The following is a 144,179-nucleotide window of genomic DNA, read 5'->3' as shown; positions in this document are numbered from 1 at the left end:
ATCCTCGTGAGGCGAATGAGGAAGAAAATGCTTAATTTCTAGACCAATTTGCTCGGAGATATTTGTTAGTTTTATTTGAATTATTAGACAATGAGTATTATGGAAATGTATAAGCCTACATTAATTCAATTCATTTAAGATTTTGATATTCTTAAATTATGAAATGCCAAGTATGGATTTGATATTGCTTTGTAGCCTTGTGTGCTAGTTAAGGTTTCTTTGCAGGTATACCATTTTTTGCTCCCTCTATTGATAGATCAGGGGCCCTCCTGCCGGCCGGAACGAAAGGATCTTTTAGGAAGTAGTCCCATCACCCTCGGGCCCGGTGCCTGACAAACAAGAGGAGGCGGGGCTCTCTCCAACCATTCCAAAGAGCCGAGATCTCATAAAGGAAAAATGAGCCAGCCGGAGAATCACATCCATCGTAGGGAGAAAAGTGGCATACCTTTTTCGGTGAATTGGAAATTGTTGGATGGTAGAACTGTGTCCTAAGCTATGAGTACAGTTTTGGGGCGTGACACACGATTAGGTCATCTCGGTGACTTAATCAACAATGGACCTTCCCTTTGAGCTTTAATCCTGCTTATGGGTTCCAAGTAATTCTATAAGATTTGACCGATAAAGATGGGTTTATTGACTTTTTGTGTGTTAAGGTATACAGACAAATTATATACGTAAGAAATTAATTTTGAAGATTAAACAAGGTTTTCATTTGTCTAATCAAGCCCAATCATGTTTGGTCACATGGTTGTTCTTCCTTCTAGTTTTTGCTCTTTTTATCTCCTTACTAGATTGCCCTTGTTTCTTCTAGTTTTTGCTCTTTTCCTCTGATTCCTAGAAGTGCAATGATTTGACTAGTCGTTTAGAATTGATATCTTTATCAGGGAAAAAATATGGGCTATTTCCTCAGTCGTTTAGCAATTTTTTTATTAAGTTTTCCACCTGTTAGATAGCCGTATCATCCCCTTACAAGCATCGAAAAACACCCTCTGCTGAGGTAAAAATGAGAAACTGAACACAACAAATTTAGGGACGGTAATAGTGCCTTGACCTGATGTCGATGTTAAGTCTCTTCAATATTTGACATTATGAAACTTAAGCTGATGGTTGGAAGAATGAAAGCATGGAACTTTCAAGTTCAGACATGTGCAACACTTGTCGGTTCACATCACGAATATGTTGGCCTCTGCATTTAGCAATGGCCTCTGTTTTTCACCTTCATTGATTGTGGGTCAATCAATTCCACAGTACAATGCTTCAATTGTATACTGCTGTATATTTTGATATTGTTTTTGTTCATTGCATTTAGAATTCTAATTCATCTTCCAATTTCTTCTTCAAATTATAAAAGTAGATGCTCTTTTTTTGCGCTTAAAATGTAAGTTACTCCTGGAATTTGTCATTCTTTCTTCTATTTGCATCTAGGATTGAGTTCACCTCAGAGTTATTCATGCTTTTGCATTCAATCATGGTTTTAGAATCTGATTATGAGTTTGAATCGATCACGTTTTAGGGTTGTTCTATCAGTTATTCTCTACTAGGTTAGATGGAGTGATCCGATGGTAGACTGTTCATTTCATCTTGTAACTGCTCTCCATAAACTAACATTTTACAAACACTCATCCCCATCCTCTCTCTTGGATCTCTTCTATTAACTGAACCACGTCGTGACAGCAAGATGTCAATGAAAATCAGTGATGAGAATCAAGATAGAAGTTGACCTACAATTGAGAGGCAAATAGAAGAGATATATCTACTATTATAGAGAGAGAGAGAGAGAGAGAGAGAGAGAGAGAGAAAGATGAAATAAAAAACACTATAAGCGTTGTTGGTTCATATGACATTTGAAAAATAAAAGCAACTATGTACAACCCATCCCAAATATCAAATAAGCAAATCCAGAGATCCAGGAAGAGAGGAAGGGCTACCTGCTATTGCTTGAGTAACCGGTCACCCTTCGGCTCTGCAATGGAGTATGCCTCTATCCAAGTTCAAGCAATGTTCTTGTTGCCTCCAGCACCACCAGGGTAAGCCCAATAAGGTTTGGCTGGGGTGCGTCTCAGCATCTTCACCCCAAGTGGGTTGTTCTTGCTCTGTTGTTGCACAGAAAAATAAGCAAAAACATTAGAAAAAAAAAATTAACAACTTACATGAACTAACTAGTCTGATATCAAAATGGGAAGACATGGGAATGAAGAGTTATTATATCTTACTGTGAGGCAGGTCCCTGCATTGACATTGCAGACTGGATAGTCATGAGGACAGCAGCTATAGTGGTCGTCGCAGCAGGTGGCGGACTCCAGGGGGCAGCACCCCCAGGCAAAGCAGTAGCGTCCATACTCATAAACACAGCAGCAAGTGGTGCTCTCTGCGCAGGAGTAGTACTTGTCACAAACGGTAGGGGGCTTCACAGGAGAGGGAGGGGAAGGGCCAGGGTTGGGTGGGTTCTGGCCCTTCTTTGTGGGATATGATGCCTCCATGGCAATGCCGCACTTTCCGGTATTAGTGCCAGCCAGGTTCCGCTCCATTCGCAGGTATCCACCCTCACCCCAGCTCTTACCCCATGAATTCCTCACAATCCAGTAATCCACACCATGCTCTGTGCCGTAACCCACAGCAGCCACACCGTGATCCAGCTCTGTCCCGCATTTTCCTGTGAAAACACCCTGAAAGAAAGCAACAATGCCATCTCAGCCTGGCAAACCAAAAATGTATCTAGATACCAGGACATTCATCTGGTGACACCAAAGTGAGTGTATGTCCTAAAAAACCCATCCATCAGAAGATCCTATTCATCTGACAAGCGGAACTTTTGCAGTCGAGATTTTTTTTTTGTCAACCATCTATTTGTAGGGCACTCATCAGAAGGTTATCCCAAAGATTTTTGTGACATGGTCCACTTCAACAATGAACACCATGAGATGGATAATCCTAGCTGCCAAACAATATGGCCTATGAATATTGTTTGTTGTCCTGAGCACTCTCAGTTACAAATTGAAGCAGAGAAAACCAGCAATACAAAAATCACAAATTATAGGCAAATAGCCCTCTTCTATGAATTCTTTTTGCAATATCAAAGCTGAAGATATGAGATTAACAGTAAAAAATGATTATTAAAAATAAGGTAAGAAGAGCAGAAGATTCTAGGTTTGAAGAATTGCTCCAACCGGAGGTAATTTGCCCAAAACTGATTATTGGACTCAAAATTACCTTTAATTTTGAGTCCAATAATCAGTTTTGGACTCACAATTGATTCTAAAAATCCAAAACAAACAGGGCTTAAATGAAACCCAAAATGCAACAGCATCCTTCATCTGGGGGGTCAGTAATAAAAAGCCTCAAGCCTCTGTTGCAGAAGCAACTTCAGGGGCTTAACAAAGAGAGACGAGCGCCACAACTCTTTCTTTTGAAGGAAAAGGGGTAAATTATATTTTTGAAGATCCCTATTCAAATTAAAGTTTATGTTTTTCATCAAATTAAAAATAAAAATAACAAAAACAGCAAGACAAAAATTACTATGATGATACATATGATATGAGAAATTAAGAATTATTGATATTATCATACCGATTGGTATAACTGAAAAGCTCTGCCACCAGCTTCAATGGCAACGCTGATCGGTTGGCTTGCCACAGCCTTCTGCAAGGCCTTCTCGTCATTAGGTGGAACATCTTCGTACCCATCAATGGAAACGACCCGCGCATTTTTCTGGAAAAAAATAGTTGTTATAATTAACAAGAAGATGGAAGCAAACCAAGGGTGGTGTTAATCTATTGAATGTTTAGCTTAAGCTTTTGGAGAAATTGGTTGTTTCACATAAACAAATTGAATAGAATTACCCTGTAGACGTCGCATCTGGCATCGGAAGCCTTGTAAGGGTAATCGGCCTCGGTATCGATGCCGCCGTTGTCAATGATGAATTGGAAGGCATAATCCATGAGACCTCCATTGCAGCCCTGGTTGTAAGAGGTATCACAGTCTACCAGTTCTTGCTCCGACAGAGAGATCAGATTGTCCGTCACTATCTTGTTTATCCCTTCCACAGCAGCAACTGTGGAGAACGCCCAACAGCTCCCTTTTTCATTTAAAAAAAACAAAATCAATTGCTGAACAAATTAATTGAAATACCCATTAAATCAACACAAAATAAAATAATAGATTGCGTAACAACACACAAATATAGTAAATGAAGAGAGGGGGAAAAAAATCCAGCTGTCACACAGCGTTTTAAGGGGCAATGAATCTAGACATTTTTTTTTTTTGATGGGTAAGCTGGGGTTAGGCAATGAATCTAGACATGGGTGGATGGAAAACGCCAATCACCCATGATTCCTTCTTTGGGAAAGGAATCCAGTAAAAAAAACCACCCAATTCATCATCTCGAGCACAGCCCAGTTAACCAAGTGATGACATATTATTATCTTCTATTACTTGATGATGGCGAAGAAAAAGGAAAAAGGAAAAAGGAGGAAAGGAGACAGACCGCAACTTCCTTGGTCTTTGACGGAGGCAACAGCACCTTTCTTCCTCCAATCAACAGAAGCCGGCAACTTCTCTCCCTCCCTGTAAATATAACGATCGCTCTTGGGCCGAGAAAACCTCCGCTCGGCATCGGTTTTGGTGCCCAAGTACATGGATCGGTACTCCTCGTTGCTCAAATCCGCGAACCTGTTCAACCCCAACTTGTAGCTATGGTTTCCAGCGTTGTGCTCCTCGATGAACAAGAGATTATCCTTGAATATCTCAAACCTCTTCTCCTTCTCGCCCAACCCGTTATAAGCCCTCCCGTGCTTGGCCACCCACGTTTCGTACAGACCCATCACCTCCTCGTGGCTCCTTTTTACACCGTGCCTCTGGTCGTAGCTTATGATCGACATGTCAAGGGCACTCGACAAAGCCAGCACCCACAACAAGGCGGCCATGCCCGCCATACCCCTTGCCACACCCATATCTCAAACGCTCTAAAAAAAATAAAAAAAAATCCGAACCCAATCAAAAAGGCAAAATCACAAAAAATCGAGAAACAAAAGAAAAGAATCCTCCAGATTTTCTTCCACAAAAAAAAGGTGGGATGTGAATGGAGGGGAGGGCGATATATATATAAGTAGGAGAAAGCGGTGAGACTCTCTGCTAAATATAGCAAGAGACAGGTTGGGTATCGGAAATTTTGCAAAGGAGGACTCCGAACCTAGCCAGGAAAACGGGAACGGTGGGAGATGTTCGACTCGTTTTCTCCCTCGTCACAAATAAATCCAGACTAACTAACTCCTTTGACCCTGGTTACTTTCCAACCCATGGGTCCATCATTTAATTATTTTCCCTCTTTGAAACGTGCCACCTATTCATTGCTTTTCTTTAATCGCTCCTCCTCATGAGCCGCCCATCCTCCTGTATTGGGTCCACAAGATTTCTTTTCACATCCCTCTTTATCTCCTCAAATCCGCATGTGATTTCTTGCTTTTTATAGAGACCTACTTTTCGCAGCTTTATGTTTTGTTATTTGCACCCCTGTCCTTATTAAACAATGGGCAGTGATAAATCGACCCCCCAAAATGATAAATCGACTCCCCATGTGTCTTTCTCTCTCCTCTTTCTCTCTCTAACCATGAGGAGAGAGAAAGACACATGGGAGTCGATTTATCACTCCCCTAAAGAATTTGTAATTGACTAATACAAAAGAGAGATGATAAATTCGCACCTACAATAAGATGATTCGCACCCATTTAAGGTGAACTGAGTTGAAACAGCGTAAAAAACCGCCAGACTTTAACGCTTTTTGACGTGAAGTCATGTTACACGGGCGTGAATCATCCTAAAGTGGGTGCGCATTTTTTATTATTATTACCATAGCGATTTTTGCTAATAAGCCCTGTACCAAAATAAACGCTAAAACGTCCACTTATGTATTATTCAAAGAGTCCAGGAGTTTGAACATTATTGACAAAAAAGTCCCTAAAAGAGACGTTTGCTAGTTTTCTCCGTTAACTTTTTAAAATGACAAAATTACCCATTAACATATCCGTTTGCAAACTTTTCTAACTAGTTGTAGTCTTGTCTTTAGATTTTCTACATGATGAAAGGCCTTATGGTCCATTATTTTTCAATAAGCACCGTAAGGCCTTTCATCATATAAAAACTCTAAAAAACATACAACATGGAACCTAAGAATAGGATCTATTTCAATGGCAAGATCCTAAGAATAGGATCGTGATTTAGATTTAGAAATTGTTAGACCAGTCGATGTAAACTTTAGATGGAGTAGATTCTCCCGGGTAGGATAAAGCAGTCAATCTTGTTGATCCTACACTGACCAATTCTAGCGAGGATTGAGTAAGCAACACTTTATTATCATGCAAATATTGAGTGGGAATGTTGAAGATAGTGGGAAGAGCATATGTTACTACTAGTTCGGCACCCGTAGATAAACTCAACTCAACTAAGCCTTTGTCACAAACTAGTTTGAGTCGGCTATTGAATCCTCTAGAAAATTTTCATGAAGAAGGTGAATGGGTCCACCCGGTTCAAATTGACTGAGTTTAATTCTGACACTAGTTGGGTTCATCTGTATGGATCATTTTCTTCCATTCTATCTTATCCAGGATCATGTTCTCTGTTATGTTTTTAGCGCTCAAGTCTTTCCTAACTATTTTTACCCAAGTTGTTTTCGGTCTACCCCTGCCTCTTTTACTCCATCAACTTGGCACGAGTCACTTATTCTCACTGGATCATCCAAAGGCCTACGTTGGATATGCCCAAACCATCTTAAGCGGTGATCTTATCTTCTCCTCAATTTGTGCCACCCCCACCTTTTTACGGTTCTCTTCATTTTTAATTCGATCTAACCCTGTGTGACCGGACATCCATTTAAGCATTCGCATCTCTGCTATACTTTTCTTATGCACATGCAGCTTCTTGGTGGCCTAACATTATGAGCCGTAGAGCATGACTAGCTTCACAGTTGTTTTATAAAACTTTTCCTCCAACTTGGTAGGCATTTTACTATCGGCACTCATAGATAAGGGATTGATAATTCCACCCTCAAAATCAGGCATTTCCATTAGGCTACTGATGCGGGAGGTGAAAGAACTTTAAAAAGTGAAGGGCTGATTTCGGACCAAGCACTTTGCCACATGGAGGTGAAAGAACCTTAAAAATTTTAGTAAAAAACGCCCATTTTCTCATGAATATGTTCTCAGGCGTGTGCTGCCCTTTCGCTTGTTGAGTGTGAGAAGTAGAGAAATGGTAAAACAGCAGGAGATGGATTTCAAACGTGCTGACATTTTTTCAATCCCGAGAAAAGATCGGAATTTGTAAAACACCCACTTCGAGATGCATTCATAATTTTCAACCCCGATTCCGCAAGCAACGTAACAAATTGAGAAGTATGGGTATGGGCTTTGGTAGGAAACGAGATTTGTTGGTTGGAGGAGGAGCCCCCTTCCCTCTTTTAAGAAGGAATCTTCGATCTGCTTGGGTCACCAACCCTCTTCCGCTTCCAACGCTTTCGGTTTGGCTTGCCTTGGAATTGAAATTGAACCCTATATTAATTTAGGGGAATGATAAATCCCCGCAAATGGATAAAATCCCCCGTTAAACGGTTTTGTGAGAATGGATCATTGCTTGAGGAATATCATTTCCCTTAATTTATTAATTAATTACGATAGTTATGTATTTGCTGCCATTGGGAAATGAATGAAGGAAATCACATTGTGGGCCCCGCCCACCTGCTCGGTATATATTTTGGACTTTATGAGTTATTGGGCCCACCCTCGTTGCTTTGATTAATTTTGTGATTTTGTCGTCTCTACGCTGCACCAAATGTGATAGCAATTGGAATCTTTTGTATTGTGTTGGGTGGATTGCTATAAAATAGTGGAAACCAAAAGGGCCTACAACTCAAAATTATTACCAAGGGATTTGCTAGGCAATTTCGTGGAACCCCATTGTGCCACTCACTTTAATTTTGCATGAGAGAACGACCACCTAAGACGAGAAGATTTTGATTTGGAATTCTCACATTTGCAGCCCTTTTTGCGTTGACATTTGGATCCTGATCAAATCCTTGAATTCCCACTTCAGCGTCTGATAGTGAAAAAAAACAGATTTCCAAATAAGGTGTGGAAATAAGAAATTGGAAATCCATAAATCTGACAGTTTCCTTCACCCACTTGGCTCCTCAACCTCTCCCCTGAAGCAGGAATGACCCCCTTCCCTCTCTGTCTCCCTCAACATGAGCTAGCAGATCTATTCTTTTTGTACTGAAAACTCAATTCCAAATCCAAATACAAAATCTGAGGTATCCAAATGGGCCCTAAAGGAATCAGACAAAATCTGCTAAAGAGTGAGGCTGTGTGGCTGTTCTCTCCTCCGAAAATCAACGGCGAAATGGCTTTCCGCCAAATTGCCTACCAAATCCCTGATACGAAAAGCCCATTGTTGATTTGATTGGGATGGCAAATGGAGGGCATTGATGATGATGAAAGGCTTGGGTCTGAAACAAAGCACTCCTCCTTCAAAGAAGAGTTGGAACAAGAAGCTGGTAAAGAACACCCCCAAGAAAAGAAGACATAACTCCTCCATTAAAGAAAAACATAATCCCCAAAGGTTCAGTAGTTGAGGAAGAGCCAGAAAATAAAGAAGTTTAGTCATAATACGATAGACCTGCTGGAACATCATGGGCTTTGCGTATCTTCTTTTCTCTTGCTTGTTTGAGTTTGCCTTCAAGGATATCATGACCCTGGTTGTTTTTGCCCTCTTCCTTAGACGTTGTTCTAAGGATTGGGCAGTGGTTTTGCTATTGCTATTGTATTTTCTTTATTTAAAATACTGGTAGGGGTCTGCCTAACCCCAGCTTATACATCAAAAATAAGATCTCGATTGATCTGAAACGTTCATTTAGTAGGCCTTGCTTTGGATCTCATTTTCCCCAACAATCCACCTAATCATCCAATCCTTTTATCTAATAATGTGTATTTTTTTTATTGTTAAGCATAGATTCTCCAAAAACCTATAAGCAACTATTCACATTCAACAACAAAAAATTCACATTTAGGGATCATAATCTTTTATCAATGGACTAAGATCATCCAATGACATTACAACTAGGACAATTAGTCAAACTTGTGATGGACGATAAGGTTCAAAGACCCAATAAATCAATTTAAATAGTGTTTAGCTAAACTATATATAGGTAATAAACATTTCTGGTTGACACTCGAAAGTTAATATAGTTCAATGGAGTTGAGCATCTAGCTCAATTAGTTAAGGCTTTGTCGAGCAACCTTAAGGTCAAACCTTGAGGTCAGAGGTTCAATCCCAGCTTACCTACCAAAATAAAGTTAACAGCTCGGCCTTTAGCTTAAGTTAATATAGTTTTTATATGGTGGCCGACTGTTAAGTCCTGGGGGGGGGGGGGCGGCTTGATATTTGATCCAACAGCAGCCCACTTTTTAAGAGGCTGTTGGATTAAATATCAAGGGCGGTACTTATATAAGACAGTATGTTGAGTTATAGGTTGACCAAAAGTTGGTAGAAATAAGCAAATAATTGTGCAAAACAACACCACACAGAAGAGAACACACGAGACTTTACGAGTGAGATATGATCTTCCACTCGAGAATAATATAAAGATTATAATGGGATTAATCCATTTGCACAATCCTATAACTCTTTCCTCTCATCCATTTGCACAAACAGAGCAGTAAGGTTCCTTGGGAAGAGAAAGGGGTGAGATTTTATATCTAGTCTGTTTCTTTCTCAGCTTGGAATTCTTTTCCCAGGAGATGAGTTTTTTCAGTGTCTGGCAAATTTTCCATATCCATAAAATTCACTTTTCAATCCTAGGATAATTTTCCATGAAATTCTTTTCTTCCGTTTACAGTTTTAGTGTTTTACCCAAGGCCTATACTAGATAGAAAAAGAAAGGCCCCTCCTGATTTAATTTTCTCATGGGCCCACATGGTTGAGTTGCATCTTTGAAACTTTCCAGGTGTATTTCCGGGAGAAGCTACGGTTGAGTTTATAAAAGTGAGATCGATCGTCCGCTTCCAATCTTTCCCCTGAAAGAAGAAAAACAGAGAATTGGATGGAGATGGAGATTCTGGGCATGAATTTCAGCTGCGTGGTGAAATCACTTGGAGACGGCAAGTTCCCCAATAACGAATGCTTGCTTCCCCTCATCTCCAAGCTCCTTGGCTACTGCATCGTCGCTGCCTCCACCACCGTCAAAGTTCCACAGGTCCACCTCCCTTTTCATTCCAAGCAAAACCCTAGTTTCTTTTTCTTCTGTTTCGCTTATTGTCTGAAAGTTTATGCCTCATTACGTTTTAATATTACTGAAAAATTCACAACAACAAACAAGTAGATGAAATAAACCAGATCATACAGATTTGACAGGAATAGGAACGCATATCTATGGTTACTTCTCGTTGTTTTACTTTATTTTCTTATTAGTAACGGTTTTTTGTTTTGTTTTTGTTTTTGTTTTGTTTTTGTTTTTGTTTTTGTTTTTGTTTTTGAATGGTAGCAAATTTTGATCTTGATCAAAGAATAAATTCTCTTCTATTTTACCCTTCAATCCATGAAGAGTGTTGTATGTCGACTTTAGGGAAAGATCAGATAACACTTTTTAAAATATATTAAATTCTAGGCATTATTTCATATACTTAGAGATATTTTTATGTTTAAAGAAGTATTTAAGCTAGGATCATGCATATATTTAGAGACCAATCTCCAATCGGATGGAATTGGTGCCTAATACCATGGTTTTAAATTTCCACCGAAACTGACAGGAAACCGCTGAAGTGTTTCCATTTCCATCCCCACTGAAGCTGAAGTTGAAATGACCGAAATGCATACCAAAATCGAAACTAAAGTCGTAAGTGTAATAGTGGTATACTACTGTATCGTTTTGTGTTACATAATTATATTTCTATGAACTGCGTGCGAAATGTGGTGGACTTATTATGGATAGATATTTATATAAATTGCATGCGAAATTTGGTATATATTGAATTATCAAACATGTGCAAGAATGCATGTCACTCGGTGTTCGATGTTATTAAACCATCATGGACGTTTGTCTGTTTTCTTGCTTATGCTATGGTTTCTAAGCGTATATTTGTGCTTAGTCTAGAACTTCCTGAAGATTCGTATTTAAATTCTATCAATTGCATATGTTTCCTTAATTTTACAGGATTTTCACTGAAATTTCCTACCGAAACTGAAATGTTTCTATTTCAGCGATGACTGAAACCGAAATCAAAGCCGAAATTTAAAACCTCGTCTAATACCTTTCAATCCCAGCTGCAAATTAGTATCTCCCTTTGATGTGACCATCTTGTTTCCTCAAACTCTAGTAAGTCTGCCTTCGCTCTGGCATCCCTTCTGACATGGCTAAATAACTCCTAATGGTTTGATAGAAGGCAAGGCTTCCTCAAACACATTCATTAGGTGCAACATGGAACCTTCTCATGGTCCCATCCATCTTATCACATAGAGGAATTCTCCTCAATAATACTAGGCCCCACCTTAATAATGCTGGGCCCCACCAAAATAGGCATGAACCGCTTAATCCCCTGTGTAAGAGCCAAAGCTTCTACCTCATCTGATCCTTTTGCCACTACTAGGCCAAAGAATTGTAACTTCACTAAATCTTGATTCCCCTAAATATCTGTTTGCCCTGGATTGCCGAAATTATGTCAAACTTTATCTTTAAAGGTTCCTTGGGGAGAGAAAGGCGGGGGGGGGGGGGGGGGGGGGGGGGGGGGAGCGCGGCGATGAACTCCTATACTCAGATTTTCATTTCTCTTAAAAGGATAATGCATATCGTGCGAAGGTATGCGCCCATATCCCCTTAACCGGATTGGGTGGTAGTACCCCATCAACCACTACTCTTTGAGAGTTACCTTCTCCAATGCTGCAAGACTCCTACTTTTTCAGTTGTTCCATTGAATATTCTATTATTTTGTTCCTTCCATTTCGTCCACATAGTTGATGGTAAGCTAAGGTGCCACAACGTCTTACCTTTGATTGACCATGAGTCGGCAATCCAAGCTTCAATAAGAGATCCACCAACCAACCCTGCATCACCCAACTACACTTTTTTTAATAAAAAAAATCCCCCACTTAAACATGGAGAATATAAAACTCCACTATAGCATTCAAAAAGCAATACCATTTGAAAAAAAACATTCAAAAATCAAAAACAAAAAAATTCCACTATCCTAGAGTGACAGGGCAATGGATAAGAGATAGTCAATTGACTCCTCTATTGTAACACATATGATATATGTTTGGGAATGCACTGTTGATGATGAATTCTTAGGTTGTTATCGATTCTTGTCGTTTAGCAAAGCGATGACTGTGAGCTTCTGGGATGGACCACCCGCCTCACTGAACCCCGATGCAAAAATTTGACTGAAAACCAAGCATGTAGAAATATGTAGTGCCCATACACCGCTTGTTTGAAAGTGATCTTCTCCAATGCTGCGACACTTCTACTTGTTCTATTAAATATTCTACTATTTAGTTCTTTCCATATGGTCCACGTAGTCTCTGGTAAGCTAAGGTGCCATAATGTCTTCCCTTTGATTGACCACGAACAGGCAATCCAAGCTTTAATAAGAGATCCCACCAACCAACCTTTCATCACCCATGGTCAGTTAAACATGGGAAAAAAATCCACTATACCATTAAAAAAACACTGGATCTGATTGATAGGACAAGGGATCAAGAGATGGTTAATCGACTCCTCTATTGCAACACACATGATATATATGTTTGGTTATACTCTGTTGGTCATTTACCAATACTAGGATGTTATTGATTCCTGCCCTCTTATCACTCAAAAATAAAATAAAATATTGATCCAACCCCATCATGTATCGTATTCTTGAGATTATTATATCATCTTCAAATATCAAAATTATCACCATACCTGACTAGGTGTGTTTGAAAGACTCAGAGATCTCTCTTAAGGGCTTGACGGAATTTACGAAACAGGATCGAGGCATGCTCTTTCCATATATGACCTCCAATATGCTCACATAATTCCCTCTGTCTGCTATCTCACACCCTTCTTAAGGGCTTGATGAGGTCTACAAACCAGGCTCGAGGTGCATGCTCTCATAACCCTATAATTTTTCCATATACTCTTCCTCTTTCAAGCACTCATGTAAGAATGCAATTTTAACATCTATCTGTGATAGGGACCACCCAAAGGTGTTGGTCGATGCTATAATTAACAAGAAGGCTAAATTTCTCGTCATAATCTAATCCTTCTGGGAGAATTTTCCCCAATGTCATTAGCACTTTGTCATCTGTATTGCACATGCTTGTTAATCTTGTGTGAATCTTATGGAGTGGAGCTGCTAGCAAGTTAATGAAGTTTTGATTGTATTGATATATTAGGCAAATCTCTAATCCAATGACTTATATGTGACATAAAACAACTAATTACCAAACATACACCATAACATTATGTAAATCTATGTTTTATATTTAACACTCCTTCTTGAGCTGAACTGTTGCTCAGAACATGTATCGCTTATCGGTTAAATGAGCCTGATGACCACTCATAAGGTCTTTGGTGAAGATGTTTGCTATCTAACCACTTTCCACTTTTTCTCTGACAAAGTGAATCAATCTCTCTGTGTTTCTTTCTAGGATGAAACAATGGATTTTGTGACTGTTAAATTGCATTTTGATTGTCACAATAAAACTTCTCATACCCCCCTCCCCCGTCCTCCCTCCCTCCCCTTCTTTAAATTCATGCAAATCTCTTGTTGTAATTTTCTTATCCAATTGAACTCTATAGTAGAAGCTATAGCTCTCTATATCATGCTTCAACACTAGAACTCGCAATCATGAGTTGCTTTTTACTGCTTCATGTGACTAGGCAACTGTTCACTAGAACACAATACCCTGTACCTTATCTCCTAGTGCTAGGATTTTGTAACATGTAAGTGATCTTGCCTTGGATCATGCATAAACCGATGAGCCCTTATTCATTGTGAAAATTAAATCTGGCCTTTTGAAGGTCAATTACTGGAGTGCTCCCACCACACTCTTCTACATCTGAGGATCTGTCACCTTGTCCCCATCTTTGTACAGAAATGAGAGAAGATGAGAAAGTAGGAAGAAGTAGAGAAGAAGATATGTTTGGTAGAGTTCTGTAATCTGTTGATCTTTAGTCTAGGAAGCACGAGTACTCTCCCGGGGCTCCCGTACCCTTACCCGACACGTATGGGGTGCGGGTACGTTCGGGTACGCCCCGGGTACGTCCTGGGTACGTACCCCCATTTGTTTTTAAAAAAACCCCAATTTTGGTTGTTGGGTGCGTGTCGGGTCCGCACCCACGCGTACCCGACACCTCCTGCTTCTCTTTTTTTTTTGAGACGGTAAAATGAGAATATATTAAAAGACGAACTGAGATGGTTCTAGCAAATTACAGAGAGAAAACAAAACAAAAATACAAAATCAAGGTGGGAGATAATCAAACCACTCCAAACTAGACCTAAAAACACCACCCCTTGCTAGGGAGTCTGCATCTAAATTAGCAGATCTCCTCACATGCTTAAACATTATAGAAGAGTCAAGAACTATATCATCAATTTCCTCAAAGAAAGATAGAAAACGCCACGGAGGGGGAGCCGCACCCACAACTCAGCGGACAACATTAGAGGAATCCCCTTCCACTATCACCTTATCTAACAAAGAACTATCCAAAAGCTTTATCCGACAATTGACTGCTCTCACTTCCGCCTCATTAGAGTCTGCCACTCTAATGGGGGGCCCGAGTACGCCCAGAGAACATCCCCCTTGGAATCCCTGCATAAACCCCCAATCCCTACATCACCAGGATTGCCGAGAGACGATCCATCGAAATTCAGTTTTAACATCCCATCTGGAGGAGGGAGCCAGGATTGGTTAATTTTTACTTTGCTAACCCCCTCCTTGCAAATAATCTGCCAACCTTCCCATAGATCATACGTTGAGACGAAATGAAATAGAGGAAGGCTTCTAGCCCAAGAAATGACCGCTGCAATGATCTTGATAAATATTCAATAAGACGATTTTGCCACTCCTTCAAATACTCGGGAGTTTCTTTCCTTCCAAATGAACCACCATGAAGCCAACAGACACATCTTCCACAGCATCTTACCTTTTCTTTTCCAAGGGCACCATTCCCAACTTTTAATAAAATCTGATATGGTGTTAGGGAGAACCCATAACACCCCAAAGCGAGATAGAATAAAGCCCCAGATATCTCTAGCAAACTTACAGTGAATGAACAGATGATCAATGGATTCGCCATCAGATAAACACAAAGGGCAATGGTTCACCAAAATCATCCCTCTCTTCCCAAAAAATTCAATTGTCTGGATACGACCACAACACACTGCCCACACAAAAAAAAGAAACCCTCGGCGGACAAAAAAACTTCCAGATCGAAGAGGATAGTGGCACCACTTCGCTACACACCAAATGTTGATAAAAAGACTAACAGAGAAAAAGCCGGATGTACACCAAACCCACACACGGGAATCAACCCCCCTCCTCTTAATATAACACCCTTCAATCAAAGCCATCAACTCCAGAACTGAATTCAACTCTCTATCAAAAAAGTTTCTTCTGAACTTAGGCTTCCAAACCACTTTCGAGTTAATCCTCTCAAAGCAATCCGCCACCCAAGCCACCTTCTGAGAAGACACCAGAAACAGATCAGGGAACAATATCCTAAGAGGAGCTGCCGAACACCACGGGTCTGACAAAAAAGGGATTCTATCTCCCACATAAACCTTAAAGCTGATACCTTTGCTAAATAAAATCTCAACCTTCAAAATATCCCGCCAAACAGTTAGACCTTTGAACTTTAAATTTTCCGCAGTACACCAATTCCCCTCCCTCAACCCATATTTGCTCCCTATCACTTTAACCCATAAGGCAGAAGGTTCCGACCCAAACCTCCAAAGCCACTTTCCCAACAGAGCAGTGTTAAAACCTTTAATTCTCCTTATTCCCAAACCTCCATTTTTCAATGGAAGACACACATAACTCCATTTAACCAAGGGAATTCCTCCAGAGGAATGAGGACCTCCCCACAAAAACCTCCTTTGAATTTGTTCTATTCTAAACACTACACTCGCAGGGCATTTGAACAAAGAAAGAAAATAAATCGGAATGTTTGATAAAACTGCTTTAATGAGAACCAACTGACCTCCTTTAGAGACCAAATTGCATTTCCAGGAATCTAATCTCCTCTCAACTCTGTGAATGATTGGATTCCAAAAGTGTTTGTTCGGTCTTCCCACCCCCAAAGGAAGGCCAAGGTAAGAAGCAGGCAGAGAATCCAATGTACACCCCATAATCCTTGCAAAAACAGAACCAAAACCCATTTTTCCAAGACTATAGTCTAGAGAATCCCACTCCACCCGATCGTTTTCCAAGACTATAGTCTAGAGAATCCCACTCCACCCGATCGTAAGCCTTTTCCATATCAAGTTTACACAAAACCCCTCCTTCACCACTTCTCCTGTAGGCATCAATAGCTTCATTTGCGATGAGAGAGCAATCCAGAATATGTCTTTTATTAACAAAGGCGCTTTGACTATCCGAGATTATTGAAGGAAGAACTAATTTGAGACGATCAGCCAAAAATTTTGCTAACACTTTATAAAGGCACCCAACTAAACTTATCGGACTAAATTCTGACACATTTGAAGCCCCCTCTACTTTTGGGATCAGGAATTCTTGGAAGAATCTCAACAGATCAGATTTAACAACTTCCCAGCAGACTTGAAAAAAGCCAGACAAAAGCCATCCGGACCAGGAGCTTTATCTTTAACCAAAGAGAAGAGACCTTTCATGATTTCCTCCTCAGTAAAAGGGACTTCCAAGTTTGCAGCCTCCCCCAAACTTAAGCTATAAAGCAGAACCTCTTGCGGGATAGGGCGAAGAATATCATCAGAAGAATACAATGCCTTGAAAAAACTAAGAATTTCGTAACTCTTTCCCCTTCCATTACCAGAGATTCAATTATGTTCCTTCTCCTATGAGCACTAGCCATAGCATGAAAGTAGGCTGTGTTTTTATCACCCTCTACAAGCCACTTGACTCTAGATTTTTGACGCCAAGTTATTTCTTCATTAAGAAGCAACCTCTTATGTTCTTGGCTTACCCTTCCTAACTCCTCTCAATCCTCTTCCGAAGACAAACCACACTCCCCCAAAGCATTTACTTCTAACATGCGATTCTCCAGCCAACGCTTTCTACCTTGGTCAAGCACCTTTTTCTCCTTTACCCACGCTTTCAGCTTTGCCTTAACATATCTCAGTTTATTACCAATGACTATGTCAGCTGGGCCTTCCGATTGACAAAAAGACCACCAACCCCCTAATCTCTCCTCCATCTGGGGAACCTCCAACCAAGCAATCTCAAATCTAAAAGGAGAAGGACCCCACGATTCCATTCTAGGATCTAATAAAATGGGACGGTGATCAGGCATCGAATGAGGAAGCGTTTTCTGAGAAACCTCTGGAACGATATCCAACCACTCCCCAGAAATAAAAAATCTGTCCGGTCTACTTCTACTTTGTCTTCTGACCCAAGTAAAGGAGGCACCACCCAAAGGAAGATCCACCAGCTCATTGTCCGCTATGAAATCCGAAAAATCCCTCATATTATTATTGATTCTATTACACCCCAATCTATCCCCTACTTCCTTTATTTCATTGAAAACACCCCCAATACACCAAGGATGAGAACAACTCTCTCTTACCTTTACCAGTTCCTTCCAAAAGAGGCCTTTCTCTGTTGTTGGGATAGGACCGTAAACTCCAGCGAAGAGCCAATCAGTCTTATCCACCACCTTTTGAAGAGAAACTGATATAAATAAATCTCCAGTCCACACATCCTTATTAGACCATCGGACATTATCCCAAGCTAGCAAAATACCTCCGGAAGCCCCTTTTGAAGCTAAGAACACAAAATTCCACTCTTTTTTAAAACCCATACTTCTGATATCCAATCTACTAATGGAGTCCAATGAATACAGACAACCTCTGGCATCCAAACTTTTATAAATTCTTTTACCTGTAATCTTTTCTCCTGGGAACCCAACCCATTAACATTCCAAGATAGTATCTTCATAATATCACTTAATTAGTAGTGAGCTTTCCCAACCTAGCACCTGAAGCTCTCCCTTTCTTCTTCATGAAAGCGCCCTTTCCACAAGATCCTGAATCATAATTAATATTCGATTTTAATCTAAGCAATTCCCTATCCATCATTCTCGAACTAGATTCAGAGGACCCATTAGAGCAAGGATTCCTACCAACTTCTCTTTGTTCCGCTTCCTTGATTTAAGCTCTGTACACTTCCTCAGGACCCGTAAAAACCAACCCCAATTTCTTGCTTATACACAAAGTATGATCAACCATGTACTCAGACATTTCCTTTCGAGGGCCCGACAATGGGTCCATCCCAAAAATTCCATCAGGATGTAAGGACGCCATCAACAGAGGAGGTGATTCCAGCTTACTACAAATACTCAAATTGAATCTATGAGAGACTCCCCCAACAGAGATCCTGACTAAAAACCGGAAAGGGGACTCCCTATGAGAACTAGAAATACAATTCAGCAACCCACAAAAACTACTAAGGTCAATCAAAACCTTATTAGGGCCACAAAGCCATGAAAAACAAGACCCTCCCCCAGAAAACAAAGAAAAATTCCGTTCTACAACAGCCTTCCCAAACAAACCGTCACACGGAGCCCATCTCGCCAAATTAACACTGATAGAATCATCAGCATACTCTATTTCCCCCTCCTCTATCCAATCCCCCTCAAAAACCAAACGAGCAATTATCCCACTCGCTAGGATTTTATCATGATAACTTTCCTGATCTAGAGATTGAATTAACAAGGAAGAAGAATAATTAATTTTCAATGTTATCACTACCAAAGACAGAAACCTGGATATCTTTTCCAGAGGAGCAAAAGATTGGCTCCCTAACATTACAAATAAAGCTAAACCGGTTTGGGCTACCACCGGGGTCTAACTCATTAGGATTCTGAAAGCCAGGGCCCAAAGCAACTTCCAAAATGGCCCAAGCTAAAGGCCCAGTAGAAAAGTCAGATGGAGAAATAAAGATCTGGGTCTTTTCATGCTCACCCACTTTACCGCCAGAGCTTAACAGGGGCTCCACTACCAATGCATCAGATAAAGGGTCATGAGGAAAGTCCAATCGATTACTTCTTCTCGGGAAAAGTGCAGAGAGAATATCTTCAAAGCTATTAACAAAAGAAGCGGGCCCCACCCCAGAAGAGACAAGACAGTCAAAACCACACATGCTTCGCCACCTGTAATCTTCTGGAGACCTCGATTTTTGAAATTCAAAAAGGCCGCCAGCTGTTTATGTGCTAACTTGCACACTATGCGGCGCACGATAGTTCTGGTGGCTAATATGCGCCATCTCCACCGTCCCTGCCACCCAATCTGAGACTCCCTGCTCAGTCTACAAGGTTTGAAACCCATCAATGGCATAAATGTCATTCAAGGCATTAAAAGGTTCATTTACTGGTATTATGGAATCCTCAACTACTTCTTCTACAAAAGTCTCTTCATTTCCAAATAGCAAAGAATCCTCAACCTCTTCTATCCTCTCCAAGCTGTCTTCCCCAAAAATATCAGATCCCACTAAGGAATTGTCATCTTCTTCGTCGACTATTTCTTTTGAAGCAAAAACCCATCTTAGAGCCCCATCAAGAGATACTTGAATCGAAATCTCCTTGCCCTGGACTCCAGACGAGATTACAAGAATACGCCGTTCTTCATAACCATTTCCAGCGTAACAGGAAAGGTCCACTTTCACAACCTTACCAATTTTTTCCCCAATTCGCCTGAAATTATCCTCATACCAAGCTTCCGGCGGGACTCCTTCAATACTCCACCAAAAAGGGTTGCCTTCTTTTGGAAATTTGTCACCCCACACCCTAAGATCTACAAAGGGAGAGTTCGATGCATTCTTCAAGCACAATATTATCTGTGATCTATTTATCTCCCTTGGAATGAAAATCTGAACTTCCAGTTCTGCAATTTTGTAAACCACCACCCCTCCACCATATTACTCTTCCGAGATAGCCAAGACTCTAAAGCCACCAAATTCCTAGACCAACCCTCTCTAACTTTGCCCCATATGCCCAAATCAGCGTTGCTGATCGATTTAAGAGGAACCACCTCAATATTGAAAGCCATACCTTCCGAAGTAGAGGGGTAAATCTTCTCCACACTAGAAGCAACTGTTGGATTCTCCAAAAAATCAGACCCAGACATCTCTTTCGACTTGCCTTCTGATTGAGAGAAAAAATTAAAATCCAAACTTGACCAAAACTTGTTACAGTTCCAGCATTTCACCCGTTTTCTGAACTTTCTAAATCCACATTTACAGCACCTCCAATCCCCCATTAGCTCATTCTTTCTTCTCCTGAGGACACTTTCAAATCGTCTATCATTTCTACTTTTTACAGTACACCAACCAGATCCTTCACCAGAAACCATACCTCCCAGCCTAGAGACACCATCAGTGCCCAAAGGAACCAAATTAGCTCCTGTCGCAACTGATTTGCCATTTCCAGACCCAGCAATCGGTCCAGCTTCCACTCCTCATTTCAGACAGGCCAAACAAAAAACCTCCCAGCAAAATCAGAAAGATGTGCAGACCACTGCTTTGGGGAAATCCACCAGAATCCAACTCCGATACCCACGACGACACAGAAACGGAGAATGAAACCGATGAAGAAACAGAAATAGAAGAAACAGAAGAGGAATATGAAGAACCCTATGTATACGAGGAAGAATACTCAACAACAGAAACCTCAGAAGCCGATTCAGAGAGGGAAGAAATCATGGCTGAAATGGGAATGACCTCAAGGGACGGAGACCAGGCCACCACAACCACGATTGGAGCTCGCCAGAGAAGAACCCCCTCTCCTCTTCCACCCAACTCAAAAGCTCTCCAAGCAGCTTACCAACCACCAACAAATCGCCATCGAAGAAGTCCAAATTGCCCTCCAAGTCCCACGACATTCATAGATCTATCGACATATTCTTCGTCAGATTAGCCTATACTCGCAGGAAAATTAGAAATATCATTTGGAAGACAGATGCGTGTGCCACCCTTTAATGTTTTTTAAAGGAGGAATATCTCCGAGGTAGGAGCTTTTCTCTGATGTTATTTAGCTGCTGATTTTCTATTAATTGAATCCTATTCAATGAAGGAATGGTAAATAAGTAATGGAGCGAGCAGTTTCCCCCCCTGTCTCAATGCCAATGCCTACGCTTCCATAGAGCTTTTTTCTCTTACCAGTCACCTCCTGCTTCTCTTATCTGGTTTAAATCCTTCCTGTGCTTCCTCTCTCTCCTCTCCTGTACTTAGTATTTACATGTAAACCATTTAAGTAAATGTCTTTACTATTTTACTTAAGATTTACATGTAAATAACGGAATACCACCCATTTGGATTTATTAAAAATAGTTTCAAGACCCAAATCTAAAAGGAAAAAATGTCAACTCTCCTGTTCTAGTACAAAATTTAAAGAAAAAGGGTCGGGTCAAAATTTTAACTTTCTTAACTTCCAAATGGTGGGGTATTTTTCAAATTTTAAAAATTCATAAAATCTATCATGTCCAAACATTATTAAATCCCAAAAGTCCGGTATAAAAAATCTTTTAATTTAGTCTCTAAAAATTATTCAACTTGTCAGGCACTGGTCAACACACTGGCGATAGACTTTTTTTTTCTAATGAATGATGTATTGATGCCTCATGTTATGGAACTTAATCACTTATGAAATGAAGAGTAATATTAGAATTTTCCATTTTGGTGATGTTATTGTTATTTGATTGCTCTCCAATTATTATTTTTTTAAATTTTATATAAATATATAATAAAATATATTATTATATTCGGCGTACCCGAATGTACCCGCACCCGGGTTTTTTGGAAAATCACGTACCCACTTACCCGTGTCGTGTCGTACCCGCACCCCGCACCCGTACCCGTGCTTCATAGTCTTTAGTCTTTCTCATTATAAAATATAAGAACAATTTTTTTTTTCTTCTCTTTGTCTATTCTAAAAGTAAAAAGGAGCAATGTCTCCTATAAAAGAACAAAAGTAAGTTTTTTCCTCTTATCAATGAGAAAAAAAGTCAAAAGTCAAAAGCTGAGTTTTTTCTACGTTATTTGTCGGAATAGATAAGAATATACTTGATCTATCTAGAGCATTATTACTGTTTGGAGTTAAAATAATGAGCACGAGAAGAAAATTAAAAGGAGAAGAATTGGGACTTAGCTACATAAACTTGGCAGGCTTGAACTGGGTTGATTCAGTTGAGTTAAGAGATGTCGGTGGGGTTTCAACCATTGCAATGATACACACACACATGCACACAGGGATTTTAAATTAAAAATTAGGCATATTGCTTTGGTTTTCTTAAGCTCATTTCGAATGTCACCATATGACTGATGGCATCTTAAAGATTTTGGTTATTTTGTTAGTCTTCTGGCAGCTTCGCTGGCTATCAGCTCTCATCTTGCTTGTGATGAAGAAGAGGGTTTTCTGTACCAAATCCCCGTGAGAATTGAACACGAGACCTTAGACAAGGTTCATGGACGCATACCACAAACACAACAGTGTGGGATTGGCAACATCTTGCTTGTGATTGTGGACAGTTATAGTATTTTGTGCACTTTGTAAGGTTGAAGGTCCCTTTTAAAATCTTTATATCCGTCAATTAATAAGTATTTTTTTTACAATGTTTAAGCTTTCAATTCTTCAATTGAATGTTTACTGCTTTATAAGAAACTAAATGCAGATACCACGGGGTGATGGCCCTTAGGGTTTGGGCCCTCAACCGGAAAGAAAGGGGTCCCTTTTGTTTTTGTTTATGGAATTAACGGTCTTTTGCGCTATACCTTTTTAATTTTAGAGTCCCTTTTAACATTTGTATCCTTCCATAAAATTGAAAATGAGCTTTCCTTTGGTACTACTTATGTGTCATGGATAATTTTAGGATACTCTAGTTTTGGTTTCAACAATTTGTATCATAAATGTGTTTTTCAATCACTTTTCTATTGCCTATTATTTGATGTTTTCTTTTTTTTATTTTTGTTGCAGATATATAAAATCTTGAAGCATAATAGTGTCAGGGGCCTTAGTGTTGCATCCTTTGAGCTTGAAGTCATTGGTTTCACTATTGCGTTAGCATATTGTCTTCACAAAGGGATTCCTTTTTCAGCTTATGGGGAGTTAGTTTTTCTTTTAATCCAAGGCATGTAAATATATTTGATGAACTACTTAATCTATTTTCCCCTTATTATTATTAACAAAACATTTTGTTGTATGATGTCACTATTTCAAGGTACCTAACAATATTTCATTTGTTTGCCTATTACAGCTATAATTTTGGTTGGTATTATTTATAATTATTCACAGCCTTTGGGAGCTAAAATATGGATTAGGGCATCGCTGTATCCTATAAAATTTTAGTTTCTTGGAGTTCCCTATTGATCCATAACTATAAACTCACAATTATCTAATGCAATCTCTTGTGGAACTGATCTAACCTCCGTACGCGTTTTTGTCAACTTTTCTTAACTACAGCTTTGTCAGATATTGTGCTTTAGCACCAACGATTTTAACTGGTCAGATTGACCCTGTTCTATTTGAAGCCTTATACGTGAGTTGCAAATCTTATTCATCCATTAGCAGGCACATAATTTCTATCTTCCTAGTTATTTATTTATTTAGTTTTTGCATTGAAATGTCTGTGTAACTGGTTTGTTGGGTGGAAAGTTTGTTGGCCCTTTTTCACATACTTTCTTTGTGTGAAAGTAAATTTGCACCATGCCTCATTTTATATATAAATTATTTTCATCATTTTTTGTACCAATCTGATGCAATTATCATTTTTTTACAGGCTTGTCAACATGCAATTTTTTTCTTTGCCAGGGTCCCGCAAATATGGGAAAACTATAATGTAAGTTGAAAGTTTCATTTAATGTGTTTTTTTGGTAGGTAAGCTGGGATTGAACCGCCGACCGCTAGGTTGAAGAATAAAGCCTTGACCATTGAGCTGTAGGCCCAATCCCTGAATTCCTCAAAAACTGACCCCCTCGCACTAATCCCAAGGGAACGGTTAGCAAAGAGATGATCGCCGGAAGTTCCATTTAATTTTACTACAAAAGAAGCTTGAAATAAGTTGTGCTTGGCTATCCATCTTTTCATGATCTTTGTTTTTCTTATAATTGTAGAGTTCCTTGGATTTTATTTTTGTTTAACTTTAAATGGACCGGACAATTTGATCCTGGAGCACACTTGCCTATTCTATAAAGAGTGAGATGTGAAATGTCGTACATGCCATGTATATGGACAATCTAAATATCTAGCACATTTTATTATTCTAATACAATATCAGATCTAGGGTTAGGGTTTTGTGGAAGTCCTGCGAAAAGCTCTAGAGAAAACTGTGAAAGATGTTGCAGAAGGTGTTCATGTTGTGGCGAGTGGCGACATTAATGTCTTGTTGACACATTACCTAACCCGGCAGTTTTGACCTGAAAGCACTATTTGCAGTGTTTTTTCTAAGGCTTTGAAAAAATGGGAGTTCGGGAATATTTCGGGAAGCGCCCAAAAAGTTCACCAGACATTCTCTACCTTCGGAAAGAACATAGCTAATTGAACCTGTAGCTGTGGTTACAGGATTGAAAGCCTCAGATTTTTATCAAGACTTAATAGAAGCTGGATATACGGTCTTCGAAGTCCTGCAATAGCTGAAGATAGACAGAGACTGTTGCAGGAAAAATCTAGTGCTACTAGGAAACGGACGAAGTTTACCATCTCCCCAGTCTTTGCCGAGAAGCCCCCAGGAGTTCAACTCATTCTCTGGGAACAGAGATGAGAGGATATATGAAGTTAGAGGTAACCTTCTTAGCCGCAGAAGACAGTCAGCAAGATGGGCGGAAAATCTAGGGTAGCCAATGAGTTCGAAATACTCCGACAATTGGAGCTGCAGAACCTGTCAGTACTATAACAACGGTACAAGGAACAAATGCAGAAAGTGAGCAAAAACTAGGGATGATGAGCTAGAAGATGACGACGGAGTCAATCCAATGCAGAAAAAGAGAGAAGTTTCGACCCCCTCCAATTTGGGAGCTTTGGAGAAATACCCAGAAATCGCAACAGTAGGCAAAGAGGTGGAGGACCGTAACAAGGAATTGAAAAAATGTTTGGTAGGGTGTATGAATAACTCCTCTTGGACCCTTTTCAAAAAAAAAAAATAACTCCTCTTGGAACCTTGAGGAGGCATGGCAGTGGGCCATTACAGAATGGGATATACCGTTGCTATCGAAGCCTCGTGTAATTAATAACTTCGAGATTTTATTTAGGTTCAACTCGGAACAACAAGCTTTGCGGGTCCTGAGAAGGGGGGGATGCTCTGGGCCACATTTTGTCATCCCTGCATGCATGAAACCTCGCCATTCACTCTGGTGCCAAAACAGTGTGTCTAAGATTCTATGACATTCCGCTTCATGCTTGGTCATTAACTACAGTTGAAGCTTTGGGAAAACTGTTTGGCCAGGTGCTTCAAGTCCAATTATCAGGAAACCATGATTATTGCGTGGCCTTTGCCTCAGTTAAAGTCCTAATAAATGCTGGAATTCGATTACGCCATTTATTAAGTTAAAAGTAGATAATAAGATCTACTTAGTCCAAGTGAAATTTATGCCTGAGACGGAAAATGAGAATCTGTCGCCCCAATCAGCTAGCCAGATCTGAAAAAAAATCACCGGTTTACTCACTCCGGTACCCGAGGTGAGTATGGCAGAAAAGGTGGACAGAAACGGTAACTTGAGGCAAGTTTTGGAAGGTCAAAAGGAGCCGTTGAATTTCAAATTCAAATTTCCACCATTCCAACCAGCACCTGAGACTTCTCTAGTTGTATCTCTAAGGCCAAGGATTGAGATAGCAAACCATGCTGCATTAAATGCCTCAATACCTGGTGCTCTGATACAGGATACTCACATTGGGAGGAGTCTACATCGACGACAGGAAAAGCTAAAACGTCCCAAAAGTAATGCTGCAAAACCAGGTTATAGAGGGCCAAAGGACTTCAGACTGGGGATTTCCTCGAAAAACTTAAAGTTTGAATGCCAATTATTTATTAAGATGAGCTCATAAGATGACAGAAATATGAAAAATGGAGATTAAAGGACAAAACTAAGAAACTGGATCAATTTCGTTCTAATATTTTATTGAATGCCAATTATTTATTAGTGAATGGAGCGAAGCATGGAGACTGAGGTGGTCAAATACAAGCTCAACTCAACTCAGCTCAACAAAGCCTTTGTCCCAAACTAGTTGGGGTCGGCTAATGAATCCTTTAGAAAATTTTCATGAAGAAGGTGAAAGAATCTACCCCGCTCAAATTGACTAAGTCTAATCCTGACACTAGTTGGCTTCGTCTACATGGATCATTCTCTTCCGTTCTCTCCTATAATATGTCATGTTTTCTCTTATGTTCCTAGACATCGAGTTCTTCCTCACTGTTTGTACCCAAGTTGTTTTCGGTCTGCCCCTACCTCTTTTTACTCCATCAACTTGGCACGAGTCACTTCTTCTCACTGGAGCATCCAAAGGCCTACCCCACAGACTGGCGTGTAGTGTGGGGTCAAATACAAGCTAAACCAAGAAATAAAAGGAAAGGAAACATAGAACAATACAAATCAAGGAGGATAGAAATAAAAAAGCTTCAGGTCTGATCTACCAACTCTATAACGAGCAAGGCGATCAACCTCACTGTTAGCGGATTGCCAGATATGCTAAAACTTAACAAGATGACTCTCGATGCGGTCAAGGACTTCTTTGATCGCAATGGAAAACCTCAACGGATAGCTCTCTACTGCTTCATCCAACGGATCACATTATGAGATTCACCTTCCACTATCATAAGGTCCGAGTCCATATCCTTGACTAATTGGATTATGGCTATAAGGGATTGCACTTTCTCAAGTCGCATCAATTTGCTCCAACGAACAGAATAGGCCCACCTGATAACGCCATATGCCTCACGAAGAAGGCCTCTCAAACCAGCCAGCCCTAGGCCGGTCCTGGGTTCCCGAGGCTAGTCCATCAATTTTGTTCTAATATAATCAATCTAGAACAGATATGGAAGAACAATTCTTTATTATCTTTGAAGGATGATAAAACCCATCTACAAAATTTATGGAAGAACAATTCTTCATTATCTTTGAAGGATGATAAAACCATAACCTAAATGAAAAAGAAGGCTTCAAATACTCCTAGGTGGTCTTTCTCAAGTAGCCATTACCCTTTTTGTAGGGTCTTATACAATTGCTTTCAATAGTAGGTTTCCTTGGTAACTTTGTTTGGAACTATGATATTGAAGCAATATACTTCTCCTGTAAGATACAAATTGCTATCTAGTGGTCTAGGTGCCCATCGCTTTTGGGAACCTATTAGAGTAACAATCGCATAGCTATAGATTATTATAGGCACTACACCAGTCATCACAAACACAAGCAATCTTTTGTTGCTCAGGTAACTAGTATTAATGAACCCCTTCATTTAATGAATTCATATGATACTTAGGAGATTGTTATAGGACCTCCAGGTAAGAATATTGTTGGTTGCATGCGGGTCTATAAACTAAACCAAACGGTTGATAGCACCATAGATTGGTACATGTATTGTCTAGTAGCAAAAAGCTATAATCACGATCAAGGACTAGACATTTAGTTTTGTTCCCAAAAGCAATATTGTATTGGGTGGCCCTTATTAAAGATCGTTGTCAAGAATGCATTTTTTCATGGTCATCTAAAGGAAGAAAAATATAAATGGAAAATCCAAAGGGGTAGAGATCAGGATGGGGAGCTTTCTATATAAGCTTCAAAAGCCCATATGAGGACTAAAGCAAGCCCCTTGAACCTGATTTGATGGACTTCATCAAGCCCTCTTGAGACATCAATATCAAAGGTGTAAGTCTGATAACTCTATTTGGAAGACACTCGATTCCTTACGACACTTGATTTTTGTTAATGACATAATTATCACTTGGACTGAGGTTGAAGAAATACAAATTATGAAAGAGGTTCTGAAGGAAGATTTCGACATGAAAATCTTGCAGAGTTGTGCTACTTTATAAGTGTTGAAATTGAGGAAACCAAGAAAGGAATGCTAATGATCCCATGCAAATACATCACAGATCTTCTCAAAAGATTCAACATAATGAATTGTAAACCATTAAGTACATTGGAAGTCTAGCCATTCAAAAAAAAGAAAGAAAAAGAAATAGAAAGTACGCTGGCAGTCTATAATATAAAGATGTCTGGGCAACAAGGGAAGAGGATCAAAGATCCTCTCATGTATTAGAGTATGGTGGGTGCTCTTCTCTACCGCATCTTTTCGAGACCTTATATTACATATGCCATAGATTAAGTTTGTCAAAATATGCATGATCATAGAAATGATCATTTACCGGTTTCTAAAAAGATTATGAGATACATAAGAGGAGCCATGTATCATGGCTTATTTTGTGAGAGGTGTAAGGACACAAGTGTTCTTGTAGAATGATACTCTGATGCAAACTGGGAAAGAGATTGGCTAGATGTTACAGGTTTATGTGTTATGGTAAACAGGTGTATGGTGCCTTGGAGCAGCAAGAAATTAAGAACTGATCCAAATCCAGTGTGGAGCAGAATGTAGGGCCATGGCATCCATCATTGCAGAACTCAAATTGATTCACCATCTATATTATAGGTGCTTCATCTCGGGCAGATATGTACTCCCTTTTCCGTGTCAATCAAAGTGCCATTAAGATGTCGCTAAATCATGTATTCCATGCGAGGATTAAGATTGCTGAGCTGACTTTCACTTCATCCGTGTGAAGGTTGAGAGGGGAGAAAACAGTGCTTTACCCCTAGATGTCTAGTCAACTGCTGCGCCTCAATGCATTTCGGGGAGAACCAACTAGCTCTGGGTTCGAGTGCTACCACTTTTGGTGCAAATATATTCCATGCTTTTATCCCAACTCAAGCTGAAGAGAAGTATTCGATGGTCACTGCTAACCGCTTTTGGTCCCAAATCGATGCTCATTGGTGGAAATAACTCGAGTTGCTTTTCCAAACACGTGGAACAAAAAAATGGCAACTTTCAAGACACCCTCCCTTCCTGGAATAGCTTGAGTCATTTTCCATATGTATTGAACAGAAAAATGGGACCTTTCAAAAGAGACTTATTAGTGAAAGTAGGAAACAAAGTCAGAGACCAGATGAGCCACGGTATGCTTGATTTGGTAGTCCGGCATATCTGTGAGATCAAAGGGGTCCTCTGGTTCCATTGCCTTAAATCCAAGTCTCTTTTTACTGGCAAGCCTTTCTTCTACCTTTCGAATTCTCACTGCCTTATTAGCCTCCCATCTAAGCTTCCTCAATATCCTCTTATCGGCCCGAATTATATTGAAGAAAGGATGTTTATGCAGAGGCAAATGAGTGTTCTTTACATTAACTGACCCAGATAGACGATGTAATTCCTAGGCATTATCTTGGGCCTCCTTAAATAGTTTCCACTGTCTCCTGAGGAAATCTTTCGTAATTTCCTTGTGGGTCGGGTCGTTTATAGAAGCCCTCTCTTCATCATAGACCATCTTCTTCATCCTGTAAAGGATCTTTTCCAAAACCAAGAGGTCCATGAACCACTTCCTTTTCCGGCCCAAGGAAGATGAGGGAAGGGAAGGTGTACTGTGCAGGGAAGGTGTACCGTGCTGCATATCGCTTTGATGCATGCCCTTTTCCTTCATAATTTTAATTTTTCTTAGTTCATTTTTTATATTCCAAATTAGTAGCTTAGTTTGATTAAAAATCTTGAAATAATTGCTAATTTATCAATTTCTTTCTTTGATTTATCTTAGGTATAGTTTTTTTTTTGTTTTTTTCTTTCATTATTATATGTTGACTAGGCATTGATCCTGTCACGCCCACAAGCTGCACACATAAGGCCTAGGAACACGACAACGCCGTACACCTGCAAGGAAACCTTACAAGCATACAAGGCTAGCAAAGCGATAACAAAAACCATTCATTTCATAGCATCCATAAGGTCCACACTTGCATAAATGATTCAAATAATCAAATATTTAATCCTTTTCTCACTCTCCCCAGTAATCAATAATGAAATAAAATAACAGTCTCAATAATGCCTAAACAATACTCACTGTCTAATAACTATAAGAATCAACTAAAGCTGAAAACCGAAAAGTCACGCCTGCGCTCCCTTGTTCGTTCCACGAGGGTCAATGTCCGAAAATAATAAACCATAGTTGAAAAGCTCAGTACATAATGACACACCACAAAAGTGGGGTCAAAAGCATGCTATATAAAGAGGGTCAATAGGTAAACAAAGATGGCGAAAGCTACGCATGAGGTGACTGATACAAATACAATAACTGAGAAACGAAGTTAACAAAGTCACATTTCAAGGTATCACATCAAAGAAGGTCCTAATAAAGAGTTACAAAGTCTCAAGAGATTACTGGGAGTAATAAGAAGATACAAAACCACCCAAAGGTCATCGGCTTAGCCCAAAACGCATGTTATTTTACTAGACTGCCCGCGATTTGAAACTAGTTTCTAAGTTCATATACCCGTCGACAGGGTCAGCGAATTGCACCCACTAACGGGACGCAAAAGCCAACGTATAACCCCCATTGGTGCGGGCCCTTATAGTTCACATATAAACCTAAGCCTCCACAAAAGGTGTCCACATATACATAGTCCAAAGGTACGTACAAAGTTCCAAAGATTGTGGTTCAGGTTAGTTCCACAAGGTTTTCCGGAATAGTTGGGTATACAACGATAAAAAAGATTCTTATATCCAAGGGGTCACATATTTAATGCGAAAATCACAAGTTACCAATGAGTACAAAATTCAATAGTTTGTAATCAATGAGGAATAAGCATGCAAGAACCAAATCAAAGTGTAAGGTTACCAGAAGTTTCTTATATTCAAAGAGATTAGAGAGTTACAAATCAATAGGGCATATCATTGGACCACACATCATATCACTAAAGTAGTACGAAATTACGTACCTCCAATGACGGACACTTCGCTTTTCAAATTCACCTTAATGGACCGATACCCAATTCACATAGATCATATCCATCAATAAAGGGCCCCAAGAAGTGGCCCAAAACAAATAATCTGAAGTCCCAAACCTTTACATAACTCACCAAAATTTGGCGGGTTCGGGCACCTGACCAAGGTCTTCGGGCGTCCGAACATCTCATTCGGACGCCACTACGGGCTTCTCTGATAACTTCCGAAGGAAATTTACATTCTCAGGTTCTCAAGCTTCGGACGCTCGAGTCGGACGTCTGAACCCCCTTCGGGTGCCCAAATACCCTCGATCAGGCGTCCGATCCTCGGGGCTGGGTTTTTCCGCGAGAATTTCAGATTTTACCCGATTTCCTCAAAACTTCAAAATTACATATCTTCTTCGTTTGGACTCCAAATTACGCGTGGTCGGATCCGATGGATTCCTTACGACGAAGGGAATCCACCTAACCTGATTTCAAGCTCCGAATCGACACACATAATTATTGTAAAAATATCATCTAAACTTTTAGGTTAAACCCTTCAAGACAAAATTTCCTAAAACCAAAACGAACCGATCTTGGGTTCGTTAAGGATTTCATAATAAAGTGAATCCTAAGGAATCCGAGATCGGTCCTAAAGCACATCGTAAACGAAATCAAACCTTCGCTTTCATCTTTTTAAGATCACAAAATCCTTGTTTTAGGGTTTCTAAAGATATAAATCGATAAAGAAAGTAGTGTTTACCTTGTTCTTCGCTCTCTGATCCCAAAACTTGGTTCTCTTCTCCTTCCACACGAAAAGCTTCTTTTAGGGCTGTAGAAAATGTGTTTATGGTTTAATTAAACTCCCAAAAGATGTATTTATAGGATTTCCGCCAAGAGGCCCTAATTAAGTAAACTACCCATAAGACAAAAACGCCCCTTCCAAAAAGGAAGAAACAAATTTTGTTTTAGGGTATTTTGGGTATTTACAGATCCCCAAAACTATTTTTTTCACAATTGATCCATGCACTGACACGAATGAATGTGAAGAAACCTTCCAGTTTGTATTCATGTTTGTTTCACTTCGTTTTGTTTGTAATAGACAATAGATTGACTTGATCTCAAGGTACAACTGTTAGATTTGATTGATTTCACGGCTTATTGTTGAGATCAACTTAGATATGAGATTTAAGGGTAGATCAAAGGCTAGACCTGATTCTATTTTTGGAATTTCTAAATCTTAGATCAACTTAGATTGGAGTGAATTTACATGGAAAAAACAAGTCGATGATATCTTTATTCTTGTTTTGCATTATTTTGATATCATAGCATAGACTTAAATGGCTACTCGAAGTGACAAAATATGTAGAGGAAGATTGTTTTATAAAGATGGGGATGATCTCATATTCAAACTTATTGACATGGTTAACTTTTGAAAGGATCAGGTGAAATAAATCCTAATCAAGAGGGGTAACCCATGGCCAAAATTTGGAATTCTTTGAAAGCAACCACTCACCAGAAATCGAATAACCATGGTAAGGAAAAATAGTAGTCAAGTAATTCTAACACGTTGGCTTACCCAAAGAACTACCCATGTTTGGAGCAACACCGTAGATACCCATACAAATGATTGGACGCATGAAATTCTAGTGCGAAATAGAATTAAACCCACAAACTATTTATGGGATATCACAAAAAAAGGACAATGTGGAAGTACTCGAGTTCAGTGCGACTCTTGACTCACAAGTATTCCTTGATTGGCTTACTGCCAACTACTTTGAGTGGTATGACATTACCGATAACTGGAGAATATGATTCATGAGAATAAAATTGGTGGGTCATGCAATGATTTGATGGAGCATTGTTGAGCAAAACATCCAGGGAGCCGGAACAATCCTAATAATCCAATGGTATGAGTTGAAACAACGGCCAAGGACCAAGGACCTTCTGGGTTTTTTCCAATATAGGCTCTTTGATCAAATGGTTAACTCCAGGCAAGGAAACTTTATGGTAATGGAGTGTATATAAAAGTTTGAAGAAAAAGAAAGAAAAAGACAGGGAAAGATGAAAGGAAGAAAAAGAAAGAAGAAGGGAAAGAAAAGAATAGAAATTATAAATCATTAAAAAAAAGAAAGAATATAAATTAGAGGGGAGAAAAGTTTGTAATTCAATCTTATTCCAAAAGCTACCAAAGTCCATTACATGAGGCCTATATATAGGCAATTGAAATAAAATTCCATGGAAATAAATAAAACCCTCCTCTAAATAACATGGAAATAAAAATCCTAAAAATTAAATAACATGGAAATAAATCCATAGAAAGTCTTGATGGGCAAATATGCCACTTATTTGGCCCCTCGCTCCTACGATCTACATCATTCCGCCCTTCCTGAAAAGCACTCGTTGTTGAGTTCATATCGGCCTTGCCATCATGGGGCTCCGCCAGGATCGAAGATGTAGATGATCTATGCTCTAATCATCGCCGTGACTCTATAGTGATCATCAAGGTCAACTACTGTCCATGAGGCCCGTGAGTGCGGCAGGTAACATGGAACCCATTCCAGAAGAATCAAGATGGCGCAAGTGTCTGCTGGAAATACCTCATAATACTCCTCCCGGACAATTATGGTAATGATTGGCAATATGAATCCCTGATCATATCCAAGGGAATCATCCTCAACAACACTGTTCAAAGCGAAGTCAACCTGAACTCGAGAATCTGCTATGTCGGCACAAACTCTTGCAATGTGATCGATTGGCTCAAAGATAGTGCAATTCTCCACAATAAGTTCTCAACCAGCTGTCTAAGTAATGGCTCATCGGTCAAGTCACTTGCCTCCAACTAATGACGGTGCTTATTCGATTCTGTCGATGAATTAGCCTCACGTGGCTCTGCCACAATATTTGCCTCAACTGTGGAAGTATTAAGCTCGCTCTCTAGATGCTCGGCGGTCGGTCCTGGGGGAATCTCTGAATTATCATGGTCGTTGATGTTAGCCTCATCAACAATATCATATGTCGGATCACTAACAATATGCGTGTCTGGCTTTAAGATAATAGCCTCTGGCAATGCCTGTTTAGTCACTTGTACTATCCGGCTTTATATCTATACTCTCTGACGGAACTACTGGATCTCACTCAACATGTTCTGGAGTAGGCTTGAGCTCAACATCAACATCGGTCTTATCAACTATGGCATCTGGCTTATCATGTAACTCCTCAATAATTCTCGCTATTTCCTCTGTAGCTGATGGACAGTTATTGCCATCTTGTCCAAATGAACCTCCCATCATTTTTATCTTTATTTATATGCTGCTCGTTCACGACAAACTATCTCCTTGCGAGCTACCCTATGGTGATACTGATAATAAGCCCTTCGAGCATAGAACCTCATGAACTCATCATGGAAATCTTCCCATCAACTAAAACGAGGCTTGCCTAAGTCACTACGCTCTAGCAAGAAGTATCTCCATTTTGACTCGGCTTCTTTTTATACTGTATCCTTGACTCAACGAATGGTCATTTGATGATCATAACCATAGTACTTATGGTATGTATCAAGAGCCTTGATTCATTGTAGACACGTAGCCTTATAAGTTTCATAGGGATAGTAGTAGTCATCATAACCATAGAAATATAGAACAACTGGTGGATTCACTGTGGGGTGGATCAATGTCGCATCTTCTGGACTGGATCTGATCGATATTACCATTAGATAAGTTGCCGATGTTGAAAGGAAAGCAACGCTTCTCGCGGATCGTCAATCATACGATTGGAGGGTTCCGATCGGTGATCGGAGTGTGATCAACGAACGAGATCTTTCTCCGATTTGAGAATGTACTTGCTGTTTGCTGCTGGAAACGGTCTACTCGCCGTTTGGATCAGCTTCCGTGTTGACGACTCTGGCATAAAACGATTGGATATTGATGTTTGTGGATGAGAGAGAAAGTGTAGAGAGAGAAGATGAGATGGAGAGACAAATTGAGTGTTTTTCATTTTTTTTGTTTTTTTGCTTACATGTAACGTAGTTACAAAGTAAAAAAAGGTAAGTTGCTATCTTTAATGACTATCAAAGAAAGGAGAAAGGTTACCGATGACCATTGTTTTAAATTCTGATCGAAATTCAAAATTTTCGGTCAAGACTGAAACCGAAACTGCATTAAACCATAATTTCGGCTGAAAATTACGTTATTCCAAAATTTCGGACGAAATTACCGAAATTTCGGCACAAGCTTGAAATTTATTTTTTTAACCGAATTTCGGTGTTCGAAATTTCGGTTTCGGCTCTGTCTGAAACAGAAACCGAAATTTTAAACCTGGCTTATGACTGCTAGTAAGTAGGTAAAGTAAGGCAACTTGCCTTATTCAATACCCCAAAGAGAGAAACTCTAGTTTGGTTTCCTTCTACCTCGCGAGACAACAACAAATCCGGAAGAGAAGAAATGACTGGAAGATTTTCATGGATCGGCGAGTGATGCGCCGCACACCGAACGGGCAGTGATCGACAAACAACCATGGGAAGGGCGGCGATTTGCAGCGGCTAGTGACAGTTGGGTGAGATTCAAGGAGCTTGAATGCATGGGTTTGGGGTGTCTTGGGGCAAAGCAAAGATGTTGATGTTGGGATGGTTTGAAGGCTGGTGGAAGGGTGTTTGAAAGGGTTGTTGATGGCTGAATCTTACGGTGAGGGCGGTTGAGAAAAGACAGCAGGTTTTGGATGGGTTTTGGTGCTGCTATAGCTGGCATAAAGGGTTCAAGATGGTGTGAGCTAACAATAAGGGGGGTGTTTGGGAACACTAGATGAAGGGTTTGGGTTTCGATGGGGTTTTTTTTTTATTGGGTTTAGGGCATGGTTTTAAATTTTGACCGAAATCTGAAATTTTGGATTTCGGTGGAGACCGATACTGAAATCACACTTACCCAAAATGGTATTTTATTTCGGCCGAAATTTCAGAATTTCAGTCGAAATTTTGTTTTTCCCTGAAATTTCACGCAAAAAACCTGTTTTTTAAAAAATTATTTTAATATTCTACAGAAATTTCGACCGAAATTTTATATCAAATAAAATACTGTTTTTCTTGTTTAGCCGGATTTCGGCCGAAATTTCGTTTTTGGTGGGGTCCGAAACCGGTATCGAAACCGAAATTTAAAACCTTGGTTTTGGGACTGTTGTTTATGGGAAAAGTTACAGAGGGTGTGGATGGTGGTTGGGTTATGGCAGAAAGGTAAGAAGAGGGTGGTCGACTCTCTAGGGAAGTCGGGTTTGGATTGGCTATGGTGGCCGTTTGATGATGTTGGGGACTTAGCTTAGGTGGCTGTTAGAGAGGTTTTTTTTTTTGTTGGATGCAAGAAATAGAATTTTCGTGAGGGTGGATGGGGCTGAGAATGAAGGCTTGGGTAGTGGCTTGTAATCAGGGTATTGAGGCGTTCGGTTATGGACTTATGGGTTTAGGTGCTGTTATGCGAGCTGTAAACAAGAAACAATGGGGACTGTTTGGGTGAAAATTTCCAGGGCTTTGGCAGGGGTTAGCTTCAGAGGAGGCTCGTGTCAAAACACTGATTGAAGACTGGTTCAATTGCTGTTGAAGGCTCTGGCATCTTTGCTGTGATAACAATCTGATGCATACCAATATGATGCAGGGCGGGGAAGAGAAATAGAAGAAAGAGGAGAAGAAGAGAAGAGACAGGGAAGGAGAAGAGCAGAATATAGGAAGAAGAGGGGAAGAAAGGGAAAGAGGAAAGGAAGAAGAAGAAAGGAGAAGGGAAAGAGAAGAATAGGAGAGGAGAAAATTCTGTAATTCAATATTATTCCAAAAGCAACCAAAGTCCACTACATGAGGCGTATATATAGGCAATTGAAAAAAAATTCCATGGAAATAAAAAAAATTCCTACCTCTAAATAACACGGAAATAAAAATCCTAAAAACTAAATAATATGAAAATAAATCCCTAAAAAGTCTTAATGGGCAAATATGCCACTTATTATGCCCCACGCGCCTACGATCCACGTCACTAAGTGCTTCTACTTTTCCAAGATGAGACATCTCACCTTCAATTGCGGGCAACTAGGAAGCACCGGTACTCTCCCCGGGCTCCCGCACCTGCACCCGACACGTATGGGGTGCGGGTACGTCCGGGTACGCCCCCGGTACGTCCGGGTTACGTACCCCATTTTTTTTTTTTAAAAAAAAACTAGTTTTGGTGGTTGGGTGCATGTCGGGTGCGCACCACGTGTACCCGACACGTCCTGCTTCTTCCTGCTGCTTCTCTTTCCTCTCCTGTACTTCTACTTTCCTGTACTCAGTATTTACATGTAAACCATTTAAGTAAATGTAAATCTTAAGTAAATGGACAATAAAATAATAAATCGGTATTTACATTGTCCATTTACTTAAGATTTACATTTACTTAAATGGTTTACATGTAAATAACGGAATACCCCCTTTTGGATTTATTAAAAATAGTTTCAACACCCAAATCTAAAAGGAAAAAAAGTCAACTCTTCAGTTCTAGTACAAAATTCAAAGAAAAAGGGTCGGGTCAAAATTTTAACTTTCTTAACTTCCAAACGGTGGGGTATTTTTCAAAATTTAAAAATTCATAAAATTTATTTTGTCCAAACATTATTAAATCCCAAAAGTACGGTAAAAAAAATCTCATAATTTGGTCTCTAAATATTATTCCTCTTGTCAGGCACTGGTCAACACACTGGTGACAGACTTTTTTTTATAATGAATGATGTATTGATGCCTCATGTTATGAAATATGGAACTTAATCACTTATGAAATGAAGAGTAATATTAGAATTTTCCATTTTGGTGATGTTATTGTTATTTGATTGCTCTACAATTTTTTTTAAAATTTTTATAAATATATAATAAAATATTAAAATATATTATTATATTCGGCTTACCCGAACGTACCCGCACCCGGTTTTTTTGGCAAATCACGTACCCGTGTCGTGTCGTACCCGCACCCCGCACCCGTACCCGTGCTTCATAGGCGGGCAAATATGCCACTTATTATGCCCCACGCGCCTACAATCCACGTCACTAAGTGCTCCTACTTTTCCAAGATGAGACATCTCACCTTCAATTGCCCCACTAGGAAACCTCCTTATAGGAGTTGAGGATAATATGGAAAATCACCATGAGGATTATTTGCGTGACCATGAGTCAGACAAATAAACGGATGAAGAATATGATTTGGGGAAGACGTGTCATAGCTAAACGTAGTTAGGTGAATTTTTGCATCACAAGAAATGGAAGAGAAGGAAGATTGTCTTTGACAACTATCTTTCATATCAATGTTCGCTACTGGTTTAAGTTATGCCTGTTGATTATCGATGGAGGGAGTAGTAGGAATGTGGTCTGAGAGTACTTTATGCTGCCCCAAACTAACGCCAGAACCATTTCCCACCGCATAAGGCTGCATGGTGGACACGGATACTATTCCGCTCACCTAGAGTTGTTTGATTTTCTTCTTCATTGGTATTTGCAAAGGATTCTATCGTGTGCAGTGTGTTCCTATGAATGCTGCAAACATATTGCTTGGAAGGCCTTAATATATGATGGGCATGTGTTTCTTAATGGTCGAGCAAATACATACAATTTTCAATACAATGGTAAGCATATCCTCATAATTCCTTGAATGTCAAAGACGTCAAGAAGAATGTGAAAGAGATTCCGAAATTCTCCAAAGAACCTAAGCTTGTACATTTGTTGAATAAAAAATAGTTTGAGAATGAGACTGAGGAGAACGGATTGACATGTGCCGTAGTAGCCATAGAACTCAATGACATTTGAGGAGGAGAGGCCTTTGGAGATACCTCTTAGGGTTCAGAGAATCTTGTCCGACTTTTCCAATGTGATTCCTAAGGAGTTACTGGATGAATTTCCTCCTATGCGAGTATGTGCAATATGCCATGGATCTAGTTCCATGATCATTGTTGCCAAATCTACCAGTTTATGACATAAATGCCACTAAAATCAATGAAGAAGAAGAGTGTAGAGACAAAATTTCGTTGGGTGTGCTTTCAGATTAACCAAAACTTTGTGGTTACATTACATATGTACGAACGAGATGTACAATACATAAAGGCCACTAGCTGCAAAATGAATACTCTAACTAGTTAAACTGAAAAGAGTGGCATATGTTTGTAACATGATAGTTATTTTGAGTCTGAGGAATAGAAGTATCCATGAAGTTTTCTGTCTGATTATTGGTGTCGGACGTGATGCATTGGGCCTGTATCCAGGTATCGTAGTTGTGAACTTGTAAATTGCATCTGTTCAAACGGGTTTGGTCAAACGTAGAGTTGCCCTTGATGGAGTGGTACCCACTGTGATGAAGGCACCTCGCTTCAAGGGTGTGCTTCTTAATCCTTTTTGTACAATCAGCTGTACCTTGTGTGAGCGTGTCACATCATTGTTTTCTTTCTTATTTCTTAAGTATTGATTAAATATATGAGGCCATATTGAGTTTCCATATTTACTGTTAGTATTAAATAACCGACATACATACTGTATTTTTCGGCCATATCGAGTTTCCATATTTACTGGTTAGTATTTACTGTTATATGTTTTCTGCTGGTTCAATAAATATGTCTCTCACCAACTTCTAACACATGGCTGAATGTCTTTATATTATGCAGAACAAAAGCACTGGGGAGCTCAGCTTCTTGACATGTTTTATGAACTTTGGTGGTTCTATTGGTGAGTTTACTTTGCCTTTTTAGTTGTCTTTCTTTTCATCACTATGCGTAAGCTTTTGATATCCTTGTTGATATGGATCTCCTCACTTTCTCTAATTCTTTTCTTGGCAGTAAGAGTTTTTACTAGCATCCAGGAAAAAGCTCCAAAAAGCAGTATCCTTGGGTTTGTATTTGGAAATTATTGTTTTGTTTTCCATCCCATCATTTTTCTGAATGCTAGTTTGAAAGAGGTATCAGTATCACACACATTCTATATCATTCTGAGAGGAGAGTAATAATTTTCAAGCCTGGTTACTACATATTTTAAATCTCATGTCATTTCATATGTGCATTTTCTTGTTTTTGTGTTTACCATTTAATAATTTTTTACTTATTTGCTTTCTCTTTCTTGTGGCTTTTCACTTTTATAAATGAACTTCTATAATAGTTGTTGTACATGCGTATTTCCAGTTGGATTCGATTATTGTTGCTGCTTTTATTCTTGTGTGGACTACCACAAACTATATTCATTACATCTCCCTCTCAGATTCAATTTTCAACTCATTCTTCTGAAAGTAGTACGAGGGTGGGGGGTGGGATGGAGGAGTGGATAATAATGGCTCCATGTTCCAAAGCCTTTTCTATTTATTTATCTGCATATTGATGTGTATACACATACTATAAATAGGCTACTGATATTCGCACCACCATGTTTTCATAATGGGTCAAACTCACCTTGTCTTTTATTATTTAACCAGCTATCATAGGCTATCACAATTCCCAAAAAGCTCTAAGCAACCAATTTAAAAATAAAAGACGAGGTGAGTCCGCCCCATTATTTGATGACCCGACGCTATTGTACCATTAGACCTTGCCGGGTCATCGGATCTAGAGGGAGCAGAGCCAATAGATGAGGCTCAACTGGAAGATCCGGAACTCATCTTTCTTGTTCTTTAAATTTAGTTAAAATTGGAAGAAGCAGCCCAAAAAAATGCAAATAAAACCTAAAATATAGTATGTACATGTATAGTGTATACGGGATATCTCTTTCAAACATACTATTCTGAAGAAAGACAAGTACTCTTTCACTTCCAAGCCTCCCCTTTGTGTAGAATTAGAATTAGAATCCTTTGGAAATATAAAATCACGCTTTAGAAGTAGAAAAAACATAAAAAACTTGCAAATAAATCAAATATAATTACAATAGAGATGAGAAGAGGGATTTGAGAATACAGTAGTGTGGAAGAAGTGAAGGGGTTTTTATAGGTTTTTTTTTGTTTGAGGAGGTAAAAAGACAGACTATACTTTTCCAAGGGCTATGAAATGGTAACTAATAGACAACAATATGGGCAAAACGGTAAAAAATATGAGTTGTTAGATATTTTGTTTCGTTCGAATTGTGTGGTACGGAATGAAATCCAGACCGGGACATTTAGTTCCAGTAATTTTTACCTAATTTCTTACTAGTATGAAACATTTCGTCCATTTTGGATGAAACGTAACAAATTTGGTTTATAAGCTTTTAAACCATCCAAATGAATGGCAAGCTTAATAATACATCAAAACCCCTCATTTTCACAACTGCAGAACACATTACCTGCACCTGGACAGAAAGGCCCTATGAAGCTATTTAAAAAAAATAGTAGTCGTAGGGTCTTTTTCGGAACGAACACTAGAACGGACAAAACACTGGACTGTTCCATTCGAGTGAGGGGAACAAAACTCTCATCGGAATGAAATTAATAACTAATATTGGAGGCCTAACGGCAGTCCCATTAAGCATTCTTTGAAGTACTTTGCTTTCAACATAGACACGAAAATGGAACTCCCATATCGATAATTTGATGGATCAAATTTAACGGAGATGTCCGACTTATCTATCATAATAGTGATCTTAGCTGTTAGAAGTGTAGGTGCGCCTAAGGGCACCATTTATCACAACTTGTACTCTATTCCTATTTTATATAAATACATAAGTGAAGGGGAGCTCATCTCCAACTCACTCTCTTTCTCTCATCCTCATCTCTTCTCATAGTTCTCAACCTGGTATCAGAGCCCTAGGGTTGTGGTGCCCTAGGGACCACTATTGGATGAACCCCTCCTCCTCTCCTCTCTTCCTCTCCTTTTTTTTTCTTTTCCCTTTCCTTCTTCTTCTTCTTCTTTCCCAGCCCCTACTCCTCGCCTCACCTCCCCAACCCACTAGCGCCCTCGCCCACCAGCGGCCTCACCTTCCCAACCCACTAGCGCCTGTCGCCCCAGCCCTCGCCGTCTCCCGCCATCACCCCTCACACCCACAAAACCTCTCCCTCCTCTCTCTCTCTCTCTCACTCACTCTCTCTCTCTCTCTCTCACTCTCTCTCTCTCTCTCTCTCTCTCTCTCTCTCTCTCTCTCTCTCTCAGACCACCACCACAACCACCCTCTCCACCTCCCCAACCCTAATCTTCTTCCTTATCACACCCTCGATATCCCTTCTTACCCTTAAAACCCTAATCTACCCTTTCCTAAACCTAACTCCTATTCTCTTTTCCCCTCTTACAAATCCTTGAAACAATAATCCTCTCTAGACCCCTTTCTCATCACATTCATTGTCTAAATCCTCTACTCTATCTCTTGCCTTACATCTCCGCGGCTTCAACTTTGACTCCTAGCATGTCTCCTCTTTCTGGTTGGTCATCCTATGTCTCTTTGCTATGTCTCTCCATCGGGGCTGCAGTTTCGTGGTCGGGCCCGTCATGTGATTTCTTGATTCTCTTTCGTGGTCTTCACTTTTATTTCGTCACCCTTTTACTGGTTGCGAGCCCCTTTCTCTCTCTTCATAGATCCTCCGTCATCCACCGATCCTTCTTATCCTCGATGGTAGCAAGAGGATGCCCCAATTTGCACTCTTCTCTGGCATAACATGACCTCTCATATTTCTTGCACGATGATGTGCCTGCCGACATCCAAAGCCATCTGGGGTCTTACAACTATCCTTTATTCTGGGGTGGATAACCTCACTCGCATTTGTACGACATATTTCGATTGGATCCATCTCGAGCGTGGAGACACTGCTCTAGCTGCCTTCTACAGTCAAATCGTCTCCCTTTGTCAGCAACTGGATGTATTTAGTTGTTCTCGCCAGGCAACGAGAGCAGCTCCGCGTGCTTCACTTCCTCCATGCTTTGGGACCAAACTTCCTACATGTTCGACAGCAAATTCTTGGCTTTGGTTCCCTGCCCTCCCTCCCTTACAGAGGTGTATTCTCGGACACAATAGTGTCTCACGTGTGGTTCTTCTTTTGATGCTCCCATCGATGGGTCTGTGCTTGCAGCATATGCTAGTGGTGATCGTTATGGCCGCGGCGGTGGTGCTTTTGGCCGTGGCAGGGGTCGTAGCGGCGGTGGTGGCCATGATACTAGAGGCGGTCGTGGTACTGGTGGACGTGGACGTCTTTATTGCAGTCATTGTCAGGTGGCTTGACATCATGCGTATACGTGCTATGCTTTACACCCCAAGCTCCGTCCCCAGCGTTCTGCTCACATCATTGTCGCCTCTCTTCCTGATGCATCTACATCCTCTACTTCCAGTCCAGTAGCGACACATGATGATACCTTCTTCCTCTCCAGGGCTGAGTATGAGAAGTTTCAATGCCTACGTTTGAGCAGTTGACCGCCTACTGCGTGTTTTGCACAGCCAGGTAGTTCATCTGCCTCTCTTCTTACCACCTTCAGCTCCTGGGTCATTGATTCTGGGGCATCCAACCATATTACTGGTATTTCCTCTTCCCTTAGTTCATTTAAGCCTTTTCATTCTGCGTCCTATTCTATCACTCTTGCTGATGGGACCACATCTCCCATATTGGGTATTGGTGTTACTTCTCCACGGTCTGGCGTTACTCTGTCCTCTGTTCTGTGTGTCACTAAATCTCCTTTCAATTTAATTTATGTTAGCCAGATCACTATGAATCTTAACTGTTCGGTCTCATTTTTTCCCTCTTATTGTGTATTTCAGGATCTCTTGAATGGGCGGAAGGATTCAAACGATTGACTTTCTCTGGAAAAGGGGCATGACGCTTGTAGATCATTGTCCCTTATGCTTGGAAGATGGTGAGTCTATCAATCATCTTTTTATCCATTGCAAGGTTGTTAGAGAGGTGTGGAGTCACATTCTTGTGCGGTTTTGAATTTGTTGGATTTTTCCTAGGTCAATCCCTGATTTAATGTCTTACTGGGAGAGTGTGTGGTGGAAAAAGAAAGGGAAGGTGTTATGGAGAATTTGTGTTCTTGGCTTTTGGTGGGTAATATGGAATGAGAGATGCTAGAGTCTTTGATGGAGTGACCAAAGCTCCATATTGGCTATATATAAAAATAATTGCTCTCTCTATTGCTTGGGCAAAAGGTCTTTCATTGTTTAAATTTGTATCGGCCTTTGATTTATGGGAGGGGTGGCAAATAATATGCAATGAGAGTGACTTTAGTCCTCAAACCATTGAACAGTGGGAGCCGCCCCCTGTGGACCTACTTAAGTTCAATTTTGATGGGTCTAGTTTGGGCAATCCAGGACCGGCTGGTATTGAAGGGCTTTGTAGGGATGCTCTTGGATCGGTCTTATGGTCATTTTCTGGCCCTATTGGAGTTGGGGACTCAATTGAGGCGGAGGTTAAAGTGGCGTATCAAGGAATTAAAAAAATGGATAGGAATCTTTTTAGCAAGACAATAGTGGAGGGTGATTCTAAAAATGTGGTGAGATGGCTGAGGGGCTCTGTGGCTCCCCCTTTGAGATTTTGGTCTTTTTTTGAAGAAATCAAAGACTTAACTCACGACTCTTCTATTGTTTTTAAGCATGTAAGGAGATCTGCTAATTCTGATGCAGATTCTCTAGTGAGGGATGGTGTGACTAGGGTGGGTTTGGAATGGTTTGATTTCCTCCCTCCTTGAGTCTGTGTTTTTCTTTGGTTTTTTCTTCTCTGTATGTTCCTTTGAGGACTCTCTCGGTTCTCGTCATTTATTCATTATTTTACCATTTTAAAAAAAGTGTAGATAAGTTATCTACACACTAGCTAAAAATACAGTGGGGGCCCACATTGCTTGGGTGATCCAAGGCATGGGCCCTCACATAGATAGGGTGTGCCCAAATAATCAGCTTCATAGGATCATCCTAACCCTTTGAACCGTGGAGTAAAAAAATGGACAGATTTGTGAAGGTTTATACACAAATCATAGGGTTGGGATGATCCTATGGAGCTGATTTTTTGTGGACACCCTATCTAAGTGAGGGCCACATTATTTGGGTGATCCAAACCATTCATTTTTAAGGCCCTCACATAGATAGGGTGTCCACAAAAAATCAGATCCATAGGATCATCCTAACCATTCGAACTGTGGAGGCAAAAAATGGACTAATTTGTGAAGGTTTAAAGACATCCATTTTACCTCCACAAATTGTAGGGTTGGGATGATCCTATGGATCTGATTTTTTGTAGACACCCTATCTATGTGAGGGCCTTTAAAATGGATGGCTTGGATCACCCAAACAATGTGGGCCCCCACTGTATTTTAAGCTAGTGTGTAGAGAACTCTCTACACATATGTGTAGGAACCGTTTTCTCATATATATATATATATATATATATATATATATATAGGGACTGATATACGCACTACCATGTTTTGATCATGGGACTACTCACTTTGTGTTACACTTTTTAACTATGCTTTCACTGCTGTTTTTTTTTTGTTTTGAATGGTTACAAGGTTTATTCCGAATTTCTATATACGAGGTTTATTCCAAATTTTATTTTATTTTACAATTTCAACATGATAAATTTAGATAGATGATACTCTAGTTAACATGCACTTGGAAAGAGATGAAATATAAATGTAAACAACTATATGTGTCTAATATGCTATGATGTCATCCTTGATTAATTTGAAGTGATTTTTGGCTCTGTAATCGGCATTGTTATGAATGGTACCATCCTGGGTCAAATAGTCATATATCAGAAGCCGCGCACAAAGAAAGAGAAGAAAGTACAGTAACACATCAAGGTGGTTTACAACATGGCTTGACATTGGTACCCAGTTTAACCAGAGTTGCTAGGATGCTACAATGGCTATGGGTGGGCAAAGAAAATCCCAAGTACTTGTTTCTTTCTTTTCCTAATTTATGAATTTGTAGCCTGCACCATTTACTAAATATGGTCTGCACTGTGTTATGAAAAAGTCATATTTGCTTAAGAACAATCTGATAATAAGGCCTCTCATATTTTAAGTCATGTTTGTGGAATTTATATTTGCTACCAAACCAAGTATCCGAACACACGAGCCTAGTTTTTGTGAGCAGAAGTTTGTCCTGTTTTGGTTTTTCAGAAACATTAGGAATGCTTTTCAGAAACATTAGGAATGCTAGCTGAAATACAATGCACACTGGATGTCTCTTTCTTTTTTGTCCTCTCTGTAATTTGGTTCAATTAGAGATTGACCAAAACCAGTGCCATATAGGCACTCAGTGCATTTCTGTATTCATGACCTTGAGAACCACCTAGGACTTTTGATCTCATGCTGCATTTATCTGTTTATGTGATTTAAAACACTTAAAAACCCACGGACCAATTACATTTTCTTTGCCCTTTTTCTCAATATATGCACACACAGGTGACAAAGAAAAAGTAAAAGATTAATACAAAGATCGTTAAAAATATTTAAAAAGAAGAAGAAAAAGAGATGTCAATGCAAATTCACCGCTTCCAATGTTTGCTGTTGAAAAGAGGAAGAACATAGAGAGGAAGAACATGGACAGTAAGCAGCCTCTCTTCAATAGCAAAGTTTAGCGAAAGATTAGAAGGAAAAATAAAATAGGAGATATAATTGCCAATTCACTGGAACAAATTAGGATATATCATTGCAAATTCATTGCTTCATATTAGGTACCGTGATAAACATTCACCCATGTTTGTTGTTTAAAAGAGGAAGAAGATGGACACCATCAGATTTTCCAAAAAAAAAAACGCATCCGATATCAATTTGATTATGAAAATCCCTAAATATGGTTATGAATTATGGGTTCATGACATGATCCAACAATGAAAATATTAATCATTGCTTCATTTGCTTCATGTTATGGGTTCCAAAAAGAATCAAATTCCTAAGTGATGTGTTCTCAACAGTCTAAGGACACCAATAAAGAAAAAAAATCCAACTATCCTTAGTAGTTCCATGAAAATATGTAGGAGAGAATATAATGTGAAGGTTGTACCAACGCACAACCTTCAACACAATTTCATATAATGCACACATATGTACAAATATATATAGGAGAGAATCATGCTCTCATTGGATTGCAATGACCGTATTGGTAAAGGCACAGTTCAAATCATTGCTTACCAATCCAAAAAAAAAAATGTTAATATTTCATTTATAATCCTAAGCCTATAGAAGTTACACCATTTGAACTGCATGAAATTAAAAATTTTAGCATCCAAGCAAACATGACAGTAATATCAAGGGAATCACAATCTTAAAAATTTGAGCATCCATGCAAACATGACAGGAATAAGGGGAGGATCACAATTTATCTAATATCATTCCTGCAAATTAGGTTTGTCCTATAATCGATAGTACAAAGCCATCCATCAAATCAAAGAAAAAACACGAGATACCAACATTGAGAAAAGAGGACATCACTTAAAATGCACAATAATAAAGATACCAAAATCCAAGGAAATAAAGCATTGCACTGTGACTGAGAATTATAATTGAGAAGACTTAGAAATGCTGGACAGACTATGCACACCTACTTATAAACATTGAAGATAACACCAATGCAATAAATCTAGATCACTGCTGCCTAAAGAAAATAAAAGAGCAGAAGAGAGAGCGTAAGGCTCGGTTTGTTTTGGATATAGAGAATTGACTGAGTCAGGTGAGAAAAGCCCTATAAATACATTGAGTGTTTATTCCCTTTACTAACACACTTAACTGTCAATGGAATGCTAACATTCATAACTCCACAATTGTATCCATTCTAGAAGTTTGCACATAAATTTAAAGGACAGCCTAGTTTTCTAAGTCTATAAGGGGAATCCATGCCCGGCCTCTTTATTTTAGTAAAGGGGGAAAAAAAGAAAATCAAAGAGGCTGTAATTCAAAAAAGAAAGAAGGAAAAACTAACAGTACATAATGCATGAATATGCTAATCGTGGATCACATTGATGCAAAAATGGCTATCAATCTAGCAGGGTAATTTATAACTTCAATTCATCTTGACGTTAGATATAAAAGGCCCAATATCAGAATCAAAATAATCTATGGCTCTGTTCAATTGCATTCCCGGGAAAGCAAATCCCTGGAAAACAGCCTCTTTTTTCCTTGACAAGACCTTGACATGACAGAATTCTGGTGTTCACTTGCTTTCCTCAAAAAGTAACAAGCCTAGGTGGAAAATGTCAAATAATGACATGGAAATTGCCAAAAATGATGTGGAAATGTCTCTTTTCTCACAAATGTGGGAAACCAAATCCCACTATTTTGGTCGGATTTGCTTTCCCGGGAAAACTAGTGAAAAAGGTGGGTAAGCAGTTTCTCGGGAAACCTTTTCCTGCACAGTTCCTGCGCACGTGAACATGCACAGGAAACTTTTTCCTACACATTTTCCCTGGATTTCTTTTCCTAATGCCATGTCAGATTCTCGGGAAACCTTTTCTTTTCCTTTCCCGGAAAAACAAGTGAACAGAGCCTATGTGAAAAGTATGGGAAAACAAAGAAAATCAGCGCAATAAACCTCAATGAATATTCTGCTCAACTTTGTTCTGCGGCCAAAGAAACCAAATAATTAAGTGAAGTGGACAATAAAACAAATCTGATTTCTTGGTAAAATGAGTTGGCTAATTCCCAACCTGATCCGGAAAAAGTGGAACAACAAACCAAAAAATGGCCCTAATCCATTCCGATAAATCTCAAGTGCAAACCCCAAATGAAACCCGTAAAGATAACGAAGAACAAAAAACCAAAAAAAAAAAAAAAACAAAAAACAAAATTTACCTAATTAGAGTCATGCAAAATAACCAGAAATGGAGTAATAAGCTCAACAGTCTAGTAGAAGAGAGATAACAACCTATATGCTTGCTGAAATAGAGAGACCGTGGAACCTTGGAATGACAAAGAAGAACCAAATTTAGACTCTTCTAGACCCCACTGATCCCTGAAATCTTCTCACTCATTGTTCAAAGCACAGGCAGCTCCACAAACCAAATTTCTAATAACCATACCTGTAGTTTTTTTCAATTGTAATTAGTTTCTAATTAGCCGAAATTTTGCCCTCCCTAGGCCACTCATGTGCTTGCTAAATGCTCACAATATTAGTTACTTAAGAAAGAACTGGAAGTCACGCCCATTTCCCTTTGTTCCTATCAACCTCTAAAATGATACTATAACCAAGTTTTTTTTTTTTTTCACCAAATACATTTTTTTCCCCTTGTTTTCAAGGAAAACTGCAAACCTACTGGACCATGGGATTATATTTTTCATTGAATATTTTCCAGAAATTTTCTTTTCCCTAGATCCAAACACATCCCGTTAGTTTTTTTGGAAAACACTTCTAAGATGGGTTCCCTTCTGAAAATAGAGACATGGGTGAAAATGACAGATAGTTTGGTCATTTATTTTTTTGTGGGGATTCCTTGGTGCTTTTTTTATCTGTGTTTCGTTAGCAGCCCTCCTAAAACACTGCCTGTCTTGGAATAAAAGTATGACATAGCGACTTCTGCCTGCCGACTAAAACATAAATTTTTTGACTTTTTGTGGGTTGCGTGTATCTTATATGGATTAATTTCAACAAAGTCTGACGATTTGATAGAAATTTCTTGTATCTTGAAAGCCTCAACGTTCTCATAAAGTTGTTCTTATACTAACGGTTCTTATTGTATTTTGCATAGCTAATCTCCACAATCTTCTCTTTGAGGGGCCGGGCCAGCTTCTACAAGACGCAGCAAACTAGGTTCATCTATATTATTTTCTGTAGAAATGAAGCCCACACTACCTTTTTTAAGTAATGACACACCTCATATTATTAGTTACTTTTTAAATTCATGGTTTTTTCGCCAACTGTTATAGGAAAAGTGCAAAATAAAGAGATGATTTTCATTATCGAAAAAAGAAGAAGGAATATGGTTATCCCCATTTCCAGTGTTTTTTATATTTTTATCTTGACCAAGATAGCGACATTCGAGTGTAGCTGTATTCCCATTCTGGAAAAAGAAAGAAGCCCTGTCGAGCATAAACTTTCTTGAGTTCAAAAGACCCAACTAGAACATGTCGAGCACTTGGGCACGACATGATCAACCCGAACCAAACTTGCGGGCCATGGATAAGTGAGTTGGTTAATGATCACTAAATCCTGATGACACTGAACTTCTCTCACTAGAGATTGATTCTCGCCCACAGCATTTTCCTTTCTCTTCTTTGAAATCTAGTTCCTGTATTTTGATTTCACTTTCGTATTTGAATAAATTTATTTTTATCTCAATTTTATCTTTAGTTAGACTTATAATTTGCTACAATCTTCGCATTTCGAGATAGTCGTAGCTGGGATTTGTGCGTCTCATCCCCTTTTCTCAGTTGTCACAGCCTTTGATTGGAATCCATCCATGTTGGCTCTTTTAAGTTTTAATTGCGTCCATTGTGATTGGGGTCTGTTGACACCAACTCTAGCAGCTTAAGCTTCTGGAGTAATTGGTTGTTTCACATGGTATCATAGCTATTGCCTCACAGCAGGTCGGGGATCTAAACCCAACTCTTTGATATTAAAATTCCGCATGTAGGGCCAACCCAAAATAGGGACCACATGTGCCACATATATGGCCAACCCAAAAAGAAAAAGAAAAAGGGGGCCACACATGGGAGGGAGTGTTGAGTATAAATGATGGAATAACACCAACTCTAATAGCTTTAGCTTTTGGAGTAATTGATTGTTTCACTGGGTCCGTTTTAGATATTTTAGTAATGCGTTTACGCCTTTGATTTAAGGGCCAAGCTGTTGCGGGTCCAGATTGCCTTAATAACATATATGAACATGCTAATCTAAGTTTTTGTGTAGAAAGAGAAGCAAATGACAGTGGTAGTTCATCAAAATGACATCTCATGAGGTAGATAGTGCTGCTAGTTTGGTTAATTGGTCGTACAGATGGTTGTTAAGCAAATCACACTGAGGCCGTTTTCGAGTGCCTGGCTTTCTAGTCAAAGTTATGGGACTATGATTGAGAATTTTGAAAAGCTTCACATGCAAATTTGGTTGAATAGGATGTTCATGTTTTTTATCCTCATGTTGACTTCACAACACATAAAGTGGGAAAGAGGACGTTGGGAATCAATAGCTTGTACCTTCTGTTATCAAAAGCAAAAGTTCAATTTACTAAACCAATCTTAAGTTGGTTAATTACAAAAAATACTTATACATACTCAAAACATTTTCCAATTTGGGTGCGCCCCCCCCCCCCATCACACACACACACACGCACACACCACCCAAAATGACCTATGCAAGTTAGTGTAAATTCCAGGCTCCGCCCCTGCATGGCAGGTCATGGGTTCAAAAAGCAACAACTCCTTGATATTAAAAATCCTTATGTACCTCTAACCCAAACAAGAGGGGGCCGGCACATGTTCCACGTGTATGACCAAGTGAACAACCCAAGAAAGAGGGTCCACACGCCAGGAGAGTGTTGAAATATAAAGGATTGAATAAGGCCAACTCAAACCGCTTATACTTTTGGAGTAATTGGGAGTTTCACATACCATAGCCTATTGTCGCACTAATCTAATGAGCTTCACATTCCAACCAATGTACTTTTGCCCGTTAAATGGTCGGTTGATACCTTTTGGTTCTTAACAATCCATTAACTGAGTTATTGCTTAAAAGCACAAGGAGTGGCTATTTGTTCAATAATCTAACCATATTCTTAGGTTTTAATATGGATTGCCGCACCAAATTAAAGTCCACTCTCATTGGACGATTCAAACCTACAACTTATGATTTTTAAATGAAAGGAGAGAAAAAAAAAATTATACTCAATGGATGCGCATGTAAGTTGGTATTGGCGGTACCGCCCTTGATATTTGATCCAACAGCAGCACATGTTCTAAGATGCTGCGGCTGGATCAAATATCAAGGGCATACTTCTGTGGTATCGTGAATACCGATTTACATGCGCATTCATCATATAATTTCTCCTCAACATACATCGTCAAAGCTTTAGCACCTTGGGTGCTTAGAATCATCCCATGGGAATGGATTTTGGTGCATTTGTGGTCATCCATAGCAAAGCATAACAAAAAAATGATTTTTGAATTCTAAAGTGTGTTTGGTTGCACAAAAGACTATGGCTGAGGGGTTTTGCAAAAACATCTTGTTTGGTTGCCAATATAAGTATTGACTTCCTGGTAGACTATCTGCAGACGTGTCCCCTTGTCCCCTTCCAATTAATGAAATCCAAGCCAAAATTCGCAAAGGGTGGGTGAAATTTTATTTGGATTTAATTTGGGAATGATGCTCTCTCTCTCTCTATATATTAGTAATTAATCCCACACCATACCACTATTCTACAAGGTTGAGAACCAAACACTACTGTACCACTATTCTACGAGGTAAGTTCCAAGTAAATCCAATGCTTGTCTTCTCCCTGTAACCATTTTACCTAAAAATGAATAGAAAAATTGGTAAAATTGGTTTTCAAATGAAGCCTTTTCTAGGAAATGTTTTCATGATGGAGGAGCATGCCCATGGTGAGATATTCTGCCAGGTTTGTATGTTTACCCACACCTATGATACAGTTAATATGCCTATGATATAGAGAGATCGAGGGAGAGATGAGTGGATGTTGGTGGTTGATTGAAGAGAGTTTGACCAGTAATAGGTGTGCGGTTGATGAATTGATGGAAGGGAGTTTGACCAAAAAGATGAACAGGTGTGCTCTATTTTTGCTATTGTCGGTGTTGATGGGTGGGAAAAGCGAATGATTTTAACATGCAAAGGAGTGGTCTGAACAGGAACTGCTAGGCTGGACACCACGCCACCACCCATTTCATCATTCTTTACTTTCTTCACCCTCTATGGATGCACTTTGCATCGGATGTCGAGCCAACCCCAAAAGCAATAACAAAATTCAAAAAGAGTAGAAAGGAAATACTATCGATCAAATGACAAATATCATATATATACACTATTACAGCTTCACTTCTTCAACCCTTTTTCCTACAACAAAGACAAGAGAAGAAATATACAGACAGGACCTTGTTTTCGCGCTCTCTAACCCACTTTTCATTTTCGTACAAAAGAGAAGAGCGTCTTCAAAAACCAGAATAAGCTAGTGCATTGGAAAATGCAATGAAAGAATAATATTAATATATAAGAGTGCCTTCAACAACCGGAATAAGGATGTGCATTGGAAAGTGCAGCGCTACCACAGAATGAAAGAAAGAATAATGTTATGTCACTACTTTAGATTACTTCTTTAGTAGACCCATAGACGTGAATGCGCCTTTTCCATGCTTTCTGCTACAACAATTACCACCTGGTAATCTTATCAAAAAAACAAAACATTTGCACATAAAAAGAAAAAAATATATAAATATGACTGTGAGAACTTTAAGTAGAGAGAGAGAGAGAGAGAGATTGCATTTAAGATACGGCTTGACGTTTCGCTTTTGTTATGGTTCATACGTTGATTTAGCATAAGATGATTAGATCTTTTGGTGTAATAAGTGTAGTCAGTAGTACTAACTATGCTTTGGAGAAAAGGGGGAGGCTCTAAGTCAGTCGATGGTGCCGACAAAGTTGACAATGGGTTTTCCTCTAAATCCCATTTCTTGATAACCGCACTCCTCGGCTTTATCAAACCAGGGATTGCTTGTATAGAAACCACTATGTTTTGTTGAGCAGGGTAGCTCGGAGAGCAGTGGACTAAGAAGTCAAAAGTGAGAAGACAACCATTTGATTTGTCTGAAATTACCTCGGAAAATAGTGTAAGTAGTGTTTGGTTGTGTGGCATATACTGAGAGAGTAGGAGAATAAGTAGGGGGTGTCATTATCAACATAGAAATGTTTGTGGCTCTAATTCAGAAAGCATACTAGTCTACTTTGAGGTACGTGACAATGTACTAACTTAGTGTAATGATTTACCCTATACTTTCAATCCCTTGAGAATGTGTTTTGATCTCCCTCAAAGACCTTGTGAAATTTTGATTTGAGATTGTACAGAGTTTAGCATGTCATTGTAGTGTGACCTCATTTGTTGTGAACCATATGAATACTACTCTTTGGTTACTCTTGCCTTAGTACAATTTTGTTGATTATAATTGAAATTCGAATTATCACTTTGAACCATGCTTAGAACCATTGACTTTGAATATACATTGAATCTTGTGACCCATGAATTTAGAAAGGAAATCATTGCTATGCCTTTGATACACTCTAATGAACCTATGAATTATAAATACTTCTTGATGCTTAGATTTGGAACTTTGAATGACCCTCGCCAGTGGGGTTACAAGGCTTCGGCCCGTGTGAACATTAGAACTTAGATCCCACAAATGGGATATAAGAACCAGGAACTAGTTCTGACAATTGGGGACAGTCGGTGCACAATAACATGTCATTAGAGCTGCGATATATAATGCGGTGCATTATATGATTTTTATTATTATTATTATTATTGTGACTAAGCCAATGATCGGAAAACATATGAAACCTTTAGATTGTGACTAAGCCAATGATCGGAAAACATATGAAACCTTTAGCACTTTGATTCACTAACCTCGTTTGATTATCTTTCATTGAACTTCTTCCTGGCATGCTAACCTGCACTATATTAGTTCGTTATTGTGTATTGGGCTTCACTTGGCCAAGGTTTAACAATTTCAGATTTTGAGCCCTGCAGGGTCGGAGAGGAAGCGGAAGCCTAGGAGTTAACACGATTCATTTAGTAGTTTTATTTGATTAGATAATAACAGTGAGTATTGTTTTGTACATTTGATAATGATTTCATTTGATTATTGTTTTGGGTAGATGGAGAGTGAGAGTTGACTCATTGATTCATGTAGACTTTTATCATTATTCGGAGATTATTTAGTGGATGGCTTTGATATTTGTCTTTTAACCTTGTATACTTGTGGAGTTAAATTTGCAGGTGTACGGCATTGTCATGTCCTCAGCCGTGTATATGGTTTGGGGGCGTGACATTATTATTGGTAGTAGATTGGTTAGAAAAGGTGGAGGGAGACCTTGGAGGCTCAATAGAAGGGCTGAGAGGGCTTGTATCTAGTATTAAGGAAGGAGAATAGGTATACTAGTGGAATTTGGAGTAGGGGTAGGTCTGGTAAGGGATTTGGGACAACATCTAGAGTGGAAACAAGTGGAGTTGAAAATTTGCCAGGACGGGGAAGGGACTAAAATAAGCCATGCTGAGGATGGGCTATAGCATGACCTAATTCACAGCGAGAGATAAAAAAAGGTGATCGTGATTGGAATCAATAAGGAGAATAGGGCAAACAAATTGTATTCAATAGAAAAGTGGTAGTCTCATTTTGGGTTACAGCCATATATAAGAAAAGACTCATAGATGAACAAAATCCTAGAATTGTCTCACAATAGTAGTTTTTTTGAAAAAATAGTAAATTTTAAAATTAACTCAAGCACATTTTTTAACTCTAAATACTATGAATAAAAACTTCCAAAATATCAAAATAAAAAAGTAAACATGTCTCCTTCTTCTTGGGCTTATTTTAAAATGATAGGTTACTATACGTGATTTAATAGATCAATTCTTCTAGATCTCTTTGATATGATTTTATTGGTATAATGTAAGCCTTGATCTAATGCCCCGTTCAAAAGTTATGTTTGTTTGAAGGTTTGCTAACTCTTGTTTGTATTCTTTTGATATCGTATGTTTAGAAATACTTCATAGGTTTGTTCTACGCCAGTCTTTGATATATTCCGAATTCTTCATCTTTCAATAAGTTTTTTGGGAATGTGGCAAGCACAAAGAAAGAGGCTGAAGAAAGTGCAGCACAGTTCATTTCTGGCTGAAATGCTACTCTATCATCTTTGTAGATGCTAATCATCGTAACCACCTAACACAAAAAAGAGAACATGTGACAGATTTGAAGAATCACATCGAATAGCTTGAAGGAGAAATTGCTATGTTGAGGATGAAGATTTCATCAAGTGCGGATGAAGATCAAATTGATGAAGATTAGAAACTGTTCGAAATTTTAATTTAAGAAGGGGTGTTGGAAACTGTAAATCAAATTTAAAGTGCAAGGTTTTGTGAAAAGTCATTATCGTCTTCGAGGTAGTTATTATGTGTGGAAAATGTAAGAGTCTTTTATGTTTTGTAGAGTCTTTGATGTCTAGTTAGATTATCAAAGAGTCATTGTGGTTTTTCCTATGTTGATTAAGTTTGCTAGAGGACTTATGAGAACTACAACTATGTGGTTAATGTATTTTCTATTTTTAGGTGTTTCTTGAGTCTATAAGTATTGAGTATTTGTGTAGAGATTACATGCTAAAGAACTTCAAGGGAAAGCTAAGAGAGAAGCTTAAAGGGTAAAGTTTCAAAGGAGAACAACTGTAGTAATCTCTTGTAAGTTGTTTTGATATATATATATATAAATTCTTTATATTGGTGTTAAGCTTTTATTTTGGCGGAGCTCTACACTAGCCCTTTGGCCATGTATCTCCTAAGCTCCCTTACCTTTCTCTTATGATCACAACACATCATAATCGATCCATCAAATTGGGGCCAACAGTCTTACCCACTTAAAGAATACTCTTTTTCAAGTTAATTAGCAGTGATGTAGGACACTAGGATTAGCAACTTTCTTTCTTTATTCTTCGGTAGAGATTTTTCTTTTATGGCAAGATTATTATTCTAATTGTAGTTGCTTTCTTTATGTGGTAGATTTTAGGGCTTTCTTTTAAGAAAAGTTAACTAAGTTAGGAATTGCATTTCTTTTATATAAGACATATTAAGTGGTAGTTTTAATTAATCAATAATATTGAAACAAAGGTTCTCTCTTTATCTCTTTCTTCTTCCCTCTTCTCTCTCTTCTTTCCTAGTGGATTCTAGGGTTCTTCTTCTTCTTCCTAGTGGATTCTAGAACAATTTTCGGATCATATGCTTCACCTGCAATTCCCGCTTGATCTGTTGCGTTAGATGGTGTCAAAGCAAGGCTTTCCCTCGAATCGACCAACTTGCAAACCCCCATCAACCAAGGCATGGATTTATGATGTGGACTACCCGCACAAAATTTCCAACTTCTTTTTTAGGTTACTTTTTCTCCCCTTTAAACTCAGCCTCTCCATCTTCAACCCTCCAAAGCCCTTCAGCAGCAAAAAAAGCCTGAACTTTCTAGTTTTCACGTGAAACACAGCTCTATACCCAATCTTGCCGCAGCCCTTTGAGAGTTCAAAAGTGCCGCACTTATTTCCCTTTTTTAAACCTAAGAAATCCATCAATCCTTGCATCTTAAACCACCTCCTAAACCTACCTTGTTTTGTAGCCCCAAAATATCCTAATTCTCAGCATGAAATCTCACCCAACCGGCCATCAAAGCCTTCCAATCTTTTGTCCTAAACCCCCTCTAAAATAGCCCGGTAGCACCCTTTTCTCCTTCCCTAACCAGTCCCAATCTCCTTCCAAATCCAGCCACCCCAAAATAAGCAATTTCTAATTCATCCGCAGAACCCCCTCTCCTTCCTATTAGTTAGCCCTTAATCCCTTTCATTTAGGCCTTTAGAAAATCCCTCATTGGTTACTAATTATTAGCCAAAATCCTCCACAACAAACACCCTATAGATCAGCCATGCCTTTTCCCTTTACCTTAACCATCCATGGCGCTACAGTTATCCTGCCTTTCTTTAGGCATGGAGATTGTGAGATCGCATGTTTGACATGGAGTAATGCCATTGAAGATTGTATAGAAAAATACGGCCTAAGCCACGCTGAGACAATCAAGTATCCAAAAGCAACAGTTGGCCTTTGTGCCAATGGCCTAAGCCACGCTTGATAAATATGGAATGGGAGTGATATCGATCAGGATAATTATTGTTCAATTGTTGGTATGAAGTACTTGATTTGTTTATCATGGAATTTGCACCAGTAACTTATCAAGAGTCTTTGAAGATTCACGCTAGAATCAGGCGAGAGAAAGCCCAAAAGGCCAAGGACCATGCCAAGAAGAAAGCTGCGTGTCTCCTAATCCAAAGGACTTGGCGCATGTACCGGGGTCGAAGAGAATTCAAGAGGTACATCAATTCTGCAATCAAGAATCAGAATTGGTGGCGACAAATGATCGCTCAAGTTGATTACTTGTGCACAGAGTATGTCGCCAACATCATTCAAAAATCTCGGAGAGCCAAGATCACTCTGTGGAGAGTCGTCGTAAAATTCCTAATTGCAGCGCATGAGTCAGAGATGACATGTGAAGATTTATCCTATCTCTATGGCAACACTGTTCATACTGAGCATAGTGACTGATATATTCTACCTAAACTACCCATGATCAAAGAGTTTATTGAGGCCTTGATTTCTAGTCAAATCAAGTCCAACGCTCTGTCCACACATGCCGGACTACTAAGCAAATGGAAGTATCTAATTTGATGGAAAGGATTTCAGTTCGAGGTCAAAGCGAGAAGTTCATATGTACACATCTATCCTATATCGGGCCTAAATTTAAACTTGTTCTCTTCATTTTGTCTAAACTCGAGGGCAAGTTTCTTTCACGTTGGAGGGACTGACATAGGACATTAGGATTGACAACTTTCTTTCTTTATTCTTTAGTAGAGATTTTTCTTTTATGGCAAGATTTTTATTGTAATTGTAGTTGCTGCTCTTTATGTGGTAGGTTTTAGGGCTTTCTTTTAAGAAAAAGGTTACTAAGTTAGGATTTGCATTTCTTTTATATAAGACATTGTAAGTTGTAGTTTTAATCAATCTAGAATATTGAAACAAAGTTTATCTCTCTATCTCTTTCTTCTTCCCTCTTCTTTCTCTTCTTTCCTAGTGGATTCTAGGGTTATTCCTCTTCCTAGTGGATTCTAGGACAATTTTGGAATAGTACGCTTCGGCTGCATTCCCGCTTGATCCACTGCGTTAAGAGAACATATATCCAAATTGATGATACAACTTTCATCAAACTTTTATGCCTGCACTTCATTAATTTTTTCTTACTATGGCTTCATCACAGTGTTATTGGTGCATTAATGTTTTTTTATTACTCCTTGAAAGGCATTCCTATCCTCATGCTCTATGTTAAATATATCATCTTATATATATATATATATATATATATATATATATATATGCATTAATATTTTTTTATTACTCCTTGAAAGGCATTCCTATCCTCATGCTCTATGTTAAATATATCATCTTATATATATATATATATATATATATATATATATATATATATATATATATATATATATATATATATATAGAGAGAGAGAGAGAGAGAGAGAGAGAAAAGTGTAGCTACACATACGTGTAGCTAACTTAGCTACACCAACGGCTTAAAATACAGTGGGCCCCACATTGTTTGGGTGATGCAAACCATTCATTTGATGGGCCCTCACATAGATAGGGTGTGCCCAAAAAATCAGCTCCATAGGATCATCCCAACCCTACGATTTGTGGAGGCAAAATTGGACGTGTAAAAACCTTCACAAATCTATCAATTTTTGCCTTCACAGTTTGAAGGGTTGGGATGATCCTATGAAGCTGATTTTTTGGGCACACCCTATCAATGTGAGGGCCTATCAAATGAATGGTTTGGATCACCCAAATAATGTGGGCCCACTGTATTTTAAGCCGTCGGTGTAGCTAAGTTAGCTACACGTATGTGTAGCTTCACTTAACTCATATATATATATATATATATATATATATATATATATATATATATATATATATATAGAGAGAGAGAGAGAGAGAGAGAGTATATATATATATATATATATAGAGAGAGAGAGAGAGTATATATATATATATATATAGAGAGAGAGAGAGAGGAAAGTGTTTCTAGTCGGTCGGCTAGAGAATTTCTCTAGTTCGCCGACCAAAAAACACAGTGGGCCCACATTATTTGGATAATCCAAAGCATTCATTTGGGCGCAGGCATAGATAGGGTGTGCCCAAAAACTTAGCTGTGTAGGATTATCCTAACCCTTTGATTTGTCGAGGTTAAAAATGGACAAATTTGTGGAGTTTATAGGTGTCCATTTTAACCTCTATAAATCAAAGGGTTAGGATGATCTTATGGAGATGATTTTTTAGGCACATCCTATCTATGTCAGGGCCCATCAAATGAATGCTTTGGATCATCAAAACAACATGGGCTCACTGTGTTTTTAACCTCCACTATCCATTTTTAACCTCTACAAATCGAAGGGCTAGGATGATCCTATGGAGCTGATTTTTTGGGCACACCCTATCTATGCCAAGGCCCATCAAATGAATGCTTTGGATCACATCCAAACAACATGAGCCCACTGTGTTTTTTGTCGGCGGACTAGAGAAGGTTCTCTAGCCGACCGACTAGAAACACTTTCCACACACACACACACACACGCACACTAGTAAAAAAAACCCCGTGCGATGCACAGGCCGACAAAAGAACTGTACGGACCACATCATAGGTTGATCCAAACCGTCCATGTGATGGAACACAACATAAATAGGTTGTGCCCGTAAAATCATTTCCATAGGTTGATCCTAGCCCTCCAATCTATAGAGGTTTCTATAATTGTTGTTCCTCTTAAGGTTCCTGGAATTCATCAATATTTTTAAATGTGTCCGGAATTCGTAATATCATGTAATTACTACAAACTTTTCGTAATTTTGCATATAGAAAGGCTGCCAATGTTGACTTTCGTGACACATTCATATTAAAAAAAGTAGGGGGGGAATAATAAAATGACTTGTTTACCCTCACATAGTTAGTTTGGACATACATATAGCAAGGGCATTAAACAGTAAAAAAACACCATGTTGATGTGTTAAATTGACAGAATTTTGAAATAAATCAAAAAATTGTTCTCTTTTCTCTTCTGCTATATATATATATATATATATATGAGTAAACAGTTTTTGCGCTCGAGCTCAAATAGCTTATCTGTGCTCGAGTGCAAGAAACAAGGTTGGGCCCATATTTTTTGGGTGATCCTAATCATTCATTTGAAAGGCCCCATCATGTATGGGGTGTGTACCAAAACTCAGCTCCATTGAATCATCTTTGGGTGTCCATTTGTGGGTGAGAAAATGGACAGATACTGTTTGTCCACAAATCTGCCCATTTTTTCACCCCACAAATTGGAGGGTGAGGTTGATCCAATGGAGCCGATTTTTGGTACACACCACATACATGATGAGGCCTTTCAAATAAATGCTTAGGATCACCCAAAAAATGTGGGCCCACCATGTTTCCTGCACCCGAACTCAGATAAGCGTATCTGCGCTCGAGCGCTGGAACTGTTTCCTCTCTCTCTCTCTCTCTCTATATATATATATATATATATATATGAGGAAAATGATTGTGAGTTTGAAGCTCATATAGCTTATATGAGCTTGAGGGTCCAAACACATGGGTCCCACATTTTTTGTGGTGATCCAAACCATTCATTTGCAAGGCCCCATCATAGATAAGGTGTGTACCAAAAATCAAATCCATTGGATCATCCTAACCCTTCCAAAAGCGGAGGGCAAAAATGGGCAGATTTGTGGCAAACGGTGTCTGTCCATTTTGCCCTCTACATTTGGATGGGTTAGGATGATCCAATGAAGCTGATTTTTTGTACACATCCTATCTATGTAAGGGCCTTTCAAATGAATGCTTTGGATCATCCTAACAATGTGGGCTCACATGTGTTTGGGCCCTCAAGCTCATAGAAGCTATATGAGCTTCAAGCTCACAATCATTTTCCTCTATATATATATATATATATATATATATATATATATATATATATATATGAGAAAAGTGTTCCTGCGTAGCTGCTTAGATATCATGTGGCCCCACATTTTTTGAGTGATCCAAAGCATTCATTTGGAACACCCTTCCATGGATAGGGTGTGTACAAAAAATGAGCCATTTAGGATCATCCTAACCTTGGAGGGCATATTATATATGAGGAAAAGGATTGTACGCTCGAGCGTACCAAGCTTATGGTACGCTCGAGTGCCCCAATCACATGGGTCCCACATTTTTATGGTGATACAAAGCATTCATTTGGAAGGCCCTATCATAGATAAGGTGTGTACCAAAAATCAGCTCCATTAAATCATCCTAACCCCTCCAAAAGTGGAGGGCAAAAATGGGCAGATTTGTGGTATGTCCATTTTGCCCTCCACAAATGGATGGGACAGGATGATCCTATGGAGCTGATTTTTGGCACACCCCCCATCTATGTAAGGGCCTTTCAAATGAATGCTTTGGATCATCCTAACAAAGTGGGCCCACATGTGATTGGATATACCACAAAGTGGGCCCACTTGGTATGCTCAAACATACAATCCTTTTCCTCTCTCTCTCTATATATATATATATAATCATATTATCCTATCCTTGTTCATTACTCGCCTCATGAATCAATTTTCCGTGTATTAATTCAAGAGTTATAAGTTTGTCTTTTAGTTGTATACAACCGTGAACTTTCGTCTTTTGTCTTATGGGGAAACTTTAGTCTCAAATTGGAAAATGAAGAGATTGAGTTTATTGAAGAGATTTATTTTCTTAAGGTTGGATTCGTAGAAAGAAGACTAGAGAACTTGGGAAAAAAAAATCTTTAACACACGTGTTGAACTGGGTCAAGAAATGGACGTGCCATATGTGCTTATGTTTTTGTGTAATTATTTATTTAACGTAGATACTGAAGAGAAGCATATATTCAATCTTCAATTTTCTTCTTCCATCCCTAAAAGCATATGTTAACTGCAAAGGTAATCGAATGTACGAGTATTCTTGTTTATTCTCTTCTACATATTTCTTCTTTGATCGAGGCAATATAGTGTGTTCATACGAATATCAGGCTATGTTCTTTGAGTGGGTTCCTTGAGTTGTTGTATCACTGAGACATAGCTAGAGAACCCATTTGCACTATTGATTTGTCATTTGTGGGGTGATATTTGCCTTAAGAACATCGGATTTGGTGCATTGACTCAATCCATAAGCTAATTTACTTTTATCATTTGATCGTTTTCAATTAATCTTTTGTTCAAATTCCCATATGATCTACAGCATCATTTTCGTCATTTGGTTAGTATAATTCCATACCCTATACACTCTACGTAAGAATATTACCCTGTAATCCCAAGGACGTTGCTAGATCTAGCATGCATCTCTCTCTCTCTCTCTTCCATTACATTATCTTAGTCATGGATTTAGTAGCTCGCAAATAGATCTTAAATTGCCCATTGATTGGAGAGGGCCTTGTTTAGAATTTGTCATCCAAGGTGGAGTTTGCTTTAGAAACATTAAACGGTGGAATTTCTCATCCACCTCATTATCACTTTACAATGACAGTTTTGCCACAAGTTATATGGAATTATATGGTACTCAGCTAAAGAAAACAAATCGCATACAGGTGGAGACTGCTTAATTATCCAATCCTCCAGACCATCCATTCGTTAGAAAAGTCTTTACCCAAAAATTCTCTCTTGGTACTCGGGTTAAGAAAAAACATGGTAACGGGGATAAATTACATTGGTTGGAAGGGGATAAAAGCTGGAGGAAGTAGTTAGATGTCCCATCTGTAGGAGAGATGGTAGCTCGACCTTTAATGGTTGCTGCAGAGCGAGGCACAGAGCAACGTAACAAAGACAAAAGGAGAAGGACCCAACCCAATTCAGGATTTGGTTTTAGCAACACACCCTACGTATCTATCCCTCCATCTTTTTTCTTCTCTGTGTGTTTTTTATGCTTAGAAAGAGAAAAAACATAAAAAGGAAACGTACGGCGTAATGGTGAGAGGAAGAGAGGCAGACATGTGGCCACAATAATGAGAGATGCATGAGAGGCACCCTCTTTCTCTGTGCATTTCACTGAGCTGTCCGCTTGGGGTGCAGTTCTGTAACCGGAGTGTCCGACCCCAAAAAGTACGGCACCAAATCAACAGCTGCGGATCCTCGTGACTTTATTTATTTTTCATTTCCTCTCAATCTTTTCTTCCCTCCCTCCCACCCACCATCGTAAGTCACATGCTTCACATCATCCCTAAAATGCATACAGCCTTTTAATGACATTCATCTCTTCATTTAACACTCTTTAAATTAGTAATGACATCTCTTACCTCATTTCACACTTTTATTTTGGGGAGTGATAAATCGACTCCCCAAATTGATAAATTTACTCCTCATGTGTCTTTCTCTCTCCTCTTGGTTAGAGAGAGAAAGAGGAGAGAGATAGACACATGGGGAGTCGATTTATCACCGCCCTTTTATTAGGGAAATGATATTTACGCCCCTTTTATCACCAGGGACACCACCCATCGTCAGTGTATCAATGGCAAAAATGAGGCTAATGTGCTTTATGTCAGAAAAATCCAGTGGCTTTGATTGAAAAGTACACTGGCAAATCGGTGTCCCCGGTAATAAAAGGGGCGTAAATATCATTTCCCCTTTTATTATTGGCTTTCAAAGATTGCTTGCATCCAGCGTTAGAACTTAAAATTTTCTTGACCTGCTAAATGCAATTTCAGGCATTATTTTCGCGGACATCTTTTTAAAGAAACGAAAATGTGCTTAATAAAGTGAAGTGTCTTTATCAAAATAGGGGGCTTACAAATATGATGTCCCTTGGTATTTATGAGCTGTTATTGGCTGTTCCATTCAACCCATCTATCTTATTTACAGCCTTGGAAAATCCTAAAAAAGAAAATCACTTTTTTATCTCTTTCTAATAGAGACTGAGTGGGCCCTACCTCTGCCTGATTCTGGGTTCCACCCCGAAGACATACCTGTAACCTGTTGGTATGGGATCAAGATCGTGTGGGCGGCCTCATGACAATATGAATTGAGTGGGCCCAAATTGCCTTTTGCCCCCACTGCTGATTTTACGGCGGGTACAACGTCTATGTTTTCACCCGGTGGCCTCACCAATGGGTGAAAATAATTTGGATTAGATGATCTGTATTGCATCATTTCCACATTGGACCACCATAGACAGACAAGATCCGTCTTGGTCAAAATCATATCATTGAATGATTAGGATCACTCAGTGTGGCCCAGCGGAGATCCAAAGTGGGCCCTACCTAATGAACAGGAAAGATAAAGCAAGGGTGGAGCCTACTTATATGGTAGTAGGACTACAGCCACTAGGGCGTAAACATTGGCCCAACCAAAAAAATAATTAAACATTCATTTCCCCCATACATATTTTGGAGAGAAATTGATATTGGAACCGAGGTTTTAAGTTTCGGTTTCGGGGTTAATTAAGGAAACCAAAATTTCAGCCGAAATTCGGTAGAAATTTGGTAAGGGATTAAAAAATTAATATTTTTCATGAAATTTCAACTGAAATTTTGTACATTTCGCCAATTTCGGATTCAGTCTTGACCGAAATTTCGGATTTCGGTCGAAATTTAAAACCTTGATTGGAACAGGTTTAATATCACATAGGAAAATGCTAAAGTTAAAGAGGATGTTAAACCTCTTCATAAATGATACTTATTAGGGCCCACTTATGCCCGTTGATCAGATCCATTGATAAAAAACAGACAAATGCCCCAGTGATGACTGATGAGATAGCCATATGCATCTCATCCATCCAGCCTCTGGTTGAAAGCTAGCCTACTGAAAATTGGCACCACCATATTTTGATAATTACACTAACTCATTTTATCCTTTTTTTTTAATTTAAAAAGCTGTCAAAGAATATTTACAGCTCCAAAAATCTCTCGCAAGCCACTTAAAAGAGAAAAGACAAGTTGAATGTGTGCAATGTAGTGCCAATAACAGTAGCCAAAAGCTATACCTTTTTTTTAAAAATGAGGTAAAGGGTGTTAATCTCTCTCTCTCGTTTATATGTGGCTAAGGTGGTAAAGGGTGTCGTTTTCTAGTGTCCGGCGATATGAGTGCCGTTAACATTCAAGACCGAAAATGAGAAAAGAAGAAAAAAGAAAAGAAAATAAAGATAGAAAGAAGATATCGGCACAACTATGTTTGATATTTTTACTATTCCATTTTGTCTTTTATTATTTAAAGAGCTGTCAAAAGTGATTACAGTTAAGGGTGTCAATTTTGGCTCGGGCTCGGAAGCCAGGGTTGTCCAGGGAGTGAGAAGAGGGGGGGGGGGGGGGGGGGGCAAAATATGTCACTTCTTTTTTAAAACCACATTTGTTACTTGGACCACCCCCGTAGTGTAAAAAAGAGTAGTCAAATTACAATAGATAGGCCTGTCCAGGGAAGATGAGGGGATAGGCCTGTCCAGGGAAGATGAGGGGTGTGAATTTAATATAATCCGAGCTCGATAAAGCTCGCGAGCCTGGCCGAGCCTGACCGAGCCGAGCCCGAGCCGAGCCAGAGCTGAGCTTTTGAACTTAACGAGCCGAGCTCGTTTACACCCAATTTACAGTTCCCAAAAAGCAATCGTAAGGCACTAAGATAAAGAAAAAGACATGCTAGGTTTGTGCAATAATTAAAACATGGTTGTGCTGATATCATTTCTCTACAGATACATATAACGTTTTTCCCCCAAAAAAGAAAAAAAAAAGAATGACAGCGCGTTAGCACCCATCCCCCCCTCTCTCTCTCTCTCTCTCTCTCTCAAATAAAAGCCCTACACCGTAGCGTACTTATTTGGACAGTCGAGAGAGAGAGAGAGAGAGATGAGGGCGCCTCTGGATAGGAGGTATACCTTCTCTGTGTCTGGACTTGTATCATGAACAGAGCCCATCTTTTCTTCTTCTCAGAAGAAGATGGCCCAAAAGCAACCCAATAATAACCCTCTCTTCCTCCTAGATGCTCTCTACTGCGAAGAAGAGCATTGGGAAGAGGAGGAGGAAGAAGAAGAGAGCGAGAAGAGCATGACCGAAACCCCTGATCTACATCTATTGGAACAAGACCTGTTTTGGGAAGACAATGATCTGCTCTCACTCTCATCTAAAGAGCTCGAAACCCATCCTAATCTCCTCCCAGACTATCTCAACACCGACCCAAGCCTAGCAGCCGGGCGCCGTGAGGCCGTCCAGTGGATGCTGAGGGTGAATGCCCATTACTCCTTTTCCCCCCTCACCGCCGTCCTCTCCGTCAACTACCTGGACCGATTTCTTGCCAGTTTCCACTTCAAGAGAGATAACCCTTGGATGATGCAGCTCACCGCCGTTGCCTCTCTCTCTCTCGCCGCTAAGGTCGAAGAAACCCATGTCCCCCTTCTCTTAGACCTCCAAGTAAGTCCCCAAAAAACACTCTTCTCTTCTCCTCTTTCTTTCTTCCTTTCTTTCTGACTTTTTTTTCCCAAACCCATGTTAGTAGATCCATTCGACGGAAAAATGTTGCCTTTTATTGTTGTGCAGGTTGAGGAAAGCCGATATGTGTTCGAGGCCAAAACGATTCAGCGAATGGAACTGCTGGTTTTATCCACTCTTAAATGGAAGATGAATCCCGTCACTCCCCTCTCCTTCATCCATCACATTATTAGAAGGCTAGGCCTCAAAACCCTTCTCCATTGGGACTTCCTTAGGAGCTGCGAGCGCCTTCTTCTTTCTCTCATTCCGGGTATCTCATTTCCTCTCTCTTTCTCTCTCTCCATTAAAATGGCAATGCATTAGTCAATATTAGAAATCTCAAGGGTTTTATATATACTGTATGATGGTTTCATGTGGAAAGAGGAGGATACCCACAGGGAAGAAAGCTTTAAGCTTCTTTTTTTTTTCCTACCAATGTCGATTGAAGTATCTTACCTATTTAGCATTATAACTGAAATGTCTTTCATGAGTCGATTTGGGACTGGAATTACATTGAGATGAATAAATTAATCTGTAGCTTAATTTGGAAATTAACGATTTTACATGGAAGATGAGATTTTTTGTTTTCCTTTTTTGTTTTTGGTCCAGATTCGAGATTCGTATCCTATCTTCCTTCCGTATTTGCTGCCGCAACAATGCTGCACGTGATCAATCAGCTGGAGCCCTGCAATCCTGTCCACTACAAGGACCAGCTCATGGATGTGCTTAATATCAGCAAGGTAAATCTTTACTTGATTCCCCACTTGCTCTTCTTTCCTTTCTCTTTGCTTTCTTTCTCATTCTCTAATTGTTGCCTCTTCACAGGAGAAAGTAGAAGGATGCTTTCAACTCATCCTTGAACAGTCTTCAAGCGGGAACAAACGCAAATATCCCTTGGAACCTCCCAGCCCCAAAGGAGTCGTCGATTCGTCTTTCAGCTGTGAAGACAGTTCAAATGATTCGTGGGCTTCTTCTTCCGAGCCTTCCTCTGTGTTGAAGAAAAGCAGGTCAGAAAATCAGCCGCAAATTCACCCCTTTATCAAAATCCTCGGCAACCCTTGAGAGAATGATAAAATCAAATCCATTTTTCTTATTATCTATTTCTACCCATGATGCTGTTAAGCGTTTCTCTTTCCCGTAAATACATTTCTACGTGTTGTTATATTCCGTACAAGCAAATTGCTCTCCATCTCTTAATTTCTGGGTCCCCCCCTTCCCTTAGCTGTTGAAAACTTCACCGATCTGACTCTCGCAGAGAACCTTTTTGGAGAGGAAGATTACATGGAAGAGCAGAGAGATGGTTGGCATTTTCTTTTCATATTTATAATATCACAGACGACATTACTTATTTCTCTCTCAACTCAACTGCTTTCAATTTAAAGCCTAAAGATTAGATGATGAATGGCATCACTCATTTTTCCCTCTCATATTTATTATTTATTCATACGTTTGACGTTATATGCACCTGTTCACATAGATTGCATTTAAATTTTAAAGTCTAGCAGAAGAAGGCCTGAAAGGTAAAGAAATCCCATGGGTTTTGTTTGCATGTGAATGGTGGAATAAGCTGTCGGCCACTAGGGTTTGGTTTATTTAGACTTTTGTGGGTTTGACTTCGTACAAAGAGCCCCTTAAGTAAGAAGGAGACCCCTCTTAAATCTAATCAACCTCTTTCCCTTCTTTTTCTATAAACTCACTCTATTTCCACTTATGTTGTTATCACTACGCTCTACAAATTAGAGATTACACCTAATTGGATGGCTCTGATCTCCCTAACACTTGTGAGACAAATGGTGGGTATCGTATGGGGCCCAACAATTCCTTGTGTTCACCCTCTGTGTTGTGTCTTGTTGCATGCCCAATGGATGGCTTTTGGGATGTATTCATATCATTTGTCCTCGTGTCATTGGAAATCGAAAATTTCGTATTTTACACACTGCGTAGCGTATCCGCATTATATACCTTAGTTTTTTGGTGCTTTTGTGAAGCACGCGAGAGGATTCCCTTGCATTTAAAGCTAGCAGAGAAAGAAACCCTACTCGGAGAGGAGTAAAGGCGAACAGATTTGAAAGTGGTGGGTGTGTGCTTTCTTTGATTTTGTGGGGTGTGTGTGGTTTTGGTCTAACGGGGATTTGAAAGTGGGGTGTGGTTCTGGTCTAATTTTGTGTGTTTTTTCAACGGAATTAGATCTGGTAGACCCACTCAATTATTGTGGAATAATATGATGGCAAATCTACTTTTTACTTCTTCCTTTGACTCAGTCCTCTTACTAAAGAAACCCACAATATGAACACTTGTCCTTACTTCCCAAAAAGCCAAAGAAGAAAAACAGAGGAAATGAAGAAAAACAGAGGAAATTGAAAAAATTGGCACCTTTGGTGCACTCTGCTACTTTTATTTTCCTCCAACAAGGGATAGCTGTAAAGTGTGGAGAAGAAACAAAAGGGTGAACCCACTTTTTTATTTTTTTGCTTGCCCATTTCCCAATCGCCATTAAATGCCTATGTTGATATAAGTATGAGTAACATAAATGAGACTCTCTGTCTTATGCCTGCAGCCTCTGAACAAAACTGTTTTCGTCTCTGCACGCTGCGTATGTCGGCTCCATGCGCGAGTTACTACCCCTTTATTAACATTTCCTTAATCATCTCAAAATTATGGATTATTTATTCAAAGTCACGGGTAAATTTCGACCCAAGCCTGAAGAAAAATGATGTATGTTAGTGTTAGGTTGTTTTTTCACTGCTATTCTCTTGCCCCACATGTGCCACCTGGTAGTGATTGTAGCCATTGATCTGGCCACCGTGCAGAAGTTGGGTTCATTTATTTTAAATACAGTTTGGTCGAATGATCCCAGTTCGCTAATGGTCTACAAGATCAATGGTCTTGATTACAAACACATGTGGGCACTCGAAACTGATTTTGAGTCTAAAACTGATTACTTACTCATAATTGAGCTTAGTTTTAGTCAATAATCACTTTTGGACTCGAAATCAATTCTCAAAATCAAAACAGACGGGCTTAAATTATTTTATTTTTTTGTTTTTTGCACACTTTAGTTAAAAAAAACCAAAACAAGTATGCTCCGATTGGTTGGCTAGTTTTAAGGAGATTGAGGGGAGAACATCTTCTTGAGATCTTCTTGAGATTGTTTGGTTGCCTTTTAAGGTCTTTGACCACTAGCACTGTCGGGCGACGGTCGGGTGATGTGGTGCACTCGAGATCTTCTCTTCAAATTTTTTCAAATCAAAGATATTTGTGGAGAAGATCTTGGGGAGATCTTTTTGCCCTTGTCCCAAACCCCCCCAATATTTGCAAGACAAACCAAACAATGTTTCTTTCTTCCACCCTTAATCTCCCCGTTGACTAATCTGCTTTAGATCTCCCCTTTAATCTCCCCTTTGACCGTTGGGATATAGATCTCCCAACGAATTAATGGCATCCAAACAGAGCAGTAGGGATGGTCTTTAGGCAATTTATAAATTAAATGTATATAAATTTAGGAGTGTTAGAATCTAGTTTTTTTATATTAATTGCTACTGATTTTTATTTTGGAGAATCTTTGTTGATGAGGATTTCGTTCTTTCTCTTATCCCTTGGTGCAGTTCTAGTTTTAGATTTTGACAACCTATTGTGAGTCCATAACCAACTATTGGACCCAAAATCACATTTAATTTTGAGTTCAATAATCTATTTTGGACTCACAATCGGTTGTCAAAATCTAATATTGAATGGGCCTTCTTCATTAATCGACTTGGAGATTATTCCTCCAATTCAGGGGAATATTTGTTTTTTTTTTTTAAATTTCCGTCTCAAAGAAAGCTAACAGTAATAACGTGAGTTGGATGAATTGCTGATGCTGGCCCAGCATACAGCTGGCAGCAGTATATGAAAGCTTGAAGTGAAAAGACACTAAAGAGTGCCTTCTCTTCTTATGCATGTCGAAGAGATGATGATCCCCTGTTGGCCCAAGAATATCGACTGATGAATTGATGAGATATGTAATTTTGTAACACAAAAATGTACGACCGGATCTAAGTAGATACATGGTCATGATGCCGGCGTAGAGCTCTTATAACTCAACTCAACTCAACTCAATAAAGCCTTTGTCCCAAAGTAGTTGGGGTCGGCTAAATGAATCTTTTAGAAAAAAAATTATGAAGAAGGTAAAAACAATCTACCCGGCTCTAATCCTGGTTCTAGTTGGGTTCTTCTACGTGGATCATTTTCTTCCATTCTATCCTATCCAAGGTCAAGTTCTCTGTTATGTTCCTAGTTATAAGTCTTTCCTCAATGTTTCAACCCAAGTTGTTTTCGGTCTGCTGCGTAGAGCTCCTACAAAAACTAAAATCGACACCAGAGTAGATTTTGACTCCTTAATTGAACCTGCTTCATTTTCTCAAGTAGTTGAGATCCCATCATGGAAAGAATCCACAACAGCTGAAATTATTGTTCTTGAACAAATTGGTTCTCAGACTCTAACGCAATTACTCCTATCAAACAAGTAGTGGATTTTAAGTGAATTTATAAAATCAAGTACAAGTATGGAAGAATCCACAACAGCTGAAATTATTGTTCTTGAACAAATTGCTTCTCAGACTCTAACGCAATTACTCCTATCAAACAAGTAGTGGATTTTAAGTGAATTTATAAAATCAAGTACAAGTATGATGGTTCTATTGAGCGACAGTGGCCAAAGGATTCACGAAAACGGCTCGATTAACAGAAACCTTTGTTATTACTGTTGTTTAACGTTGGACCATCCACCAGTTGGTCATACATAATTCCGTTTTACATAGAGAGCCAGATGAAAAAAAGTGTATATGACAATCCCTAGGTCTTCCTAAACTGGGAGAGAACTCCATTTATCGATTTTAATGAGTCTTTCTATGGACTTAAGTAAGTCAACTGCTAATCGTTTGCCAAATTTTCGAATGCACTGTGCAAAACCAGTTACACCTAATCTAAGGCTGACTAGTCTCTTTCTTTTGATAAACATCTTGATGATATCGAAATCATCATCTTGATCCAAGGGTTGATGATGCTCCAGCTCACGAACTACGCCCTGTGATTCACAGAGAAAGCGTTAGCGGTCCCAGAGGTTTGGTTCCGGAAAACCACTTCGACAGTCAAGTCATATATCGATTCAACAATGTTAAAAATCAAATAACAGAGTTATAAGAAAGAGGCTTATCTACCCAGTTTTTTCTCAAGAAGATGGTTGTTTTTTCTTTCTTTTTTTCCAGTTACCCTTTCTTATATGATTGTTGAGGCCTTATATAGGCAAAAATAATTTGTCACACCAAGGCACGGTCTACACGCCACATGTCAAAGGCTTACTTGTAGACCTTGATTATAATCGTTCATCATGAAAGCATTAAATGCTTGGAATAGTGTAGGGATTCTATTGGAAGGTGAGATGCGTTGTTTAGTATACATGCATGCAGATTAGGGGTGGACATTGGTCGGTTCGGTTATGGGGTATACCCAGAACAGAACCATATGCAATCGGTTCCCAGAATTTGGAACCATAACCGGACCATTTAGCTTTGGAACCGAACCGAACCGGTGCGGTTTGGTTCTGGGTTTACCACGGTTAAAAAAAGGGATTTCAAACCATCAAATATATTAATCAATCATGGAGAAGTCAAGATAATTACCACTGTTAAAATAAGAGATTTATATGCAATTTTCATGGTCAATTTTCCTTGAAAATTGCATAGAAAAATGCAGCTTTTGGGCTGTTGTGTGGGAAAGGCCCTTGAATCCAAAAGGCAAAGAAAAATGTCAAAGGGGAAAACTAGGGTTTCTGGTTATGGCAGAGAGAGAGAGAGAGAGAGAGAGGACGAGAGCCGAGTGGAGAGAGACGGCGAATTTAGTGGGCACTGGGCAAAGAAAAACGTAATTGGAAAAACTAGGGTTTCTACTTTCTAAAAGGCAGTAAAGAGTTGGAATCACTTTGAGGTGAGAGGAAGAGGGATCAAGAGCCTCTATATATAAGCTATGAAGCTCCCATTAAGCTTCTAAAGATAGCAGATTCGTTTGGCTCTCTTGGCACAAGAATTAGCAAGCCTTAGTGCTAATCTTGAAGCCCAAGAACCTTTCCAAATAAGCTGATTAGCGTATTTAAGCCAAGGCTACCTTCAAGTTTTGGAAAACTTTTAAAAATAGAAACTTCAAACAAAAAAATGAAGGAATTTTTTTTATGTGAATTTTACGTCGAAAGAAACGTAGCCTTAACTTTTTTTGCAACTCTGATTGGGCATGTTCTCCCCACTCGACAGTTTACCGCTGTCTTTCGCACTTTGATCATCTCATGTCTCATTTAATAGTGAACTAAGAAGCAAAGCATTGTTTCTTGTTATTCTACGGAGGCTGAATATTGAGCTATGACTCATGGTGCATGTAAACTAGAATGGATTAGATTCCTTCTCAATAACTTGGTAATCGACAATCTTAATATGCAATGCTTTATTGTGACACTAAAACAGCATTAGATATTTCTGCCAACCATATTTTTCATGAGCATACCAAACATATCGAACTTGACTCCCACACCATAGGATGATCCAAACCGTCGATGGGACACAACCTAAATAGGTTGTGCCTTTAAAATCATTTCCATAGGTTGATCCTAACCCTCTGATCTATAGAAGGTTAGAGGGTTGATCCTAAACTTTTATAGATCGGAGGGTTAGGATCAACCTATGGAAATAATTTTTGGGCACAACCTATTTAGGTTGTGGCCCATCTAATGGACGGTTTGGATCATCTTATGGTGCGGGACATACAGTACTTTTAATAAAGTGAGGAGTGCCCTCATCAAAATACAGTAGTGCTGATAACATTTCCCAATAGATATGATTGATATTTGATGTTAGTAGACCTGGCAAAAGGGCGGGTTGGGTTGGGTGCGGGTCAAACGGGTTGGGTCAAAAATGACCCGCATCCCTACGGGTCAGCACTTGGGTGACCCGCACCCGCTGTGGGTGGGTTGGGTCAACCCGCGGGTAACCTGTAATTTTGGGCGGTGATAAATTCACCCCCTTATATGTATGAATTCACCCCCTATTTTTTAGAATGGACTTTACAACCCACACCATAGGATGATCCAAACCGTCCATTTGATGGGCCACAACGAAAATAGGTTGTGCCCCAAAAATCCTCAAAAATCATTTCCATAGGATGATCCCAACCGTCTGATCTATAGAAGTTTCCATAATGTGAGTCCCTCTTTAGATCGGAGGGTTAGAATCATCCTATGGTAATGATTTTTTGGGCACAACCTATTTACGTTGTGGCCCATCAAATGGACAGTTTGGATCATCCTATGGTGTGAGCTGTACCTTCCATGTTGAAAAATAGGTGGTGTATTCAATTTAATTCCACTATTCCAGCCACTCAAACAAACAAAAAATGAAAAAGAAACGAATTGTGGGTACCCATGGGTTCACCCGACCCAACCTTTGTTTTGGTCGGTTGGGTGACACACGGGTCAATTTTGACGGGTCACTCAAATGTCAACCCGTACCCACAAATTACCCGCGGGCACGGGTCGGTTTTGCCTGGTCTAGATGTTAGTATTGGGTGAGTAGTGTGAATTTTGGGCCAAGCAAGACCTATCAAGTGGATGGTTCAGATCAATCAACGTTGGGACCCACTATGCCACATCATTTCATCATTTAAGAGTAGGAGTCCAATAATCAATTTTGGACTAAAAATCAAGGGGACTGACATCTTCGCTACCATATTTTGATAATGACATTATTAATTTATTTTAGAGGAAAGTGTTCCTAAGCTATAGCTTAGATAATCTTATCTAAGCTATAGCTCAAAACACATGTGGCCCCATGTTTTTTGGGGATCCAAAGCATTCATTTGGAAGGCCCTTCCATGGATAGGGTGTGTACCAAAATCAGCCTTATAGGATCATCATAACCTTGCCATCTGTTGAGGGAAAAAATGGGCAGAAACATGGACACATTCCATTCCACTCCACCTTTGATTGGGTTAGGATGATTCTATAGGGCTGATTTTTGGTACACACCATATCCATGGAACGGCCTTCCAAGTGAATGCTTTGGATCCCCAAAAAATGTGGGGCCACGTGTTTTTGAGCTATAGCTTAGATAAGCTTATCTAAGCTATAGCTTAGGAACACTTTCCTCTAAAATAAATTAATAATGTCATTATCAAAATATGGTAGCGAAGATATCAGTCCCCTTGATTTTTAGTCCAAAATTGATTATCTAAGCTATAGCTTAGGAACACTTTCCTCTAAGCTATAGCTTAGATAACTCTAATATAATTCACTTGCCTAATCTAACCCAACTACTCTATCTAACCCATTCAAATCAAATCTTCTGATCTGATTTTATTCTCTAATATATCTACTTGCCCTATCAACAAACTTGCTTAATCTACCACACAGATAGGGGTGTTCATTATTCGGTTATAACCGAATAACCGAACCGAATTGGTTTGGTCAGTTCGGTTCGTTTTTTTTCTTTTCGGTTCGGTTTCGATTTTTTTTTTGGAAATTTGGTCATCTCAAAAAAAATTTGGTTAACCGAATAACTGAAATTATGAATAAAAATCATTATTTTTTCAAAAAGAGTGCTATATGGTCACTCCGTAGGATGATCAAAACCGTCCATTTGATTTATCACAACTTAATTAGGTTGTGCTCGAAAAATCATTTCGATAGGATGATCCTAGCCCTCCAATCCAAATCAAGATTTTGCTTTTTTTCCTCTTTTTCTCCCACTATTCGGTTATAACCGAATAACCGAATTTTTAATCGGTTCGGATTCGGTTCGGTTTTTGGAAATTTTGGTTCGGTTTCGGTTATCGAAATTTGATAACCGAAATTATTATCAAATTTCGGTCTATTCAGTTCGGTTATAACCGAACGAGCACCCCTACACACAAACGATCCACCAGTGAACCTCAACCCAATCTAACTAGGCACATATTATAACAATTCGTTAGAATATTATCTGCCAAACAATTCTCAGAATCCAAAAGGAAGATGACAATCAATTATCAAAATCCAAAACGAAGAGAGCAGAAAAGGTATATTCAAAAAATTTGAGGATCTCTAAGCTAAAGGGCGCCCTTGCAAAAGAGGGATGAAAGGGCTCCCCCATTGGTTGTAAATCATCACAGTGAATTAAATAGGGTCAAAAAAAGTCAAAGAACTTTAAATACTATCCGGTGATTTACAAATTACAACCAATTGGGGTGCCCTTTCATCCCTTTTTTTTTACTGAAAAGGCGCCCTTCGGTTTAGAACTCCTCTCAAAATTTTGGTACCGCTAGGGATTATCCTTAGAAGCGAATTTAACGGAATCAAACTCGGGGGCATTCAAACTGTTTGGCTTTATCCCGTATACGAATTCAACGGAATCAGGACTCCTTGGTTTTCTTATATTTTCAACACTCAGTCTCAGAAACCAACATCAATAATCGAGTTTAACAAGATGGAAGTAAGGTCGGTGAAGGCGACTACGTTTCTTGCTCTACTCCTCCTACTCCATACCCACTTGCTATTGTTGGGTGAGTCCTTACCCTACGCCCATCCATCATCTGCCTACGAAGACGACACCAAAGGGGGCTGTGGAGTTGGGTGGAGCAAAGAAGAAGAAGAAGAGCATCTGGTTCCGCTGAGGAGGGAGGAGTATGATGGGGGAAGGATTCTGGACATTAGCCATAGGTTGAGAGAGGACATGCCCGTTTTTGAGTCATCGGAGGGGCTAGGCCAATTCCTCTGGCTCCCAAAGAGCATGAAGAACGGCTCCATCGCTAACAACTCCGAGATGAAGTTGGCCACCCACACCGGCACCCACGTCGATGCCCCTGGTCATGTCTTTCAGCACTATTTTGAAGCTGGGTTCGATGTTGATACCCTCGACCTTGAAGTTCTCAATGGTATGTATTTTCCCTTTTCCTTCCAATTCTTTCTTTTTATATGAATTGCTCTGAATCTCATAGCGCGTAACGAATTTACTGATGCTCAATCGTATGATACACCAACCATAAATCCCAGATGAATCTGTGTTGAGTTGGTTGTCTTGAATTCAGCGACCCATTTTATTTTAAGTGATTTTGGCCCGATTCGAGTAAGCTTGTTCTGACCCACTTTGTATAAAGGGTTTTAGGGCTTGTCTGGTATTCTTGTTTTTTCAGAAGAGGGTTGAGAGCTCTAAAGGTTGAATAGCGGATACTAGGCTTTCTTGGTGAGTTTAGTAAGAGATACCAACTTTGTCTTGTAATCTCCAGTTCCTATGGTGGATTTTCTTGTCGTCTATGCCGTGGATATAGGCTTTACGGTGGATCTCCTCCCAACTTTCGACTGGCGCTTTCTTCATGGATTTAACTAATTTTTCAATTTTACCCTATAATGTTCAGATAGAGATACAAACATAGACACAAACACAAGGGGCGAAGACATGATTCGCTATATCTACAAGATATATACAGTACAAATATCATTAAAAAAACAGTAGAATAGACAAGGTATAGGTTTTCCCATACCAAGAGGTACAAGTACAACACCGGGTATATAGGAATAAATATAACGTTAAACTTGATATAAATTCCGAAGCATGATATCATCAATTCATCATAGTGTTGCATAGTTGGCGGAAGAATATGATGGTTAAAGAGTTCCTTGCATTTTAAATATGTCTATATTCATGTTTCAATTCATCCCAGTATCAGTGTCATACTTTCATATCATGTTTGACACAATACTTGGACCCCATATAAGTACCCATATATCATAGCTTTTGGTAATTAATCAATCTTCTGATCTGGTTTTTAGGGCAACTGTAGTTGATGCTTTGGGCTCCAGACTAACATGCTCAATATTTGTGAATACTGAGAAGCCCTCATCTTGATAAGAGAGATCATTATTATTTTACAATAACTAATTTGTCACAGCAACAAAGCTCAATTCATTTTGTTTATAGAAATCAATGAAAACCCTCACCAGAATCTCATCGGTTTGATTTCACTTGAAAGCAGTGTTGCAAAACTCTTCTATGGAATTGAATTCTAAAAAATTCTCTCTATCCAACTCACTTAGGGTGTCTTTCTTAGTAAAGCCTCTAGGAACTATTTACTAAAAGTTATATAGATTGTCTCATTATGCTAACTGCACTTATACATTTTTTCTTGTTGCTTTAGTTTAATCTTTGTGCCATATTTTTTGCTTTCCTTCCCAGTTCTATCATATCAATGTGCAATCATGTAGTTTCTTTTATTTAACATCTCACTGAATATTCTACTATTTAAATTTTAACAGGTCATGCATTGTTAGTGGATGTTCCAAGAGATAAGAACATAACTGGTAAGTGCAACTTCTAAATGAACTCATCTATATTCATTGGGAATGTATGCTTTCAACTTTCTTTGTTGTGAATTATTTGAATCAAGGGATTTTACCTTCTATTGTAGAGCCTCAAAATTTAAGCAATTTTGAATTTCGGTCATGTAACTATACTTTGCTATTCGTTGCTCCACTTTAGTAAATCACAGTAGTCCTTGTATGTCTAATAGACACTCAAACCAATTGCATGTATCCCCTAAGCTGTATAAAAGTAAACTCCTATCTAATTATGTACACTTAATGTTGTCCGTTTACACAGGTATTTCAATGTTACCTATATACACCCGATTATGGTTTATGTATGTCCTCTATCTTTCACATTTGGATGGATTTATAACTCCATTTGAACTTGGAAGGCATTTATGACCCTTGAAAGTCAAAGCTGATCATTCCCAAGTTAGAATTTGAATGAGTTCAGACTCAGGCAATCCGAGAAATGGGTCAAGTCCAATATTCTTCTGAACCAGTAATCCTTATTGTATCAGTCCCAGATCAAGGCATCTTAAAGATAAAATAATTAAGGAGAAAGCCAACATTTGGGTTTTCAAAAAATAGAACTTGCAAGCTTCAGAAAATGCCTACTATTGTCTAAGAAATTCCAAAAAATAACCGAAGATCTGCTTGCTAGTTCCGATGCATTCACCAACTTTCAGAACCATAGAAATCTTGACGTGGAGATTAGAATGACTATGTTAATGACACGAACAGTAACATGATTAGTGCTGTTGAATGACAACTTCTTGGCGATGAAGGTATAATGATGTTAAGAGTCGGTTCATGAGTTAGCAAGAAATACTACTATCAAAAGAACCATTGGGCATTTATCATATCCAAAACTCAAGAAAAATGTTGCATTAATAAATTCTGTTCAACCCCTTAGACCCTTTGAGTTATACACGTGCAAAATAATGTAAAATGATGTGAGCACTCTGTAATACATGCACATCCCTGTACATAGAAAAAAGATAAGAATTTAGTGCATGGTGTTTCAGCATCTAATAGAGCTCATCCGCTTTGAAACTAACATTATGGACACTAAGACCTAATGCGTTTTGCTGGACGCAAGTGGAGTCAATGAGTCAGTTATGCCCAAAAGCGACAGAGGTCAATGGAAAGGTCCCTTTTTGGAGTGTGGAATCCCCTTTCCTGCCAGCCTATGTTAACAGTGGCATTAGTTTAGTATTGAAACTGAAATGGCGAGGATGCCCAACCTTACTGTATAACTGTATTGAATGCATCCTTCTTTTATCAGCAGATCTGATTTATAACCCTTCAGCAATGAACTCGGAAGTAATTATTCCAAATGACATCAATCATTAATCCATCTATATGTATAGATGTAAGCATATGTATTTTTCCATGAGTATACTGTAAACCTCTTGGATTTGCATTTTGTAAGCTTCTATGCTTTGTTCCCTATAATATGTCCATCATATGCCAATCAATTTTACCCCTATGCCTATTTACAATGTAGTTGCCGACTTTAGTAAAATCTCTGCTGAATCTATTTCTATGGTTTCCATTTACCACTAAATTTTATTACTGTTTTATAATGACTTTGTGGGCACATCACCAACATATTCTGGTTATCTTCCAGGGATTGGGGCTGAAAAACTACAATACTTACTGTACTTTACTTTTTGTAAAAACTATAACATAAGGACTCAGTATTTCACAAGAATGATAATTTATGCAACAGTGTGTAAGCACAATCCGCCTCTTATTTGTTCATTCATGGAAGGACTCAGAATTTACAATATTGCCTCAGTCCCAAGACAACTCAGTCCCAAGAGTATGCATGTATTGCATAATTGAAGATTTTATGAATGAATGATGCCATTTTGAAATCCATTGTTATTTAATGCCAGCGAAGGATTTTAGTCTGCTCTAACCATCGTTGTTGCGATATATAATATAATATATATAAGTATATAACGGAACACTTTCTTCTGCTTACAGCTGAAGTTATGGAGTCTCTGAATATTCCCAAAGGAGTACGCCGTGTACTTTTCAGAACATTAAACACTGATAGGTACTCTATGTTGACTATTTCCTTAATTTCACCTCAATATAGTACATGTTCTATGCAGTTGTAACTTGGAAGGTATTGTATAAAAAATGGTTGACAATATTCAATTTATTTTTCTTTAAACCATCCTAAGTTTACTTTTCTAATGATGCACATAAACAGGGGAGCCATTTAGAATTTGTAGAATATCTAGTATAAGTGCCTATAAATGTTTGCTTTTTTTTTTCTTCCCCCCTTTGGTTGAAATCATTTTATAGTTGATTTGATTTTCTAATTAAAAAGAAAGTAGAACCCTGTGTAATCACGTGGAAAAAATAGTGTCATTTTTATTAGAAGACTATTTATTCTACTTGATATGTCTCTCTCTCTCTCTCTCTCTCTCTCTCTCTCTCTCTCTCTCTCTCTCTCTCTCTGTCTCTCTGTCTCTCTCTCTCTGTCTCTCTCTCTCTCTCTCTCTCTCTCTCTCTCTATATATATATATATATATATATATATATATATATATAGGAAAAGGTTTATATAAGGAAATGATATTTGCACTTCCTTTTATTAAAACTGGCACTCCTCACCAGATTATACACTTTTTTTTGTTGACTGCTTAGAGAATTTTGGGAACTGTAAAGACTATTTAGAATAGTGTAACTAAAGAGAGGGGTGTCATGATTAAAACGAAAGAATGCAGATATCATTACACACACACACACGCACATATACATATATATTTCATGTTCAAAGACTCACGGGGTCAATCACAAACTAGCCGGAGCCGAATTGGTTATGGCCCTACCAAGTGAATTGAAAACTCATTCAGCTTGCTTAATTCAATTAAAAACTCATTGGATCAACACTGACCCGGCTGAGTCAACCTATTTTTGCCTTGGGCGAGTTCTTGACCGAGTACATGATTTTATATGGGGCGATGATATTTTCACCCCCTTGTAGTACGCATTCGCCCCCCTTTTAACGTGATTTGACGTCAAAAAGCGTTAAAGTTGCCCATTGTTCACGTTATAAGGGGGGCGAATGCGTTCTGGGGGGCGGGGGGGGGTGAAAATATCATCGCACTATATATATATATATATATATATATATATATATATATATATAAAATGGAACTTCAATAAATGTCTGAAATTATTGTCATTGAGAACCATTATTTTAAATTTTACATGGAGAAAGCGTATGATAGGGTTCCTAGGAGTGATATATGGTGGGTCCTTGAAAGGAAAAAAGTGCCTACTAAATATGTTGATGTGATTAAGGATATGTACGATGGAGCAGTAATTAGTGTCAGAACCATGGATGGCACGTCTAGCGAGTTTCCAATTACAAGAGGACTGTACCAAGGATCAGCTCTAAGCCCTTATCTTTTTACGCTAGTTATGGATGAGCTTACGGAGGGTATCCAGGATTAGGTGCCACGGTGTATGTTATTTGCAGACGACATAGTATTAATCGATGAAACCAAAGCTGGAGTAGTTAGAGTTATGGAGAACTACTTTGGAATTGTAACGACCACAGATTTTCCTTTCCAAAATTTTTCTTATATATATATATATATATATATATATATATATATATATTGATAATGACACTCCTTGCAAAATAACTAAGTTGTTTTGATAAAGTTACCCTAATTGAAATTTGTGGAGGTAAATCTAGGGTTTGCTAACTTAATTAAATGACGGCAAATTGGTAAAAGTGCATTAGAGGTTAAATAGGAAGTGATGAGCTTTGATTTGGAAACCCAAATCTTTTCCCACATCTTGCTGTACTCACACTCCTAAGATTGGGAAGTGCATACGTACATAGTGGGCCCACCTTGCTTGCAATTTTGAAACCCTTAAAATAAGATCCAAGGGAGATTGATAAGTGCACCCCTTTCTAATTGTCAAGCCCTAATAGGATTCTTACTTTGATTAGGAATTACAATCTAATAAGGAAGCTAGGGCAGGTTTGGGGTTTTATAGAAAAACCAAATCGTGCCCTCTAAACTCAAGAAAATAACGATAATAAGAGAGAGAGTAGGATCCTGAGGGTTTTAAAAACCCATAACCGTGGGTTTTTCTCTCATCCCACGCACCATCAGTGAGAGATAGAGATAGAGAGAGTTATCAGAAAAGAGAGTGAGAGGGCTGAGAAACCGAGAGAGAAGAAGAAGAGGAGGATTTAGGGTTAATCTCCAATCTAAATTTCAAGTAAGTATTCATGTTCTTAATTGTTCTTGAAATTTTCTTCATGGAGGTACCAACCCTATTTGAATCAATTCCATCCTCTAAAACCCATCAAATCCCATGTCTCATACAACCCAAACTCAAAATCTCCATACCCTAACCCTCGTCTAACACCACCATCATTTAAATCAAATATGTATTGTGAAAAATCATGCCCTGTTCTGTTCATCTAATTTTCACCATGAAATTCCCAATTCAGTTGATTCTATCCATGCTCCATAGCCCAAATAAATAAATAATAATAATAATAATAATAATAATAGAAAATCGCCCAAGGCCTAAGCCCATTGTTTGTACATCTATACTATCATCATCTTCATGTTTTGACCCTCTTTGTAAGCATAAAGAAATAAAAGGTAGAGAAATTGAATACTAGTACATAATTTACAAACCCCAATACCCCAATCTATATGATTTAATTTCAGCCAAGAAATCCCCCAATAGCCTTGTTTTTGCAACCTACATTTTGAATGAAAATTTATCTTCAAATCTTGGCTGCGATTTTCATGCCGATGTACGAAAGTTTTCCCCAATTTCATAGCTCCATTACCACTGCAAAATTTGATATCACCACACCTCCAAGTTTTCAGATCATAAAACCAGCAACCCTAGATTATTCCCGCTAGGGTCGGCCATTTTGCTGTTAAAAGTCCTTCATGAAATTCCTTGAATCACCATACTTCAACACCTTTTTATGCAAAACCTGTGAAAGAAAAAACAAACTTAATCTAGTTAGAAAGGGAGAATAAATAAATGGAAAAGCAAGAAACAGAAAATTATAAAGTGGAATGGTATATTCAACCCCTTTAAAGTCCCTTGGGACACCTTTCCTAGTGTAATTATGGTTACTCGTTTTTACTACCACGGGGGGTGGCTCGGGTAGGAACAAAGGGGGTTGGATTTGGGTTATTGTTATGGACCAACATTGATGGAAAATTCAAGGCCGGACAACACATGAGCATGCAGCCAAGTTGAGGGAAATAAGTGAATAACATAAAGTATGTTATAGAGTGAGCCAATGTGACTGCGATTACATGAACTTGTCGACCCGAAATTTGCGTTGGTCCCTAGCAAATCTTGAAGAAATAAAGATAAAACCATGAAAACAAATTTAGGATTATTTATATTACATTATTAAAATATAATCATAATGAATCCTCTAAATCACTAGAACACTCGTAAAACAACAAGCCCAGAATTTTACACACCGTGATACAACGTAATTGAACCAATTAATTTAAAGAGAAGAACCGGTTGGTAGAAATAGAATTTTGACACCCTTGCATATGTAATTTACAGAGCACCTTCTTGTTGACTCGTAGTGATCCATTTGAATCGCCTTATGCGGAGACGAAAAGACAAGTGATAGCAAACTCTATAATAACAGTGTTCTTAATGATTCTGATAATATTCTTTGTCTCTTTATCATATTTCTGTATTTACTCTCTAGCCTAGAACATGCAAAATAATTGGAAGAGAATATTAGATCCTTATGTATGTGCCTGATGTTTATATTTATGATTTAACCGCTAGTGACGACTTGTGATGTTTGACCCAGGTATATGCATAGGATAAATTTGATTGAACCGTATTATGAAAATACGAAGAAATTTTGAGGAGTAGATGACCACTTTCAATGGACCCCTTTACATTCTTCTTTGGCCATGCTTGTATACTTAGATTATTTTTCTTGTCATTTTCAGAGATAACTATTCCAACCATTTTTCTGAGAGCTTCTTGTATTCTACTTGTTTTGGCGTACTTAGTTGACAATTTAAGGGTTATTTTATAATACATTGTCATTAATGCATTTTTATTTTAAGAGTTAGCTAAAGGATCTTGCTGAGTTTTCAGACCCAGTTGTCTCTACTAGGTGATGTAAGGGAAGATGAGAATGGTGCTTTTGCTGACGAACAAATTTGAAGCCACTCTAGGAGGGGAGAGCAATCGTAGTGTTTTTGGATTGACATCATTGTCTTATGCAATAGTATTTGAGTTTTTCTTTTGGTCGGTCTTAGTTTATAGACGTGCTTAGTGATGGAATTGATTGATTGATGTAATAGACTTTATTGAATTGGAATAAGATTGCTCACTCATTTATTTACTTTTAAAATTCTTTGTCTCGTATATTGATGTACTGTTTTTTTTTTTTTTAAAAAAAATTAATGAGGTTTTTGTTGTCTTTTCCCCGTAGTGACCCATTGTGGAAATTGGGTCGTTACAGTTGTGGTATCAAAGTCCCCAGGTTTAGTCAGTGAGGAACCTGGTGTACGAGTCTTGGGTACGTCTTACGAATGGGGTAGTTGGACAAGAACTTAAATAAAAGTTATGCACCTCTCTTAAACACTCAATTCTACCCTTAATGGAAAATACACACCTATGTAGATTATTTTTAAAAGTAAGTAAAATTGACCAACCCACCTCTTAAACTACTAAGTAGTTAAAAGAATTAATCTTTTACATATGAACTAATATTATGTTGAGGAAATAGGGGCAATGTCAGGGTCAGAATCCAGATCAGGGTCAGGATCCCTTAAACATGATTGCACAGCTTCTAGCAGCAAAACAACAGACTCAAGCTACAAATATAGCTGCACTAGCTCAGGCCCAAGCTAAAAATCAAGCAGCTAATCAAGCGGCACTTTAGAACATTGCAACGGCTCTAGCAGGACATCAGGAGCCGAGGGCGGCAGCAGACCCCTCCCAACTTCACAGGCAGTTTAGAGATTATCACCCGCTGGAGCTTACTGGGATAGGAGACCCTTTGTTAGCAGATCATTGGATCGTGGAGGTAGAGCGCATCTTCGCGGTAATGGGGTGTACCAATGCGCAGAATATTCGTCTTGCTACCTTTATGTTAAAGGAGCAAGCTGGTACTTGGTGGATGACAGTAGAGCGAAATTCTCCAGGAACTAGAAATGAGACTTGGGAACAATTCAAGACACAGTTCAACAATCAATATTTTCCCAGGCATGTTAAGAACGAATTGGCATCCTAGTTTGCTTCGCTGAAGCAGGGAACTATGACTGTGGCTCAGTAAGGAGCCAGATTTAGAGAGTTGTCGGAGTATGCTCCAGGATTTGGACATTCAGAGGAGGACAAAGTGCAAAAATTTATTGACGATCTTCCCCCCTCCATCATGGGGAGCATCATCAATTTAGAACCTGATACTTTAGCGTCGGCCTGTGCAAAGGCCGAGGTAGCAGAGCGCAGTGATAAATTAATTCAGGCTGCGCGGACTTCAGCAACAGAGAACAGAAATAATGTATCTCCTTCGAAGAAGCCAAGGACAGATGGAAGCGCACCTCCAAAAATGCCATGTAACCTTTGTGGCAAGTTTTATTCTGGAGTGTGTTGGAGGACGATGAAAGTTTGTTTCAACTGTGGCGACCCAAACTATAAAATTTAGGATTGTCCTTAGCCTATTTATCAGCCTTTCCGACCCCAGCAAGACCACAACAGAACTTTCCGCACCAATTTGCTTAATAATACGGTAAGGTCCAATATAGCGAGGACTAAACTTTCCCTTTCTGCCAAATCGCATAACCGCCTTGAACGGAGAAATTTTTACAAATACCCTATCTCCTTCTGCAAATTCAAGCTCTCTTCGCCGTTGATCGGTGTAACTTTTCTGCTTACTCTGTGCTGTCTTCAAACGTTTTCTGATCAAGGCTACCTTTTCTGTCGATTCTTGAACTAACTTCGGTCCAATTAATTGCTTCTCGCCCACTTCTGCCCAACATAGAGGAGATCTACAAGCACGACTATACAAAGCTTCAAATGGAGCCATTTGAATACTTTGTTGGTAACTATTATTGTAAGCAAACTCACAAAGTGGTAAGTGTTGCTCTCAATCTCCTCCAAAATCCAAGATACATGCTCGCAACAAGTCTTCCAAAATCTGATTCACTCTTTCAGTCTGACCGTCCGTCTGAGGATGATAAGCGGTACTATAGTTCAACTTTGAACCCAACTCCTCATGCAGGCTCTTCCAAAATCCAAAAGTGAACCTAGTATCTCTGTCTGAAACAATAGATGTAGGCACTCCGTGCAATCTGACGATCTGAGCAACATAAACCTCTGACATCTTCTTCAAGGTCCATGTCTTCTTCATAGCAATAAAGTGAGCAGACTTGGTGAGGTGGTCTACAATCACCCATATGCTATCAAATCCACTCCTTGTTCTGGGTAAACCCATGATAAAGTCCATCGACAAACTGCCCCACTTCCACTCAGGAATCTCTAAGGGTTCAAGAGTACCTTTAGGTTTCTGATGCTCTATCTTTATCTTCTGACAAGTTAAGCATTTAGACACATAATCTGCCACATCTCTCTTCATGCCACTCCACCAAAAATTTCTTTTCAGGTCTTGATACATCTAGGTGCTACTCGGATGGATGGTGTAGCGAGACTTATGAGCCTCGTCCAAGGTGCTTTTTCTTAGCTCCTCATTACTTGGTACACAAATTCTAGCTTTGAAATACAAACAACCATCTTCCCTAACTAAAACGTTTGGTTTCGAATCCACTTCTGCCTTCAATTTCATTATCTCTGCATCATTTGCCTGAGCCGACTTGATCCCTTCCATAAAATCTGATTGAACTCGTAGACTGGCAATGAGAGAGCTGTCACCAACCTCTCAATTCCCCAAATCCAGATCTCTGAACTGCTCCAATAATTTCCACTCTTCCATTATCAAACATGCTAGTTTAGGATGTTCTTGTCTGCTAAGAGCATCCGCCACTACATTTGCTTTCCCAGGATGATAACTCAAAGTAAAATCGTAATCCTTAAGGAATTCCAACCATCTCCTTTGGCGCATATTCAACTCCTTTTGATCAAAAAGATATTTGAGGCTCTTATGGTCTGTAAAAACCTCAAACTTCACTCCATACAAATAATGTCGCCAGATCCTCAAAGCAAACACTACTGCCACCAACTCTAAAGTCATGAGGGGTAATTTACTTCATGCCTCTTTAACTGTCTCGACCCATATGCAATGACTTTTTTCTGATTGCATGAGAACACAACCCAATCCCCTAAAGGAAGCATCGCTATACACAACAAAATCTCCTTCCGTAGAAGGAAGCACTAACACTGGAGTAGATGTCAACCTCTTCTTTAATTCCTGAAGACTGTTCTCACACTCCTCAGTCCAAAAATACTTAACATTTTTCCTTGTCAATTTCGTCAACGGTCCAGCTAAAATTGAAAAGCCTTCGACAAATTTTCTATAATAACCTGCCAACCCCAAGAAACTCCTGATCTCTGACACATTTGTTGGCTGCTTCCACAAGGTAACCGCCTCGACTTTAGCGGGATCAACTGCGATTCCTTCCTTAGATACCACGTGACCCAAGAATGTCACGCGCTCTAACCAAAACTTACATTTAGAGAACTTTGCATACAACTGATTCTGTCTTAAAGTCTCTAATGCAAGCCTCAAATGCTTGGTGTGCCCTTCCATGGATTTCGAATAAATAAGGATATCATCTATGAACACCACTACAAACTGGTCAAGAAAAGGCTTGAACACTCTGTTCATTACATCTATAAATATGGCTGGAGCATTGATCAACCCAAAAGGCATCACCACAAATTCATAATGACCATACCGAGTCCGAAATGCAGTCTTAGAGATATCTTTGTCTCTGACACGCAACTGATGATGTCAGGACCTTAAATCAATCTTCAAAAAGTGGGCAGCTCCTTCTAATTGATCAAAAAGATCGTCTATCCAAGGAAGTGGATAACGATTCGTGATGGTCACTTTATTTAACTGCCTGTAGTCAATGCATAACCGAAGACTACCGTCCTTCTTTACAAATATAACAGGAGCTCCCCATGGTGATGAACTTGGCCTAATAAATCCCTTCTCGAGCAACTCTGATAATTGATCATTTTATTCTTTCAACTCTGCTGGGGCCATTTTGTAAGGAGCCTTAGAGATAGGTCTGGTCCCTGGCTCAAGGTCAATAGTGAAATCAACCTCTCTGTGGGGAGGCAACTCCGCCAAATCCTCCGGAAAAACATCCAAGAACTCGCTCACCACAGGAATGTTTGCTGCAGAAAGCTCTCCACTGTCATCTTCCTTCTTCACATATGCCAAGTAGCATTCACACCCCTTATTTAACAACTTCTAAGCTTTCATTGCTGCTATCAACTTGATCTTCCTAGGACGCGTCACTCCTTCAAAAATAAATTCCTTTCTCCAGGAATAGCAAATCTCAGTACTTTATGAAAACAGTCTACATTGGCATGATAGGAAGCTAACCAATCCATGCCAAGTATGACTTTAAAATCATTCATGTCTAATAATACTAGGTCTCCCAAAAGTTCTTTATAACCTATCTTAATAACACAACCCTTGCAGACAAATTCAGTAACTACAATATCTCCTACTGGTGTGACAACTTTCAAAGGATGCAATAAAGGCACAGAGGTTAAATCCAATTCTCGAACAAATGCAGGTGTTATAAAGGATAAAGTGGAACCGGAATCAATAAGAACATGAGCTGAAGAGTTATTAACAAAAAGCTGACCTTCCACCACCTCATCTGATGCCTTGGCGTCTTGCTGATTTAGTGCGAACACACGGTTGACTGGCGCCTGAGGGGCATTTCTCCCCTGACTCTGTGGACGGCCCTGGTTTCCTCTCCATTGATTTTGCTGCATTGGCTGTCTTTGCTGCTGCTGTTGAGGTGGCTGATTATTGAAGTTTTTGTTACCCTGGTTCGCTGTTGGCGGAAAGTTCTGTTGTGGTCTTGCTGGGGGTCGGAAAGGCTGATAAATAGGCTTAGGACAATCCTGAATCTTATGGTTTGGGTCACCACAGTTGAAACAAACTTTCATCGTCCTCCAACACACTCCAGAATGAAACTTGCTACAAAGGTTACATGGCATTCTTGGAGGTGCGCTTCCATCTGTCCTTAGTTTCTTCGAAGGAGGTACATTATTTCTGTTCCCTGTTGCTGAAGTCCGCGCAGCCTGAATCAGTTTATCACTGCGCTTTGCTACCTCGGCCTTTGCACAGGCTGACACTAAAGTATCAGGTTCTAAATTGATGATGCTCCCCCATGATGGAGGGGCGAAGACCGTCAATAAATTTTTGCACTTTGTCCTCCTCTGAATGTGCAAATTCCGAAGCATACTCCGACAACTCTCTAAATTTGGCTCCATACTGAGCCACAGTTATAGTTCCCTGCTTTAGCGAAGCAAACTAGGATGCCAATTCGTTCTTAACATGCCTGGGAAAATACTGATTGTTGAACCGTGTCTTGAATTGTTCCCAAGTCTTATTTCTAGCTCCTGGATAATTCCGCTCTACTGTCATCCACCGAGTACCACTTTCTCCTTTAACATAAAGGTAGCAAGACGAATATTCTGTGCTTTGGTACACCCCATTACCGCGAAGATGCGCTCTACCTCCACGATCCAATGATCTGCTAACAAAGGGTCTCCTATCACAGTAAACTCCGGCGGGTGATAATCTCTAAACTGCCTGTGGAGTTGGGAAGGGTCTGCTGCCGCCCTCGGCTCCTGATGTCCTGCTAGAGCCGTTGCAATGTTCTGAATGGCCGCTTGATTAGCTGCTTGATTTTCAGCTTGGGCCTGAGCTAGTGCAGCTATATTTGTAGCTTGAGTGTTGTTGTGCTGCTAGAAGCTGTGCAATCATGTTTAAGGGGTCCTGACCCTGATCTGGATTCTGACCCTGACCTTGGGCATTGCCCCTATTTCCTCTCATCTGATACTGCTGATGCATCTGCAAAATGAGTAAACATAATATTAGTTCATATGTAAAAGATTAATTCTCTTAACTACTTAGTAGTTTAAGAGGTGGGTTGGTCAATTTTATTTACTTTTAAAAGTAATCTACATGGGTGTGTGTTTTCCTTTAAGGGTAGAATTGAGTGTTTAAGGGAGGTGCATAACTTTTATTTAAGTTCTTGTCCAACTACCCCATTCCTGACTAAACCTGGGGGCTTTGATACTACAACTGTAATGACCCAATTTCCAGAATGGGTCGCTACGGGGAAAAGACAACAAAATCCTTATGAAATTAAAAAAAAAAAAAAACAGTACATAAATATACAAGACAAAGAATTTTAAAAGTAAATAAATGAGTGAGCAATCTTATTCCAATTCAAAAAAGTCTACATCAATCAATAAATTCCATCACTAAGCACGTCTATAAACTAAGTAAGACCAAAAGAAAAACTCAAATACTATTGGATAAGACAATGATGTCAATCCAAAAACACTACAATTGCTCTCCCCTCGTAGAGTGGCTTCAAATTTGTTCGTCAGTAAAAGCACCATTCTCATCTTCCCTTACATCACCTGGTAGGGACAACCGAGTCTGAAAACTCAGGAAGATCATTTAGGTAACTCATAAAATAAAAATGCATTAATGACAATGTATTATAAAATAACCCTTAAATTGTCAACTAAGTAGGCCAAAACAAGTAGAATACAAGAAGCTCTCAGAAAAATAGCAGGAATAGTGATCTCTGAAAATGACAAGAAAAATTATCTAAGTATACAAGCATGGCCAAAGAAGAACAATGTAAAGGGGTCCATTGAAAGTGATCATCTACTCAAAATTTCTTTGTATTTTCATAATACGGTTCAATCAAATTTATCCTATGCATATACCTGGGTCAAACATCACAAGTCGTCACTAGCGGTTAAATCATAAATATAAACATCAGGCACATACATAAGGATCTAATATTCTCTTCCAATTATTTTGCATGTTCCAGGCAAGAGAGTAAATACAGAAATACGATAAAGGGACAAAGAATAATATCAGAATCATTAAGAACACTGTTATTATAGAGTTTGCTATCACTTGCCTTTTCGTCTCCGCGCTACGAGTCAACAAGAAGGTGCCCTGTAAATTACATATGCAAGGGTGTCAAAATTCTATTTCTACCAACCCGTTCTTCTCTTTAAATTAATTGTTTCAAATATGTTGTATCACGGTGTGTAAAATTATGGGCTTGTTGTTTTACGAGTGTTCTAGTGATTTAGAGGTTTTATTATGATCATATTTTAATAATGTAATATAAATAATCCTAAATTTGTTTTCATGGTTTTATCTTTATTTCTCCAAGATTTGCTAGGTACCAACGCAAATTTCGGGTCGACAAGTTCATGTCATCGCAGTCACATTGGCTCACTCTATAACATACTTTATATTATTCACTTATTTCCCTCAAGGTGGCTGCATGCTCATGTGTTGTCCGGCCTTGAATTTTCCATCAATGCTAGTCCTTAACAATAACCCAAATCAAAGTATATAAAAACTCACAGACAAATATAGAATAATAAAATAGTCAATCATTTATTTCATTCAAAGTCATTAATTTAAATTGAAATGATTGTGATTAGTTATTTAATATCATAGTATGAATTGTTTGCGTGTTTGCGAGCAATCTTGTCGCATACTAATCATCTATTTCTTATCCAAATCTATGCACATATTAGATAATACTCTTAAAATAATAACACACGATCATATTAATTCTCAAATTTTAAAAGATCAAGTGTCAAATATCAATTATAAAAAATGTTTAAGTTGTCAATGTTGTTCTAATTAGAATAAATCACATGATCGTATGAATCGTGCAATTTACGATCGAATCGAAAGATTGAATTGAAAATTGCAAGATTCGTACAAATTAGGATTCAATGATGGAATTTAAATCGAAATCCATAAGATTTGATCTGAGTCGTAAATTGTACGATTTTCAAAATAATGTGATTCTAAATTTTAAGACTTTAAGTACAATGTCCAATGTAGTTCTTTTTCTTTTTTTGCAATTGGAACTCCCTTGAATAAAATACCTATGATCCCGACATGGTTCTGATAAAACCCCATTCCCAGTCCGGAGGCTTGACAAGGTTTTCATCCCTCATACACAGTATTCAGATGAGGTAATATGGTTTCCCCAGATATAATGGTTGTTTCTTTCTGAAATTACATTATAATAAGTTTCTTTCATCATCAAATTAGATCAACTTCCTGCCCAATTGAAGAATATAACCTTCTCCTCGAGCTTTGGTCTTTTTGGAAACCATTGAATGAAAAGTTGTAAACAGTAGAATCAAATTTTCAGAAGGGATATGATCACTATGATGCCATGAGTTCTTTGTGGCTTCTTGGAAGAAACATCTAGTCATATATTATCGCATTGTTCTTGGTCTGTCCAAATATGGTGGTTTTTAGTATTTCTTCGTAGTTCGATAACAGATTTTTGGAAATGATTTTGTCATCCCAATGGCAATTTATGATCTAAATGTATTTGGGGAATTTTTTTTATTCGATAATCTTGGAATATGGAAAGAACAAAATCCTAGGCTTTTCTCTAGAGCAGCCTTCCCTTGAAGGGAAGTCATCCGCATATTTGTGATCGAAACCTCTGAAAGGGCATTGAAACAGGAATGCCTTTTTGGAATCTCTGACCTTACTTTGGATGTAAGCTCTCATTGTCAATTGATCTATTGGATTGAAGTGCAGAAAGATGGTTATATAGGAGTTCTCTCTAACTCATCAGGAGAGCCTGTACTTATTCTAGTCTAATGCTTCTATTTGAAATGCTAATTCAAGCAAACTGGAGGTCTTAGTGGTAGCATTGGGTTAATTCCATCACTAACTTGTTTTCTCATGAAATTTGATTTTAAGGTGACTCTGATTTTGTGGCTAAAAGAAAATTTTTCTTCCTTTTGTAACCAATGTTTGTAAGATTTTATTTATGTATGTATGTGTATGTGTGTGTGTGTGTCTCTCTCTCTCTCTCTCTCTCTCTCTCTTCAATGTTGGGTTGATTAAGCATGTGATGCAATATATGATCAAATAACTTTTAAGGGAGTCTAAATACTTTTTGTACTCAAAACACGTTGAAATTCATTTTTATGTGCAATTGTGCATGGTGTGTCTCTTCTTAGGTTGTTGAATTGGTTTGCATTTCAAGTATGCAATCTCTGTTAGCAATGCATTTTATTCTCTTCAGCTTTGGGTTGAATATGCATGAGATAAGCATGGTATGATTGAAAATTTAAAGTGAACATATTTTCTTCATAGGAAACTTATGTGGAAACGAGGATTTGATTCAAGCTACGTCGGATTTATGAAGGATGGCGCAAAATGGTTGGTTGATAACACAGACATCAAGCTTATTGGTAAGTAGCGTATTTTTATTGTTGTTTAGTGAAAAGCTTCTTCTACATGACTACATGATCTATTACAAGTTAGAGTGAGTGGTTCTTGGAGTGTGGATAAACTGACTAATCACATTCACAGCATATGCGGAGTCTGGTCGAGTGTGGGAAAGGTAGATTAGATCAATCGGCCAACCAACCTCTGAAAGCGACATACATCAACTAATCCCAACTCATCTTCATCGTTCAATTCTGATTCTGTTCGATTGATGAATCAATTGGCTTGGACCCAAGGGTTCATGTCTCCTTGTGAAGATCTAGGATGTATTTTCTTTGAGAAATGAAAATACCCTTAGATGATCAAGCAACTTCAATCTCAAGAAAATACTTTTAACTTTCCTAGATCCTTAATCTCATACTCTTTGCCCATGTAATGCTTTGGTTTTAGAATCCCATTCTCATCATCTTCAGTTACCAAAATGTCAATCATGTAGACTATGTGTGCTACAATTTTACCTTGAGAACACTGAACAAACAAAGTGTGATTCGCTTAGCTTTGAGAGTAGCCCCTCCTTTTACTGTCGTGCTAAAGCATTTCAAACCATGCTTTGGGTGATCGCTTCGGACCACTTATGCCTTCCTTTGTCTGCCTACTTTTCCTTAGTTGTTATGAAGTTGGAAGCCAGGAGTGGGCACATATAAACTTCCTCCTCTAGTTCGCCATGGAGAAAAACAATCTTCACGTCCAACTGGAGAGATTTGCTGCAACTGATAGTCCACTCGTGTGGAATTCAGTTTTGCCACTCGAGCGAAAGTCTCCAGATAATCAATACCATAAGCCTATGTGCAGCCTTTTGCTACTAATCGAGCTTTATGCCTGTGGTTTGTATTTCATAGTATATACTCATTTACATCCAACAAGTTGTTTTCCCATCACGTTCGTATTTCACAGTATGTGCTCATTTACATCCAACAAGTTGCTGTCCCTGAGGAAGATCAACCAATTCCGAAGTATGATTTTTCTTTGAAGCTCATATTTCTTCACAGAGTGCATTCTTCCTTAAGTGTTGAGATAAGACATCTGAAACAATAGAAGGTACAGAAACAGAGAAAATAAAAGCTAAAAAGGAATGATAAGATGGGAATCATGACTGATAAAAACAAAATCAATAATGGGATGTTGAGTACAAGTTTGCTTACACTTACGAGCAGCAATAACCAATAGGTAGATCAGAGCACCAATAGAAGGAACATAATCAGAAACAATGAGAGGATGTGCTGATGTGATACCTGTATCCAAGGTAGGATTATCTTGGGATAGGTGGTTCTATGTAGTGTTCCTCTTTGTATGAACTTTCAACTCTTTTACGAGGTCAATATCTGTCTCCTCTAAACTTGTAGTATCAAAGAAGAAAGGCGGTACAGTAATAAGAGGCAAAAGTACAGGAGAGTCGGAGCCTTTTTCCCTTCATTAACACCCTCTCCCTAAAGTGAAACACCATGAACAGTAAAGAAAGGGAACAAATTCATGGAAAGTGATATCTCGAGATACAAACCAACAATTAGGTGAATGAAAAACTGATGTCCCCTTTGAGGAGAGGAATAACCAAGAAAAAAGACACTCATGAGCTTTTCGATCAAGTTTGGTACAAAAATCCTTTTGAATATAGACAAAATAAACTCATCCAAATACTGTAGGAAGAATATCAAATAATTCCAAGCTAGCCCAGATTAATTCCACAGCAGTTTTGAAACAGAAGACTCGAGATGAGAAGTCTTAGCTTACCATGCCTAATTGGAGTACTTGATCGATCAATTTGAATAGTACAATTTCAATTACCTTCCAAGGACAAAGAATCAGTTTGTTTATGCCTTGGCAACACTGGCATCTATGAGCCGGATTAGGCTCATCATAAAGCAAAGGACAACTCCCACCAATGTTGGGGCAATTGAAACAGCCACAAAGGCGCCAGATAGAAAACCCTGGTTCCACGATGTAAGACTCATCGAGTGCCACAAATACCCCAATGAAGCCTCCTATAAAAAAAATAGAGCCATAAGGAACCCGGCCTCGAATTTCGTCATCTGTGGTAGAGAGTAGATGAAGAGTAAGCCATTAGGATCATGAAAGAGATCCACGATGGGGTCGTGGTCCTCACATCCGTGGTAAGGCCCTAGAAAAGAAAATTCTTTGACAAGGATACTACTAGACGACCCCGGGAGAATGATTTTCATAAAGTTTGACAGTGCCACAAGTGTCAAATCTCCACGGGCCACCTGCGAGGTTACATACTTTGACTTCACCATGGCCCTTTTCAACATGGGGAATAGATATCATTGGAAAAATAGACCCAAATCATTTGCCGGTCATGAATAAATTGTTCACTAAATGGGCCGAAAAAGCTTCATTTGCGTCTCTAACCTTGCACTGGTGAGCAAAGTTTATCTTGATGAATAAACTCTGCCGATATGGTACCCCACATTTACTTCTCTCAGACAGCAGTTCACATTTCATGAAAGAGGTGAATTCACTATGCGATAAGTATAATATCAAACAATGCAGGTTGCATAAGAATTTAAAGGTGATAAACTTTGCCCTAGACCCCCAAACCAATGGCGGAGGCGGCCAATGAGAATTCAAAGTTGATAATCAATAGAATGATCACCTCGCATAAATATTGGTCATTCAAACTGCCTTACACATTGTGTCCCTATCGAACCTCAGTAAGGACAGCGTAATCTACATCAAAATACTCCTGCAGATCATTTTTCTCTTCTATTGTAGAAACAATATGAAAAATAAATAAATGTGAAGCTGGTATCTTCCTCATTTGGTTGATTTCCATCACTGGAACAATTACCTGACAGTCCCCCACTGCCAAATGTCGAAGGTATAGTGGACCAACAGCGAGTATAGTGGATATTTCTATGGAAATTATATTCTTGGATTTACACTTAATAATAATTCTGGCACATGTAAGATCTACATTTATTCAGTATCACAATGTCTTGATGCAACTCATTGTTTCTTGCTGTTATGTTTTTGTAACATCAATTTTTTCCCATTTCTTCATGCTATTTTCTATGTCATGTGATGACTACTCTTAGAGTCGGGTTGCTTCTAATGCATTTCTTCTCTATGTCATGTAGGAATTGATTACTTGTCTGTTGCTGCATTTGACGATTTGATTCCTTCTCATCTGGTTCTTCTACAAAGTAGGGTAAGTCACTTTTTCCCATTAAATTGAACCTTACTGTTATTTGGGGACACAGGATATGTTCTGTTAAAGTTTAATTTGTCAGTGGTGCTTCACTCTATTTTCATTGTTTGTCTCATTTGATCATTCATTGCTTGCTCCTAGATGGTTGGTTTGTTTTCACTGGCCCACTGTTATAGTTTTCCCAAATTTTTTTTATGATTGTCCTTGTAAAAGATTTTCTAAATGATTCATTTCCAACCTTCTCAGTCAAGGGGTTAGGATAATTCATTCACAGTGATTCTATGGAGCATTGAAAGCTCTGCTAGTGGCCCACCAGATCAACAGCCTATATCCACCATACACATGGGCTGCCTGCAAAAACCATGAAAAAGATTTTGGAAGAGCAAGATTTGCTTCTTCCCATGCTTACTTTCTAAAATGTTGAAAATAGTGATACCAGGCGCCTTATATCATTAGTAATCTAAATGAATAAGTCAATCTGCTACAAGTTCTCTCCTGGAAAAGTGAGTTGCAAAGTAGATTTTAGAGAAATTGCCTAGACAATCCATTGTTTTATTCATTTATTGTGTCAGCCAATATCATTTTTAGTAATGGAAAACTGACATGCACAATCCCATGTTTCATGATGGCATTCTTGTAGCTGTTACAACCAAACTCACTGAAGCTATATAGAGCTAATCAGAGAAGTGTATAATAAAGTGAGGAGTGTCGTTATAGAAAAATTTTGTATCAGATATGGAGAAATGACCTGTACCGATTAATTTTATGGATGCATGTATTCACATATTCTTGGTTGCTGTTTAGACTTTCATAGTACATCAAACATACTGTTTGGGCTCAATTGACTTCATTTGGATAGTTTTTATCTTGGCAATGACATTGGTGCTAAAATGTTTCAGGAAATCATCCTGGTGGAAGGCCTGAAACTGGATAACATAAAGCCAGGGATTTACTCTTTGCATTGCTTGCCTCTGAGGTTGCATGGTGCTGAGGGATCGCCGATAAGATGCATTCTTATCACATAATTCAGCTCATTCCATATGGATATGGTACTCTAAATGCTTGATAATAATTTAGAAAGGGAAATGATATCAGCACAACCATGTTTTGATATTTTAACTAATGCATCTTGTCTTTTAGCATATAAAGAGCTGTCAAAAGTTTATTACAGTTCCCTAAAAAGCTCTCACAAGACAATTAAAACAGAAAAGAACCAGCTGGGTCTTTGCAATTATTAAATCATGGTTGTGCTGATATCATTTCCCTTTAGAAATACTCTAAATGCTTGATAATAATTTAGAAATAAATACTGAGCAGTTTGTAAGTGCTTTTTTTCTGTTATTATAAACAGAATTTCATTGTTCTAGATAGGGATTCCCATGGATGGGCATATGCTGACTTGCCCATCCCTGGATCACCAAGCACATATGCCATGTGTACCGACTACCGACTCGTAAATCATTTTCCTGTGTTTTAGTCATGGTTTTAAATTTCTTCTGAAATCCGAAATTTTGAAAATTTCGTCAATTTCATCGAAATTCGAAATTCGAAAAAAAATATTAATTTTTATTCCTTTCCCAACTTTCAGCAGAAATTTCGGCTAAGGTTTCAGCCCAAAAAAACGACATTTTGTGTCTTTACCGAATTTCGCCCGAAATTTCGGGATTTCTTTTGAAATTTCGGTTTCGGCTTGGTCCGAAATTTATGCCGAAACCGAAATTTCAAACCATGGTTTTAGGAGCATGAAAAGCCCCCAAAAACAGGAAAAATAATCCAATTTGAAGTGCCTTAATTTTTCACTGTTTAGGGATTTCTTGTCCGGACCCTGCTAAGCCTCTCCCCCTCCCTCCTTGTCACCTCTTCTTAAACAATTAGGCCAATGAATAATCTTTCATGGAATAATTTTTTCTTGGTTGAAAAAAATGCACTTAGGCCCTGCTTGGATTGGAGAATTTTCTGAAAAGCTTTCGAAAATGAAAGTTTTTCTGAAATTTAATGTTTTTCCATTGATTGATTACATATGAAAAAAAAAATAAAACGGCATGAACCACTGCAGTTCAAGTTTTATTTACAGGGGCCTATAATTTATAATGATATCCCTAAAATTTGTTATTTTCCTCTTAAGTTGTGAAACAAAGAAAAATTCCTAGGAAAATTTTTCTCCAAGAAACGTTTTTCTTGCAAGCCAAACAGCAGACTTGCAAGAAATATTTTTTAGTGTTACATTTTTTGGGTAAAAATGAATATTGATGAGCAATCCGTATGTACCCCTTTTCATAAAGAAAAAGGACATGTTTAGGAGTGGATTGAGGTTGGAAAGCAAACAGATAAATAGCCCAATTAAGGGTGTCAATTTTGGCTCCGGCTCGGAAGCTCGCTCGAGCTCGGCTCGAATCCTTAACGAGCCGAGCCGGCTGGCCAGGCTCGTTAAGCTTAACGAGCCGAGCCCGAGTTAGGCCAGGCTCGGCTCGGCTCGTTAAGGCTCGTTAAGAATTTAATATATATATATATATATATATATAGAGAGAGAGAGAGAGAGAGAGAGAGAGAGAGAGAGAGAGAGAGAAAACGGTTCCTACACATATGTGTAGAGAGTTCTCGACACACTAGCTTAAAATACAGTGGAGGCCCACATTGTTTGGGTGATCCAAGCCATCCATTTTAAAGGCCCTCACATAGATAGGGTGTCTACAAAAAATCAGATCCATAGGATCATCCCAACCCTACGATTTGTGGAGGTAAAATGGATGTCTTTAAACCTTCACAAATTAGTCCATTTTTTGCCTCCACAGTTCGAATGGTTAGGATGATCCTATGGATCTGATTTCTTGTGGACACCCTATCTATGTGAGGGCCTTAAAAATGAATGGTTTGGATCACCCAAATAATGTGGCCCCCCACTGTATTTTAAGCTAGTGTGTAGATAACTTATCTACACATATGTGTAGGAACCGTTATATATATATTATATATTAATATATACACTTAAAGGGTTGTCCAGGGAGTGAAAGGGGAGGCAAAATATGTCACTTCTTTTTTGGAACCCCATTTGTTACTTGGACCACCCCCCTAGTGTAAAAAGAGTAGTAAAAAAACACTAGATAGGGCTGTCCAGGGAAGATGAGGGGTATGAAATTAATATAATTCGAGCTCGATAAGGCTCGCGAGTCTGCTTGACCGAGCCGAGCTTAACGAGCCGAGCCGAGCTGAGCCTGGCCAAGCTCGCCTTGGCTCGGCTCGGCTCGTTTACACCCTTGCCCCAATCAGCACAACGCCTACCTGCATAGTAAGGGCCTACTAGGATTGTCAAAGGAATGGATTCAGGTTGGCTTCAACTTATATCCAGATAATCATCTCTTAGGATCCATATCAATCCTATCCAAACATCTTGGCTCTATTCCCATACAGATCAAAAATCTTCCATTGAACCTTCCATGATCCAACAGATTTTAAAATGGGTGCGAAAATGTAATATTTCCATTAGCCATTAAGTATTTAATAAATGTAAATTAATATCAATTACATAGCATACAAATGGAAATTTACCTATTGCTAATAAGTACCTTATAAATTTAAATTTCTTTATAGCAATTAAAAATCTTTATAAAATTGTAAATTTATATATGGCTGTTAAATAATCTTATAACATAATTATTTTATTTTGTATAATATAATGAAATTTAAATATATGAAAATATTATACACGTGACTAAAAGTTTTGTAAAAAAAGAAAAACATAAATATATAAAATGAAAAATGAAAAGAGGAAACGAAGTATGTTCAGCTGCACGTATAAGCTATCTGTGCATGGCTGCACATACCATAGTGGTGCCACATTTTGGGGGGATCCAAAGCATTCATTTGAAAGGCCCTTCCATGGATAGGGTTTGTACCAAAAATCAGCCCTATAGGATCATCCTAGCCCAATCAAAGTTGGAGGGGAAAATGGACAGACACTGTTTCTGCTCATTTTTTACCTCCACAAATGGCAGGGTTAGGATTATCCTAAAGGGCTGATTTTTGGTACACACCCTATCCATGGAAGGGCCTTTCAAATGAATGCTTTGGATCCCTCCCAAAATGTGGCCCCCACTATGGTATGTGCAGCCATGCACAAATAGCATATTTGTGCAGCTGCACATACTTCATTTCCTCAAATGAAAAATCTGACTACCCCACATTCTAAATTCAAGGATTTTTGGTTGGCAGCACATACACAAAAAAAAAGATAAAAGAAAAAAGAAAAAAGAAAAAAAGAAAAACAAAAGATAAGTGGACATAGGTCCCATGCATGTCCCACTTACATAATTAAATCTGTTGAATTGGCCGGCACTTACATTATGGGGGTGCAACTTGGGTTGGGTCAGGTTGAGATCCTTGCTATGAAATAAAATGAATTAGAATTAACCTGAACCCAGCCCATAAAAGTTCAACCTGAATTCCCAAAATCGATCCGAGTTCACCCTTAACATGTCCACCCCATCACAATTGGTCTTGGACATGATTTTTCATTCATTTAGCTTTGTAAAATGACAAAATAACCCAAAAACATTGTTTCAAATAACTTATATAAATCCACTATCGGCATAATAACATTAGAAATAAAAACAAGATGTATAAGATGACACGGTATTAACTAAGTATGATAAGAATGAGAATTTGAAACCACAAAACACAGAGGCACACAGTCAGATCCTTATCGGATCCAAACCGTTTATTTAATAAGATGTTGGATTTGGATGAAAGACTAACGACTGTGGAACAAGACCAAAAAGGTCAAAAAATCATAAGGGAAGGAGGGTGTAACTGATATTTCCAAATTTTATAAGAAATGACGACGAAACTCGAGAAAAAGTGTTCCACATATCTATCTATTCTTATGTTTTTGGGAAGACAATAACACCTCTTAAGAAGCCCAAGAGGTGCTCTCTAAACCCAATATATCGGGCCCACTGTAATATAAAAAGGAAGCATTTTCTTGCATGATAGAGATGCAGAGTCGTGTTTGGAGCGGCTGCTTTTGTATAGAAAAAACTAAACCCGGGTGTTTCGATCTAGGGAAAAGAAAATTGGGGAAAAAATTCATGAAAACAATATTTGATGGACTTTTTATGAAGATGAAAGTGATGAATGTCAAGAAGTGGGCTACACAGGATCGCATGTGGGGAGTTTCTAAAACCGTGTCTTCACCTAGCCGTCCGTATGGGCATATACAGACCCATTTCTTGCGTCTGAGCATCATGGGGCGAACCAAGCGGTCTCGGTCTGGCAAAGAGACATTTTCTCAGGCACCACTTGAGCCAATAACAAAATGAGTTGGATGCCAATGTTACTCTCCTACCAACCAAATGTTATGTACGTAACCACCAAAAGCCCGAGGAGTGATTTCACGCATTAGGCTGGGCACTATAAACCTATCTCATACCAACCTGGGTTCCACCTTGTCCTATACCTAGGCATGTCCCCACTTAGGACCATAACATTCCTCCACCTTTCCACATCCATTGCCCTTGGGTAGCCTACTTGGTGTTTTTTTTTTCCTTCTTTCTTTCTTCTCAGGTAGCTCCTTCTACGACGCCATTACGCACTTACACCTTAGTGGGCCCGAGTAAACATTATGCACGTGCACAAGATAGTAGCCTTACGATTGAAATAACCTACATTTGGTAGTTTGGTATGATTAAAAATAGAAAGAAAACAAGAAGTCGGGGTACAAGCTGGATGCGGTACAACTGCTTAGTTGTGGGAGAAGAAAGAGGAGAGGCGTGGAAGACTATACAGCCCGTTAACACAAGCATCAAATATAGAGATCTTTCACGACTGGAAAAGCTTATAAATGATGAACGTGGGAGCAAAGGGAGAAACTACGTACATTTCCTTGGTGGTGCGAAAGAAAGAGAAGAGAGAGAGAGAGAGAGAGAGAGAGAGAGAGAGAGAGAGAGAGAGAGAGAGAGAGAGAGAGAGAGAGAGAGAGAGAGATAATGGAAGGTGGAGGATGGGCAATTGGGGTGCATGGAGGTGCTGGTGTTGATCCAAAGTTGCCCCAACAACGTCAAGAAGAGGCCCAAAAACTTATCACACGCTGCCTGCATTTGGGCGTCTCTGCTCTCCGCTCTTCTCTTCCTGCTATTGATGTCGTCGAACTCGTCGTACAAATCATCTTCTTCTTCACTCTTCTCTTCCCTACTTATGCTTTCTTTTATCTCAAGATTGCTTTCAGTTTATGACTCTTGTGTCACTTCTCCCTTTCATCACCATCTACTTAATTACCACTCTTTATACATGTTTCTTAGATTTTCTTGGAAAAACCCAAGAAGGAGGCTTGATGGATCACAGGGCTAAGATCATTCGATGAAGATCGTATCCACATGACACGAATGCGTCTCAAATCTTATCAGCATTTTTCTTATGTATATTTTTTTTATTTCAGGTAAGGGAACTAGAAACGGACCCACTTTTCAATTCAGGACGTGGATCAGCTCTAACGGAGAAAGGAACGGTGGAGATGGAAGCTAGCATCATGGACGGCCCTAAGAGGAGGTGTGGGGCCGTTTCGGGTGTTACAACCGTGAAGAATCCCATATCGCTAGCAAGGCTGGTCATGGATAAATCTCCTCATTCCTATCTTGCCTTCGCTGGCGCTGAGGATTTCGCTAGGCAACAGGTTCTAAATTCTAATCTTCAAACTCACAAGGTTGCATGATGATTCATTTTAAGAGTGGCAATATCAATAAGAGGGGAGAAAAGGAAGTGACGTGTTTCTTTTCTTATGTGAAGGGTGTTCAACTCGTGGACAATACGTTCTTTATCACCGAGGAAAACGTGGGCATGTTAAAGCTTGCCAAAGAGGCAAAGACAATTACGGTATACCTTGTTTTAGTTCTTTTCCTTTTGTTTTTTTTTTTTTTTGCCAACTCATGTGGGCACTATAATATATATTTTAATATTCGCACAAACTCAGCTGGTCTTTTCCTGTTTAAACAGCTCCCAAAAGTTCTCATAACCCCATTAAAAAAGAAAAGATAAACTGATCAGTTTGTGTAATTATTAAAACATGGTAGTGCCAATATCAGTAGCTTATTATTAAGAAACAGAACTTCTTAATAGCCCCTTCGGTCAGTTTGAGTCAGGTTGAGGCCATCCCTAGCCCATGGTTGCATCACTCCAATCCCAATCCAAACCAACACAAGCCTTAACCCGGAAAGGTCTTGAATTTTAATGTTATCAAGACCTATTTGTTTATCTACTATGAGAAGGGGATGAAAATGTAATACATAATTTTCTGTTCTCAGTTGAATTCGAAAGTACATAATTCTGTGGGGTAATGATTTCCTAATAATTTCATTACCATGTTTTGCTATGCACAGTTCGATTACAGAGTCCCTATGGATACATGTAGTGTAGGTGCTGGAGCAGGCAACACCACCTTACAAATGAACGGCCTCCCAATCAGCCTATACTCACAAGAAACTGTTGGGTGTGTCGTGGTGGACGCCCAAGGGCGATGTGCTGCAGCCACCTCCACGGGCGGCCTCATGAATAAGATGAGCGGCCGCATTGGTGACTCTCCTTTGATAGGTTCAGGGACCTATGCCTGTCAACTTTGTGCCATCTCATGCACTGGCGAAGGTGAAGCAATCATACGTGCGACTATGGCTAGAGATGTTGCAGCTGTGATGGAATACAAGGGTCTCTCCCTCCAAGATGCTGTTGACTATGTGATCAAGGAGAGGTTGGATGAAGGTAAGGCTGGCCTTATTGCCGTCTCTAAGGATGGGGAGGTGGCATACGGGTTCAACACGACCGGAATGTTTAGGGGCTTTGCCACTGAAGATGGGTTCATGGAGGTGGGCATTTGGGATTAAAAGTGTGCAATAACTTCAAATGTCATTTCTTTAGTTCAAGGCACGAGCATTCATCATGAAGATTAGTTCTATGGTAAATGATAATTTCCTCTCTTTTGTTCTCGTTCCTAGAAGTGCCAATAAAGGTCACGGTTTACTCGGGATCCTCTCTCCGCATTGATGTCAATCTATCTCCTTTATGCTCTGAATAAAGTTAATCGTTGTTCCAAATATAAAAGTAGATAATAAATGTACGATGGAATTAGGAGCCATGTCTGGCATCCCTAATTTTTTTTCATGATAAATTAATGTCTCCAAGTGGTGAGAGAGGGTTAAGGCGGGTGGGAGAAGGAGAGAGATTTGAGAGAGCACGATTGAGATTAGGGTGAGAAGTGGCTATAGAGTTTTTTGTTTCCTTATTTTTAGCCACTTCACCTGCCTTACCCCTCTCTCACCACTTGGAGACACTAGTTTATCATGGAAAAAATATTCATGGTAGCCGAACGTACCCTAAGTAGCTAATTATATGATTGAATTTCTAATGAGAATACACAGTAATAATGTTAGATTCTTATCACCACGAAGAATGATACTTTGGAGCACCCTTTTTGCTTCTTCTATGCTTTGGAAAATGATAACAAGAGGCTCTTGTTTGAAGGTGTCTGGGTCATTCACTCAGAATAGATTTTTTTGCCTATTTTATCACAAAGAGAGCATTTTTGTCATGAAAAGCAGTTATTAATTTGTGTTATACATGTCATGCGATAGGGAGAGGAAAACGGGTTTACTTTTGCATTTGAATGCCTCATGGTACTCGCAACACTGCTTGTTTGTTTAATGAGAAAAGTACGGAATGAGTGTCATAGTTTCGAGCAATTACGGATTTCGGGTACCTTTTAAAATAAGAATTAAACACGGGGGATTCTTCAAAAAGGGGTGGCGAAAAGACCCCAATACCCTTCTGACATGATCAGCGTCCTCGTATGTTACCTTCCTGATGGAAGAGAACGTCAATCATTATCATCAAAAAGCGTTAAAGCTGCCCACTTTTCACGTCAAATCACGTCATAAGGGGAGTGCATGTGTATCGTTTGGATAATAACGGCTCACATCTCTTTTGGCTTAGAACGGCGACGTTATTGAACATTTTATTATTTCTCACGTCTCTTTTGGCCTAGAACGATGCCAGATTCTTGAGTACGCCGCTGGAATATCAAATACACCGCCGGATTCTAGAGAACGTCGCCGGAATATCAAGGAGTGTGCCGACGGAAATAACGTACGCTGGCGGAATCTCATACAGAGAGGCGATATTATTAAAAGACGTCACCGTTTCATATTGATTTCCACGTGTCTTGGATCCGATCATCTATGCATATGGGCGGGCCAAGATTTAAAAGAACCCAAGGGACTCTGGGTTCAAAGAAAGATTTCAAATCCAAACTAAACCGGCTGTGTATAGAGGCGCTAGCGTTCTAAAAAGTTTTTCAACACGTGTTAAGCATCCATCCGTCTCTAGTTATTTTCGACGGCCAAGATAGAAACGAACCCAAGGTTCTGTCGGCTGAAATACACATTCAGACGAACCAAAAGAAGCCATGTGAAGCGCGCCAATTTAATAGGCAGTAATGAAAAAGGAGATTTATGTTGATGTTAGAAGGGTATCAGGGTTTTTTTTCCATCCGATTTTGAAGAATCACCCGTGTTTCATGCTTGTTTTAAAAAGTACTAGAAATCCGTAATTTCTTGAAACTTGTACACTCATTCCGTACTTTTCTCTTTTTTATTTTGAGAAATTACTGATTATTTAACTCAAAATTGCATTTAATTTTGAGTCTAATAATTAATTTTGGACCGAACCTTCCAATATGCTAAGGAGTTAAGATCATCCTATGGAGATAATTTCTGGAGCTACCACAGCGTATTATATTATAGTAAGGATCTAATTAATGAATGGTTTGGACGGTCCAAGGACCCTACTACACTTCATAAAAAATGCATGCCATTGCGTGTGGACTGCATATAATATCTCCAAAAATCAATTTTTGGCTTGTCGACCCAAAAATCAACACAAGAGTCCTGATGGGTGAAGGACATATGATCACCCTGGTCAAGATAATCTAAACGGTCGACATGCTGTCACCCGTCTGACAATGGTGGAGTGAGGTCAATTTTGAGCAATCAATCCCCTTTAAAAAAATGATCCTATGCTTCCGTAAGTTAGTCTTCTTTTCACTACCTTCATGTTTAGATTACCAGGAAAAAAATTATGGCATAAAATTTTCTTGGGAAAATGGTTCCTTTCCAAAATCCAGAAGGAAATAACAATGTTTATGATTAATTGAGGGGAATATCATTGTAAATTGAAGGTCACTCTGTGTAAAGCTTCAACTTATCTTCTGTTCATGGTAAACAAACACTAGAAAAGCAAGAAATATTAGATAAAGCTTTTTCTTTCCAAACTTTTCCAGAACTTTCCTCTAACCCAAACAGGGCTTTGTCTTTCTAGCGTCGGTATGGAGTGGACCTACAGACATACAGTTAGTTGATGACAGCTTTGAAACCGAATCTCTCACCCAAAGTCTGCTCCACCTTCTTTTCTCCCCCTTCTTCCAACCTCTCTCTCTCTCTCTCTCTCTCTATCTCTTGCACGGCTTCAGCACAATCAATCAAGGAAGATAAAGAGGAGGAGGAGGAAGAAGAAGAAGAACCAAGAAATAGCATCATCATAACTTACTGTTCACCATGTCTTCTCAGCAGCGCTCGTTTCATTTACATGGAGCTCTGCTTTTCCTGTGTCTCGCCACCACTCTCCAAGCCCTCACCCTCCCATCCGATATCTTCGCTCTAACATCCTTCAAATCTCTCATCAAACCCACTTCCATCTCACCCTGGTCTTGCCTCGCCTCTTGGGATTTCACCTTCGATCCCTGCTCTACCCCTCGAACCACCCACTTCATCTGCGGTCTCACCTGCAGCCCCGATTCCACCCGAGTCACCTCACTCGTCCTCGACCCAGCTGGCTACGTCGGAACCCTCTCCCCTTTCCTCTCCAACCTCACCCAACTCACCCACCTCGACCTCTCCGACAATTCCTTCTACGGCCAACTCCCTCCTTCCCTTTTTACCCTCTCCAACCTCCAAACCCTCTACTTAAAATCCAATTCCTTCTCATCCACCCTCCCTCCTTCCTTCCTCCTAAAAAACCTCCAAGAACTAGACATTTCCCATAATGCCCTTACAGGCACTCTCCCACAAACACTCAAATTCCTCCCTTCCTTGAAAATTCTGGACCTCAGCTACAATTTCTTTTATGGCCCCTTGCCCAATCTGCCTCCCAATCTATCCAACCTCGCCCTCAAAGCCAATTCACTTTCTGGGCCTATTCTACAGTCATCCTTCCAAGGTCTGACCCAATTAGAAGTGATAGAGCTCAGCTCCAACAATTTAACAGGGACTCTCAAAAACTGGTTTTTCCTTCTCCCTTCTCTTCAGCAGATCGATCTGGCCAACAACAGCCTTACACGTGTCGAGATTTTCAACCCCACCTATTCTAATAGCCAGCTCGTGGCCGTCGATCTCAGTTTCAACAAGATCGAGGGGCAGCTGCCCGTAAATTTCGTGAATTTTCCTCTGCTCTCTGCTCTTTCACTGAGGTATAATAAATTGCGTGGTGCCATTCCCAAGGAGTACGGGGAGAAAGAGTCTATCTTGCGATTGTTTTTGGACGGGAACTTTTTGAATGGGAATGTTCCGGCAGGTTTTTTCCGGCGTGTTTCGGTTTCGGGTAGTTTGGGAGATAACTGTTTGTGGAGCTGCCCCACTTCTCTTCAGCTTTGCTTGCCTTCGCAGAAACCCGTTTCGGTCTGCAAAGAGGCGTATCGGAGAAGGCCTCAGTCTCGTAATTAGCGTGTGTTAGTATTAATTATTGAATATTATCATATAATTTCCTTTCCTTAATGCAGATTAATAATGGAAACGTTGAACATGTAATTGTAAGTTGTGTATAGTTATAAGAAAATAGTAAACTGTTAGCAAGTGGAAAACGTATAGATTTTTTTTAATAGAGCACGCACTCTTAGATTTTCGAATTTTGTTTATCAGTTTGATTAAACAAGATTTCTTTTTTTTCCATTTGCATTAGGTGCACATGGACTATGTCCTTCAACTTCTTAGTTCAGATGTGCACTCATAAACTGAAATCAACCATGGAGATGGATATCCACACTCATTCACACTCCCCTTCTTTCGATATTGGCACTACTTTTATTTTCCAACTTCTCTGATTTTTGTGATATGATCTTCCCAAGCAAATACTTATTCACTCTCTCTGTCTCTCTAAATAAACTTGGAACAATGGAGCCCTTCAAAGGTGGTTGTTGGAATAATTGATTAGGTAGTTATTGCAATGAATGTGGTTGTTTAAGCTAGTGGTGGATCCGGTTATTGCTGTTAGAATTTGATCAAAGAGCAGTCATGATAATAGAATTATCATTGATTTGATTAATCTAATACCATATAGATTCTAAGAAACCAAGCACGAAAAAATACAATGTAAACACTCACCTCTTTCACTGATCTTTTACTCATCGCCTGATTGGCTGTTGAGCCCATTTTTTTCCCTATAAAATCAATCAAAACTCCTCTGGCACTCTCGAGTTATGACCGTGTCAATCGAGTATTCAGCCACGTTAACCAGGTTGAGTCATGCTGAGTCGACTATGGATTTGCTTGGCTGTGTTTCAGCCCGCATCTGCATGTTGAAACAGTGGGTCGATCGGATCTTGCGATGGGGTTAGATCCCTCAGTTTGATGCATAGTAGTGGGGACCAGTGTCATATTATTAAAAAAAAGTGTCTTGATCGTATTCTGCTAATCATAAAAATCTTAACATGTAAGCTATTTTGATCTTATCATATCAAATCTAGCTTCTCTAACTTTCAATTAGATGTGGTTGGCCTACACTAATCCATCTATATCTATTAATTGTGATTTGCTAGTGTCCATCGCACAAGGCATTTCGTTGCACGAGGGAGCAAGCCACATAGGCTCAGATTTTGTCTTATTCGTTTAATTCATCTGAGGTGGCTGTTCTGTCATGCAACAGACACTCTGCGGAATGTCTTCTGCAATGGACGCTAGCAAATCCCCTATTAATTTAATCAAGGTGCATCAATTACCCAATTAACCTAATACTCATTCATTGATTATGGGTATTTTTGATAATTTCACGTCGAATCTGTTCTTCAATCCAGACCGTCCATGGGTTCATGATCAAAGGCAGCTAAAATTAGGTCTTATAATCAGGCATGGATTGCAAACTCGGACCCGGTTACTTGCTTGAGTCGACAGTGAGTTAATTAGCGGGCCAAATAAATATGTTTTATTGTATTTTATGTAGCTATGGGACCAAAATTGCACGAGGCTAGACTTGTGGCTATCCTACGATTCAATGGATTCGAGCTCCTTAGGATGCACTTTGTTTCTTCTTAGTTTTATGTGATGAAAAATCCTTTAATTTAGACTATGGGATAATTAGGTTTTTCATTGTTATTTTTTCTATCTATGTTTATTATTTTTAAGATATTTTGCTCTCATGTGTAGAATATTTATGTATACATAAAAATATATTTATTATTTTTAAGATATTTTGTTTTCATGTGAAGAATATTTATGTATATACAAAAATAATTATTCTTTATTTCATATATTACAGTAAAAAATAGCATATAGGTTCCCTCAACATAATTGTTTGTTAGTAAAGTAGTTAATAGGTATAGAGATTTACATTCAAAAGATATGTAATAGCTATAGCTAAGGGGGAAATTATATTTATAAAATGGGGGCGCAGTATCTAAGCTCAAGCTCATATAGGAAATCTGAGGTAGAGTTTTCATATAGGGCATCTCCCATGTTGTTTGACTCATCCAACCCATTCATTCCATAGAACCTCACATAGGTATATAGGTTGTTCCTAACAAACCATCTTCATGTGATCACCCTAACCGTTCAATCTGTAGAGGCACAAAATGGACCATGTTGTAGACGTCCATTTTAAACCTCCACAAATCAACGCTTACGATGATCCTATGGAAATGATTTCTTAGGGACACCCTATCTATGTTAGGTCCTATAGAATCAATATCTAACATAACCCAAACATCATAGGCAGACACACTAGTTAAAAACTTGAGCTCAGAAATTCTATCTGAGCTTGAGCTCAGAAACCATTACCTATTATAAAATTTTAATAACGCTACTAATATTGCCCTGACATGTTTTGATAATTGCACTAAATGACCTTGTGTTTTACTACTAAGGGTGTCAATTTTGGCTCTGGCTCGGAGGCTCGCTCGAGCTCGGCTCGAATCCTTAACGAGCCGAGCCGAGCCGGCTCACCAGGCTTGTTAAGCTTAACGAGCCGAGCCTAATTTAGGCCAGGCTCGGCTCGGCTCGGCTCGTTATGACTCGTTAAGAATTTAATATATTTAAATATATATATATATTATATTAATTTATACATTAAAAGGGTTGTCCAGGGAGTGAAAGGGGGGGGGGGAATATGTCACTTCATTTTTGGAACCCCATTTGTTACTAGGACCACCCTCCATAGTGTAAAAAAAGTAGTCAAATTACACCAGTAGGGCTGTCCAGGGAAGATGAGGGGTGTGAACATAATATAACCCGAGCTCGGTAAGGCTCGCGAGCCTGGCCGAGCCTGACCGAGCCGAGCAGAGCCCGAGCCTGGTTCGAGCCCGAGCCGAGCCGAGCTTTTGAGCTTAACGAGCCGAGCTTTTGAGCTTAACGAGCCGAGCTGAGCCTGGCCAAGCTCGGCTCGGCTCGGCTCGTTTACACCCCTATTTACTACTTAACCAGTTGTCAATTGTTCACAATTCCCCAAAAAGCTCTAAGAAGCTTATTGAAAAGGAGAACACAAGGTGAGTTACTCAATTGTCAAAACATGGTAGTGCCAATATTAGTAGCCTTTAATAATCTCCAAGGTTGCTCATGTCATCCCATGATGTATAGCATATAACAAATACAATTACACTCTTACCAAGTTGCAAAGTTACTCTTTGATTTATCATATGCCTATGTTGCTCAATATAAAATTAATGAAAGCTACTCTCTCTCTCTCTCTCTCCATAAACTTTTAGCAATGAACCCTTAAAAAGGTAGTGGTTGTAATAATAGATTAGGTGGGCTGTAACATTAGGTAGTTAGAAATGAATGTGGTTGTCAATGCCAAGGCGGTGGTATGTGGTTATTATATCTTATGTATCAAGCATAGTTTCAAACTTAGACTAGGACAATTATGGCTTGAGTCGACCAGGTGACTCGGTATGTTGATTAGCTGGCCAAATAAATATGTTTTAAATTAATTTTGTGGCATAGTAGAAAAATAAATACGAAAGTTCAGCCTTTGTTTATCGTCATGGGTGTTTGAACAGAGGGACATACAAGAATGGAAACTAAAGAAAATGAGGGATGAAACTACGTACCCCTGTTAAGATTCAGAGGTGATGGATTTGCTCTTCTCCAGCTCAAGAGATGAAACAAGGTTAGGTTTGCAGAGACCTTGATCCTGTTTACACAATGGGGGTAGGATGCATTTGTCATCACCATTGACCAAGTGGCTAGTATCATCCAATGAAAGTGGGCCCAAGATCAATGGCCCATACTTGTTGCGGCCAACAAGATTCGCAGACCCAATCATCGTACATGAACTGGTGGGCCAACACCAGGGCTATTCTGAATCCCGTTCTCTACAGCTTTTTGTTTTTTTTTTATATAAAGCAGGGAACAAAATAGAGAACTTCAATGGCATTTTTCTCATCAATGTACAAAATGGAGAACTATAGTGACAGTAAGCAGCCTGCTAAAAAAATAGTCACGGCTACGGTTAGACCCCTAACTGTTTTAGGGACCGGGGTCCCTACAAGATTATTAGGAAGCATCTGCAGCATGACCAACAAATGCATACTAATAGGAGATTTTGAGTGAATGTTCACTTAGGCTCTGTTCACTTGTTTTCCCGAGAAAGGAAAAGAAAAGGTTTCCCGGAAATCTGACGTGACAATAGGAAAAGAAATCCGGGAAAACTGTGTAGGAAAAGGTTTCCCGCGCCTGTTCACGTGCGCAGGAACTGCGCAGGAAAAGGTTTCCCGAGAAATTGCTTGCCCACCTTTTTTCACTAGTTTTCCCAGGAAAGCAAATCCGACCAAAATAGTGGGATTTTGTTTCCCACACTTGTGAGAAAAGAGACATTTCCACATATTTTTGGTAATTTTCATGTCATTAATTGACATTTTCCATCTAGGCTTGTTACTTTCTCAGAAAAGCAAGTGAACACTAGAATTCTATCTTGTCAAGGTCTTGTCAAGGAGAAAAGAGACTCTTTTCCAGGGACTTGCTTCTCGGGAACGCAAGTGAACAGAGCCTTAGGGGCGTACTTGGCGCCCACTTTTGTGAATATCACAAGGGTTGTTTTCAGTGACAGGCTCATGGTCATTTGAACTTTATAGGGGAGGTTATGTCCTTGGACTTGACAATTGTCTCCTTAAGTTCAAATAATTGCGAGTCTTTCTCCGGTTTTATTTGACTTATTGTTTTGTTCTTTTTTCTTTTTTTCTTTTTTTTTGTGCACCCCTGAATGACCACTAGGGGTTGGGTCATTGGGAGAGATTCGATCGAGGTGGGAGACTCTCCTAGAGCAGACCCAGGCGTTCGTCGGAGCCGCAGGGCTTGACATACTACTCTGTTTGGGACCTCGGAGACGCAGGGCTTGACATACTACTCTGTTTGGAACCTGGACGAGTGGCGCCCGACGTGGTAGTTGCCTTATCAGAGAGGTAGCGGGACACTACTTACACCTTCCACTTTCATGTGAGATTGAGACAGTAGATCTTGTCAGAAATTATGGCTGGATGTGATAAGTGGCTTTCCTGTAAGCATTTCCCATGTTTTATTACATCCGGATGGAATCAACCAAAAAATATGAGAAATGCTAAAATGAGGGAAAAGAAAAACGGCAGTAAAAGTAGAGGGAACCTTTTATTCTAGTTCAAATCAATATTTAACACATTCCTACCTTCTATTTAACACAATTTACACACATCTGAGACTTTTTCTACAGCAGATGTATACTTGTTATGTACAAGAAACAGGATAAAATAAAAGTTTCATTTAATCACATACTAGCAAGCAAACACCCAAACCATGGTCCATGAACCTGACCCGACACAGTTGCCATCACCACCAGCAACCCCGCTGCCTCTGCCACCCGTTCATAAAGAAGTGCAGCCCCCACTCGCCGGAGGGCTGTCTCCGCTAACTTATGTCCCTGGGCAGTGCTCCCACCAAACACAATTCCCCGTACTGCCAGATACACGGCACGGGCTACCTTTGCAAATACAGGATCCTCAGCTCTTACGCTCTTAGCTAACATACTTGCCAGCATCTTTTTCTTTGCTTGGATCCCCACCATTTCGCCGCCTATTTCTGAAAATGATGACCAATTGATTGATTCCACAATTTCCGCAATGCCCACATCTGAGGCACTATCCAAGAGCATCGAGAGACTTTTAACAGAATCGGAGACGACAGTATCCATGTCCATAGGATGAGTGGCTGACTTCTCGCTGACAAGGATCTGACGGATAACCAACATGCTGTAGAGTAATAACAAAAACGGGAATAGATTAAGAAAGATAGATACGCAAACACAGAACAGAATGCAAAATCCACTGTAGACAAGTTAATCACCTTGTACAGATGACAATGACCTTCTGGAGTTGGCTCTGAACATCCCTTAGTCTTGCAAAATTGAGTTTAAGAGTCTCAGGTAGTGTCTCCTGAGTTACCCCTTCTATTCCACATGCCAACCTTAACAATCCAACCCTCAATAACACATCGATCCTTTCTCCCTTGCATTCACGTAGCTGATCATCTCCTGATCAAACAATAAAGCAGAAATAGTATAAAGTGACGCATCATCTAAAAGGGGAAACAGAAAGCTGGGCTCGATCGCAAACTAATGGGTTCCCCAGGGCATCCGTTGGTGGGAAATAATGGGACCCACCAGTGATTAACAAAACATTCTTGTTTCAAAATTCACAAATACCCTTTCGTGATTTCTAGAAACTCCTTGTTCTTGAGAATGGCCCACAAGAATAATAAGGCCTAAAGGTATTATGCACTCCAAAAAGGCGTTCTTTAAAATAACCTCTCGTTCATTCAGGCAATAAGCATGACAAAATGGAATCAAGTGCACAAACCTGCTTTAGAAGTCATGGGAGAAGAAACTGGGAGGCTGTGATTCAAAGCCATCGAAACACTGCCTCCGGTACGAAGGGTGGCAGGTGGAATACCCTGAGAAGACGGTAAAGAATCTGTGTGGCTCATCGCCAAAGCAGAGAGAGAATCTTTATGTTCATTCCACTCCTGTTCTGCATCGTCCACAAGAGATGCAAGCCACTGCGCTGTTTGCGGAAGAGAGCTCACAGCATCAGATGGATGTCCATAGCGATCAGCAAATGCCTTCTGCAAATAATCCAACCCAGCTGGCCCCTTTATGAGAGGTTCCATAAGTCGGATACGCGCTTTGCTAATTTCTTTCTTAAGAATCTGTCCAAAAAAAGTCGCGACTTTAAATCTCAAAGAAAAACTATTTCATCTAGTTTTTAATGGATTTCATTTTGAAGACATAATACGTCCATCAATGGTGATAAACAGAATTTTCCATGGTTTCCAGAAGCACAAAAACAAACCTGTATCTCTCCAAAACAAAGAGCGGACATAATTTATCCATTAATGGCGACTAGACTATCTTTCATCTCATGTTAATTTATTGTATATGAGAAAATTTGCTGATAATGACGCCAATGGATTCATTTTGAAGACATGTATGCATCAATGGTGATAAAAGACTGTTGCATGGTGTTTCCAGAAGCACAAAAACAAACCTGTATCTGTTCCAAAACAAAGCGCAGACCCTTAACCATTGCAATGATGAAAGAAGCGCTTAATTTGTCATCAGTAGGATCTATCTGTGCCAATTCATTCAGTAATTTTGCGTGGGCCATTCTCATGTCATCATCATTTGCTGGAGCAGAAAGCTTCTGTAGTGTGACTAATGTGTACTCCAATATACTCCCAAGATAATTCACATCATGGGTACCTGACTTGAGTACCTTTGTTGAAGCAAGAAAAAGGAGAACATATAAGCTTATTCTATCACAAGTGGTACTTGTAAGTAGGATATAATATTGAAGATTGCAAAGAGAGTGAACTAACAGGGCTATAATTATAGGGAAGTGTCTAGGCAATTTCGCAAAAGCAATTTTGCAGCCCCTCTTTTTCAGGAGAAGTGCCACCTCATATGAAGTTATGAGCCTCATGACTTGAATAAGACAATTTTGGCTATGAGGTGGCTTTCCTCTCTTGAAAAAATGGATCTGCTAATTGTCTTTTTTGAAAAATCGCCTAGACACTCCCCTAACTAGACCATTGAACATTGTTCCCAATAAGAAAAAACTATAGACCATTGAAACACATAAATACAATAGTATTTGGCATTAGGCATGCAATAGTTGTTTTAGGTAGTAACATACCTGAGAGAGAATGTCAAGATCAATAGTGTCAAGAATCTGTTGCTTCCAACTCTGAGGAGCCATCTCGGACAGTTCATCCCTCACCTCCTTCATGAGATGGATTAACTGACCATAGTCAGGTTTGTCTTGTTTCATAGATTCTGCAATTCCATCCCAGAAAGCCTTCTCCATCGTCACTTTGATTTTTGCCTGCCAGTTGAGAAAGATGAGCTATCAGAATGTTTTGCACATATCTGAATTCTGAACACACATTCCCTATCAGTAACCCTTTATATGTTTGTGTGTGTGTGTATCACAGTTGTAAATTTCGTTTCGTTTCGTCCGAAATGGACGAAACGTTTCGGTTTCGGCCGAAAACCGGAACGAAATGACGAAAATTTCGTTTCGTTCTGGATTTCGGCCGAAATTGACCGGAATTGACCGGAATTTACTGAAATTTACCGAAAAGTTTCACACGAAATTTAGAACTATGATATATATATATATATATATATATATATATATATATATATATATATATATTATAATGTTAAATATTCCATTAGGAGAATTAATTAATCAAAAGGAAAGAAACAATGACTAGTAGCGGTGTTTAAAAACACGGATGCAGGTCAAAATGCGGCCAAAAAAACTCGGCGCGGATACGGACAAGAACACGGTTTGACACGGCTGAGTACACGGCTGATGCAGTCATAACTCAGGAGAGTCAAAGGAGTTTTTGTTGACTCTATAGGGCAAAACGCAAAACACGGTGGCAAAACGTGGAACACGGCCAAGGGAAAAGAGAGTCGACTTGGAGGAGTCCACGATGACGTGGGGGAGTTATAAAACTATGATCACCAGTATATTTCCATCTAATATACATAAATATATATAGGTATATGTGTGTGTGTGTGTGTGTGTGGGGGGGGGGGGGGGGAGGGGGGGAGGGAGGGGCAGATATATAGAGGTGTGGGTCTCCTGATAAAAAGTTCCGCCGAAAATTAATTTATCAAGAGACCCACAGCTCAGACCTCTCAAAACAATCTTCAGCGAAAGCATTCGCCACGGCAAACAAGCATGAAATAGCTCCACCGATGGTGCCTCTACAGACCCTATGTGTTTCATATAAGTTTTCCAAGCGTGTCTCACATGTTTCAAAACATCTCCTCAATTTTTATTTTGTTTCTTTTTGTTCCCGAAACACGTTTCCAAGGAAATGCGATTTTCACCCCCCACCCCACACACACACCAACAAAAAAAAAACCACCCCAGGGCATTTCCTACAACTGTTATGATTCAAATTATCAAATCCCTAATATCTATGTATATGGAGAACGATAATTTAATAGAAAAAGTTCAATATTTTGGGACCGAATTACTCCTAAATTTTTTATTTTAAAAACCATAAAGCATGGGCATCTTAGTAATTGTGGTCAGTTGACTTTCCAACCGATTGAACCTGTCCTTCCTGACCAACCCCACCATTGCCCTCGTTGTCTCAGCAATACCAACTATCACCAGAAATGACAACACAACTGTGATAAATCATATCATGCCCCACTAAAAAACTTTCACCCTCTCATCTATCCTCACTCCTCAGTCACCTTCTGTTCTCATTTTTCAATGCCATCCATAACAGATAGAACTCTGCATGCAAATAACTACGGCAACAAACTCTATGACTTCACAACTATTTTAAAATGTGGATCCTCAAATTTAATGCATATTGGGTCGCTCTCCTAGTGAAACCAATCTCGGACAAGACATTCGACCTAAGAATGAATGTCGCCCTTGCTGCTATCACAGCATTCATCACCGGCACCAACAGCATTGCTCCATCAACCTTGGTACCACCACCTGGGCCACTGACCGGTGGATAAAAGCCCTCAAAGTTGAAAGACCATTATGGGGAAATAGCGGCAGTAAAGAACCTACTGAAACAGCACTGAATTCATGGAGAGGGAGAGAGGTGACGGGAGGAAAAGAGAAGTAACCATGGTGAGAAGGAAGACGAGATAGAAAACCAGAGGTCAAACTGCAAAATGACCAAAATGCCCATGTCTTGTGTAGTTGTGTTTATAAGAATAAAATCTAAGAAGATAGACATCCGCCCTCACATGTTTTGATAATAGCACTCAACTCCTTACTAAACACTTTTTTATCGGCTATTTATAGCTTTCTGGGAACTGTAACAGGGTCTCTTGATAAAAAGTTCCACCTAAAATTAATTTATCAAGAGACCCACAGCTCAGACCTCTCAAAACAATCTTCAGCGAAAGCATCCTTGTCAAAAGCCATGGCAAACAAGTCATGAAATAGCTCCACCGATGGTGCCTCTACAAACCCTATGTGTTTCATATAAGTTTTCCAAGCGTGTCTCACATGTTTCAAAACATCTCCTCAATTATAATTTTTTATGTTTCATTTTATTCCCGAAACACGTTTCCAAGGAAATGCGATTTCACCCCCCCACCCCCACCCCCACCCCCCACACACGACCAACAAAAAAAAAGAAGAAAAAACACCCCAGGGCATTTCCGACAACTGTTATGATTCAAATTATCAAATCCCTAATATCTATGTATATGGAGAATGATAATTTAATAGAAAAAGTTCAATATTTTGGGACCGAATTACTCCTAAATTTTTTATTTTAAAAACCATAAAGCATGGGCATCTTAGTAATTGTGGACAGTTGACTTTCCAACCGATTGAACCTGTCCTTCCTGACCAACCCCCACCATTGCCCTCGTTGTCTCAGCAATACCAACTATCACCAGAAATGACAACACAACTGTGATAAATCATATCATGCCCCACTAAAAAACTTTCACCCTCTCATCTATCCTCACTCCTCAGTCACCTTCTGTTCTCATTTTTCAATGCCATCCATAACAGATAGAACTCTGCATGCAAATAACTACGGCAACAAACTCTATGACTTCACAACTATTTTAAAATGTGGATCCTCAAATTTAATGCATATGTGGTCGCTCTCCTAGTGAAACCAATCTCGGACAAGACATTCGACCTAAGAATGAATGTCGCCCTTGCTGCTATCACAGCATTCATCACCGGCACCAACAGCATTGCTCCATCAACCTTGGTACCACCACCTGGGCCACTGACCGGTGGATAAAAGCCCTCAAAGTTGAAAGACCATTATGGGGAAATAGCGGCAGTAAAGAACCTACTGAAACAGCACTGAATTCATGGAGAGGGAGAGAGGTGACGGGAGGAAAAGAGAAGTAACCATGGTGAGAAGGAAGACGAGATAGAAAACCAGAGGTCAAACTGCAAAATGACCAAAATGCCCATGTCTTGTGTAGTTGTGTTTATAAGAATAAAATCTAAGAAGATAGACATCCGCACTCACATGTTTTGATAATAGCACTCAACTCCTTACTAAACATTTTTTTATCGGCTATTTATAGCTTTCTGGGAACTGTAACAGGCTCTAGCAGGTAAAGGGAAGTTTTTAGAAGTTTTGGAATATTGTTACCATGTATATAAATCAGTAGATACTTTTGGATAAATTTTGTATAGGTGCAGATGAACATCTAATAATCCACTAACCTTGATGTCATTCTGATCTTTGTCTTGGATATCAAAGCTGTCAGTAAAAGCCCCACGAACATCATGGACAATTTCATTTACGAGCAGTTCATTCTCAGATGGTAACTTCTCAGTTACAGATGAACTGAAATGACCCTCTACACTTCCAGAGGCACTTGAACCAACTTTGAGTGAGGAAGAGGCATCTTTAGAATAGGAGTGCACTGCATGGCTTGAGTTTCCACGACCCTCGGCTGAGATTCTTTCATCTGAGACCAAAGCAAAAGGAGGAACTGAAGAATCAAATTTCGAAGAAGAAATATGTGCAACCGGTGACACCAAAGGGCTCCCATTCTCCTTTGCTTCAAAGAATTTAGAACGTGTTTCCGAGAGAGCACATTCCATCCGTTCAATCCCAGCGCTGCCACTCAGATTTTGCACCTTCTCCTTTAGAAGTTTCTGATCTTCTGAAACCTACGAACATCAAAAGACGACATCAAAGTGTTAATCATAGAGACTACTAGCAATTAAAATTATGGTTATAAACAGAAAATGTCATTAGTAAGAAGCCTTAGTTATAGACTAATGAGTAACACTAAGACAGAAAAGAATCTTAAAACTGTAATTATGGAGCAGACTAGAGAACCTGTTTCTGGATAGATTTCATATCAAGACTAAGATCACCACTACTCCCATTAGGAGTGAGCTTACATGTCTGCATCATAGAAAGCTCAAGTTGGCAAGCTGCTTTAACCAAGTCGTCCTCTAAAGACCTAGCATCCTTGACCTTCCACACCACAAAATGGTATAGGTAAGAACACCATGCCGCATCAAAAGCCGCCAGCTGGGATCTGAAGGTCAGTTGGGTTGACGAGCCAGCACTAGTAGTACCTTGCAGAGGACCTTCTAATATAATCTTGACCAAAAACTCAAATTCTCGAATGAATTTTGCAGCTGACTCAGCGAGAGTGGTCTCACGCTCCCCCTGTCCACTGAAAACTGCATCTGGGTGACCCAATATCATATAAGAACAGAGCACTACCCTTGATGGATACCTCGAAAACTTCTTTGAATCTGGAATTTTCACTTCTTTATTGGACCCTTTATTTGTCCCTCTGCTCCTGTTTGCTTTACTACTAGACCTGCCCCTTCTACTTGGAGAAGCCAGGCGTCTTAGCAGATGATCAATATTATCTGAACTTGAAGGACTAGCATGTGAAAGGGTGAAACGGCTTTCCAACCTATCAAGTAAAGATTTAACCATTTGAAGATTTGCAGGCGATTCGATGGAGCCAGCAAGCTGCTCAAAGGGCATCGACCTAACAGACTTCTCATTGATTTGTAAGCCATCATATGCTTTCGTCAAAGCAAAAGTTGTTCTCCTCGATCTGAGAAACTGCCTCCAGCACCTGAACACATATTTGCAATTTAAAAACCCAGTCCCGTATTTCAAAATAGAAATAACTAAGGAACGCAGTTCTCAAAAAATAATTCTATTTTTCAGCCTCTTCAACTTGAATAAACAATTTGCCCCCAAAAGTTGAAAACTCAGAACTTTACTGGAATTTTGTTGATAAAAAGCATCAAACCTCGGTTGTCAGACTAACTGGAATGACCCACCCAAACTGAAAGTAGAAAGAAGTCGAACAACATGAACATTCTTAAAATGAAACACACCTTGCTAATTTTCTAGAAAGGAAATCCCCATGCTTGTGCATCTTATTCCAATTCACATTTGAAGTAATATGGGGGTTTCCTCTCTGCCTCAAGTACTCTGCCCTCTGTATCTTTGCCTGTTCATTAATGAAATTATCTAAGAAAATTAACAAAGGGCAACAGGAAAATGGACGCAACGAATAAAAACAGGCATTTATTTCGCATACCCTCTGAAGCCGATCTTCCAATTGATCTTTCAATCGTCTTCTCTCAATCTCTCGTTGGTGACACACAGACTTGGCCACCCGTCGTGCTTGCATTACTCTTGCACGCGCACGTGTCTTCTCTGCTTCTAATAGTCCTAACCGCTTCTTCTCTGCGGCAGCGCGTTTCTGGGAAATTGCAATACGGACACGCTCTTTGTACTTGCTATCATGGAGCATCCTCTGCAACAACAATTTGGCGGTCTTCTCTTGAGCTTCAGCCCTTCGTTGTCTATGAGCCTTGCGTAGAAGCATCCGATTCAATTCAGCCTGTTGTACACGCAATTCAACTTTTGTGCCAAGCTCCTCACGTTCCTTCTCAAAACGCATTTCTACCGCAGTTTTCGCTGCTTGCCGCAGCTCATCCAACCTAGCTAGCCGCCTCTGAGCCTTTGCCAAAATACTCAACCTATCATGTGAGTGCATAAATCAAAAGTCAAGCAAACAATAATTCCAACAAGAAGAGTAACAGTAAAGGAAAAAGTTAGAACCCTGAGTGAGCATCTTTAGTGAAACAATTAAAAAGTTCTAACAGTGAAATTTCTTTACAGTTCACAATAAACAGTATCACAAATATTGAAATACAAAATCTCCTTATGTTAAGTTTATGTTTTAAAGATAGCCGTGTTTGCTGTCATAAGAAGTTTGAACTTAAAAAACCACTTTAGAATTTGGATAGGAACACGAAACTGTAAAACCCAATTTAAAATCTAAACATCTTAAATCTTAAATTAAGCAGAACGTGAAAATCAAGCATATGAAAGGGGGGAAATACATAAGGTAGGAACCAACCATCACACAAAATTACCTTTTCTGCTCAGCTGCATAAAGCTTCGCTTCAAGACGCTGACCAAGGTCTTCATCTTGGGAAGACCATGAAGGACTTCTTGGCTTCGGACGGGCCTTGGTTGACAACCACTCGTGAAATTGCTGCATGTAAACCACATTTAGACAAGATCATTTCTATGCATTAACTCTACAAAAACACAGCATTTACGAACAAAAGAATAGGAGAAAACAAGCAAGCAATAAAATGTAATGTTATCTATAATGCAAAATTGAATCAAAGTAGAGAATTGAGTGAACAAAAAGAGCCACTTCATATTTAGAAATTTGAAGATAAATAAAAAAAAAAGAGAGAAAGGAAGAAAGAAAGAAGCAGGCATCGCCCTCGCTGTCATTGTCAACAAAAACAATTACACCAACTAAGCAACAAAACCAAATACAAAGAGCAGGAACAGCAACATATTTATGTGAAAATTAGGTAAAGACACCAGAAGATCAGATAGCAACCAAACTGTCACCAGGCAAAGAAAAAAAACAGAAATCTAAATTTTAATTTGGCCACTTCTCCTCGCTGTAATAAAAGAAAACAATTTCTGTCGCCTTACAGCTACCCATAAAAGAATACAGAAAGGAACAAAAACATAGGAAATCAAATCTTTAGAACAAGTTATCTTGAAAGAACAAACAAATGACTTACAAGGGCAAAATAAGAACTGATTTACATCGAACAAAGGAAATTCTGGACATATGTCAAGCAAAAACAAATAAATTCAGAATGAAGAATCTGATAGACCACCATATGCCAAGCAAAAGATGTAAAATCAGGAGAGAGAGAGAGAGAGAGAGAGAGGGAGAGAGAGAGAAACGAAGATTCAAGTTCCCAAGGCTACGCAAATCACAACGCACAAAACGGGAAAAAAAAAGATATATGAAAGAAAGAAGAGGACAAATAAAACGCCACGCCATAAAAATAGAACCAAAACCCTAATGAAGCAAAAACAAATAAAATCAGAATAGAGAATTAGAGAGATCAGCATATGCCAAGGCAAAAATATAATTAAATCAGAATATAGAACATACAAGAGAGAGAGAGAGAGAGAGAGAGAGAGAGAGAGAGAGAGAGAAGATAACTTGCACAAAACCGGAACCGATTGGGGGTCTAAAACTGATGATTGGACTGAAATTCACGTTTAATTTTGAGTCCAATAATCAGTTTGGGAGTCACAATCGGTTCTCAAAATCCAAAACAAACAGGGCTAAGTCTAACCAAGAGAGTAAGCAGAAAGCCCTCTACAGAAAATCTATGCATAAAAAGAAAATTCAGACCTAAAAGCCACATAATCTTAAAACAAACCTGTCTACGGAGATGGGCTTCTTTGAGCTTGGCTTCAATTTCTTCAACGCTAGAAGGGCTCTTGCTCTCCAGAAGCCGCTTTCTTACCCTCTTCGGAACCTTCCGCGGCGGTGATGACGACGGGGAATCCACCGCCGGGAACTCGAAAGCAATTCCCGCACAAGTACCGGATTCCGGGCAATCAAACCCAGTAGCCATGGATCCAAACCCAAAAGCCTCTAACAAAAGCGCAAGTCTAAAGGTAGAGAGATATGGAGAAGAAGCGTTGCGTCTTTCCCTTCCTCTCTTTGGTATCTGATAACTCCTTGTTTCGCCCCTTTCTTTCGCCTTTACTTTCCTTGCAAAACCAACATTCCACTCTTTATGTATATATGTATACATACATACATACATACGTATTCTTCACTTAACGTCAACGTTAGCCGACTAAAGAAAAACGTGAAAAAAGAAAACCCTACTAAAATGACCAAACTACCCACAATTATATACTGTTTTCCCGTGAAAGAAGCTTCGTCTGTCCCTTTTTTTTTATCTTTTTCCTTTTTTATGAGCAAGCTGGGGTTAGGCAGGACTCCTACCAGATTCATTAGAAAAAACAAAGAGATTACAGCCAGGGAGGTCAAAAGCCAAGAGCTAATAACCCAACAGCCACAAAGAAGAAGCAAAATACAAAAGGTTCTCATGGGAAAGGCAATAAGCCGAAACAATTGATTCTCAAAAGGACTCATGATTATGTTATAATCGATTCTCAAAATCGGGACAAAAAAAGACAAGACTTAGCAACTGTAGCCTTTGTGAGTGTTGCACGTACCGAATTTTTTTATTCTATAAATTTTATAATAGACGCTTGGAATTTTATTTTTTAAGGAGAATTCTTTTATAAATAAATATTTTTCATAATTTTCTCTTTTTTCCTAGATCCAAATGCCCTATTTGGATTACAAGATAAACATTTTTACAGGAATTTTTTCTTGTGGAAAATTTTCTTCTAGATGGAAATGAAATGGTTATAATTAATTTAGAGGAATATTACCATAAATTGAAGTCCCCTCTAAGTAAAATTGAATAGGGTGGGTTCAAGAGATCCTTTTCTTTTTGTTTAAAAAAGTTCTAAATTGTAGAAATATTTTTCCAATTCAAGAATCCTTCAATCCAAACACAAATGGTTTGTTTCTTAGGTGTGAGCCGCAAACTGATTACTGGACTCAAAATTACATTTACCATGAATTTTTATTTCATGATAAATTGGTGCCTCCAAGTGAAGATGAGGATGAATTGGCTAAAAATTAGGAAACTATTGTCTCAAAGTTATGAAAAGTGGCTAAAAATCAAGAAACAAAAACTCTACTGAAAATACGATTGGATTTTTAGCTACTTTTCAAGCTCCTCTCAATTGTGCCCTCTCAAATCTCTCTCCTCCCACTGCCCTACTCCTCTCTCAGCACTTGAAGACCCCAGTTGATCATGAAAAAAAAAAATTAGTTGTAATTTTGAGTCCATTAATCGGTTCGACGTTCACAATCGGTTTCGGTTGTCACAATCTCAAACTAACAGGGCGTTAGTTATTGTTGACTATAAACATTTATTAATGCTCTTAAAATGTTTCAAACAAGAGAATAGACCTAATCACTTATTTGGCGAACGGGCGGACTAAGTTTAGAGTTCTAATGAAATATTTTTTAGTGAATTGGAGATTTTTTTTTTTTTTTTCAATACCACATGGTGACGATCAATGGCTAAGATCAGATCCATATAAAATACTTTGTGGATTTGATCGTAAGGAAATTAAAACCTCTTTGGAGCAAGTCTTAACTTGTAGGAAATTAAAATGTGAGAAAAGAGAAAGGGGGAGGACGATTTCGACAATAAATTAAAGATAGGGAGCTTTAGGGTCATTTAATGTGTAGTTTTTCTTATATTTTCGTTTTGGTGCGTTACGTTTGTGCGACCGTCACCGTCATGTGGTGACGTGTCATAAGGCGGTCACCGGGCAGACGCGTAACCCGTTCAGCAACTTATACACGTCAGCATGACTACTTTATCTAGAGACGTCTACAAAGAGGCGTGTGTTTCCAAAAGAAGGAGAAAACCAACAAACAATCTTTAATTGAATGGTTTCCATTAATTTCGCACTACACACGCATGCGCTCTGCGACAACATTATTCATGCCAATTACGGGGGTTTGCTCGGCAATTTCGAGCCTAAAAATAAAGGCCTATAATAGCCCATGTTGTACTAGTAAAAAACCATGCACGGGCCGACAAAGAACGGTACGGACCACGTGATAGATTGATCCAAACCGTCCATGTGATGAAACACAACATAAATAGGTTGTGCCCCAAAAATCATTTCCATAGGCCGATCCTAGCCCTCCAATCTATAGATGTTTCCATAATTCCTCTTATCTTAAATCAGATGGTCAAGATCACCCTATAGTTTTTTAATTAAAAAATCATAAAGGAGGGGGGTAAGATCAAAATTATACGGCTCTAATGGGTGCCTTTGTTAAAAGCATAAAAGAGGGGAGGGGGGAGGGGTAGGATTGCAATTATATGAGTTGAATGGGGGCATTTGTTCAAAAAAGTAAAAAAATGTGAGGTGTAATTCTCACGGATTTTTCAAAAAAATCGAAAAAACTCTCTCTTTTCATCCCGGCTTATTATAGTAGATAACAGAGTGCTGGGGGTTTGCTTGGCAATTTCGCGGCAAGCCATTTTGTGGCCCACTTTTGCAGGAGATAATAGTCACATGCTAACTTTTTACAAATCTTGTCTTATTGATTATTAAGTTATTTTACTTGAGGTGGCTGTCCTCTTCTGCATAAGTCGTGTCTGTGAGATTGTGAATGTTATTGGTCCAAAATTCTGTTCTTGGTCCCCTCCAGATACAGGCTCGTGTAAACTAAATTCTGATGCTGCTTTGGCAGAGGATCTTGCTGCTATTGGAGGGTTACTGAGAGAGACAATCTTGGAGAACCCTCAACTGCCTTCTCTGGTGTGTTTATCCGAATATTGATAGGGTTTACCTTTTCTGGTGTGTTTATCCCTCGCCTCTAAATGAAAGTGAAATTTGTTATTTGTATGTGTTTATTTCAGCTTAAAAGTTTGTTTTGTGTCTGTTTCACCAGTAAAATATTTCAAATGGTCCTTTTACGTTACTAAAAAGTTACTCCTTGCAAACCCAGTCCTGGCTCTTTGGCTTAAAGTCAGAGGTGTGCTCCCTAGTGACAAGAGTTTAAATTCCCCGGCTTACCCGATGAGCGTGGTTTATGGGTGATCGCACGCATCCATAGGGAATAGTCCTGCCTTAAAAATTGGGGTCTGGGATACCCTATGCCATCAAAAGAAAAGAAGAAAAAAAAAGGACTCCTGACCCTCCTAGGGGTAAAAATTTTGAGGGATTAATTCAAGCCTCAAACCCCTCCCATCTCTCCTATCCTACATGATATCCCATCTCTACTATGGACTCTCCACCTTCCCATCTCTCCTCGCCCCACCAGCACCCCCTCCCTATACTCTCCACTCTCCCATCTCTCATATCTGGTCTTCGCCCTCGCATCTCGGTCCAAAAGGGAAATGATATACTGTTCCCTTTTTTTTCACTTGGGGGCAGCCTCCTCTGGTGTAAAAGTAGCCATAAGTTCGTAACTCATAAATACACTAGAGGTGTTTGTCCCAAGTTAAAAAAAAGCAGCAAATATATCACTTCCTATGGAGCCTTTTAGTCAATGGTGGGTCCCACCATTAAGAGGACTATAATACCCATTTGTCGAACCCGCTGCTTTTGTCCATTGCGTCTGATTTGTCTCCAACTACCATTCTTTCACAAACGGGCCCACCTATATGGATGATCTAAACCCTTCATTTGATGGTCCTACAGAGAATACTTTTGGGGCATGACCCATCTATATGGCAATTGGCAAGACCCTCTCATGCAATCTTCGGTCATGTACAAATGTTCGGCCAACCTCACATGACAAATCATAAATTAGGATTCATCAGTCCCATCATAAATTAGCAATCTAAGAAGGGAGATGATACATCTGCCCCCTTTTCCTTCGCGGCCACACCCTCTAGTGTATTTCTGACTACCCTTTTGACACTACAAGTGGGTGGCCCGCGGAAGAAAAGGGGGAGTCCTTGCATAGCTTAACGAAGAAGTTTTGATAGTGACACTTACAAAGATGAATTAAGATTAATAAATTTTCCATAAGGGCCCGTTTGGATGCCGAGAAGAATTTGATTTGGATTTCTCACATTTGCAGCCCTTTTTGAAATATAATTTGGATCGGATCAAATTCTTGGATTTCTAATTCAGCAGCGGACAGTGAAAAAATCAGATTTCTAAGTTTGCTGTGGAAATAAGAAATTGGAAATCCAAAGATGTGGCAGTTTCCTTCACCCTCTTTGCTCCTCAACCTCTCCCCTCCACTAGGAAGTACCCCTTCCCTCTCACTCTCCCTCAACATGAGCTCCGGATCTATTCATTTTGAACTCAAACCTCAATTCCAAATCCAAATACAGAGTATGAGGTATCCAAACGGGCCCATTTGGATACATCATATTTTGTATTTGGATTTGGAATTGTGTTTTGAATACAAAATGAATAGATCTGCCACCTCATGTAGAGGGGGAGAGAGAGAGCAGGGAGGATGTACTTCCTAGTCGAGGGGAGAGGTTGAGCTCGACATATTTCCAATTGCTTATTTGCACAACATATTTGGAAATTTGCTTTTTTTCACTGTCAGTCGCTAATTTGGAAATTGAACGATTTGATCCGGATCCAAATCACAGTGCAAAAAGGGCTGCAAATGTGAGAAATCCAAATCAAATTCTTCCGGGCATCCATACACGCCCTAAATGCATATGAATGGCCAGAGCCTGACATTCTCATTCCAGTGGGGCCCACCTCTTTGTTTTTGCTCTCTCTTTTCCATAGTAGAGTCTTGCACATGTGGGATTTGCTAGTCCGACCATTTCGCCCGGGAAATGGGGCAACAATCACTCTCACCCATGTGATGAGAAGATCTCATCCACTTAAATTTAGTCACTGGGACCCACAATCATTATATTATGGTCGTAGTGGCAAATTTAAGGAGCACCACTCAGAGAGCACTGATTCTCACTATAAAACAATTTCTATATTTTAAAGAACAATTTCTATATTCAATGATAAAAAAGTACCAATTTTCTTCTTCTGTTTTTCTTCTCTCCTACTACAAAACTGATTAAGAAATGGAAAATAAGCATTTGAGGGAATGGAAAATACAAAACTGAAACTTTAGGCGATGTTTGGGAGCCATGAAAATTTTTGCCATGGAATATTAGTTTATGTAGTGGCGGGAGAGGGGTAGGGAGTGTTAGAGTAGATGAGACATTGCAAGAAGGGAATCTTGATTGTTAATTGTAAGGGCTGTAGATTAGTAATTGGTTAGAATGTTGGATTATGCAACTAAGTCAGACATAGTAATTAGGTTAGATTAAGGTGTTTCTATCTTTATCTCATTCCAAAATAAATCCTTATCTTTTCATGTTTATCCCTTATCCTTGAGTTTTCTATATAAGCACTCATTAGGCAATTAGATTAGATTAACAATTACCTTAGAATAAGATCTTCTATTCTTAATTCTTTTCATAGCTATCTTAATTTCATTAATTTCAATTATGTCCATCATGTAAGTACTTTATATAAGCACTAGCGGACTCTTTGTAATTTATCCAAGATAGTGGAAAAACCCTAATTTATCTCAAAGGGCTTGAGTGAGGAGAGGTTGAGAAGGGACTCAAAACAGGGAAAAGAATAACTAGACTCAAAATAGACTTTTTTTCCTGTTTTTCAACACTTTGCACCATCTCCTTCCTATGCCCTCTCAATTCTCTCCCTCTTCTCGCTGAGAGAGGGGGTTGGTCCAGAGATTTTAGGGTTCTATCAAGGTGAAAGGGTTAACTCCGCCTGTGCTTTTCATAGCCTGTCCCAAGCCAGGATAAAGGAGGAGGGTAGACGTTAGGTTCGCAGTCGGCCGTAAACTTTGCCACTTTTCTATGAAATGAATCCTATAGAAAATCATAACAGAGAACATGACCTTAGATATGATAGAATGGAAGAAAATGATCCATGTAGAGGAATCCAACTAATGTCAGGATTAGACGTAGTCAATTTGAGTTGGGTAGATCCTTTCATCTTCTTCATTAAAATTTTCTAAAGGATTCATTAGCCGACCCCAGCTAGTTTGGGACAAAGGCTTAGTTGAGTTGAGTTGTGTATTAAGTGAAAGGGTTGGGGTTTTTGCACCCATGCATATTATGGGTGGGGCCCATTCTATTACACCTCATGTTTTGATGTAGCAGGGTCCACCATCTCTACCCAAACCCATTTGTATGGTGGGGCTCACCATTTTATAGCCAAGAGTGGTCCCACCATCTCCACTCAAATATATTCATAGGGTGGGGCTTACCATATAAGCCTCCCATATAAATAATAGGAGATCTTGCCCTTGAGTTCCAAATAATAGGAGTGCCTCCTTGAGTTTTTACTACAACTATAATACCCCTACATTAATCTTTAGAAGGGATCTTGCCCTTGAATTCTCTGTCATAATCATTTAATCTGTAGTACTAATCTCCCTAGCCTAATACTCTACTCCTGCACTTCACCCGTGGCATCTAGACTACACAAGAACAAGCCCTAAGAAAGGAAAATGGTAGGGAATGAGAGAGAGAGGCTACTAACTATATTGACTTTCTCCTTTCTTTCTTTTCCGATTCCACTGCATCTAGCATGGGACAAACTGGTCTTCTCATTAGAGATACCTAATTCTGTTAGGTGATAACAAAGTTCCAAAAAGAAAATTAGGAATTAGGTTAGCTGTTCTTGTTTTTTAGATGAGACTCTGCTGAAACTTCGGTTGCTCTCAATTTAATTTCCCTTGTTCTGCTTATTAATAAACAAAAAGCCTCTGTTGCAAGTCTATGCTAAAGATTGCCAAATCTTAGGAATTAGTACGGACTACCCATGAATTTTTGTTCTGTGGAGCATTAGAGAGGCTATTTTGGTGGGCCTTGTATTTAGTAGATAGTCCTCTTTTTGTCAAGGTTTTGTTCCAAATTTGGATGTGGAAATATGAGTAGGATTCAGAGGAGTTTTAGTTTAGCAAGGGCAATCGGGATATTGTAGCTTCTCTGAATTGGGTCCTTGTCCAACTCCTACACTGCCACAGAAACATGTGACGAGGCAGTACCTTTCAATTAGATGTCCAATCAATCTTTGTTCATTCAAAGATGGATTCAAACGAAGATGGCCATAACTTTACTCCTCAAAACAATCACCTAATACTTTTGACTGAACATCTTGTTAGAATATGTGAGATCCAACTGCTGTATTGAGTTGAGACTCACCGTTGGATCATCTTGGTCGTTGGATCTCACATATTCTAACACATCCCATCTAATTTCCTTGACTCCCTCCTTGATCACATTCAAGACATGAGTGTTGTTGAGATGCAAAACATGATGACCATTTTCCAACAAATCATACAAACATTAGGGGCATAGCATATGCAAGGTCTAGAAAATACAACTCGCACATGGAGACACATTGAAGCTGTTACTTTTTTTGAATCTATTCAACTCAAAAAATCTAGGAGTAAGTAGAGATGTGCCTGAGCTAGCATTCCATATGTAGATGACATTGTATCATTAGCTAGCATTCCTTGTATTATCAAGTCAACTTTTCAAACAATAAATCACTTAATTCACTTACACAATGTAATAATACATGACTCTTGTCATTGTAACTTGCTTGCAATTGCATAGAACGCAAGACAAGTCATACATTTCTTACAGTATTCCAAAGTTCCAAGAAGGAGGCTTAGATGCCATTCAGACATATGTATTCTGTAATGGACATGAGCTTCCTCTGTTTTATTTGTTTTCTTATTGATACTTCCATCTCTCTCTCTCTCTCTCTCTCTCTCTCTCTCTCTCTCTCTCTCTCTCTTCGTCGCCTCGTGTTCAAGTGGGTTCATCTTCTGACTCCATTTGAAGCAGAAACATTGATGTTCTAATCTGTTATAAGATATATGTAGTGTTATTACCATTTTGGTCCCATTTCTGTATGTGAATTGTTGTTATTTTCTTTATCATGTTAAGAATTGGATTAATTCTTTGGCTTTTTGTGATCAGGCTTTTTTTATCTTTTTCTTACATGACCCTAAACCTACCTGTTTTGTTTTTATTCAACTTTTAATTTCTTTTCCATCTTAAATTACTTCCAAACTGTTCATCGCACGGTTGGTCCAACTAGTATTATAATAGCTGTAGGTTTTATTTCTCTTTTCTTGCTCTTTTTACTTATGTAGGTTCTATTTCTCCCTTTTCTTCTTTTACATTCTTTAGGAGCCAAATAATCTACTATTTGACAGTTAATATTCTAAGTTTCATAGATAAGTATTTATGTATACAATAATGATTCTTAATGTGACTATTCTTCTCAGTTCTCACAGTGGTAATACTTTATTTTATTTCTCCTAGTCCTTGACTTTGTGTCCTTAATCAACCTTTAGCCATCTAATTCTTTTATCTTTTGATTTGTTCGGGGGGATGGTCCTTGAATTTGATCATGATTTTTCTTATTGATTTGACTTTGATCATGATCAACCACTTTTTATGACCTTTAACCTACCTTTTAGGGGTGGACATGGTTCGGTTCGGTTTTGGGCTAAACCCAGAACCGAACCATATATAATCGGTTCCCTGAAATTGGAATCAGAACCGAACCATATATGTGTGGAACCGAACTGAACCAGAACCATATATAATCGGTTCGGTTCTGGGTTTACCCAACCTTCACCAATGGCCCTGTTTATATATGAATTACAAGTACTAGCAGTAACAGTAACAGTAACATGCACAAATTTGGGCAATGCAAAACTTATATGAGGTACGAAGAAGTACAAACAGGTGGGATAATCATGCACAAATTTTGGCAATGCATGAAGCCATGAACTACAAATTTGGAAAATAATCAGGCACTAATATCCAAAGCAAACAAGCCCTAATATCCAAAGCAAAAATCACATTAAACCAATTCGGTTCTCGGTTCCGGGATCCCAAACCCAGAACCGAACCGAATTTGCACCGGTTCCCGGATTTCTGAACCGGAACCGAATCATATAGAAATGGAACCGAACCGAACCGAACCCGGTTCGGTTCGGTTCCTCGGTTCGAACCAGAACCATGTCCACCCCTACTACCTTTAGCCATCTAACTCTTTTTCCTTGTGATTGCGATTTGTCGGGGGAATGGCCATTACAACTCATTAGACATAAAAGGTGTTGGAAACTCAACTATTTCTTGAGTATCCTTACCATAAGGTAGAGTCGTCACCAAATTGTTATTAGGGGTGCAACTTGGGTTGGATTGAGGCCAACCCTAACCTAACCCGAGATAGCATTCTCTCAACCCTAACCCAACCCGAGCCTCGGGTTGAGGATGGTCAACGCTAACCTAACCCGCCTCCAAATCGGGTTGGGTTGAGTCAGGTTGGGTTTGTGTTCATCTAGGGCAAAATAGAAAAGTATAATAAAAAGTAGAGGGATGCTAGACTCACAGGAGCCCTTGCAAAAAAGGGAGTAAAGGTCTCTCGCATTGGTCAAAATGCAATGACAGCAGTTATGAGGGTAAATTTCTTTGACACTGTCATTGGATTTTGACCAATGGGAGAGCCCTTTACTCTCTTTTTTGCAAGGGCTCCTGTGAGTTTAGAATCCCTCTAAAGAGTATCATAATCCTATAAAGTCATAAGAAAATTAGAGGACAGAGGGTTTGGGTCGGGTCGGGTTGCCAAGGCCTCAACCCTAACCCAAGCCAAAATTAAATCAGGTTAGCTTTTCCCAACCCTAACCCAACCCAAGCCGAGAAAATACCAACCCAATCCGAGCAAAAATCACGTTGAACCCGTCAGATTCGAGTTGAGCCCGACCCAAGCTGCACCCCTAATTGTTATTCATGTTTTACCGTCATAGATAAATCGTGAGTTGTTGCACAACACAAAGTTTGTCAGATCAATCAAACACGAGTGGTCACACGTGCAAAAAGCCGGACCACTCACATGTAAGGCATGTTGAAGTAGATCTGATCTGATGAGGTCTGACCGTTGGATCATCGTGTTAGAGATAGAATTAGATGAGGTACTTAGAATAGATTAGGCAACTAGTTAATCTAGATTAGAATATCTTTTTCTCATCTAATCTTTATCTCTCGAAGCTTATCTTCTAAGGCTCTATATTTAACCACTGATTGCTATTGGTTGTAATGATTCAAGATTAATAGAATTCAATAATTTACCAGACACTTTCTAATAGGGCTGCAACTCGGGTCGGGCGGGTCGGGTTTTGGAGAACCCAACCCTACCCGAGAAATATCTCGGGTCGGGTCGGGTTTTTTTTTCGGAAAACCCACGATTCCCAAACCCGGCCCTACCCATGATAAATCTCGGGTCGGGTCGGTTCGGGTTTTTTCACATTAACACAATTTTTTAAGGAAAATTCTCGTTTGGCAAGGCAACTCAACTCATAGAAGCAGAAATTACACTCACATTACACTTGAATCAAACAATGATGTAATTACACTCACATTACACTATCAAACAATGCTAAATCAAACACTTGAATCAACTCAACTCATAGAAGCAGAAATTACACTCACACGCAATAACAGTGGGTGCGTGGGTTTTCACTTTTAACTTTTAACTAACAATAGAAAAAAATGTAGATACTATAACTTATGTAACTCAGGTCGGTCACCTTCAAACCCGGCTCGACCCGAGATTCATGCGGGCTTTTGAATGCTCGACCCGAAACCCATGAAACCTGAACCCAACCCAGGCTATTTTCAGGTCGGGTCGATGCGGGTCGGGTAAAACCCGGCTCGAGTTGCAGCCCTACTTTCTAATGCATGCATATGAATACACGCGAGGGAAGCAACACTTCTATGCCAAATGAATAAGAAAAACATCATTTATAAAGATTACAAGGGTCTACAGGGAGTTAAAATGTAGTTTTAACTTTAAAAAATTTAGCAATAAAGAAACTCCATAATCTTAAAACAAATCTAATAATATAAGAAAGGGATTCGCTAAGCTCCATCACAAAAGGCTTTTCGTGGCTGTCTGTCGCAAATCAGACCAGCCACCTGTAGTCTTCATTAACAAGGTGGCTGGTCTGATTTGTGACAGACCAGCCGCGAAAAGCCTTTTGCAATGGACGCTAGCAATTCCCTATATAAGAAAAATGATTTGATGATGCCGTGGATGATGGTAGGGCACTTCTCATGGAGTAATCATGTAAAAATTTAGCAACTGAATAAGATTTTTATTTTATTTCCCCATATTTTCAGTTCCCTTGTCCACAACCATGGAGACATTGATATGGTGGGCCACTGCGGCTCCTGTTCCACTTTTAATAGCGAACCATATGCTTAGTTTTGCTCGGAAATTTATGGAAAATCTTGTTCATGAAGAGGACACCATAAAGTAGCAAAGGCACCAAATAAAACACACAAGCAAAATTCATTGGCAGAAAAGCAATTAAGAGTTTCAAAGTAACTAAGAAAAGCAACTAAGAGTTTCAAAGTAACTAAGAAAAGCAACTAAGAGTTTCAAAGCAACTAAGAAAATCTAATAGTGGAGATAGTTGTAGCAATTTCGCCGAGCTTCAGCTTATATAGGATAGTTGTCTTCCAGGCAGCATCAAGACCCACCATCAGAATTCGCATCTCCCGCCTCGAGAAAAGCATCCTTAACATTCGAGAGATCGCCAAACCCATCGTTGCAACTGATTTAACCCAAGAAAGAAAAAAAAATGTTTCAAAGTGGGGGAAGAGAATTATCATAGAAAACCCATGAAGAACTCAAATCCAAATTGAAAATTAAGTCCAAGAAAAGGAATAGAGAAATAAGCATTGCTTCACCAACATGAAAAACTTAGAGTAGCAGCAGTGGAATGGGTCTGAGGACCACGAGAAGGATAAGAATATCTTTCTGTTCTTGTTGGGAAATTATCAATCTATCAATGCCGAATGTGTGGAAATTGTCAAGGGATAAAGGAGGAGTTTGGGGGAGAAGGAATGTGATTCCAATTATGAGAGGAATAAACAATTTGCCCCCAAAAGTTGAAAACTCAGAACTTTACTGGAATTTTGTTGATAAAAAGCATCAAACCTCGGTTTTCAGACTAACTGGAATGACCCACCCAAACTGAAAGTAGAAAGAAGTCGAACAACATGAACATTCTTTATCCCCTTCAAAAAAAAAAAACATGAATATTCTTACAATGAAACTCACCTTGCTAATTTTCTAGAAAGGAAATCCCCATGGTTGTGCATCTTGTTCCAATTGACATTTGAAGTAATATGGGGGTTTCCTCTCTGCCTCAAGTACTCTGCCCTCTGTATCTTCGCCTGTTCATTATTGAAATTATCTAAGAAAATTAACAAAGGGCAACTGGAAAATGGATGCAACAAATAACAACAGGCATTTATTTCACATACCCTCTGAAGCCGATCTTCCAATTGATCTTTCAATCGTCTTCTCTCAATCTCTCGTTGGTGACACACAGACTTGGCCACCCGTCTTACTTGCATTACTCTTGCACGCGCACGTGTCTTCTCTGCTTCTAATAGTCCTAACCGCTTCTTCTCTGCGGCAGCGCTTTTCTGGTAAATTCCAGTACGGACACGCTCTGTGTACTTGCTCTCACGGAGCATCTTCTTCAACAACACTTTGGTGGCCTTCTCTTGAGCTTCAGCCCTTCGCTGTCCATAAGACTTGCATAGAAGCATCCGATTCAATTCAGCCTGTTGTACACGTGATTCAACTTTTGTGCCAAGCTCCTCACGTTCCTTCTCAAAACGCATTACTGCCGCAGTTTTCACTGCTTGCCGCAGCTCATCCAACCTAGCTAGCCGCCTCTGAGCCGTTGCCAAAATACTCAACCTATCATGGAGTGCATAAATCAAAAGTCAAGCAAACAATAATTCCAACAAGAAGAGTAATGGAACAGGAAAAAGTTAAAACCCTGCTCGAGCATCTTTAGTGAAACAATTAAAAAGTTCTACCAGTGAAATTTCTTTACAGTTCACAATAAACAGTATCACAAATACTGAAATACAACATCTCCTTATGTTAAGTTTATGTCTTAAAGATAGCTGTGTTTGCTGTCATAAGAAGTTTGAACTTAAAAAACCACTTTAGAATTTGGATACGAACATGAAACTATAAAAGCCAATTTAAAATCTAAACGTCTTAAATCTTAAATTAAGCAGAAACTGAAAATCACGCATATGAAAGGGGGAAAATACATAAGGTAGGAACCACCCATGACACAAAATTACCTTTTCTGCTCAGCAGCGTAAAGCTTCGCTTCAAGACGCTGACCAAGGTCTTCATCTTGGGAAGACCATGAAGAGCTTCTTGGCTTCGGACAGGCCTTGGTTGACAACCGCTCGTGAAATTTCTGCTTGTAATCCACATTTAGACAAGATCATTTTTATACACTAACTCTACAAAACGCAGCATTTACGAACAAAAGAACAGGAGAAAACAAGCAAGCAATGAAATGTAATCTTATCTACTATGTTAGATGGATTCTTCTAAATGGGCGAAGAATCCATGCCCGACACTTCTCAGATCCCAATTACTTCAGGATTCTCTAAGACACTTCAAAAGCTCTTTTATATGTTTTTCCTGAATACGACTACCACAACTTTACAATTACCACATGTTTTGAGTTTTACGAATCTTTTTTTACATCAGAAGTTTTACCAATCTTAATAGTAAGTTTCTTTTTATTTTTTTTATTTTTTTTGAAATGGCTAATAGTAAGTTTCTTAAATGGAAATAAAGAATTATATCTACTTAACCTTACTAAAATTTTCAATATATTACTTGTTATAAGCATATTATTATGTAAAAAAATAAATTTGAGACTTGATTAAAATATTTTGGCGAATCCTCGAATCGTTCTTTTTGAGGTTTGCCGAATCCGACACTCAATACCCATGTTGGATTCCAGCACTCTATCCGTACTGATGCAACATTCCTTATCTATAATGCAAAATTGAATCAAAATAGAGAATTGAGTGAACAAAAATAGTTATTTCATATTTAGAAATTTGAAGATTAATAAAAAAAACCATCTCGGAACAGAAAGAAGTAGGCATCGCCCTCGCTGTCATTGTTAACAACAACAATTACACCAACTAAGCAACAAAACCAAATACAAAGAGCAGGAACAGTCAAAGCAACATATTTATGTGAAGATTTGGTAAACACACCAGAAGATCAGATAGCAACCAAACTGTCACCAGGGAAAGAAAAAAAAAACAGAAATCTAAATTTTAATTTGACCCAATTCTCCTCGCTGTAATAATAGAAAACAATTTCTGTCGCCTTATAGCTATCCATAAAAGAATGGAGAAAGGAAAAACTAGGAAATCAAATCTTTAGAACAAGTTATCTTGAAAGAAAAAAAATGTCTTCCAACGGCAAAATAAGAACTGATTTACATCGAACGAAGGAAATTCTCGACAGAGAAAACCACATGCCATATAAATAGAACCAAAACCCTTTAAAGAAAACAATCCACCATATGTCAAGCTCAACTCAACTCAACTCAACTCAACAAAGCCTTTGTCTCAAACTAGTTGGGGTCTGCTAAATGAATCCTTTAGAAAAAATTCATGAAGACTGAAAGGAATCTTTCTGGGTCTAGTAGGGTTCTTCTAAATGGATCATTTTCTACCAAATAAATTTAGAATCGAGAATCAGGTAGACCACCATATGTCAAGCAGAACATATAAGATCAGCATACAGACACACACACAGAGAGAGAGAGAGAGAGAGAGAGAGAGAGAGAGAGAGATTCAAGTTCCCAGGCAACACAACTCACAACGCACAAAACGGTATATATATATATATAGAGAGAGAGAGAGAGAGAAAACGGTTCCTACACATATGTGTAGAGAGTTCTCTACACACTAGCTTAAAATACAGTGGGGGCCCACATTGTTTGGGTGATCCAAGCCATCCATTTTAAAGGCCATCACATAGATAGGGTGTCTACAAAAAATCAGATCCATAGGATCATCCCAACCCTACGATTTGCGGAGATAAAATGGATGTCTTTAAACCTTCACAAATTAGTTCAATTTTTGCCTCCACAATTCGAATGGTTAGGATGATCCTATAGATCTGATTTTTTGTGAACACCCTATCTATATGAGGGCCTTAAAAATGAATGGTTTGGATCACCCAAATAATGTGGCCCCCACTATATTTTAAGCTAGTGTGTAGATAACTTATCTACACACGTGTGTAGGAACCGTTTTCTTATATATATATATATATATATATATATATATATGAGAAAACACATATGTGTAGAGAAGTTATCTACACACTAGTTTAAAATACAGTGGGGGCCACATTATTTGGGTGATCCAAACCATTCATTTTTAAGGCCCTCACATAGATAGGGTGTCAACAAAAAATCAGATCCATAGGATCATCCTAACCATTCGAACTGTGGAGGCAAAAAATAGACTAATTTGTGAAGGTTTAAAGACATCCATTTTACCTCCACAAATCGTAGGGTTGGGATGATCCTATGGATCTGATTTTTTGTAGACACCCTATCTATGTGAGGGCCTTTAAAATGGATGGCTTGGATCACCCAAACAATGTGGGCCCCCACTGTATTTTAAGCTAGTGTGTAGAGAACTCTCTACACATATGTGTAGGAACTGTTCTCTCTCTCTCTCTCTCTCTCTATATATATATATATATATATATATATATATATATATATATATATATATATATATATATATACACACACACTATTATATAGCTAGAGAAAAAAGGAATTTCTTTTCTTTTTCTGTGAGATTTACACATCAGCATTACTCTTTTACCATTAACCCCTTTGTTTATATCTAACATCTATCTCTATGAGAAATTATTTGAGGGTAAAATCGTAATCTACATACGAAAAGTACCGACCCGGGGTACCTGTCTATGACAATTACGGAAAAAAACTACCAAGAAGAGGTAAAGACATATGACAATGACGAAAGAACTACTTTATATTACTCATGCAAGACACTTGCAAAATATTGACGGATTCCGGGCACCTGAAGAGGAACAACAATTATGGAAACCTCTATCGACTGGAGGGCTAGGATCAGCCTATATCGATTGGAGAGCTAGGATCAACCTATGGAAACGATTTTACGGGCACAACCAATTGATGTTGTGTTCCATCACATGGACGGTTTGGATCAACCTATAACCCGCTATAGATCGAAGGGTTCGGATCAACCTATGAAAATTATTTTTCGGGCACAACCTATGTAGGCAGTGGCCCATCTAATGGACGGTTTGGATCATCCTATGGTACGGGCCATACTGTACATTTTAATAAAGTGACGAGTACGATTATCAAAATACGATGAGTAATGCCATTATAAAATATGGTAGTGAGGACATTAGCACTATATATAATTTGAAACTATCGTTGTTACTTGGATGTTCCCATGCGGGTCAGGTTCAACCCGAACCCGACAGGTTCAACCCAAATTTGTCGGGTTAAGCTTTTTCGCAAATCGGGTTGGGTTGGGTTGGGAAAAATCAACCCGAATTGAAAATTGGGTCAGGTCGGGTTGGACTGTCGGGAAACCCGACCCGACGCGAAACCCGAATTTGGGTTCCATCTGAAGAAGTTTTGTATATGTGTTTTTCTTTTTCAACATTGAAATAGTCTCCACAGTCCACAATGGACGGTTTGGATAATCCTATGGTGCGGGCCATATCGTACTTTAATAAAGTGGGGAGTGTGATCATCAAAATATAGTAGTGCGGATAACATTTTCCTTTGTTAATTGTTAGTCCTTGTTTGGTTTGGATTTTGAGAACCGATTGTGAGTTAAAAACTGATTATTGGTGACTCACTGTTGGTTCTCAAAATCCAAAACAACTCGGCTTGAGTTGTGGTGGTCAACAATTGGTACCATAAAAAATCGGGTCAACCCGACCCAACCCAACCCAACCCGAATTGGAAATCAGGTTGGGTTGAGTTGAGGAAATTGCAAATTGGGTTGGGTCGGGTTGAACCCAGTCGGGTTGGAAATCGGGAACTACTTTTCCTTATTCAATATGTGCGGGTCAAATTTCGGAAAGTTTGATATTACGAATGATTGACATCTGTAAAAATATTGACGAATTCTGGGCACAGAGGAACAACAATTATCGAAACCTCTATAGATTGGAGGGCTAGGATCAGCCTATGGAAATTATTTTACGGGCACAACCTATTTATGTTGTGTTCCATCACATGGACGGTTTAGATCAACCTATGATGTGGTCTGTACAATTCTTTGTCGGCCCGTGCATCGCATGGGGTTTTTTGCTAGGATATATATATATATACAAAACCCACATAATCTTAATACAAAACCTGTCTCCGCTAGGATATATATATATATACAAAACCCACATAATCTTAATACAAAACCTGTCTACGGAGATGGGCTTCTTTGAGCTTCGCTTCAATTTCCTCAACGCTGGAAGGGCTCTTGCTCTTCAGAAGTCGCTCTCTTACCCTCCTCGGAACCTTCCGCGGCTGTGACGACGCCGGGAACTCGAACGCAATTCTGGCAGCCGTGCCGGATTCCAGGCAATCAAACTCAGTAGCCATGGATCCAAAAGCCTCTAACAAAAACCCAAGTAGAAAGGGAGAGATCTGGAGAAGAAGAGGGTTTTGTTTCGCCTTGCAAAACAAACGTCAACGTTAACGTTAGCATTGTCAACGTATTCTTCACTTAACGTCAAGGTTAGCCAACGGTTCTTTGCAGGGAAAGTGAGAACTAAAAAACTATGCTTTCACGGATATTAAGAACGCAGTGATGATTTGAAAAGCACCTCACTGCTCATATAATATTTTAAAGGAACGAAATACCTGCCACCTTTTTCAATTACATCTAACAAAAAATCCCAAATTTCAAAGAGACAACCCTAATTTCTAAGGGGCACCTTTATGCTCTGTATAGTTGCCAGGTTTCTTTTGGTCCCGGGAGTTATGTGGGAGAAAAAAATACCCTGGGAGATAGGTGGGAAAAAAAAAGTCCTGGAAGTATCCCGGTAAAATAAAAATCCCATGTTTGGTTAGGTGGGAGAAAAAAAATACCCTGGGAGATATGGTGGGAAAAAAAAAAACCTTTGTTTGGTTGCTTGATAGGTTGGGTAGAAAAAAATTCTTCTCAAGCTTATTTTTGGTTTCTGAGTTTATTTTTGTTCCTGGGGTTATCTTGGGATGGGATGAAAAGGCAATCATTACAAAAGTGGGATTAAAAAATTCACCCCACAAGTAATCATTACAAGAGTGGGATTAAAATAAACCTAGTGCTAAAAGGCAACCAAACATGAGATGGGACCAAAATTTAACTTACTCTCCCACAAAACTCCCAGGAACGAAAAAAACCTGGCAACCAAACAGAGCATAAGAAAAATCTGCAAATAATCTTTCAACTTTTGAAAAACAATCGGAATTTTAGGAGGGCAACTGCCCTCGACCCCAGAGATCCACCCATGGCCAACCTCACATGAGAAATCATTAATTAGGGGAAATATTATCAGCACTATTGTATTTTGATGATGGGACTCCTCATTTTATTAAAAGTACTGTATGGCCCGCATCATAGGATGATCCAAACCGTCCTTTAGATGAGCCCAAAAATCATTTCCGTAGGTTGATCCTAACCCTCCGATCTGAATGATAGAGGGTTGATCGTAACATTATATAGATCGGAGGGTTGAGATCAACCTATGGAAATGATTTTTAGGGCGCAACCTATTTAGGCTGTGGCCCATCTAATGGACGGTTTGGATCATCCTATGGTGCGGGCCAGACCGTACTTTTAATAAAGAGAGGAGTGCCATCATCAAAATACAGTAGTGTTGATAACATTTCCCTAAATTAGGATTGATCATTTTTTGTCGGTCCCATTCTAAATTAGTAATCTAAGAATGGAAATGATACATCTGTCCCCCTTTCCTTCACGGCCACCCCCTCTAGTGTATTTCTCACTCCTCTGTAGTCTTTTGACACTACAAGGCGGTAGCCCGCAGAAGAAAAAGGGGAGTGCTTGCATAGCTTAACGACCGAGTTTTGATAGTGGCACTTACAAAAATGAATTAAGCTTAATAAATTTTACATCAATGCATATGTATGAGTATGAGAAGAGCTTGACATTCTCATTCCAGTGGGCCCCACCTCTTTGTTTTTGCTTTCTCTTTTCCGTAGAGTCTTGCACATGTGGGATTTGCTAGTCCAACCATGTCGGCCGCCAAATGGGGCGTCAATCACTCTCACCCATGTTATGATAAGATCCTATCCACTTAAGCGAAAAGTACGGAGCGCGGGCTGATGTTTGGAGAAATTACGGATTTCGGGCACCTTTTAAAACAAGAACAAAAAATGGGCTATCGTCAAATTCGGGTGGAAAAAAGACCCCAATATCCTTCTGACATCAAGAGGACTCCTCGAATTTAGCGCCAGGTGGTACATCTCAATCATTATCTTCGGAGGTGTATTTTTCAATAAAAAAATATACTTCTTGGGGAGAAAATGGAGCTGCATTTGATGCACATCTCATCCTCATTAATGCATGGCGAGGCGGCATGCTCCACAATCCACTTAGTAGAAAATAGTAGTGAAA

At 39.1% G+C, this 144,179-nt stretch overlaps 7 protein-coding genes across 9 annotated transcripts; 5 read left to right on the top strand and 2 right to left on the bottom strand.

The window, feature by feature from the left end:
* Window positions 1-1,800: 1,800 nt before the first annotated feature.
* Window positions 1,801-5,237, bottom strand: LOC143858614 (cysteine proteinase mucunain-like). Its single transcript, XM_077369309.1, has 5 exons — window positions 4,484-5,237; window positions 3,840-4,075; window positions 3,568-3,708; window positions 2,214-2,666; window positions 1,801-2,093 (listed from the first exon to the last, which is right to left on the bottom strand). The coding sequence occupies exons 1-5, from the start codon at window positions 4,947-4,949 to the stop codon at window positions 1,992-1,994; spliced, it is 1,398 nt and encodes a 465-aa protein (XP_077225424.1). The 5' UTR covers window positions 4,950-5,237; the 3' UTR covers window positions 1,801-1,991.
* Window positions 5,238-9,585: 4,348 nt separating this feature from the next.
* On the top strand, window positions 9,586-46,382 carry LOC143858624 (mannose-P-dolichol utilization defect 1 protein homolog 2-like). 2 transcript variants are annotated; one of them, XM_077369318.1, is made up of 9 exons: window positions 9,586-9,726; window positions 9,989-10,237; window positions 23,180-23,333; window positions 23,460-23,532; window positions 23,675-23,741; window positions 23,982-24,041; window positions 39,808-39,868; window positions 39,979-40,020; window positions 45,761-46,382. In XM_077369318.1, exons 2-9 carry the CDS (start codon window positions 10,085-10,087, stop codon window positions 45,862-45,864), a joined length of 714 nt encoding a protein of 237 aa, XP_077225433.1. In that variant the 5' UTR covers window positions 9,586-9,726; window positions 9,989-10,084; the 3' UTR covers window positions 45,865-46,382. The 2 variants fall into 2 exon arrangements, with proteins under 2 accessions (XP_077225433.1, XP_077225442.1); XM_077369327.1 differs by lacking the exon at window positions 9,586-9,726 and adding an exon at window positions 10,791-10,876 and having other exon boundaries at window positions 10,133-10,237.
* Window positions 46,383-66,594: 20,212 nt separating this feature from the next.
* Window positions 66,595-68,745, top strand: LOC143858604 (cyclin-D3-1-like). Its single transcript, XM_077369298.1, has 4 exons — window positions 66,595-67,261; window positions 67,388-67,589; window positions 67,928-68,058; window positions 68,144-68,745. Exons 1-4 carry the CDS (start codon window positions 66,791-66,793, stop codon window positions 68,378-68,380), a joined length of 1,041 nt encoding a protein of 346 aa, XP_077225413.1. The 5' UTR covers window positions 66,595-66,790; the 3' UTR covers window positions 68,381-68,745.
* Window positions 68,746-76,656: 7,911 nt separating this feature from the next.
* LOC143858599 (Cyclase family protein) lies at window positions 76,657-98,838 on the top strand. The gene is made up of 6 exons (XM_077369287.1): window positions 76,657-77,248; window positions 78,627-78,671; window positions 80,670-80,742; window positions 94,060-94,157; window positions 97,287-97,357; window positions 98,257-98,838. Exons 1-6 carry the CDS (start codon window positions 76,801-76,803, stop codon window positions 98,380-98,382), a joined length of 861 nt encoding a protein of 286 aa, XP_077225402.1. The 5' UTR covers window positions 76,657-76,800; the 3' UTR covers window positions 98,383-98,838.
* Window positions 98,839-103,150: 4,312 nt separating this feature from the next.
* On the top strand, window positions 103,151-105,367 carry LOC143858587 (putative isoaspartyl peptidase/L-asparaginase 2). Of its 2 annotated transcripts, XM_077369265.1 has the most exons (5): window positions 103,151-103,304; window positions 103,337-103,506; window positions 103,788-104,021; window positions 104,135-104,221; window positions 104,725-105,367. In XM_077369265.1, exons 2-5 carry the CDS (start codon window positions 103,339-103,341, stop codon window positions 105,220-105,222), a joined length of 987 nt encoding a protein of 328 aa, XP_077225380.1. In that variant the 5' UTR covers window positions 103,151-103,304; window positions 103,337-103,338; the 3' UTR covers window positions 105,223-105,367. The 2 variants fall into 2 exon arrangements, with proteins under 2 accessions (XP_077225380.1, XP_077225390.1); XM_077369275.1 differs by having other exon boundaries at window positions 103,190-103,506.
* A 2,326-nt stretch (window positions 105,368-107,693) lies between these two features.
* LOC143858580 (uncharacterized) lies at window positions 107,694-109,287 on the top strand. The gene has a single exon (XM_077369253.1). The coding sequence runs from the start codon at window positions 107,947-107,949 to the stop codon at window positions 109,108-109,110; it is 1,164 nt and encodes a 387-aa protein (XP_077225368.1). The 5' UTR covers window positions 107,694-107,946; the 3' UTR covers window positions 109,111-109,287.
* A 4,945-nt stretch (window positions 109,288-114,232) lies between these two features.
* LOC143858571 (uncharacterized) lies at window positions 114,233-124,761 on the bottom strand. The gene is made up of 11 exons (XM_077369241.1): window positions 124,410-124,761; window positions 123,078-123,199; window positions 122,234-122,678; window positions 122,028-122,143; window positions 120,997-121,759; window positions 120,372-120,824; window positions 116,814-117,002; window positions 116,166-116,393; window positions 115,479-115,827; window positions 114,967-115,153; window positions 114,233-114,872 (listed from the first exon to the last, which is right to left on the bottom strand). Exons 1-11 carry the CDS (start codon window positions 124,605-124,607, stop codon window positions 114,392-114,394), a joined length of 3,531 nt encoding a protein of 1,176 aa, XP_077225356.1. The 5' UTR covers window positions 124,608-124,761; the 3' UTR covers window positions 114,233-114,391.
* Window positions 124,762-144,179: the final 19,418 nt, after the last annotated feature.

Source organism: Tasmannia lanceolata, unplaced genomic scaffold (genome assembly GCF_043159265.1).
Source record: "Tasmannia lanceolata isolate RefF3 unplaced genomic scaffold, GAP_Taslan_0.1 ptg000003l, whole genome shotgun sequence".
NCBI classification, from domain to species: domain Eukaryota; kingdom Viridiplantae; phylum Streptophyta; class Magnoliopsida; order Canellales; family Winteraceae; genus Tasmannia; species Tasmannia lanceolata.
Note: the sequence above shows the minus strand (reverse complement) of the source record. Positions and strands in the feature narration are given on the sequence as shown.

What these genes read in the sequence shown, in the direction of transcription:
- LOC143858614 (XM_077369309.1), bottom strand. Translation starts at nt 4,949, where the DNA reads ATGGGTGTGGCAAGGGGTATGGCGGGCATGGCCGCCTTGTTGTGGGTG. An exon ending in CAAAGACCAAGGAAGTTGCG is followed by an intron (nt 4,076 to 4,483) that starts GTCTGTCTCCTT and finishes TAAATGAAAAAG; the next exon opens with GGAGCTGTTGGGCGTTCTCC. An exon ending in CTTTTCAGTTATACCAATCG is followed by an intron (nt 2,667 to 3,567) that starts GTATGATAATAT and finishes GCTTTCTTTCAG; the next exon opens with GGTGTTTTCACAGGAAAATG.
- LOC143858624 (XM_077369318.1), top strand. Translation starts at nt 10,085, where the DNA reads ATGGAGATGGAGATTCTGGGCATGAATTTCAGCTGCGTGGTGAAATCA. An exon ending in CCACCGTCAAAGTTCCACAG is followed by an intron (nt 10,238 to 23,179) that starts GTCCACCTCCCT and finishes TTTTTGTTGCAG; the next exon opens with ATATATAAAATCTTGAAGCA. An exon ending in AAATATGGGAAAACTATAAT is followed by an intron (nt 24,042 to 39,807) that starts GTAAGTTGAAAG and finishes TATATTATGCAG; the next exon opens with AACAAAAGCACTGGGGAGCT.
- LOC143858604 (XM_077369298.1), top strand. Translation starts at nt 66,791, where the DNA reads ATGGCCCAAAAGCAACCCAATAATAACCCTCTCTTCCTCCTAGATGCT. An exon ending in CCCTTCTCTTAGACCTCCAA is followed by an intron (nt 67,262 to 67,387) that starts GTAAGTCCCCAA and finishes ATTGTTGTGCAG; the next exon opens with GTTGAGGAAAGCCGATATGT. An exon ending in TCTTCTTTCTCTCATTCCGG is followed by an intron (nt 67,590 to 67,927) that starts GTATCTCATTTC and finishes TTTTTGGTCCAG; the next exon opens with ATTCGAGATTCGTATCCTAT.
- LOC143858599 (XM_077369287.1), top strand. Translation starts at nt 76,801, where the DNA reads ATGGAAGTAAGGTCGGTGAAGGCGACTACGTTTCTTGCTCTACTCCTC. An exon ending in CACAGACATCAAGCTTATTG is followed by an intron (nt 94,158 to 97,286) that starts GTAAGTAGCGTA and finishes TATGTCATGTAG; the next exon opens with GAATTGATTACTTGTCTGTT. An exon ending in TGGTTCTTCTACAAAGTAGG is followed by an intron (nt 97,358 to 98,256) that starts GTAAGTCACTTT and finishes AAAATGTTTCAG; the next exon opens with GAAATCATCCTGGTGGAAGG.
- LOC143858587 (XM_077369265.1), top strand. Translation starts at nt 103,339, where the DNA reads ATGGAAGGTGGAGGATGGGCAATTGGGGTGCATGGAGGTGCTGGTGTT. An exon ending in TTGATGTCGTCGAACTCGTC is followed by an intron (nt 103,507 to 103,787) that starts GTACAAATCATC and finishes TTTTTATTTCAG; the next exon opens with GTAAGGGAACTAGAAACGGA. An exon ending in AGGATTTCGCTAGGCAACAG is followed by an intron (nt 104,022 to 104,134) that starts GTTCTAAATTCT and finishes TCTTATGTGAAG; the next exon opens with GGTGTTCAACTCGTGGACAA.
- LOC143858580 (XM_077369253.1), top strand. Translation starts at nt 107,947, where the DNA reads ATGTCTTCTCAGCAGCGCTCGTTTCATTTACATGGAGCTCTGCTTTTC.
- LOC143858571 (XM_077369241.1), bottom strand. Translation starts at nt 124,607, where the DNA reads ATGGCTACTGGGTTTGATTGCCCGGAATCCGGTACTTGTGCGGGAATT. An exon ending in AAGCCCATCTCCGTAGACAG is followed by an intron (nt 123,200 to 124,409) that starts GTTTGTTTTAAG and finishes GTTTACATGCAG; the next exon opens with CAATTTCACGAGTGGTTGTC. An exon ending in TGGAAGATCGGCTTCAGAGG is followed by an intron (nt 122,144 to 122,233) that starts GTATGCGAAATA and finishes ATTAATGAACAG; the next exon opens with GCAAAGATACAGAGGGCAGA.